We start from the raw sequence: 144,179 nt of genomic DNA on the forward strand, positions 1-144,179 counted from the left end.
TTATTTTTAGCGACTTCGACTGCATTTTTCCCCCCCTGAACATATTCGAAAACTCATTTTTTTTTGGTGCAATTGTGGGGACTGGTGAAAAATTTGATATTCTAGCCCTCAAATTCACATTCGCCCCTAGGTGGCGCTATAGCAACTGTTCAAAAGTGCAAACTTTGCACAAGCAGCACGCGTCACCGGTTTGACCTACACTCATAAAACTTTGCACACACATGAAAATCCTCATGATGAACAAAAAAGTCTCTTGAACTGAACACTTCCGGTAGCCATATTTTCCGCCATTTTGAATTTTGTTAAAAACAGTAAATTCCCCAAGGATCCCAGGTTTTTCGACTTTGACCAAAATCCTTTGGCACATATCATATATGGCCCATTCTCTTCAATCTGACTTAAGGATTAGTCTGTACAATAAAGTTTAGAGCACCAATGAGTTCTAAAAGGGGTGTGGTTGAAACCTCGAAAATAGTTAATTGCTGATATCAATGTCAAGTTGGACGCCTATGATGTTGGCCCCAATACAAAAGTTGTTCAGAATCAAATTCTGAACAAGATAAAGTCAACATATTTTCAAATGGGGCGTGGCATCGAAATGGGCGTGGCCTGACACTAAAATCGCCACAGTTCATAGACGCAATGTTTGATTTCAGCAGGACCGACTTAGTGGCCGTTAGGTACCAAAGTTCTAACTGCTCACCAAAAATTTCGTCGATTTAAAAAACAACATGGCCGCCAGAGCCTCAAAATCACTGTGCGGAGACCGTAATAGTTATGAATATGAAATTCACAGCACACGTGTAAACTGGTGCCGATAGCTCACATACCAAAATTCGTGTTTCTATTTTTTGTAGCGCCCCCTACAGGAACTTTAAAAAGCAGCCCCTGCGCCACGTTTCACCAATATGTATGAAACTCAGTATTCACGTACAATGTGCCCATACCTACAGAAAAGCCTCTTGGACCCATGCCCCAAACCCCACAGGAAGTCGGCTATTTGCATTTCTAATTTTCACTTTTGGCGGCCATTTTGAATTTTTTCACTTTTTTGCCTTGTGAACTCCTCCTAGGGAATTTATCGGATCTGCTTCAAAATGGGTCAGTACAGTCATGAAGTGGGGCTGAACCAAAATCGTGCTATTTGTGATTGTACGTTGAAGGGCGTGTCCGTGGCATGCCGTCAAAGTTGGCCATTTTTGAATTCCGTCGCCTTGTATTTGAACTAACTCCTCCTAGGGAATTTATCGGATCTGCTTCAAATTTGGTCAGTACAGTCATGAAGTGGTGCTGAACCAAAATCGTGCTATTTGGGACTGTACGTTGAAGGGCGTGTCCGTGGCGTGATGTCAAAGTTGGCCATTTTGAATGGAATTTCACTTTTTCGCATTGTATTTGAACGAACTCCTCCTAGGGAATTTATCGCATCTGCTTCACAATTGGTCAGTACAGTCATGAAGTGGTGCTGAACCAAAATCGTGCTATTTGTGACTGTACGTTGAAGGGCGTGTCCGTGGCGTGCCGTCAAAGTTGGCCATTTTTGAAATCCGTCGCCTTGTATTAAACTTACTCCTCCTAGGGAATTTGTATTTGAACTAACTCCTCCTAGGGAATTTATCGGATCTGCTTCAAATTTGGTCAGTACAGTCATGAAGTGGTGCTGAACCAAAATCGTGCTATTTGGGACTGTACGTTGAAGGGCGTGTCCGTGGCGTGATGTCAAAGTTGGCCATTTTGAATGGAATTTCACTTTTTCGCATTGTATTTGAACGAACTCCTCCTAGGGAATTTATCGCATCTGCTTCACAATTGGTCAGTACAGTCATGAAGTGGTGCTGAACCAAAATCGTGCTATTTGTGACTGTACGTTGAAGGGCGTGTCCGTGGCGTGCCGTCAAAGTTGGCCATTTTTGAAATCCGTCGCCTTGTATTAAACTAACTCCTCCTAGGGAATTTATCGGATCTGCTTCAAAATTGGTCAGTACAGTCATGAAGTGGTGCTGAAACAAAATCGTGCTATTTGTGACTGTACATTGAAGGGCATGGCCGTGGCGTGCTGTCAAAGTTGGCCATTTTGAATGGAATACTTTCACTTTTTCGCCTTGTATTTCAACTAACTCCTCCTAGGGAATTTATCGGATCATTGATGTAGGGTTAATAATGTTAGTTAAAGTTGTTACAACATGTAATTCAGTTAAATGTGGTCTTACATGTTAATGTCAAAACAATCAGTAGGACACCACAGGGCACCTCTGCTTCTACAGATTACATAAATTTGCGATTTTTTTTTAAAACTGCGCTTTTTTAAAACTGCGCGCAGTGATGAACGGGACCTCGTGCCGGCTTGCGGCTGCGTCACGTGCGGTCCTAACATGTGCACATCTTGCCAGCACACATGTTACGACGGCACGTGACGCGGCCGCAAGCCGGCGCGATTTTTTTTTAAAACTGCGCGCAGTGATGAACGGGACCTCGTAGTGGCGGCTGCAAGCCGGCGCGAGGTCCCGTTCATCACTGCGCGCAGTTTTAATTAGGGACCGAGCCAAACTTGGCAAGGACCCTATTGAAACCCTCGTGTTTCTTCTTATTATTATTTTTAGCAACTTCGACTGCGTTTTTCCCCCCCTGCACATATTCGAAAACTCATTTTTTTTTGGCACATTTGTGGGGACTGGTGAAAAATTTTATAATCTGGCCCTCAAATTAACATTCGCCCCTAGGTGGCGCTATAGCAACTGTTCAAAAGTGCAAACTTTGCACAAGCAGCACGCGTCACCGGTTTGACCTACACTCATGAAACTTTGCACACATATGCATATCCTCATGATGAACAAAAAAGTCTCTTGAACTGAACACTTCCGGTAGCCATATTTTCCGCCATTTTGAATTTAGTTAAAAACAGTAAATTCCCCAAGGATCCCAGGTTTTTGGACTTTGACCAAAATCCTTTGGCAAATATCATATATGGCCCATTATCTTCAATCTGACTTAAGGATTAGTCTGTACAATAAAGTTTAGAGCACCGAGGAGTTCAAAAAGGGGTGTGGTTGAAACCTCGAAAATAGTTAATTGCTCATATCAACGTCAAGTTGGACGCCTATGATGTTGGCCCCAATACAAAAGTTGTTCAGAATCAAATTCTGAACAAGATAAAGTCAACATATTTTCAAATGGGGCGTGGCATCGAAATGGGCGTGGCCTGACACTAAAATCGCCACAGTTCATAGACGCAATGTTTGATTTGAGCGGAACCCACTCAGTGGCCGTTAGGTACCAAAGTTCTAACTGCTCAATTAAAATTAAGTCGATTGAAAAAACAACATGGCCGCCACAGGCTCTGGTGTCAGGGTAAATCACTGTGCGGAGACCGTAATAGTTATGAATATGAAATTCACAGGACACGTGTAGACTGGTGCCGGTAGCTCACATACCAAAACTCATGTTTCTATTTTTTGTAGCGCCCCCTACAGAAACTTTAAAATGCAGCCCCTGCGCCACGTTTGACCAATATGTATGAAAATCGGTAGGCACGTATAACGTGCCAATACCTACAGAAAAGCCTCTTGGACCCATGCCCCAAAACCCACCGGAAATCGGAAATTTTAATGTTTTCATTTGCACTCTCGGCGGCCATTTTGAATTTTTTTCACTTTTTTGCCTTGTATTTGAATGAACTCCTCCTAGGGAATTTATCGGATCTGCTTCAAAATTGGTCAGTACAGTCATGAAGTGGTGCTAAACCAAAATCGTGCTATTTGTGACTGTACGTTGAAGGGCGTGTCCGTGGCATGCCGTCAAAGTTGGCCATTTTTGAATTCCGTCGCCTTGTATTTGAAATAACTCCTCCTAGGGAATTTATCGGATCTGCTTCAAATTTGGTCAGTACAGTCATGAAGTGGTGCTGAACCAAAATCGTGCTATTTGGGACTGTACGTTGAAGGGCGTGTCCGTGGCGTGATGTCAAAGTTGGCCATTTTGAATGGAATTTCACTTTTTCGCATTGTATTTGAACGAACTCCTCCTAGGGAATTTATCGGATCTGCTTCACAATTGGTCAGTACAGTCATGAAGTGGTGCTGAACCAAAATCGTGCTATTTGTGATTGTACGTTGAAGGGCGTGGCCGTGGCGTGCCGTCAAAGTTGGCCGTTTTGAATTCCGTGGTCTTATTTTCGCTTTTTTCCCCTTGTATTTGAACGAACTCCTCCTAGGGTATTTATCGGATCTGCTTCACAATTAGTCAGTACAGTCAAAACATGGTGCTCAACCAACGCCGTGTTATTTGTGACTGTACATTGAAGGGCATGGCCGTGGCGTGCTGTCAAAGTTGGCCATTTTGAATGGAATTCTTTCACTTTTTAGCCTTGTATTTCAACTAACTCCTCCTAGGGAATTCATCGGATCATTGATGTAGGGTTAATGAACATGTAATTCAGTTAAATGTGGTCTTACATGTTAATGTCAAAACAATCAGTAGGACACCACAGGGCACCTCTGCTTCTACAGATTACATAAATTTGCGAATTTTTTTTAAAACTGCGCTTTTTTAAAACTGCGCGCAGTGATGAACGGGACCTCGTGCCGGCTTGCGGCTGCGTCACGTGCGGTCCTAACATGTGCACATCTTGCCAGCACACATGTTACGACGGCACGTGACGCGGCCGCAAGCCGGCGCGAATTTTTTTTAAAACTGCGCGCAGTGATGAACGGGACCTCGTAGTGGCGGCTGCAAGCCGGCGCGAGGTCCCGTTCATCACTGCGCGCAGTTTTAATTAGGGACCGAGCCAAACATGGCAAGGTCCCTATTGAAACCCTCATGATTATTCTTCTTCTTCTTATTATTTTTAGCGACTTCGACTGCATTTTTCCCCCCCTGAACATATTCGAAAACTCATTTTTTTTTGGTGCAATTGTGGGGACTGGTGAAAAATTTGATATTCTAGCCCTCAAATTCACATTCGCCCCTAGGTGGCGCTATAGCAACTGTTCAAAAGTGCAAACTTTGCACAAGCAGCACGCGTCACCGGTTTGACCTACACTCATAAAACTTTGCACACACATGAAAATCCTCATGATGAACAAAAAAGTCTCTTGAACTGAACACTTCCGGTAGCCATATTTTCCGCCATTTTGAATTTTGTTAAAAACAGTAAATTCCCCAAGGATCCCAGGTTTTTCGACTTTGACCAAAATCCTTTGGCACATATCATATATGGCCCATTCTCTTCAATCTGACTTAAGGATTAGTCTGTACAATAAAGTTTAGAGCACCAATGAGTTCTAAAAGGGGTGTGGTTGAAACCTCGAAAATAGTTAATTGCTGATATCAATGTCAAGTTGGACGCCTATGATGTTGGCCCCAATACAAAAGTTGTTCAGAATCAAATTCTGAACAAGATAAAGTCAACATATTTTCAAATGGGGCGTGGCATCGAAATGGGCGTGGCCTGACACTAAAATCGCCACAGTTCATAGACGCAATGTTTGATTTCAGCAGGACCGACTTAGTGGCCGTTAGGTACCAAAGTTCTAACTGCTCACCAAAAATTTCGTCGATTTAAAAAACAACATGGCCGCCAGAGCCTCAAAATCACTGTGCGGAGACCGTAATAGTTATGAATATGAAATTCACAGCACACGTGTAAACTGGTGCCGATAGCTCACATACCAAAATTCGTGTTTCTATTTTTTGTAGCGCCCCCTACAGGAACTTTAAAAAGCAGCCCCTGCGCCACGTTTCACCAATATGTATGAAACTCAGTATTCACGTACAATGTGCCCATACCTACAGAAAAGCCTCTTGGACCCATGCCCCAAACCCCACAGGAAGTCGGCTATTTGCATTTCTAATTTTCACTTTTGGCGGCCATTTTGAATTTTTTCACTTTTTTGCCTTGTGAACTCCTCCTAGGGAATTTATCGGATCTGCTTCAAAATGGGTCAGTACAGTCATGAAGTGGGGCTGAACCAAAATCGTGCTATTTGTGATTGTACGTTGAAGGGCGTGTCCGTGGCATGCCGTCAAAGTTGGCCATTTTTGAATTCCGTCGCCTTGTATTTGAACTAACTCCTCCTAGGGAATTTATCGGATCTGCTTCAAATTTGGTCAGTACAGTCATGAAGTGGTGCTGAACCAAAATCGTGCTATTTGGGACTGTACGTTGAAGGGCGTGTCCGTGGCGTGATGTCAAAGTTGGCCATTTTGAATGGAATTTCACTTTTTCGCATTGTATTTGAACGAACTCCTCCTAGGGAATTTATCGCATCTGCTTCACAATTGGTCAGTACAGTCATGAAGTGGTGCTGAACCAAAATCGTGCTATTTGTGACTGTACGTTGAAGGGCGTGTCCGTGGCGTGCCGTCAAAGTTGGCCATTTTTGAAATCCGTCGCCTTGTATTAAACTTACTCCTCCTAGGGAATTTGTATTTGAACTAACTCCTCCTAGGGAATTTATCGGATCTGCTTCAAATTTGGTCAGTACAGTCATGAAGTGGTGCTGAACCAAAATCGTGCTATTTGGGACTGTACGTTGAAGGGCGTGTCCGTGGCGTGATGTCAAAGTTGGCCATTTTGAATGGAATTTCACTTTTTCGCATTGTATTTGAACGAACTCCTCCTAGGGAATTTATCGCATCTGCTTCACAATTGGTCAGTACAGTCATGAAGTGGTGCTGAACCAAAATCGTGCTATTTGTGACTGTACGTTGAAGGGCGTGTCCGTGGCGTGCCGTCAAAGTTGGCCATTTTTGAAATCCGTCGCCTTGTATTAAACTAACTCCTCCTAGGGAATTTATCGGATCTGCTTCAAAATTGGTCAGTACAGTCATGAAGTGGTGCTGAAACAAAATCGTGCTATTTGTGACTGTACATTGAAGGGCATGGCCGTGGCGTGCTGTCAAAGTTGGCCATTTTGAATGGAATACTTTCACTTTTTCGCCTTGTATTTCAACTAACTCCTCCTAGGGAATTTATCGGATCATTGATGTAGGGTTAATAATGTTAGTTAAAGTTGTTACAACATGTAATTCAGTTAAATGTGGTCTTACATGTTAATGTCAAAACAATCAGTAGGACACCACAGGGCACCTCTGCTTCTACAGATTACATAAATTTGCGATTTTTTTTTAAAACTGCGCTTTTTTAAAACTGCGCGCAGTGATGAACGGGACCTCGTGCCGGCTTGCGGCTGCGTCACGTGCGGTCCTAACATGTGCACATCTTGCCAGCACACATGTTACGACGGCACGTGACGCGGCCGCAAGCCGGCGCGATTTTTTTTTAAAACTGCGCGCAGTGATGAACGGGACCTCGTAGTGGCGGCTGCAAGCCGGCGCGAGGTCCCGTTCATCACTGCGCGCAGTTTTAATTAGGGACCGAGCCAAACTTGGCAAGGACCCTATTGAAACCCTCGTGTTTCTTCTTATTATTATTTTTAGCAACTTCGACTGCGTTTTTCCCCCCCTGCACATATTCGAAAACTCATTTTTTTTTGGCACATTTGTGGGGACTGGTGAAAAATTTTATAATCTGGCCCTCAAATTAACATTCGCCCCTAGGTGGCGCTATAGCAACTGTTCAAAAGTGCAAACTTTGCACAAGCAGCACGCGTCACCGGTTTGACCTACACTCATGAAACTTTGCACACATATGCATATCCTCATGATGAACAAAAAAGTCTCTTGAACTGAACACTTCCGGTAGCCATATTTTCCGCCATTTTGAATTTAGTTAAAAACAGTAAATTCCCCAAGGATCCCAGGTTTTTGGACTTTGACCAAAATCCTTTGGCAAATATCATATATGGCCCATTATCTTCAATCTGACTTAAGGATTAGTCTGTACAATAAAGTTTAGAGCACCGAGGAGTTCAAAAAGGGGTGTGGTTGAAACCTCGAAAATAGTTAATTGCTCATATCAACGTCAAGTTGGACGCCTATGATGTTGGCCCCAATACAAAAGTTGTTCAGAATCAAATTCTGAACAAGATAAAGTCAACATATTTTCAAATGGGGCGTGGCATCGAAATGGGCGTGGCCTGACACTAAAATCGCCACAGTTCATAGACGCAATGTTTGATTTGAGCGGAACCCACTCAGTGGCCGTTAGGTACCAAAGTTCTAACTGCTCAATTAAAATTAAGTCGATTGAAAAAACAACATGGCCGCCACAGGCTCTGGTGTCAGGGTAAATCACTGTGCGGAGACCGTAATAGTTATGAATATGAAATTCACAGGACACGTGTAGACTGGTGCCGGTAGCTCACATACCAAAACTCATGTTTCTATTTTTTGTAGCGCCCCCTACAGAAACTTTAAAATGCAGCCCCTGCGCCACGTTTGACCAATATGTATGAAAATCGGTAGGCACGTATAACGTGCCAATACCTACAGAAAAGCCTCTTGGACCCATGCCCCAAAACCCACCGGAAATCGGAAATTTTAATGTTTTCATTTGCACTCTCGGCGGCCATTTTGAATTTTTTTCACTTTTTTGCCTTGTATTTGAATGAACTCCTCCTAGGGAATTTATCGGATCTGCTTCAAAATTGGTCAGTACAGTCATGAAGTGGTGCTAAACCAAAATCGTGCTATTTGTGACTGTACGTTGAAGGGCGTGTCCGTGGCATGCCGTCAAAGTTGGCCATTTTTGAATTCCGTCGCCTTGTATTTGAAATAACTCCTCCTAGGGAATTTATCGGATCTGCTTCAAATTTGGTCAGTACAGTCATGAAGTGGTGCTGAACCAAAATCGTGCTATTTGGGACTGTACGTTGAAGGGCGTGTCCGTGGCGTGATGTCAAAGTTGGCCATTTTGAATGGAATTTCACTTTTTCGCATTGTATTTGAACGAACTCCTCCTAGGGAATTTATCGGATCTGCTTCACAATTGGTCAGTACAGTCATGAAGTGGTGCTGAACCAAAATCGTGCTATTTGTGATTGTACGTTGAAGGGCGTGGCCGTGGCGTGCCGTCAAAGTTGGCCGTTTTGAATTCCGTGGTCTTATTTTCGCTTTTTTCCCCTTGTATTTGAACGAACTCCTCCTAGGGTATTTATCGGATCTGCTTCACAATTAGTCAGTACAGTCAAAACATGGTGCTCAACCAACGCCGTGTTATTTGTGACTGTACATTGAAGGGCATGGCCGTGGCGTGCTGTCAAAGTTGGCCATTTTGAATGGAATTCTTTCACTTTTTAGCCTTGTATTTCAACTAACTCCTCCTAGGGAATTCATCGGATCATTGATGTAGGGTTAATGAACATGTAATTCAGTTAAATGTGGTCTTACATGTTAATGTCAAAACAATCAGTAGGACACCACAGGGCACCTCTGCTTCTACAGATTACATAAATTTGCGAATTTTTTTTAAAACTGCGCTTTTTTAAAACTGCGCGCAGTGATGAACGGGACCTCGTGCCGGCTTGCGGCTGCGTCACGTGCGGTCCTAACATGTGCACATCTTGCCAGCACACATGTTACGACGGCACGTGACGCGGCCGCAAGCCGGCGCGAATTTTTTTTAAAACTGCGCGCAGTGATGAACGGGACCTCGTAGTGGCGGCTGCAAGCCGGCGCGAGGTCCCGTTCATCACTGCGCGCAGTTTTAATTAGGGACCGAGCCAAACATGGCAAGGTCCCTATTGAAACCCTCATGATTATTCTTCTTCTTCTTATTATTTTTAGCGACTTCGACTGCATTTTTCCCCCCCTGAACATATTCGAAAACTCATTTTTTTTTGGTGCAATTGTGGGGACTGGTGAAAAATTTGATATTCTAGCCCTCAAATTCACATTCGCCCCTAGGTGGCGCTATAGCAACTGTTCAAAAGTGCAAACTTTGCACAAGCAGCACGCGTCACCGGTTTGACCTACACTCATAAAACTTTGCACACACATGAAAATCCTCATGATGAACAAAAAAGTCTCTTGAACTGAACACTTCCGGTAGCCATATTTTCCGCCATTTTGAATTTTGTTAAAAACAGTAAATTCCCCAAGGATCCCAGGTTTTTCGACTTTGACCAAAATCCTTTGGCACATATCATATATGGCCCATTCTCTTCAATCTGACTTAAGGATTAGTCTGTACAATAAAGTTTAGAGCACCAATGAGTTCTAAAAGGGGTGTGGTTGAAACCTCGAAAATAGTTAATTGCTGATATCAATGTCAAGTTGGACGCCTATGATGTTGGCCCCAATACAAAAGTTGTTCAGAATCAAATTCTGAACAAGATAAAGTCAACATATTTTCAAATGGGGCGTGGCATCGAAATGGGCGTGGCCTGACACTAAAATCGCCACAGTTCATAGACGCAATGTTTGATTTCAGCAGGACCGACTTAGTGGCCGTTAGGTACCAAAGTTCTAACTGCTCACCAAAAATTTCGTCGATTTAAAAAACAACATGGCCGCCAGAGCCTCAAAATCACTGTGCGGAGACCGTAATAGTTATGAATATGAAATTCACAGCACACGTGTAAACTGGTGCCGATAGCTCACATACCAAAATTCGTGTTTCTATTTTTTGTAGCGCCCCCTACAGGAACTTTAAAAAGCAGCCCCTGCGCCACGTTTCACCAATATGTATGAAACTCAGTATTCACGTACAATGTGCCCATACCTACAGAAAAGCCTCTTGGACCCATGCCCCAAACCCCACAGGAAGTCGGCTATTTGCATTTCTAATTTTCACTTTTGGCGGCCATTTTGAATTTTTTCACTTTTTTGCCTTGTGAACTCCTCCTAGGGAATTTATCGGATCTGCTTCAAAATGGGTCAGTACAGTCATGAAGTGGGGCTGAACCAAAATCGTGCTATTTGTGATTGTACGTTGAAGGGCGTGTCCGTGGCATGCCGTCAAAGTTGGCCATTTTTGAATTCCGTCGCCTTGTATTTGAACTAACTCCTCCTAGGGAATTTATCGGATCTGCTTCAAATTTGGTCAGTACAGTCATGAAGTGGTGCTGAACCAAAATCGTGCTATTTGGGACTGTACGTTGAAGGGCGTGTCCGTGGCGTGATGTCAAAGTTGGCCATTTTGAATGGAATTTCACTTTTTCGCATTGTATTTGAACGAACTCCTCCTAGGGAATTTATCGCATCTGCTTCACAATTGGTCAGTACAGTCATGAAGTGGTGCTGAACCAAAATCGTGCTATTTGTGACTGTACGTTGAAGGGCGTGTCCGTGGCGTGCCGTCAAAGTTGGCCATTTTTGAAATCCGTCGCCTTGTATTAAACTAACTCCTCCTAGGGAATTTATCGGATCTGCTTCAAAATTGGTCAGTACAGTCATGAAGTGGTGCTGAAACAAAATCGTGCTATTTGTGACTGTACATTGAAGGGCATGGCCGTGGCGTGCTGTCAAAGTTGGCCATTTTGAATGGAATACTTTCACTTTTTCGCCTTGTATTTCAACTAACTCCTCCTAGGGAATTTATCGGATCATTGATGTAGGGTTAATAATGTTAGTTAAAGTTGTTACAACATGTAATTCAGTTAAATGTGGTCTTACATGTTAATGTCAAAACAATCAGTAGGACACCACAGGGCACCTCTGCTTCTACAGATTACATAAATTTGCGATTTTTTTTTAAAACTGCGCTTTTTTAAAACTGCGCGCAGTGATGAACGGGACCTCGTGCCGGCTTGCGGCTGCGTCACGTGCGGTCCTAACATGTGCACATCTTGCCAGCACACATGTTACGACGGCACGTGACGCGGCCGCAAGCCGGCGCGATTTTTTTTTAAAACTGCGCGCAGTGATGAACGGGACCTCGTAGTGGCGGCTGCAAGCCGGCGCGAGGTCCCGTTCATCACTGCGCGCAGTTTTAATTAGGGACCGAGCCAAACTTGGCAAGGACCCTATTGAAACCCTCGTGTTTCTTCTTATTATTATTTTTAGCAACTTCGACTGCGTTTTTCCCCCCCTGCACATATTCGAAAACTCATTTTTTTTTGGCACATTTGTGGGGACTGGTGAAAAATTTTATAATCTGGCCCTCAAATTAACATTCGCCCCTAGGTGGCGCTATAGCAACTGTTCAAAAGTGCAAACTTTGCACAAGCAGCACGCGTCACCGGTTTGACCTACACTCATGAAACTTTGCACACATATGCATATCCTCATGATGAACAAAAAAGTCTCTTGAACTGAACACTTCCGGTAGCCATATTTTCCGCCATTTTGAATTTAGTTAAAAACAGTAAATTCCCCAAGGATCCCAGGTTTTTGGACTTTGACCAAAATCCTTTGGCAAATATCATATATGGCCCATTATCTTCAATCTGACTTAAGGATTAGTCTGTACAATAAAGTTTAGAGCACCGAGGAGTTCAAAAAGGGGTGTGGTTGAAACCTCGAAAATAGTTAATTGCTCATATCAACGTCAAGTTGGACGCCTATGATGTTGGCCCCAATACAAAAGTTGTTCAGAATCAAATTCTGAACAAGATAAAGTCAACATATTTTCAAATGGGGCGTGGCATCGAAATGGGCGTGGCCTGACACTAAAATCGCCACAGTTCATAGACGCAATGTTTGATTTGAGCGGAACCCACTCAGTGGCCGTTAGGTACCAAAGTTCTAACTGCTCAATTAAAATTAAGTCGATTGAAAAAACAACATGGCCGCCACAGGCTCTGGTGTCAGGGTAAATCACTGTGCGGAGACCGTAATAGTTATGAATATGAAATTCACAGGACACGTGTAGACTGGTGCCGGTAGCTCACATACCAAAACTCATGTTTCTATTTTTTGTAGCGCCCCCTACAGAAACTTTAAAATGCAGCCCCTGCGCCACGTTTGACCAATATGTATGAAAATCGGTAGGCACGTATAACGTGCCAATACCTACAGAAAAGCCTCTTGGACCCATGCCCCAAAACCCACCGGAAATCGGAAATTTTAATGTTTTCATTTGCACTCTCGGCGGCCATTTTGAATTTTTTTCACTTTTTTGCCTTGTATTTGAATGAACTCCTCCTAGGGAATTTATCGGATCTGCTTCAAAATTGGTCAGTACAGTCATGAAGTGGTGCTAAACCAAAATCGTGCTATTTGTGACTGTACGTTGAAGGGCGTGTCCGTGGCATGCCGTCAAAGTTGGCCATTTTTGAATTCCGTCGCCTTGTATTTGAAATAACTCCTCCTAGGGAATTTATCGGATCTGCTTCAAATTTGGTCAGTACAGTCATGAAGTGGTGCTGAACCAAAATCGTGCTATTTGGGACTGTACGTTGAAGGGCGTGTCCGTGGCGTGATGTCAAAGTTGGCCATTTTGAATGGAATTTCACTTTTTCGCATTGTATTTGAACGAACTCCTCCTAGGGAATTTATCGGATCTGCTTCACAATTGGTCAGTACAGTCATGAAGTGGTGCTGAACCAAAATCGTGCTATTTGTGATTGTACGTTGAAGGGCGTGGCCGTGGCGTGCCGTCAAAGTTGGCCGTTTTGAATTCCGTGGTCTTATTTTCGCTTTTTTCCCCTTGTATTTGAACGAACTCCTCCTAGGGTATTTATCGGATCTGCTTCACAATTAGTCAGTACAGTCAAAACATGGTGCTCAACCAACGCCGTGTTATTTGTGACTGTACATTGAAGGGCATGGCCGTGGCGTGCTGTCAAAGTTGGCCATTTTGAATGGAATTCTTTCACTTTTTAGCCTTGTATTTCAACTAACTCCTCCTAGGGAATTCATCGGATCATTGATGTAGGGTTAATGAACATGTAATTCAGTTAAATGTGGTCTTACATGTTAATGTCAAAACAATCAGTAGGACACCACAGGGCACCTCTGCTTCTACAGATTACATAAATTTGCGAATTTTTTTTAAAACTGCGCTTTTTTAAAACTGCGCGCAGTGATGAACGGGACCTCGTGCCGGCTTGCGGCTGCGTCACGTGCGGTCCTAACATGTGCACATCTTGCCAGCACACATGTTACGACGGCACGTGACGCGGCCGCAAGCCGGCGCGAATTTTTTTTAAAACTGCGCGCAGTGATGAACGGGACCTCGTAGTGGCGGCTGCAAGCCGGCGCGAGGTCCCGTTCATCACTGCGCGCAGTTTTAATTAGGGACCGAGCCAAACATGGCAAGGTCCCTATTGAAACCCTCATGATTATTCTTCTTCTTCTTATTATTTTTAGCGACTTCGACTGCATTTTTCCCCCCCTGAACATATTCGAAAACTCATTTTTTTTTGGTGCAATTGTGGGGACTGGTGAAAAATTTGATATTCTAGCCCTCAAATTCACATTCGCCCCTAGGTGGCGCTATAGCAACTGTTCAAAAGTGCAAACTTTGCACAAGCAGCACGCGTCACCGGTTTGACCTACACTCATAAAACTTTGCACACACATGAAAATCCTCATGATGAACAAAAAAGTCTCTTGAACTGAACACTTCCGGTAGCCATATTTTCCGCCATTTTGAATTTTGTTAAAAACAGTAAATTCCCCAAGGATCCCAGGTTTTTCGACTTTGACCAAAATCCTTTGGCACATATCATATATGGCCCATTCTCTTCAATCTGACTTAAGGATTAGTCTGTACAATAAAGTTTAGAGCACCAATGAGTTCTAAAAGGGGTGTGGTTGAAACCTCGAAAATAGTTAATTGCTGATATCAATGTCAAGTTGGACGCCTATGATGTTGGCCCCAATACAAAAGTTGTTCAGAATCAAATTCTGAACAAGATAAAGTCAACATATTTTCAAATGGGGCGTGGCATCGAAATGGGCGTGGCCTGACACTAAAATCGCCACAGTTCATAGACGCAATGTTTGATTTCAGCAGGACCGACTTAGTGGCCGTTAGGTACCAAAGTTCTAACTGCTCACCAAAAATTTCGTCGATTTAAAAAACAACATGGCCGCCAGAGCCTCAAAATCACTGTGCGGAGACCGTAATAGTTATGAATATGAAATTCACAGCACACGTGTAAACTGGTGCCGATAGCTCACATACCAAAATTCGTGTTTCTATTTTTTGTAGCGCCCCCTACAGGAACTTTAAAAAGCAGCCCCTGCGCCACGTTTCACCAATATGTATGAAACTCAGTATTCACGTACAATGTGCCCATACCTACAGAAAAGCCTCTTGGACCCATGCCCCAAACCCCACAGGAAGTCGGCTATTTGCATTTCTAATTTTCACTTTTGGCGGCCATTTTGAATTTTTTCACTTTTTTGCCTTGTGAACTCCTCCTAGGGAATTTATCGGATCTGCTTCAAAATGGGTCAGTACAGTCATGAAGTGGGGCTGAACCAAAATCGTGCTATTTGTGATTGTACGTTGAAGGGCGTGTCCGTGGCATGCCGTCAAAGTTGGCCATTTTTGAATTCCGTCGCCTTGTATTTGAACTAACTCCTCCTAGGGAATTTATCGGATCTGCTTCAAATTTGGTCAGTACAGTCATGAAGTGGTGCTGAACCAAAATCGTGCTATTTGGGACTGTACGTTGAAGGGCGTGTCCGTGGCGTGATGTCAAAGTTGGCCATTTTGAATGGAATTTCACTTTTTCGCATTGTATTTGAACGAACTCCTCCTAGGGAATTTATCGCATCTGCTTCACAATTGGTCAGTACAGTCATGAAGTGGTGCTGAACCAAAATCGTGCTATTTGTGACTGTACGTTGAAGGGCGTGTCCGTGGCGTGCCGTCAAAGTTGGCCATTTTTGAAATCCGTCGCCTTGTATTAAACTTACTCCTCCTAGGGAATTTGTATTTGAACTAACTCCTCCTAGGGAATTTATCGGATCTGCTTCAAATTTGGTCAGTACAGTTATGAAGTGGTGCTGAACCAAAATCGTGCTATTTGGGACTGTACGTTGAAGGGCGTGTCCGTGGCGTGATGTCAAAGTTGGCCATTTTGAATGGAATTTCACTTTTTCGCATTGTATTTGAACGAACTCCTCCTAGGGAATTTATCGCATCTGCTTCACAATTGGTCAGTACAGTCATGAAGTGGTGCTGAACCAAAATCGTGCTATTTGTGACTGTACGTTGAAGGGCGTGTCCGTGGCGTGCCGTCAAAGTTGGCCATTTTTGAAATCCGTCGCCTTGTATTAAACTTACTCCTCCTAGGGAATTTGTATTTGAACTAACTCCTCCTAGGGAATTTATCGGATCTGCTTCAAAATTGGTCAGTACAGTCATGAAGTGGTGCTGAAACAAAATCGTGCTATTTGTGACTGTACATTGAAGGGCATGGCCGTGGCGTGCTGTCAAAGTTGGCCATTTTGAATGGAATACTTTCACTTTTTCGCCTTGTATTTCAACTAACTCCTCCTAGGGAATTTATCGGATCATTGATGTAGGGTTAATAATGTTAGTTAAAGTTGTTACAACATGTAATTCAGTTAAATGTGGTCTTACATGTTAATGTCAAAACAATCAGTAGGACACCACAGGGCACCTCTGCTTCTACAGATTACATAAATTTGCGAATTTTTTTTAAAACTGCGCTTTTTTAAAACTGCACGCAGTGATGAACGGGACCTCGTGCCGGCTTGCGGCTGCGTCACGTGCGGTCCTAACATGTGCACATCTTGCCAGCACACATGTTACGACGGCACGTGACGCGGCCGCAAGCCGGCGCGATTTTTTTTTAAAACTGCGCGCAGTGATGAACGGGACCTCGTAGTGGCGGCTGCAAGCCGGCGCGAGGTCCCGTTCATCACTGCGCGCAGTTTTAATTAGGGACCGAGCCAAACTTGGCAAGGACCCTATTGAAACCCTCATGATTATTCTTCTTCTTCTTATTATTTTCCAGGATTTCGACTGCATTTTTCCCCCCCTGCACATATTCGAAAACTCATTTTTTTTTGGCACATTTTGTGGGACTGGTGAAAAATTTGATATTCTAGCCCTCAAATTCACATTCGCCCCTAGGTGGCGCTATACCAACTATGCCAAAATTTCAACGTTTGCACAAGCATAACTCATCACCGGTTGGACCTAAACTCATGAAACTTTGCACACATATGCAAATCCTCATAATGAAGAAATTTGCAGATACTAACTTAGCACTTCCGGTAGCCAGATTTCCCGCCATTTTGAATTTAGTTAAAAACTGTAAATTCCCCAAGGATACCAGGTTTTTCGACTTTGAAAAAAATCCTTTGGCACATATCATCTATGGCCCATTATCTTCAATCTGACATAAGGATTAGTCTGTAGGATAAATTTCAAAGTACCCATGAGCCATTGAGTTCAAAAAGGGGTGTGTTTTTCACCCCGAAAATAGTAAATTGCACATATCTACATGAAGTTGGACTCCTATGATGTTGGACCCCTCTACTAAAGTTGTTCAGAATCAAATTCTGAACAAGATTAATTCAACATTTTCTCAAATAGGGCGTGGCTTCGAAGTGGGCGTGGTCCGTTACTAAAATAGCCACAGTTCATAGACGCAATGTTTGATTTGAGCGGGACCAACTCAATGGTCGTTAGGTACCAAAGTTCTAACTGCTGACCAAAAATTAAGTCAATTGAAAAAACAACATGACCGCCAGAGGAGGGTCGATCACTCTGCGGACACCGTAATAGTTATGAATATGAAATTCACAGGACACGTGTAAACTGGTGCCTCTAGCTCACATACCAAAATTCGTGTTTCTCATGTGTGTAGCGCCCCCTACAGGAACTTTGAAAAGCAGCCCCTGCGCCACGTTTCACCAATATGTATGAAAATCGGTAGGCACGTATAACGTGCCAATACCTACAGAAAAGCCTCTTGGACCCATGCTCCAAACCCCACAGGAAGTCGGCTATTTGCATTTCTAATTTTCACTTTTGGCGGCCATTTTGAATTGTTTTCACTTTTTTGCCTTGTATTTGAATGAACTCCTCCTAGGGAATTTATCGGATCTGCTTCAAAATTGGTCAGTACAGTCATGAAGTGGTGCTGAACCAAAATCGTGCTATTTGTGATTGTACGTTGAAGGGCGTGTCCGTGGCGTGCCGTCAAAGTTGGCCATTTTTGAATTCCGTCGCCTTGTATTTGAACTAACTCCTCCTAGGGAATTTATCGGATCTGCTTCAAAATTGGTCAGTACAGTCATGAAGTGGTGCTGAACCAAAATCGTGCTATTTGTGACTGTACGTTGAAGGGCGTGTCCGTGGCGTGATGTCAAAGTTGGCCATTTTGAATGGAATTTCACTTTTTCGCATTGTATTTGAACGAACTCCTCCTAGGGAATTTATCGGATCTGCTTCACAATTGGTCAGTACAGTCATGAAGTGGTGCTGAACCAAAATCGTGCTATTTGTGATTGTACGTTGAAGGGCGTGGCCGTGGCGTGCCGTCAAATTTGGCCGTTTAGAATTCCGTGGTCTTATTTTCGCTTTTTTCCCCTTGTATTTGAACGAACTCCTCCTAGGGTATTTATCGGATCTGCTTCACAATTAGTCAGTACAGTCAAAACATGGTGCTCAACCAACGCCGTGTTATTTGTGACTGTACATTGAAGGGCATGGCCGTGGCGTGCTGTCAAAGTTGGCCATTTTGAATGGAATTCTTTCACTTTTTCGCCTTGTATTTCAACTAACTCCTCCTAGGGAATTCAATTCAATTTGCGAATTTTTTTTAAAACTGCGCTTTTTTAAAACTGCGCGCAGTGATGAACGGGACCTCGTGCCGGCTTGCGGCTGCGTCACGTGCGGTCCTAACATGTGCACATCTTGCCAGCACACATGTTACGACGGCACGTGACGCGGCCGCAAGCCGGCGCGATTTTTTTTTAAAACTGCGCGCAGTGATGAACGGGACCTCGTAGTGGCGGCTGCAAGCCGGCGCGAGGTCCCGTTCATCACTGCGCGCAGTTTTAATTATTATTATTATTTTTAGTCGACTTCGACTGCATTTTTCCCCCCCTGCACATATTCTAAAACTCAAAATTTTTTGGTGCAATTGCGGGGACTGGTGAAAAATTTGATATTCTAGCCCTCAAATTCACATTCGCCCCTAGGTGGGGCTATAGCAACTGTTCAAAAGTGCAAACTTTGCACAAGCATATCTCGCCACCGGTTTGACCTACACTCATGAAACTTTGCACACACATGCATATCCTCATGATGAACAAAAAAGTCTCTTGAACTGAACACTTCCGGTAGCCATATTTTCCGCCATTTTGAATTTAGTTAAAAACAGTAAATTCCCCAAGGATCCCAGGTTTTTCGACTTTTACCAAAATCCTTTGGCACATATCATATATGGCCCATTATCTTCAATCTGACTTAAGGATTAGTCTGTACAATAAAGATTAGAGCACCAACGAGTTCTAAAAGGGGTGTGGTTGAAACCTCGAAAATAGTTAATTGCTCATATCAACGTCAAGTTGGACGCCTATGATGTTGGCCCCAATATAAAAGTTGTTCAGAATCAAATTCTGAACAAGATAAAGTCAACATATTTTCAAATGGGGCGTGGCATCGAAATGGGCGTGGCCTGACACTAAAATCGCCACAGTTCATAGACGCAATGTTTGATTTCAGCAGGACTGACTTAGTGGCCGTTAGGTACCAAAGTTCTAACTGCTCACCAAAAATTTAGTCGATTTAAAAAACAACATGGCCGCCAGAGCCTCAAAATCACTGTGCGGAGACCGTAATAGTTATGAATATGAAATTCACAGCACACGTGTAAACTGGTGCCGATAGCTCACATACCAAAATTCGTGTTTCTATTTTTTGTAGCGCCCCCTACAGGAACTTTAAAAAGCAGCCCCTGCGCCACGTTTCACCAATATGTATGAAACTCAGTATTCACGTACAATGTGCCCATACCTACAGAAAAGCCTCTTGGACCCATGCCCCAAACCCCACAGGAAGTCGGCTATTTGCATTTCTAATTTTCAAATTTGGCGGCCATTTTGAATTTTTTTCACTTTTTTGCCTTGTATTTGAATGAACTCCTCCTAGGGAATTTATCGGATCTGCTTCAAAATTGGTCAGTACAGTCATGAAGTGGGGCTGAACCAAAATCGTGCTATTTGTGATTGTACGTTGAAGGGCGTGTCCGTGGCATGCCGTCAAAGTTGGCCATTTTTGAATTCCGTCGCCTTGTATTTGAACTAACTCCTCCTAGGGAATTTATCGGATCTGCTTCAAATTTGGTCAGTACAGTCATGAAGTGGTGCTGAACCAAAATCGTGCTATTTGGGACTGTACGTTGAAGGGCGTGGCCGTGGCGTGATGTCAAAGTTGGCCATTTTGAATGGAATTTCACTTTTTCGCATTGTATTTGAACGAACTCCTCCTAGGGAATTTATCGCATCTGCTTCACAATTGGTCAGTACAGTCATGAAGTGGTGCTGAACCAAAATCGTGCTATTTGTGACTGTACGTTGAAGGGCGTGTCCGTGGCGTGCCGTCAAAGTTGGCCATTTTTGAATTCCGTCGCCTTGTATTTGAACTAACTCCTCCTAGGCAATTTATCGCATCATTGATGTAGGGTTAATGAACATGTAATTCAGTTAAATGTGGTCTTACATGTTAATGTCAAAACAATCAGTAGGACACCACAGGGCACCTCTGCTTCTACAGATTACATAAATTTGCGAATTTTTTTTAAAACTGCGCTTTTTTAAAACTGAGCGCAGTGATGAACGGGACCTCGTGCCGGCTTGCGGCTGCGTCACGTGCGGTCCTAACATGTGCACATCTTGCCAGCACACATGTTACGACGGCACGTGACGCGGCCGCAAGCCGGCGCGATTTTTTTTTAAAACTGCGCGCAGTGATGAACGGGACCTCGTAGTGGCGGCTGCAAGCCGGCGCGAGGTCCCGTTCATCACTGCGCGCAGTTTTAATTAGGGACCGAGCCAAACATGGCAAGGACCCTATTGAAACCCTCATGATTATTCTTCTTCTTATTATTATTTTTCAGAACTTTGACTGCATTTTTCCCCCCCTGCACATATTCGAAAACTCATTTTTATTTGGCACATTTGTGGGGACTGGTGAAAAATTTGATATTCTAGCCCTCAAATTCACATTCGCCCCTAGGTGGCGCTATAGCAACTGTTCAAAAGTGCAAACTTTGCACAAGCAGCACGCGTCACCGGTTTGACCTACACTCATGAAACTTTGCACACACATGAAAATCCTCATGATGAACAAAAAAGTCTCTTGAACTGAACACTTCCGGTAGCCATATTTTCCGCCATTTTGAATTTAGTTAAAAACAGTAAATTCCCCAAGGATCCCAGGGTTTTCGACTTTGACCAAAATCCTTTGGCACATATCATATATGGCCCATTATCTTCAATCTGACTTAAGGATTAGTCTGTACAATAAAGATTAGAGCACCAACGAGTTCTAAAAGGGGTGTGGTTGAAACCTCGAAAATAGTTAATTGCTCATATCAACGTCAAGTTGGACGCCTATGATGTTGGCCCCAATACAAAAGTTGTTCAGAATCAAATTCTGAACAAGAATAACTCAACAATTTTTCAAATGGGGCGTGGCATCGAAATGGGCGTGGCCTGACACTAAAATCGCCACAGTTCATAGACGCAATGTTTGATTTGAGCGGAACCAACTCAATGGCCGTTAGGTACCAAAGTTCTAACTGCTCACCAAAAATTAAGTCGATTTAAAATACAACATGGCCGCCAGAGGCTCAAAATCACTCTGCGGACACCGTAATAGTTATGAATATGAAATTCACAGGACACGTGTAAACTGATGCCTCTAGCTCACATACCAAAATTCGTGTTTCTCATGTGTGTAGCGCCCCCTACAGGAACTTTAAAAAGCAGCCCCTGCGCCACGTTTCACCAATATGTATGAAACTCAGTATTCACGTACAATGTGCCCATACCTACAGAAAAGCCTCTTGGACCCATGCCCCAAACCCCACAGGAAGTCGGATATTTGCATTTCTAATTTTCACTTTTGGCGGCCATTTTGAAATTTTTTCACTTTTTTGCCTTGTATTTGAACTAACTCCTCCTAGGGAATTTATCGGATCTGCTTCAAAATTGGTCATTACAGTCATGAAGTGGTGCTGAATAAACGCCGTGCTATTTGGGACTATACGTTGAAGGGCGTGTCCGTGGCATGCCGTCAAAGTTGGCCATTTTGGAATTCCGTCGCCTTGTATTTGAACTAACTCCTCCTAGGGAATTTATCGGATCTGCTTCCAAATTGGTCAGTACAGTCATGAAATGGTGCTGAACCAAAATCGTGCTATTTGGGACTGTACGTTGAAGGGCGTGTCCGTGGCGTGATGTCAAAGTTGGCCATTTTGAATGGAATTTCACTTTTTCGCATTGTATTTGAACGAACTCCTCCTAGGGAATTTATCGGATCTGCTTCACAATTGGTCAGTAAAGTCAAAAAATGGTGCTGAACCAACGCCGTGCTATTTGTGACTGTACATTGAAGGGCGTGTCCGTGGCATGCCGTCAAAGTTTGCTGTTTTGAATTCCGTGGTCTTATTTTCGCTTTTTTCCCCTTGTATTTGAACGAACTCCTCCTAGGGTATTTATCGGATCTGCTTCACAATTAGTCAGTACAGTCAAAACATGGTGCTCAACCAACGCCGTGTTATTTGTGACTGTACGTTGAAGGGCATGGCCGTGGCGTGCTGTCAAAGTTGGCCATTTTGAATGGAATTCTTTCACTTTTTCGCCTTGTATTTGAACTAACTCCTCCTAGGGAATTTATCGGATCTGCTTCAAATTTGGTCATTACAGTCATGAAGTGGTGCTGAACCAAAATCGTGCTATTTGTGACTGTACGTTGAAGGGCGTGTCCGTGGCGTGCCGTCAAATTTGGCCATTTTTGAATTCCGTCGCCTTGTATTTGAACTAACTCCTCCTAGGGAATTTATCGAATCTGCTTCAAAATTGGTCAGTACAGTCATGAAGTGGTGCTGAACCAAAATCGTGCTATTTGTGATTGTACGTTGAAGGGCGTGTCCGTGGCGTGATGTCAAAGTTGGCCATTTTTGAATTCCGTCGCCTTGTATTTGAACTAACTCCTCCTAGGGAATTTATCGGATCATTGATGTAGGGTTAATAATGTTAGTTAAAGTTGTTACAACATGTAATTCAGTTAAATGTGGTCTTACATGTTCTTGCAGCTGCGTCACGTGCGGTCCTAACATGTGCACATCTTGCCAGCACACATGTTACGACGGCACGTGACGCGGCCGCAAGCCGGCGCGAATTTTTTTTAAAACTGCGCTTTTTTAAAACTGCGCGCAGTGATGAACGGGACCTCGTGCCGGCTTGCGGCTGCGTCACGTGCGGTCCTAACATGTGCACATCTTGCCAGCACACATGTTACGACGGCACGTGACGCGGCCGCAAGCCGGCGCGATTTTTTTTTAAAACTGCGCGCAGTGATGAACGGGACCTCGTAGTGGCGGCTGCAAGCCGGCGCGAGGTCCCGTTCATCACTGCGCGCAGTTTTAATTAGGGACCGAGCCAAACTTGGCAAGGACCCTATTGAAACCCTCATGATTATTCTTCTTCTTCTTATTATTTTCCAGGATTTCGACTGCATTTTTCCCCCCCTGCACATATTCGAAAACTCATTTTTTTTTGGCACATTTTGTGGGACTGGTGAAAAATTTGATATTCTAGCCCTCAAATTCACATTCGCCCCTAGGTGGCGCTATACCAACTATGCCAAAATTTCAACGTTTGCACAAGCATAACTCGTCACCGGTTGGACCTAAACTCATGAAACTTTGCACACATATGCAAATCCTCATAATGAAGAAATTTGCAGATACTAACTTAGCACTTCCGGTAGCCAGATTTCCCGCCATTTTGAATTTAGTTAAAAACAGTAAATTCCCCAAGGATCCCAGGTTTTTCGACTTTGACATAAATCCTTTGGCACATATCATCTATGGCCCATTATCTTCAATCTGACATAAGGATTAGTCTGTAGGATAAATTTCAAAGTACCCATGAGCCATTGAGTTCAAAAAGGGGTGTGTTTTTCACCCCAAAAATAGTAAATTACACATATCTACATTAATTGTACTCCTATGGTGTTGGACCTCTCTACTAAAGTTGTTCAGAATCAAATTCTGAACAAGATTAATTCAACATTTTTTCAAATGGGGCGTGGCTTCGAAATGGGCGTGGCCTGTTACTAAAATAGCCACAGTTCATAGACGCAATGTTTGATTTGAGCGCGACCAACTCAATGGCCGTTAGGTACCAAAGTTCTAACTGCTCAATTCAAATTAAGTCGATTTAAAAAACAACATGGCCGCCAAAGGCTGAAAATCACTCTGCGGACACCGTAATAGTTATGAATATGAAATTCACAGGACACGTGTAAACTGATGCCGATAGCTCACATACCAAAATTCGTGTTTCTATTTTGTGTAGCGCCCCCTACAGGAACTTTAAAATGCAGCCCCTACGTCACATTTCACCAATATGTATGAAACTCAGTATTCACGTACAATGTGCCCATACCTACAGAAAAGCCTCTTGGACCCATGCCCCAAACTCCACAGGAAGTCGGCTATTTGCATTTCTAATTTTCAATTTTGGCGGCCATTTTGAATTTTTTTCACTTTTTTGCCTTGTATTTGAATGAACTCCTCCTAGGGAATTTATCGGATTTGCTTCAAAATTGGTCAGTACAGTCATGAAGTGGTGCTAAACCAAAATCGTGCTATTTGTGACTGTACGTTGAAGGGCGTGTCCGTGGCATGCCGTCAAAGTTGGCCATTTTTGAATTCCGTCGCGTTGTATTTGAACTAACTCCTCCTAGGGAATTTATCGGATCTGCTTCAAATTTGGTCAGTACAGTCATGAAGTGGTGCTGAACCAAAATCGTGCTATTTGGGACTGTACGTTGAAGGGCGTGTCCGTGGCGTGATGTCAAAGTTGGCCATTTTGAATGGAATTTCACTTTTTCGCATTGTATTTGAACGAACTCCTCCTAGGGAATTAATCGCATCTGCTTCACAATTGGTCAGTACAGTCATGAAGTGGTGCTGAACCAAAATCGTGCTATTTGTGACTGTACGTTGAAGGGCGTGTCCGTGGCGTGCCGTCAAAGTTGGCCATTTTTGAAATCCGTCGCCTTGTATTAAACTTACTCCTCCTAGGGAATTTGTATTTGAACTAACTCCTCCTAGGGAATTTATCGGATCTGCTTCAAAATTGGTCAGTACAGTCATGAAGTGGTGCTGAAACAAAATCGTGCTATTTGTGACTGTACGTTGAAGGGCGTGTCCGTGGCGTGCCGTCAAAGTTGGCCGCTTTCAATGGAATTGTTTCACTTTTTCGCCTTGTATTTCAACAAACTCCTCCTAGGGAATTTATCGGATCATTGATGTAGGGTTAATAATGTTAGTTAAAGTTGTTACAACATGTAATTCAGTTAAATGTGGTCTTACATGTTAATGTCAAAACAATCAGTAGGACACCACAGGGCACCTCTGCTTCTACAGATTACATAAATTTGCGAATTTTTTTTAAAACTGCGCTTTTTTAAAACTGCGCGCAGTGATGAACGGGACCTCGTGCCGGCTTGCGGCTGCGTCACGTGCGGTCCTAACATGTGCACATCTTGCCAGCACACATGTTACGACGGCACGTGACGCGGCCGCAAGCCGGCGCGATTTTTTTTTAAAACTGCGCGCAGTGATGAACGGGACCTCGTAGTGGCGGCTGCAAGCCGGCGCGAGGTCCCGTTCATCACTGCGCGCAGTTTTAATTAGGGACCGAGCCAAACATGGCAAGGTCCCTATTGAAACCCTCTTGATTATTATTATTCTTTTCCAGCACTTTGACTGCCTTTTTCCCCCCCTGCACATATTCTAAAACTCATTTTTTCTTGGTGCAATTGTGGGGACTGGTGAAAAATTTGATAATCTAGCCCTCAAATTCACATTCGCCCCTAGGTGGCGCTATAGCAACTGTTCAAAAGTGCAAACTTTGCACAAGCAGCACGCGTCACCGGTTTGACCTACACTCATGAAACTTTGCACACATATGCATATCCTCATGATGAACAAAAAAGTCTCTTGAACTGCACACTTCCGGTAGCCATATTTTCCGCCATTTTGAATTTAGTTAAAAACAGTAAATTCCCCAAGGATCCCAGGTTTTTCGACTTTGACCAAAATCCTTTGGCACATATCATATATGGCCCATTATCATCAATCTGACTTAAGGATTAGTCTGTACAATAAAGTTTAGAGCACCAATGAGTTCTAAAAGGGGTGTGGTTGAAACCTCGAAAATAGTTAATTGCTCATATCAACGTCAAGTTGGACGCTTATGATGTTGGCCCCAATACAAAAGTTGTTCAGAATCAAATTCTGAACAAGATAAAGTCAACATATTTTCAAATGGGGCGTGGCATCGAAATGGGCGTGGCCTGACACTAAAATCGCCACAGTTCATAGACGCAATGTTTGATTTCAGCAGGACCGACTTAGTGGCCGTTAGGTACCAAAGTTCTAACTGCTCACCAAAAATTTCGTCGATTTAAAAAACAACATGGCCGCCAGAGCCTCAAAATCACTGTGCGGAGACCGTAATAGTTATGAATATGAAATTCACAGCACACGTGTAAACTGGTGCCGATAGCTCACATACCAAAATTCGTGTTTCTATTTTTTGTAGCGCCCCCTACAGGAACTTTAAAAAGCAGCCCCTGCGCCACGTTTCACCAATATGTATGAAACTCAGTATTCACGTACAATGTGCCCATACCTACAGAAAAGCCTCTTGGACCCATGCCCCAAACCCCACAGGAAGTCGGCTATTTGCATTTCTAATTTTCACTTTTGGCGGCCATTTTGAATTTTTTCACTTTTTTGCCTTGTGAACTCCTCCTAGGGAATTTATCGGATCTGCTTCAAAATTGGTCAGTACAGTCATGAAGTGGGGCTGAACCAAAATCGTGCTATTTGTGATTGTACGTTGAAGGGCGTGTCCGTGGCATGCCGTCAAAGTTGGCCATTTTTGAATTCCGTCGCCTTGTATTTGAACTAACTCCTCCTAGGGAATTTATCGGATCTGCTTCAAATTTGGTCAGTACAGTCATGAAGTGGTGCTGAACCAAAATCGTGCTATTTGGGACTGTACGTTGAAGGGCGTGTCCGTGGCGTGATGTCAAAGTTGGCCATTTTGAATGGAATTTCACTTTTTCGCATTGTATTTGAACGAACTCCTCCTAGGGAATTTATCGCATCTGCTTCACAATTGGTCAGTACAGTCATGAAGTGGTGCTGAACCAAAATCGTGCTATTTGTGACTGTACGTTGAAGGGCGTGTCCGTGGCGTGCCGTCAAAGTTGGCCATTTTTGAAATCCGTCGCCTTGTATTAAACTTACTCCTCCTAGGGAATTTGTATTTGAACTAACTCCTCCTAGGGAATTTATCGGATCTGCTTCAAAATTGGTCAGTACAGTCATGAAGTGGTGCTGAAACGAAATCGTGCTATTTGTGACTGTACATTGAAGGGCATGGCCGTGGCGTGCTGTCAAAGTTGGCCATTTTGAATGGAATACTTTCACTTTTTCGCCTTGTATTTCAACTAACTCCTCCTAGGGAATTTATCGGATCATTGATGTAGGGTTAATAATGTTAGTTAAAGTTGTTACAACATGTAATTCAGTTAAATGTGGTCTTACATGTTAATGTCAAAACAATCAGTAGGACACCACAGGGCACCTCTGCTTCTACAGATTACATAAATTTGCGAATTTTTTTTAAAACTGCGCTTTTTTAAAACTGCGCGCAGTGATGAACGGGACCTCGTGCCGGCTTGCGGCTGCGTCACGTGCGGTCCTAACATGTGCACATCTTGCCAGCACACATGTTACGACGGCATGTGAAGCGGCCGCAAGCCGGCACGATTTTTTTTTAAAACTGCGCGCAGTGATGAACGGGACCTCGTAGTGGCGGCTGCAAGCCGGCGCGAGGTCCCGTTCATCACTGCGCGCAGTTTTAATTATTATTATTATTATTATTATTTTCCACGACTTCGACTGCATTTTTCCCCCCCTGCACATATTCTAAAACTCAAAATTTTTTGGTGCAATTGTGGGGACTGGTGAAAAATTTGATATTCTAGCCCTCAAATTCACATTCGCCCCTAGGTGGCGCTATAGCAACTGTTCAAAAGTGCAAACTTTGCACAAGCATATCTCGCCACCGGTTTGACCTACACTCATGAAACTTTGCACACACATGCATATCCTCATGATGAACAAAAAAGTCTCTTGAACTGAACACTTCCGGTAGCCATATTTTCCGCCATTTTGAATTTAGTTAAAAACAGTAAATTCCCCAAGGATCCCAGGTTTTTCGACTTTGACAAAATTCCTTTGGCACATATCATCTATGGCCCATTATCTTCAATCTGACTTAAGGATTAGTCTGTACAATAAAGTTTAGAGCACCAATGAGTTCTAAAAGTGGTGTGGTTGAAACCTCGAAAATAGTTAATTGCTCATATCAACGTCAAGTTGGACGCCTATGATGTTGGCCCCAATACAAAAGTTGTTCAGAATCAAATTCTGAACAAGATAAAGTCAACATATTTTCAAATGGGGCGTGGCATCGAAATGGGCGTGGCCTGACACTAAAATCGCCACAGTTCATAGACGCAATGTTTGATTTGAGCGGGACCAACTCAATGGCCATTAGGTACCAAAGTTCTAACTGCTCACCAAAAATTAAGTCGATTTAAAATACAACATGGCCGCCAGAGGCTCAAAATCACTGTGCGGAGACCGTAATAGTTATGAATATGAAATTCACAGGACACGTGTAAACTGGTGCCGATAGCTCACATACCAAAATTCGTGTTTCTATTTTTTGTAGCGCCCCCTACAGGAACTTTAAAAATCAGCCCCTGCGCCACGTTTCACCAATATGTATGAAACTCAGTATTCACGTACAATGTGCCCATACCTACAGAAAAGCCTCTTGGACCCATGCCCCAAACCCCACAGGAAGTCGGCTATTTGCATTTCTAATTTTCACTTTTGGCGGCCATTTTGAATTTTTTTCACTTTTTTGCCTTGTATTTGAATGAACTCCTCCTAGGGAATTTATCGGATCTGCTTCAAAATTGGTCAGTACAGTCATGAAGTGGTGCTGAACAAAAATCCTGCTATTTGTGACTGTACGTTGAAGGGCGTGTCCGTGGCGTGCCGTCAAAGTTGGCCATTTTGAATGGAATTCTTTCACTTTTTCGCCTTGTATTTCAACTAACTCCTCCTAGGGAATTTATCGGATCATTGATGTAGGGTTAATAATGTTAGTTAAAGTTGTTACAACATGTAATTCAGTTAAATGTGGTCTTACATGTTAATGTCAAAACAATCAGTAGGACACCACAGGGCACCTCTGCTTCTACAGATTACATAAATTTGCGAATTTTTTTTAAAACTGCGCTTTTTTAAAACTGAGCGCAGTGATGAACGGGACCTCGTGCCGGCTTGCGGCTGCGTCACGTGCGGTCCTAACATGTGCACATCTTGCCAGCACACATGTTACGACGGCACGTGACGCGGCCGCAAGCCGGCGCGATTTTTTTTTAAAACTGCGCGCAGTGATGAACGGGACCTCGTAGTGGCGGCTGCAAGCCGGCGCGAGGTCCCGTTCATCACTGCGCGCAGTTTTAATTAGGGACCGAGCCAAACTTGGCAAGGACCCTATTGAAATCCTCGTGATTATTATTATTATTATTATTTTCCACGACTTCGACTGCATTTTTCCCCCCCTGCACATATTCTAAAACTCAAATTTTTTTGGTGCAATTGTGGGGACTGGTGAAAAATTTGATATTCTAGCCCTCAAATTCACATTCGCCCCTAGGTGGCGCTATACCAACTATGCCAAAATTTCAACATTTGCACAAGCATAACTCGTCACCGGTTGGACCTAAACTCATGAAACTTTGCACACGTATGCAAATCCTCATAATGAAGAAATTTGCAGATACTAACTTAGCACTTCCGGTAGCCAGATTTTCCGCCATTTTGAATTTAGTTAAAAACAGTAAATTCCCCAAGGATCCCAGGTTTTTCGACTTTGACAAAAATCCTTTGGCACATATCATCTATGGCCCATTATCTTCAATCTGACATAAGGATTAGTCTGTAGGATAAATTTCAAAGTACCCATGAGCCATTGAGTTCTAAAATGGGTGTGTTTTTCACCCCAAAAATAGTAAATTGCACATATCTACATGAAGTTGGACTCCTATGATGTTGGACCCCTCTACTAAAGTTGTTCAGAATCAAATTCTGAACAAGATTAATTCAACATTTTCTCAAATGGGGCGTGGCTTCGAAGTGGGCGTGGCCTGTTACTAAAATAGCCACAGTTCATAGACGCAATGTTTGATTTGAGCGGGACCAACTCAGTGGTCGTTAGGTACCAAAGTTCTAACTGCTCAATTAAAATTGAGTCGATTGAAAAAACAACATGGCCGCCAGAGCCTCAAAATCACTGTGCGGAGATCATAATAGTTATGAATATGAAATTCACAGGACACGTGTAGACTGGTGCCGGTAGCTCACATACCAAAATTCGTGTTTCTCATGTGTGTAGCGCCCCCTACAGGAACTTTAAAAAGCAGCCCCTGCGCCACGTTTCACCAATATGTATGAAACTCAGTATTCACGTACAATGTGCCCATACCTACAGAAAAGCCTCTTGGACCCATGCCCCAAACCCCACAGGAAGTCGGCTATTTGCATTTCTAATTTTCACTTTTGGCGGCCATTTTGAATTTTTTTCACTTTTTTGCCTTGTATTTGAATGAACTCCTCCTAGGGAATTTATCGGATCTGCTTCAAAATTGGTCAGTACAGTCATGAAGTGGTGCTGAACCAAAATCCTGCTATTTGTGACTGTACGTTGAAGGGCGTGTCCGTGGCGTGCCGTCAAAGTTGGCCATTTTCAATGGAATTCTTTCACTTTTTCGCCTTGTATTTCAACTAACTCCTCCTAGGGAATTTATCGGATCATTGATGTAGGGTTAATAATGTTAGTTAAAGTTGTTACAACATGTAATTCAGTTAAATGTGGTCTTACATGTTAATGTCAAAACAATCAGTAGGACACCACAGGGCACCTCTGCTTCTACAGATTACATAAATTTGCGATTTTTTTTTAAAACTGAGCGCAGTGATGAACGGGACCTCGTGCCGGCTTGCGGCTGCGTCACGTGCGGTCCTAACATGTGCACATCTTGCCAGCACACATGTTACGACGGCACGTGACGCGGCCGCAAGCCGGCGCGATTTTTTTTTAAAACTGCGCGCAGTGATGAACGGGACCTCGTAGTGGCGGCTGCAAGCCGGCGCGAGGTCCCGTTCATCACTGCGCGCAGTTTTAATTATTATTATTTTCCACGACTTCGACTGCATTTTTCCCCCCCTGCACATATTCTAAAACTCAAATTTTTTTGGTGCAATTGTGGGGACTGGTGAAAAATTTGATATTCTAGCCCTCAAATTCACATTCGCCCCTAGGTGGCGCTATAGCAACTGTTCAAAAGTGCAAACTTTGCACAAGCAGCACGCATCACCGGTTTGACCTACACTCATGAAATTTTGCACACATATGCATATCCTCATGATGAACAAAAAAGTCTCTTGAACTGAACACTTCCGGTAGCCATATTTTCCGCCATTTTGAATTTAGTTAAAAACAGTAAATTCCCCAAGGATCCCAGGTTTTTCGACTTTTACCAAAATCCTTTGGCACATATCATTTATGGCCCATTATCTTCAATCTGACTTAAGGATTAGTCTGTACAATAAAGTTTAGAGCACAAATGAGTTCTAAAAGGGGTGTGGTTGAAACCTCGAAAATAGTTAATTGCTCATATCAACGTCAAGTTGGACGCCTATGATGTTGGCCCCAATACAAAAGTTGTTCAGAATCAAATTCTGAACAAGATAAAGTCAACATATTTTCAAATGGGGCGTGGCATCGAAATGGGCGTGGCCTGACACTAAAATCGCCACAGTTCATAGACGCAATGTTTGATTTGAGCGGGACCAACTCAATGGCCATTAGGTACCAAAGTTCTAACTGCTCACCAAAAATTAAGTCGATTTAAAATACAACATGGCCGCCAGAGGCTCAAAATCACTGTGCGGAGACCGTAATAGTTATGAATATGAAATTCACAGGACACGTGTAAACTGGTGCCGATAGCTCACATACCAAAATTCGTGTTTCTATTTTTTGTAGCGCCCCCTACAGGAACTTTAAAAAGCAGCCCCTGCGCCACGTTTCACCAATATGTATGAAACTCAGTATTCACGTACAATGTGCCCATACCTACAGAAAAGCCTCTTGGACCCATGCCCCAAACCCCACAGGAAGTCGGCTATTTGCATTTCTATTTTTCACTTTTGGCGGCCATTTTGAATTTTTTTCACTTTTTTGCCTTGTATTTGAATGAACTCCTCCTAGGGAATTTATCGGATCTGCTTCAAAATTGGTCAGTACAGTCATGAAGTGGTGCTGAAACAAAATCGTGCTATTTGTGACTGTACATTGAAGGGCATGGCCGTGGCGTGCTGTCAAAGTTGGCCATTTTGAATGGAATACTTTCACTTTTTCGCCTTGTATTTCAACTAACTCCTCCTAGGGAATTTATCGGATCATTGATGTAGGGTTAATAATGTTAGTTAAAGTTGTTACAACATGTAATTCAGTTAAATGTGGTCTTACATGTTAATGTCAAAACAATCAGTAGGACACCACAGGGCACCTCTGCTTCTACAGATTACATAAATTTGCGAATTTTTTTTAAAACTGCCCTTTTTTAAAACTGCGCGCAGTGATGAACGGGACCTCGTGCCGGCTTGCGGCTGCGTCACGTGCGGTCCTAACATGTGCACATCTTGCCAGCACACATGTTACGACGGCACGTGACGCGGCCGCAAGCCGGCGCGATTTTTTTTTAAAACTGCGCGCAGTGATGAACGGGACCTCGTAGTGGCGGCTGCAAGCCGGCGCGAGGTCCCGTTCATCACTGCGCGCAGTTTTAATATTAATGTTATGATTTTGTTATTTAAATTTTAAGAGATTATTCCTTACTCTGCCAGTGCAATTGGCTCTGGCTTGACAATTCCACTGAAGGTAGTGGCAACCCCAGAGATGCAAAGTCATCATTTTCTGGCTCTTCTTCACTCAGATCAGAGTCCCCGAAACAATGGCTGTTAAGTAACCATATCATTAGGGTTATTGCAATCCCACAATTGCCAACTATACATATAGTACAAGCATCTCTGGTCTATTTTTGAATGCTACGGGAAATAACCTTCCTATTACTTCAGAAAAATGACAAAAACAAGACAGAACACACTTACACTGACTTCCTGTTTATCTTTTGTGGCAGCTCACCCTGGCAGCCGCAGACTGCAGATCAGATGTGTTGCAGCCATTCTGATACTGCTTCATCAGCTTAAAGGCGTCTTTGTAGTTGTCTAAAATTTAATATGTTACAATGAACATGAGTTTCAAATTAGTTGTAGAGTTGCACAGAATATAATTATTATTGATGATGATGTCTCAGGTCCCTCTCTTACAAGAGAGACCTGGCCAAAAATAACATCAGGATATATAAATGGAACATTTTAAACAATGCAAGGCAAAGACAATTTCATGTGCATTTTTCAGAACATAGACAGAATAGGTTATTCCAAGCAGAAGGAGAAGCAACCATGAAATTATTAACAATTATTTTATGAATTGGCATACCACAAGTTTGGACGACAGTCGCGTCATATCTTGGCCAGTTTGGCTCAGGTTTCTCTTCATGTACAGCTGCCCTTTTCACCCTTTCGGTGCTCTTCCATAGCTGGGCCAGTAGACCATCCCATCATCGTACCAATCATTTGGGACAACAGCAATGTCCCTGTTTGTTTGAAATTTTATCAGGTGAAAACGCATCCTTAATGTAGAAAGAAAGAAAAGGGGTATTTATTCATCGTCAAAGGAATAACATGGACTAAAGCATGCACAAGTGTATACAGTGTATACAAATCAGCAAGTAAGATGGGCTGAAAGTTAGCCTGAATGGTGCCCCAAGGAGGGAAGAAGTATAAGGAAGGTAAAAGTACAGGTCATAATAATAGTCCGGTAGAACTTCAGCTCAACCGACGATTGCAATTTTTTTGAGTGTGTTGGGGAGGTGTTTCATAATCTCACAAATATTTGCATAATGCTAATGTGACGAATAACCGCACATATAACAACAGGCTGTAAAATCCTCACATAGCCACAAGGGAACAGGACCAAATATATAAGCTGTATTAACCGCACATAGCCACAAGATGGCAGCACACATAATACACTAGGAGGCGGGCGCTCAACACTAGCCAATCAGAGCACATTACACGTCATAGAGGCCACGCCTGCCAAAGTACTATCGAGCGCACACAAGCAGGAGAGGGTAGAAACTCTACAGGCAGCGTATCTATCAGATATCCAGCTAAGAGTCGCTCCACGCGTGAATTATACAATTCCCCTCCTTTTGCTTCATAGATACTAGACCAAAACCTATAACAAATAAAGTGAGTTAAAAGCGATCCTGTGTCGGCGGCCTTCTTCCTCAAACACAACACTAATAATAAAGTGGACTATGTACAGTCCATGGTATTGAGAAAGGTGGGCCATGTATCAATGCTTGTTAAATTCAGCACACAATATAATTTCCCCTGGCATTTTGAGGGATAATATGTCCTCTCATATTTTGAAAACAGGAAATTATGGGTGTAGTGTATATATGGAATTATACCAACTTTTGTGAAATACTTACAGCAAATTTTCATCCAGAGTAATGGAAGTCATAGTCAGAAGTTAGTAGTCAACTAGATATATATACTAGAGTTTTTAGCTTGAACTGATTGTTTAAACGGATTGATTGATTGAACTGATAACTTGAACTGATTGTTTAAACTGATTGATTGATTGAACTGATTTTTTTTTTTTGTGTTTCATTTAGCGGGAGGGGTAAGGCTACACATTTCTGTCGCAGCGCTGACACCTCAACCGACTTCAGCTCATCAGATGCATCATTTACGACAAATATGTTAATTTGAGTTGAAGGGGTAAGTATAGAATGGAGACTGACTTCCGGTTATGGCGTTGAGCTAGACAGTCGCACTTCGTGAGTCTCTCACAAGTGAATTATAAAACAGACCCTTTTCAGTCCTGAACGGCAGCTAAAGCGGGTAAAGCAAACCAAAATGGGAAAAAACAAAAATTCAACAAGACAAAAAACTGAAAATCAGTTTAATGCTGAATTACCAACAACAAGGTCAACGCTAGCTAGCAACGAGAGTCGCGCTAGCGAGGACGAGGAGGCTGCTAGCCCGCTCGCGGATAATTGCAACACCATTATGACTGACACAGCCGCAGTCTCCGATGAAGATACTCCACATGCCATTCGTCCCCAACAGCCAGATGCTATACTTGCGGCCATTAATTCACTAAAGGCAGAAAGTTTAGAGTGGCATCGTGAAGTACTTGACGGTATAGCACACATTAGAACAGATCTGGATACAATCAGGGGACGGTTAACCACAGCTGAAACCCGCATAAGTGACACGGAAGATACAGCAGCCCAGCTTACAGCCAAGATGACGGAATTGGAAACGCAAGTTAAATTTCTTACTGAGAAGAACGAGGACCTGGAGAATCGCTCACGTCGCTCCAATCTACGTCTCATCGGCCTCCCAGAAAGCGCAGAAGGCAGGGATGCAGAAGCTTTCCTGGAGAAGTGGCTCCCCGATATTCTTGGTGCGGAGAATTTCCCGACGGCGGTGCGGATTGAACGCGCTCATCGTATCCCCAGTTTCCCTACCGGTCCAGCAAAATCCACGCGCTCTGCCCCCTTTCCCAGGCCGTTGATCATGAAGTTTTTAAACTTCAAGGATAAAGTTCGTGTGATGAAAGCGGCTCAAGCAAAGGGGAAAGTCATGTACGAAAACAGACAAGTGAAGTTTTTTTCGGACTTCTCCGCTGAAGTGCAACGCCAGAGGAAAGCCTATGACGCGGTGAAACAGAGGCTCCGCTCTGAAGGAATCCAGTACGGCTTGCAGTTCCCTGCAAAGCTCCGCATCACACACGGTGGAAAGAACTACACATTTCTGTCTCCTCAAGATGTACATGTCTTCCTCCGGAAAAATATCAGTAGTAGCCATCCAGAAGAGGTTGAATAAGTGAGTACGTATTTGCATAGGCTATGTTAAAGTGCTGCATTTACTGAAACGTTTGAGTAGCTTTCTAGGTTAGACTTTATTTCAATGATGACTGAAATTCATCCTCTTTTGGGTTGTGAGCATGGACGTTCAAATTATTTAATCATTAGACAGCACATGCAAATATAACATACTTTGGGTGGTAATTTTGTTATTATATACTATATGTTAATTTGTGCAGTGCATAGTTTTCTGTTTGTTTCTTCCATCTTCCTTTAAATCAGCGGTTCTCAAAGTGTGGGGCGCGCCCCACTGGTGGGGAACAGAGACGTGACAGGTGGGGCGCGACAAACGGGAGGAAATTTCACTGAAAACTCCACATTTCTTATGGTAGGAGTGAAAGCTTGACAGTAGGGCTGGGCGATATGGACCACAAGTCATATCTCGTATTTTCAAGCAGAATGTCGCTATAAGATATATACATGCTATAAAATAAGTGCTGTCGCCGCGTTCCAACTCGTCATTCTACATCGGGGGCGCCGCGTCGCTGTGCTCGTTAACCTGCCTGTAGGCCAGGGCAGCTAAACATTTTAAAATTAGTCAGTCAAAAACAGTCGGAGCAAGATGTGGCAAATACATGTTTCTCGCTGAAGGGGATTTTAAAAAGTGACGCGAGCGGAAGAGCGGGGGCTGGGGGCAGAGTGTGTGTGAGCCAGAGGCAGAGCGGGACGGAGAGAGGTGAGCAGAGCAGAGTCCTGCACGCCTCTCATGTTGCAAACCCGCACCCGGCCTTATACCCGCACAACTTAAAACCACACCCGACCTGAATATCAGATCCAGCACCGGAGAAGTCTCGGAGCGCTGGACGCACTGAGCAGGGGCGGCGAGGATAAATCTGTCCATCTGAGCGATATTGGGAAACGAACGACCGTGCTTCTCGCCACCGCGATCACACACCGACAGAGCCGTCTTTAGGTGTTGTAACCGAGCAGCAGCTTCGTCCCGATGCTGAGCCTCGTCACTGGAGTCCTCCCCGTCCGATAGCGTGTCCGCTGACACTCCAGCTCTCTTCTCGGCCGGGGGGGCGCTGCTCGCATATTTTGTAGATGTGTCACTAATAATGATTTTTTTTTTATTTGAAATAGGCCTACATTTGAACATTTTAAGCTTGCAGCTTTGCAGCCACTCATGCAGGTATAGGTCTCATAAGTTCAATTGCTCACCTGTCTTGCCAAATGCATTGCTCGTCTTTTTTTTTTTTTAACAGATTGCAAAGTGGCACTTTTATTTTCTCTTTTTCTGAACTTGGTACAAGTCATGACACAGCTGCACTTTTATTTTCTCTATTGTTGAACTTGCTGTTATTTGACGTTATTGAGTTAGAATTTAGATACAACATGATGTAACTTGACGTTACTTCAATAAATGTGGAGATGTTAAGCTTGGCGTATTTCGTTAGCGTTGTGTTGGGGCGATGGGGGCAGGTGGGGCTTGAACATCCCCCCTTGTCCAAAGTGGGGGGTGACCGAAAAAGTTTGAGAACCACTGCTTTAAATTGTCTCGAGCAACAATATTAAGAGACAGAAACATAAGCTATTATTTACACCTAGTTTGTGCTAAACTATAGAGTCATTTTTATTCATCAGAGTCAACCTGGGCGAAACATTTACAATTTTAGTTCCATAAGAAATCCTGTATATTTAAAGGGTCTTTAAATTTAATTACATAGACTAAGAGTCAGAGATAAAGCGTAAACAAGTTAGTTTTATTTTTGTTGCTCCTCTCTGCAGGATCAACAAAAGCCAAGAAAGTTGGTGTAATAATTTAGTTTTGACTGTAGATAGAAGGCAGTCGTTAGGTCGATGCCACAGTGGTTAACTGTGGTTGTTTTGCAGGTTCTAGCAAAATGTTATATGTTGCTGTTGCTTTTTTGTTTGTTTGTTTGTTTTTTTCTTTTTGTCTTTCTCTCAATTTGTCTTATGGTTATTTTGACCTGTTTTTCAACCTCTTTTGTAAAATTTGTTAAGCAAACGGTGATACAGCCACTCAGATACATGATGGTCCCCTTTGACAGATCTCTTTATAAAAGGTTACATGGCTAGTAATCAGCTATTTAAAATATCCTCTTGGAATGTCAGAGGCCTGGGTAGATTGGTCAAGCTAAAACAAGTTATGACAAGGCTTAAACACTTAGGTTCTAAAATTGTACTCCTACAGGAGACACATTTAACTTCAGGTGAAGTTATCAGGTTAAGGAGAAGGTGGCAAGGTCAGGTCTTTGTGGCTAATTTCTCATCCCATGCTAGAGGGGTTGCCATCCTAATTCACAAGTCAATTCCATTTCAGGTCAATACCACCACTCTAGACCCCGGGGGTAGGTTCATTATTTTACAGGGCACTCTCTTTGGTCAACATCTTATTTTAGTAAATATCTATGGACCTAATAAAGATGAGCCACAATTTTATAATAATATTTTCCTAACACTTGCCTCATTAAGAGGGGATATTATTATAGGTGGGGATTTCAATTGCGCGTTAAATCCCGATTTTGATCGTAATGGTAATCAGGACTCCTCCCACAATCAATCGAGGAAAATAATCCTTAACTTCATGGGAGAGTTGGGCCTTTGCGATGTTTGGAGGGAGCGTAACCCAGACAAGAGAGAATTTTCATGTTATTCGACCACTCATAAGACGTTCTCAAGATTGGATTTTTTCCTGTTTTCTAAAACTTTAGTACCAAATGTGAAAAATTGTTATTACAATAGCATAATCATCTCTGATCACGCTACAGTATCTATTGAGTACAGTGCTACCAAAGAATTCTGTGGACCTTCCAGATGGAAATTTGATAATAAATGGTTGCAGGATCACGATTTCATTTGTTTCATTGGCCAACACATAGATTTGTTCTTTCTCGTCAATACCACTGAAACTTCTTCTTTAATTAGATGGGAAGCTTTTAAGGCGTATATCAGAGGCCAGATAATTAGTTATACCAGCTTTAAATCTAAACAATTCAAGAACAAAATGATGGAAATTGAAAACCAAATTAAAGAGTTGGAAGGTGAGGTCATAATTAACCATACCCCAGCACTTGAACATAAACTAACCATACTGAGAGCCCATTATAATGAACAGTCAGCAAACAAGGCCCTAACTAATTTAAATAAATTAAAGCAGTCCTTCTATGACCAAGGGGAAAAAGCTGGTAAACTGCTTGCCTGGCGAATAAAAAAATTACAGAATGAAAAAATGATCCACGAAATTGAAAATTCAATTGGAGTTGTTACTAATGACCAAAAGGAAATAAATGAGAGATTTAAATTATATTATGAAAAACTTTATAAATCTGAACTGCCTAGTAACACGAACAAGATCACGAGAACCAGTTTTCTTGATAGTCTTGATTTTCCAACGCTTTCTATTGAGGACCAGGAATTTCTCGACAGTCCCATGAAGCTTTCAGAGCTAGATATTGCACTTGCAGATATGAAGAGGGGGAAAGCTGCGGGCCCTGATGGACTTCCCATCGATTTATTTAAAACTTTTAAAGATAAGCTGCTGCCTCCCTTTTTGGACATGCTTGAAGAAGCATTCAAAACAAATTCCTTGCCACCTTCTCTCTCTAAAGCTCTTATTATGAACATTCTGAAGCCTGGTAAACCACCATCTAAATGTGAATCATATCGACCCATATCACTTTTAAATGCTGATGCAAAGCTTATGGCTAAGGTCATAGCAAAGAGGCTAGAAAATCTCCTGCCAGGTCTAATTCATGTAGACCAAAATGGATTTGTTAGAGGCAGACAGGCGTTTCAAAATTTAAGAAGGGTGCTCAATGTTGTTCATAACGAAAAGGAAAGACGAGATGCGGCCATTCTGTCCCTGGACGCTGAAAAAGCCTTCGACAGAGTTGAATGGCCGTACCTATTTGAAATATTGCCTAGATTTGGTTTTGGAGAAAAAATTATTAAATGGATAAAATTGCTCTACAACAATCCCACTGCTGAAGTTCTGACGAACACAATTATATCAAAACCCTTTACCCTAACCAGGGGTACACGACAGGGGTGCCCATTGTCACCTCTCTTATTTGTCCTGTCGATCGAACCCCTAGCAATGACAATCAGATCTCACCCTTTAATAACAGGAGTTACAATTGGAAATTATGAACATCGTCTGGGCCTCTTTGCTGATGATATTGTTATTTTCATGAGACAGCTAATGCAATCCTTACCATCACTTACAAAACTGTTGGAGACTTTTGGAAGTATCTCTGGTTATAAAGTGAATAACACAAAATCAAATATTATGTTTTTTAGGAAAACTGAGAGGGACAATCCCCCATTAGTGAATACATTTCATAACTCGCCTCATGGCTTTACCTATCTAGGAATAAAAATAACGCCAGATATCAATGACATAGTTCCTACTAACTATAATCCAATTTTAAAATCTGTATCGGAATCCCTTAAAAGATGGTCAGAGCTTCCCATTTCTATGATTGGCCGTGTCAACATTATTAAGATGAATATCTTACCAAAACTTTTATATTTATTCCAATCTATCCCTTTGCAGCCCCCATCTAATCTATTCCCCAAATTGAAAGAAATTACAACAAACTTTATTTGGAACAACAAACGACCAAGGCTTAGACTCACCCTACTTTACTTGCCATTCGAAAGAGGAGGACTCCAAGTTCCAAACTTTGTCTGGTATTATTGGGCGGCCCAGATTAGTGCAGCAATGTTCTGGTTCTCAGACAATTCCACAATACCCTGGGTCACAATAGAAAACGCCACTACATCTCCTCTCCCACTAAAGCTCTATCTGTATTCTAATACATTGAAAAACCTGCTTAAAGACACTCATAACCCATTTGTCAAGAATACAAGAAGAGTCTGGTATAAAATCCAGTCTTACTTTAAAATAGAACCAGATATATCAGGCTTTACACCGATTTGGGGAAACTGCAGATTTGCTCCTGGCAGAAGTGACCTTGGCTTTAAATTGTGGGCAGAGAGAGGGATTAGTAAAGTTATGGATATGTATAATGAGAATGACGTGCTTTATAGCTTTGATGATTTAAAAACAATTTATAATATCCCTTCAAAACATTTTTTCAAATACCTACAAATTAGGAGTTATATTTTAACGGCACTCAAAAAGTCCCCCTATAGACCACCATTGTCCAGTCTGGAAAAGGCTGTTCTTGATCATCTTAAAGGACGTGGACAGGTCTCCTCGATATACAAGATTCTTGTGAATGAATCTAAAGAATCATCAGATAAATGTAGATTGGCCTGGTCTAGAGATTTGGATGTAGAGATTGCTGAGGACGAATGGAAAAGAGTTTGCCATGATGCACAAACCCAGACTATTAACACCAGATATAAACTATTACAATTTAAATGGATCATGCGTACATACATAACTCCCTCTCTGTTACATCGCTTTGATAATAATAACCTAGATTTATGTATTAAGTGTGGTCTTGAAGAGGGAATATTGTTTCACTGCATCTGGAGCTGCCCTGATATTAAATGTTTTTGGGAAAAGGTCATTAAAACAATTTCAGATGTGATTTGCACTGTGTTGCCTGTCTGCCCCCGCATTTTTATCCTTGGAGTACTTCTACCAGATTTAAAGTTGTCTAGTATGAACAAAAAAATTGTTATTCTTTGCTCCCTAGTGGCTAAACACTGCATTGCAGTCACATGGAAAAGTACGGAGACTCCGACAGTGAGCCATTGGCTCAAAAGTCTCTCCAACTGTTTAGCTTTAGAAAAATTGACATATGCCTCCAAGGGGAAAATGAAAATTTTCTTTAAAGTGTGGGGACAATTTATGGGATTTCTTGAGAGCCACCACGCCAGGGGTTTGCTTGAGGCTTAGATTGACATTTCTGATGCAAGTGCAATATTTCCAAGCTTAACCTTGTATGGAAAGTGCAGGTTGTAATTACTTATACATCTTCTTCTTTTTTCTTCTTACTATTATTTGCTTGTACTTTGTTTTTGTTTTTGTATTTGTATTTATTTTATATTTGTTTTATATGTGAATAATTATATTTGTCTGTATGTTGAAAAATTTGAAAACTCAATAAATATATTAAAAAAAAAAAAAAAAAAAAGAATGGAGACTGCCGGGAAAATTCTGTGTAAATAGCGTACACACCATTATAATTTTGGATGATGTTTTTGAGAAGGCAGATTTTATTCCCCACCAGAAACATGTTGTCCCCTGTCGATAATTTTAAGGTCCACCTTTCACAACGCATTTCCCCATATTGCACATGAACTCGCATGCCAACAACAATTGGGCCCACAAAATGCTCCCTTTTCAGTACCATGCCTGCGTCAGCATCCAATTTGGTAGTTGTAACCTCCGAAAGGCGCCGAATGAACTGAGCTAGAGGGAACTCTAGGTTTTCTAATGAGTTTTTCATTTTCCCAAGGTGCTTCTCATATGGGAACGCTGAAGAGTCCAGACAGCCATGCCTCTTCACCTCGTCTGCCAGGTGGACCAGACAGTGGACATTGTAGACAATCTGGTCTGTCCCATGAAGCTCACCAAAATGGTTGACAAAAGTTTTTAGCATTTGTCCAGCATAGTCAGCAAGGTAGAGATGTTCAGGGCTTACCAAAATGGATATAGCAGTTGACAGGAGCATGACATTGTAGTACATGTTCCGGTCCAGGAATCCCGCCAGCACCACAGGGCCAGTGTACAGTGAGAACTGTCGGAATTCAGTTGGCTGCCAACGATCCAACTCCCTAAGCGACCGTGGTCTCCTTGCAAACTCAATTGGCACATGGGGCCTCATGGACTGGAGTTTGCCTGACATCCCGTCTACTATTGATGCCGGCAGTCTTACTGTTAACGGACCCCGAAGCCAGGTCTGGAGCAGTTTCCTTACAATGCCCAAACACACTAGATGCATATAATCTAAGGGAAACTGCATTACCATGCCAACCTTGATGTTTTGAAATGGATGTGGCCCTTCATGGTGGTGTAATTCATCAACCTTCAGGTTGAATGAGATGTCGGTTCTAAGGGGGCACTCTGGTCCAGGGAACGACATAAGCCGGTTCTGGTATTGCCCTGGGTGTAGGCACTTATCGCACCCATGGTAAGCATTATGGGCCTTTGTATTTTTCACAAAGGCCTGTGCAGGGGTATCACAGACTACCGTGTGAAGCTTGATTTTAAAGTTAGTTACTTATCTCCAAAGCAAAACCCAGCCTCTAGCTCCTATAGTTCTCTGACAAAATCAGATAGGAACTCTGTGGCCGAACTAGGTTTTTTCGGTCCACAGTACGCCCCAATGACCACAGGTTCCTTCATGCGGACGGTAACCAGTAAGCCAAGGATGGGCCACAGCTGTACAGTGGAACTTTTAAATAGTGGTAGACCATCTACATTAATCTGCAGCCCCAATGTCATGCCCTCTGTCAGTGTTTTTGCATATTTGCTTATAGTGGCCTTCAAGGAGGAAAGGATGCCAAAGTTCCCCCCAGCCTTCTCCTGAATAGCATAATGCAATTTTGTCTTGAGAAGGGTCCTACCATTCTTTGGCAGATTGGGATGGGTTATATGGAGTATACTCAACAGTGCAGTCAGGGCTACCATGGAAATGCCAAAACTCACTGCCCAGTTGGCAATGTTCTCAGAAAGTGATGTTAGGTCATCATCATTTTCAGAATCCAAACCTGATGTCCCATCCCAATACACATCATCAAAATCTGCCTCCAATTCCATGTCCTCTTCTGTAACAACTTGCACCTCTGGCATTGCATGTGCAGCTGAAGAGGGTTGGGCAGTGTTCTCAGAAATAACTGTGTCATCTGCCCCTATTCCTGTCATGTCCATGTCAGTCATGTCAGTCCTTATTTGATGAAGCCTTTTTTCAACGTCTACATGTGTCCTTCGTCTTAAGGTCGATAATGAGACAGGCACAGTCTTTCTATTAATTTTAGTTCTAAGAGACATTTCAGAAAGACAGAAAAAAAGAAAAGACAGTAAATGTATCATTGATCATTGTTTCTAATGTTGTATTTAAATAAATACATTGTCAAATGGTGGTGTTGTTTCATTGCTACAAACTAGACAAGAACAGAAATAGAGCAACATTGAAAATTTGGGATGCACTTCTTGATTCGGCCCCATGAATAGGCCTAGATTTACATAGAAAATGAATGTTTAAAAAAATCTTAATCCAGGTTAGGGATTGAAATTAATCATGCATTGACATGGGAACAGCTGTATACTGACACCCGCTGCCATAGGTATGTATTTAAGTAAGACCTCAGAATTTATTCCCAGTCTGACTCAGAAAGAAGGAATTCAACAGAAGGTAAGTGTGTCATGTTCTTTAATTAGTTTAGTAATTAGGTTATTGTGTGTTGCTATGCAACACACTGTGGCATCCTTCAGAGAGAAGGCTAGAGACGGTAGCTTTGTTCGCCGGCAATTTAGCCTACTATCGAGTTCACTAACCGTGTGCCTATTGCTTTACAACATTTCCACCCTCCAACCAGCATATTTTTAGGCTTCAGTGAACTATGCTATTGCTTTTATAAATAAATAAACAACAGTTCAAGTTAGGCGAGGAGTGATACGGAACTCTGTAAACTGATTGCGCATCATAGCTGTGTGTATACGCTCATTATACAACAGTTAGGAACCAAACAGATCGCCTGATTTAAGCCACCCGTTTTATAAATGTAATAATAATATTTTTTTTATTCCGATTGAGCTGTTCTACTGGCAGAGCGCAGGGCACCAAGGCCAAAGTGGCCGATGGGCATACGATTTTCGCGATGGAACATGTTAAAGTTGTAGCTGCTATCGATCATAGCAGACAAGTGACTGTAACATTTACCCCACTTCATTGACTGAAATACCAGTGCCAATTCATCAGCTTGATCTATAGTGTGTGTGTGTGTGTGTGTGTGTGTGTTCACCGGCTCCCGGATGGGTCAAAAGCAGCAAAATAATTTTCCCCAAAAAGGGACAATAAAGGATAACTTAACTTAACTTAACTACCATAACATATTCTGCCGAAATTGCTATTCCATTTAAAATCAAATAGGCTACAGACTCACATGATAATCACCTCTAAGCTAACAATAGCCTGTTGCAAAAAATTATAAAGTTTTACTGCTAGTCCTAATATCAAACAACGTCATTACAATCATACATAAATTATTAAAAAAAACACAAAGGCCAATGTAGTACTGTGAATGTCGAAAGATATATAAATAAATCAATACTTACGCAACCGTGTTCCAGCAAAAAAATCTGAACTGATATGATTGTCTCGGCTCTTGGTGTACTTCCAACCGTTATAAGTAAAGGCGCGTCCATGTCCGCGGATCCGATACGGGTCCGCTCAGGATCCGCTGTTTGACCGTACAATTTCGGAGGCGGAGCGGATCCTCTGGGCGGGGCCAAAACAAATGTGACAGTAACACGGGTTTGGCGACTTGAAAGCGGATTCGCCTAGGAGTCTCATGCTGTGTGGGATAGTTCCTCACTCGTTCACAAAAATAATGTTTCATCTGGACCCATGTGCCTTGGACTATCCCCAGTTTGATGACGATTGGGTTAAGTTAACCCTGTCTTTTGGCGTTAAGTAAATCTTTGACGATTTTCGACGATTTTTAGCCTCTGGCGGCCATGTTGTTTTGGCAATCAACTTCATATTAACTGAGCAGTTGAAACTTTGGGCCCCAACAGCCACTGTCTTGGTCCCACTCAAATCAAACATTGCGTCTATGAACTGTGGCGATTTTAGTGACAGGCCACGGCGTGATATTCCATTAAAAGTGGCCAACTTTGACGGCACGCCACGGACACGCCCTTCAACGTACAGTCACAAATTGTGGAGCGTTCATTCAGCACCATTTCTTGACTGTACAGACCAATTTTGAAGCAGATCTGATAAATTCTCTAGGAGGAGTTCATTCAAATACAAGGCGAAAAAGTGAAAATGGCCGCCGAATGCGAAAATGAAAATGAAAATAGCCAACTTCCTGTGGGTTTTGGGGCATGGGTCCAAGAGGCTTTTCTGTAGGTATTGTCACGTTATACGTGTCTATCAAGTTTCATACATATTGGTGAAACGTGGCGCAGGGGCTCCTTTTTAAAGATCCTGTAGGGGGCGCTACAAACATGACAAACACGATGTTGGGTTTACCTTGTTCAGAATTTGATTCCGAACAACTTTTGTAATGGAGTCAACATCATAGGAGTCCAACTTGATGTTGATATGAGCAATTAACTATTTTTGACGATTTTTAGCCTCTGGTGGCCATGTTGTTTTGTCAATCAACTTCATTTTACTTGAGGAGTTGGAACTTTGGGCCCAACAGCCACTGTGTCGGTTGCGCTCAAATCAAACATTGCGTCTATGAACTGTGGCGATTTTAGTGACAGGCCACGCCCATCTCGATGCCACGCCCCATTTGAAAATATGTAAACTTTATCTTGTTCAGAATTTGATTATGAACAACTTTTGTATTGGGCTCAACATCATAGGTTTTAAATGTGTTTTAAACCACGCCCCTTTTAGAAGTCAATGGCTCATGGATGCTTTAAACTTTATTGTACTGACTAATCTTTATCAGATTGAAGATAATGGTCCATAAATGATATGGGCTAAAGGATTTTTGTAAAGTCAAAAAACCTGGGATCGTTCGGAGCCTGGGAGCAATTTACTGTTTTTATCTAAATTCAAAATGGCGGCAAATCTGGGAACCGGAAGTCATAGGTTCTTGAGGCATATTTGTTGAGCATGTGGATATGCATGTGTGAGCAAAGTTTCATGAGTGTAGGTCAAACCGGTTACGAGATATGTTTGTACAAAGTTTGCACAAACTTTTTACAATAAGTTGCCTTCGCACACTTTGTGCTTGGCACCTAATAATATAATATTATTTATTACATGGCTCTTCTCAATGCTGTGGAACGCTCCGTTCACTTGCATGGGCCTTCCTGACTTCCAGCAGTGAATTATTTTTTTGATAATGAGCGTTGCTAAGCATATAATGACCGCTGTCAAGGAAAGTGGATGTTTTGCCTCTGATTCACGTCTTTCGTATCACTCTGCGTTATCTTCCCAATAATGACCGGCGTTCTATACATTATCCCTTACATAATATATAGGTATCTATATAATATAATATCTAATATCACGGCCAAAATCTATGTGCGCCTCCGGATGATATTATGAATCATTAAGACTTTGTCTGACGTCTCTGGTACTTCCACAACAAGTAAAAACTCGTAGTGTGGGTTATCTCGGCCATGGTTGAGAAGGAATTGGGGGAAAGGAAGCTTTGACTCTATAGTCCAGATTGAACCGCGACATGGAGGAGAAAGGGATTGTACTCCCAGACTCTAGCCGGAGCTCCGGTGGCGGAGCAGAGCTGCCGGACTGCCTGTCACAGCCAGACAACAGAGCTGCCAACTTTTGGGTTTTGGCCGGAGTGAGATTCTGTAGAATCTCAGCTTTTTTTTTGCCGTGAGAAATTGGATGTGTGGCGTGTGAGCGTGTGTAAACAGGGAAAAGCGCGTGTCACACGGTGAAACCGTGAGAGTTGGCAGCTCTGGCCTAATGCTTGTCATTACCACACTAGAGCCGCTCGAAGCATGGGGGCGCTGCCTGCAGCCCCACTACCCACTTACACAAGCTTGTTTAGTTACATGCTTAAAAGTCACCTGCGCGCCGTTGCGTCTCTCCAGGCAGTGAGAGGGTTGTGTTGTGTTACTGCTGTATTATATAATAATGGCATATTGTTCATGGTTAGGCTGCCGCTATAGGCTGGCTGCTCTTATTGCGTGTGTTCGGCTCTGTGTACAGCCCTAATATACATGGGCTACAGCCAATGTGAAACAATGTAAGTTATTGATTTGAGTAATTTCAAGTTGTTTTAATTAAACTGTCAAACGTTACTTTGGTGTTCCGTGAATTATTTTTTATCATGTGGATTGGAGTTTGCGTAGCCCATAAATGCTCGGGAAATCTGTTGAAATGAAATTAACCTGATCCATCTGCACGTTTTATGTAAATATCGCATATATAGCCTATAAATAAATGGCATCACCCGTGTACAACACATTTTCTCTTTATAATAGGCCTATGTCTGCTCTGTTGTAGTAGGCTATTAATGCAACAACCAGCAGTTATACAGCCTTAGTAATTAATTCAGGCATAGGACGCTGTGCAGTAGGCTACTTATTTTTGTTAAATTGTGCATATAAAAACTTTGCCCCCAAACATTTGGTTTACCTTTGAGCATTTCCTATAGGCTACTCTGTAAAATGCTGTTTAGAATTAACGTTTGTATCAAGAAAAGTAAGACCCGCCCCCTGGGGTCACACTTTTCGAAAAGTGGGACCTGCTTTGGTTCTGCTCTGTAATGTATGTTACCTACACAATGGGTTAAGCTATTTGATGTACCACAAGGGGGATTGTATAGTATAGTTTACCTGTTGTCAAAGGTTGGCATGCTGTTGGTATTCTGTATCTGACATCTGTATGACTTGCATTAAATGTGACAGCAGAGAGCCCAATAAAAGAGTGGATCCATACTGCCAAAAGTAAAATACTATTTAATGCAATACTTGATTAAATCCACAATATGAGTGATTTCTGAAATATATTGGGGGAGGTTATACTTTTACTCCAAATTCAGCAGCAAATAAAATTATATACTATTTACTTAATCTTACCGCTGAAAGTTCCTTGTAATTCTTATTAAGAAGACTTTTCATTCAGGGACACACTTTATTACTCTTGGATTCCGTCAACACCAACCATTCAGCAATGAATGAATCCACATAAAAGTCTGATTTCATGATGAAGGATGAAGTCTGTTTATGCTGTGCTTATTAATTTCTCATTACTTTTGCTTGGTGAAATGTTTAATGAAGGCAGTTTTCAACTTGTTTTTTAAATATATGATCTGAGTAGTGTCTCCAGTTTAGGTGTGTTTACGCAGAGGTCCACATCTAGAACAGTCCTTAGGTGTGTATACGCAGAGGTACACATCTAGAACAGTCCTTAGGCAGAGGTCCACATCTAGAACAGTCCTTAGGCAGAGGTCCACATCTAGAACAGTCCTTAGGCAGAGGTCCACATCTAGAACAGTCCTTAGGCAGAGGTCCACATCTAGAACAGTCCTTAGGCAGAGGTCCACATCTAGAACAGTCCTTAGGCGTGTATACGCAGAGGTCCACATCTAGACCAGCCCTTCCCAAATATGTTTGACCCGTGACCTCGCTTTTAGGTCTGAAACCCTCACAACCCCAACTGCTTGAATCTTTCTACACAGCTTCTTGTATTTTTTACACATGATGAGAGAGAGGAGGATAATGAAGAAGATGATGAAGATGAGGAGGATGAGGATGATAAGGAAGATGAGGTGGAGGAGGAGAAGTGGTGGTGGAGAGGAGGTGGAAGACGGCGAGGTGGAGGATGAGGGAGACAAAGAGAAGGTGGATGAGGTAAAGGAGCATCATTAAGGTCCTCTACCGGACCCGACGCAGGGCTTAGCCCATGGGGAACCAACTGAACATGGAAAATAATTGCTTCTTACTTCTGAGGATTTAGATTACCATCACTGTCCAACTCAATCAATCAATAAATCAATCAAACACACACACACACACACACACACACACACACACACACACATTAATTCACTCACTCACTCACTCACTCACACACACACACACACACACACACACACACACACACACACACACACACACACACACACACACACACACACACACACACACACACATCGGGTGGGTACTAACAGAGCCCCCCCCCCTCCAAAAACACACACACACATAAACACACAGACATCCCCAATCAAAGCCGTGACAGTTCGCTTGCAGCAGATAAACAGTGACACTTACTGGCCGTGATCAGCATAGCACCCAGTCTGGTCGTTAGATCCACACCTGGAAACCAACACTTGGAATAAAACATCAGCATTTACATTGCATAAAGTATGTGTGTGTGGGTGTCTGTGTGCGTGGGTGTGTGTGCATGTCTAAGTGAATCAGAGGCATAAAAAGTGTGGCTACATGAAGTGACGTTTTTAAATGGTTAGAACTTCAAAGAACTTGAAAGTGTAAAATGATTTAGAATGTGGTGATACATAAAAATATATATATAAAAGTATATGAAAGTTATGTTTTATGGAATTCACAATGACATTAAAATGAATGAACGGTTCTCCTACAAACGCTGTTTTAGAGAAATTCATTGAAATGGTGTGAGTAGTTATTATAATATTCAGGAATGGGGCATTGCTGTTGGCATGGTAACCACATGCCAACATGTGGTTCTCCATTGTAACTGCCCCCAACACTGTAAATGATTCCCACAACATTTGCCATCTTTCAATCAGAACATCAATGAAAACCTCAGCTGGTGGGCTGTCTTTATTTATGTATTCATTTTTATTTAACCAGGTGAGACACATTGAGATTGAAATCTCTTTTTCAGAGTGATCTGGCCCGGTAAGCAGGATAAAACAATACATCAGGGTTACAGAGAGGCAACACAGAAATGGACAATCAGCCCTCTTACACAAGCATACAGGAACCTCCGGATGATAGAGAGCATCCAGCATCTTAAGATAGTGAACAGACACTATATCATACAGCAGATCCTCATCAATAAATGGAAAAAGAATTAAACTTGTACCACCAAATCTTCAACTATGATCCCTGGATTTATATTGTTTGTTTGTTTGTTCTAAAGGTAGATTGTATGAGTATTGAGTTTAAGGTTAACAATGCAAACTTTGAGAACGCAGACAACAGTCTTCAGTAGTCAACATGCTCTGCTGTCCTGCAGAGGAAGAGGCTGCTTCTCAGGAGGGGACCGGAGGAAGCAATAGTAATCATTTCTAGAATCATCTTCTATAATCCCCACACACATTCAAGATCTATCTCCTTTAAACCACACAGATATTCAAGAAGTATCTTCTCAAAACCACACACACCTTTCAGGAATAATCTTCTACAAACCACACATGGGATATTTTCCTTGTTCGCAACAGCATCATGTTAATGTTGGATGATCTGCATACCACTGCAGTGCTATACTGTGTGTACTACTCTGCGTACTACTAGGTGGCACTAATATAATACTGTGGATCCTCAGCTCATCAGGTTAATTGTGTCACTGTGTATTCCTGGCCACCCCAGGGTGTCTGTTGCAGGGTTATGAAGACATCACTCTGTCTCTCACCTGTGGTTTCAAGCTCAATGGCACAGAAACCCAGGCCAAAAAAACTAAACTAACCAAAACCTGGAGTGAATTAATATGACTTTGTCTTCGGGAAATACTAGCAGATGGCACAATTATAATGAGCCCCCGATAGATAGATCATAGCATTGAGTCACCAGACCGGGTCTATTATTAATTACGGCAAAGTTCTTAGAGTTCTCGTTATTCGGCGGGTCATTACTTTATGACTTTGCATACAGCGGTGTGGCAGCCTGCATGCAGGCCTTCATATCAGCTGCTATATTCTTACACTCTCTTACCTTCTCTCTTTCTTTCTCTCTCTTATCTCGCTCTCCTCTCGCCCTCTCTCTCCCTCTCTCTCTCTCTCTCTCTCTCTCTGTCTCAGAGTTCTCTTGCTGACTCTCTCTCCATTTCTCTCTCTCTCACCAGCCACAGACACACACACACGCGCGTGTGTATGTGTAAGAAATATGTATGTATAATGATGTATAATTTATTTGTTATCATCATGTTATAGTTTGAATATATCATTGATTGAATATTGGCAGTGACAATGTGATCAATGCAATGGGGCTTTATGCTGGAGACTCTACAGTCTCTCTACAATCTCTCCACGTAGCCTGTACTCCCCCCTCTCCAACTGTAGACTGTGTAGAGGGAGCGGAGAGAGTGTCATTCATCAATTCAACCACAAAGGGTCACCTCCATTTGACTACGGTCTCATATTTGACAGATAAAGTAGGCGGAGACCATAACTTGTGAACAACCAATCAACATTGCTTTTCAATAAAAGAAAAAAAAAGTATTTCAACCAACCCGTAGACAACCACACACCTCAATTAAAACCGGGCACACTGCTGTGCTACAAGAAAGTTTGGTCTGTCTCAAAGTTTCTTTAACAAGTACCTACTCTCTTGGAGTTTAATTGTCGCTTGTTTATTTAGCCCTATTTACTGTGAATTACTTATTTGAAGACACGTGTTCTTTTTGACCCGAGTACAGAAGACGTCGATCGATTCGTACAGCCTCGGTCTGCGCGTTAACCGAGTTATACGCTATTTATTTAGTTAGTTAGTTGGTTAGTTTAGTTATAATCCTAGTTCCCCGGTTGAGATGGAGTGGCGAGAGCAGACGAGTGTCAGCTGCATGGACGCCTTCGAAGAGACTAAGCGGTGGATTGAGGTTTGAAACCATTTCCTTTTTTCTTGTGTTCTTTAAAAAAAAACTAGCTTGGTTCCACTACGGCACTACGGCGATGCCACCATGACACCTGTTCGTGCAGGCCCTATCTGTTATCGGTGTTAGGGAAAACTGTCCAAATAACCTGAGCTGTTATCATTCTCTGGGCCTTTACTGCGTAGACATTCAACCTTATCCTATAAGAAACACACTTGGCTCTTCTTTTGGACAAGTCGTAAAACACAAATGTTCTTCTAATCAGAGTTGAGCATCCCCTACATCTTTGCATATGTGGGATATTTAACTGTTACCGTGAAGTACAACTAACAAAGTAGGACACGCACTCTCACGGACAATTATTTTTCTTTCTTTATTCCATTTTAATTAATTGCATTGTGTCTTTCTGCGTCTTGGTCGGGTTATCTTGTACAGTGTTTGAATAACAGTCTGTCGGTCGTTTCTTGAGTGAAGCACAAACACTGAGTTTACATAATAGTTAATGTGTGCTGTGAACCTGAAACATAATTGTAAAACACAAGCATGTCGAAGCAGACCGTCCTAGGCTCAATGGAGCCATTGATGATGATGGTGCATGAGAAGATGGTTATGAGGGCTGTGTTTGTGTGTTTATTGGCTGAAGACCAACGTGTGTGCGCGCTGTGTCCCTGTCCTATGAATGTATTCATGAGTAATGCACCTTTCTTGATTTTTCATGGCCGGTTTAGATTACATTTTGTTACAGTTAAATATAGGCTAGAGAAGTCCTGTTTTTTATTTTTTATTTTTTTTAAATTTTAATCCATTTAAAACAGGGTCAGCCAAGTTTATAAACCCAGTGCTGCCACACAAACATATAATATCTAGTACTATTAGTACTAGATATTATATGTTTGTGTGGCAGCACACTATAGTCTGCAAGATGATCAATATCATTTTATAATGTTTACATTATTGTATATTTATTTGGGCTATAGGCTTTTCATATATTTTGTTGGCATTCTTGGAGCAAACCTCAGATAAATAGAAGGTGTGTGTGTGTGTGTGTGTGTGTGTGTGTGTGTGTGAGATTTTGTGGACTAGACTTGACAGAATATATATGTATGTGTGTGTTTTCCCTTCTCTAACATGTAGGCTGCCATTTTGCATCGCCATGGTTCCGCAGTAGCCCAAAACGGAAAATGGCTCTAGAGAGAACACGTTTAAAAAAAAAAAAAGGCTGTTAGGTCAAGCATTCTTGGTACAGTCATTGTGTAGGAGCGTTACTGTGCTTTCACACCAAACGCGACGGGGCGACACAACTCCATACAAAGTCAACGTAGAGACGCCTATCAGGTGACATTTGTTGCTAGAAAAACCTGTGGCAAGATTTGACTTGTGGCGCGGCATCAATGTCCTGTCACGGGTGAGTGCATTCATGAGGATTTGCAGCGCGACACTAACCTGACTCTCGCCAAATGAATTCATTCCGCCTAGCTCCACTCATCCATTTGGGATCACTCCATTTGAAGAGCTGCTTTAGAAGGCTGGGCCTTATCAAAAATCCTTGCATATGATTGGATAAACCACTTGTCCGTCATCTTTATTGACGTGCTACTTCAACCACTCACATCGAAACGAACCCGTGACGCTGATGAGCTGGTGAGAGTCAGGTTAGGAATAAGCTTCTTATAGGTTAAAATCAATCGCACAATTAAAGGACAATTCCGGTATTTTGAACATTGAGCCCCCTTTCTGGTTTGTCTAGGATGAAGTAGAGTGGTTGACACCGAAATTTGGACTATTGGTCCTGTCTCGGGTATTTGGCTCATTTAGAATCGCCCCTGCCTGCTTCAAAATGGCTGTATATGGGCATTCACAAACCTGTCCTTAAAACAACCCTAAACGTTTGTTTTAAGAAATGTGCAACTCACAAAGTGGTTAGTAGTGTTCTAGTAACTGAGCACGTTGAAGAGGTACTTTCTAGATGGAAACATGACGTGCCTGGAACCAAACCAAGTCGTGCCACGCTAAGTCGTGGCAAGTTGTGCTGGTACTGTCGGAGGAAAAGGGGCAATAGAGAAACCTGAGATCTGAGAACTTTCTTCATATATATATTTTTTACTGCAAGTTTAGTGCAAAAAAGTTCACCCTCTGGTGAATAACATTTTTTTTTAATATATGCAGAGTTTTGTAAACATAGAAGAAATTAAAGTAAAACTGAGGTAGACTCAACATCTGTAACATCTGAACATCAACATCTACAACAACATCTCAACTATAATATAATAGTTAGGGTTAGTATATTATAGAAAAGTACATATAAAAGTATATTTTCACTCAAGGTTTTGTGCTAGTAACACCAGCTGGTTGACCTCTGGTTTTAAAGCTGCCCTGGTGCATGTAACAATATTACCCCCATTACTAAAAAAATATTTCTGAGGGGGTACTGGTGGCTGGGATGTACAAGTACTTTTTTGACAGCTGAGACAATCTGTGGAAGTTGTGTTCATGGAGCCTCTACCAGTTCAGGGGTTCAGACTTCCAGCTCAGTCTCCACTTTTTGTTCATCAGTGAGAGGCAAGGCATCTTCTTGACTCTGCTTTTTGAAGAAACTCCCCAATGACTTGCGTTGCTTCTTCACGCCCAGTGGTAGAGGTGGTCCAGTGGCAGCCGCAGCTCCTCCTTCTGCACCTTGCTCTGCTGCTCCCTCAGAAGCCCTTGCCTCTGACTGGCCTTGGTCTTCATTCACTACCTCAGACACTGCTCTCATTTTAATGGCCCCTACCTTCTCTGGTCTGATGTATTGGACTTTAAACCTGGGGTCCATAAAGGTAGCCATGTAAAGGAGATCACCTGTCAGGGCCAGCATATTTCTCCTCAAGCTAGGTCAATATTTTCGTCTTCATCTCTTTTGTGAGCTGAGTGTCCCCCTCATTCACTTAAAGCAAATTGGGGCGGAACAGGTGGAGCACAGGCTTCACATAAGAGACTGATGCATATGATTCACCAGAAAGGGAGTCTGTGTACTCCAGGAGAGGAGTTAAGGCCGCATTCATTGACTCAAGGACATCAATGTCCTGCCACGTTGGGATCAGGTGCCTACTGTTTTTGTCAGAAGACAGTACTTCAGTGATGCACTTTTGTTGCTCTAGGACCCTTGCCACCATCTTTTGTCTTGAGCCCCACCTGGTTAGTGACTCTGTGACCGGCTGGTGTGTGGGAAGACGGAGACGTTGCTTTGTTTTGGAGAGCGCACTATTTTTCTTCCATGAGTAAGAAAAGGCAGAGACCACTTTCTTGCAAACACCTACAGCCCTGTCCACTCTTTTATCCTTTGTGTGTAAAGCTGCTTTCATGGATAATAATAATAATAACGATCATTATTATTTTTTTTTTAACCAATATTTTTGTTGATTTTCAACATGACAAGGTGCCGTAAGCATTTAGAGAATTAAGGTACAGGCATGTACCAAAATGACACATTTTACATGGTAATAAAAACATCAACTAACCATTAAAAGACAGCACACAAACAAATAATTTAACATAAGATAAGAAACGAAGAAAAAACAAACAAGACAAAACAAAAACACATATATGCTTCTCACTAGGTACTAGTATACTAGTTTTCACACACCCTCTCCATTAAGTGTCATCCCATTGACTCCATGTTCAAGGAAGAAAAAGAATGGATTCCATATCTCTTCAAATTTCCTATATTTACCTCACAATATAAGTCATTTTTTCCATAGACATGTTCATTGCCATTTCTTTTAACCAGCTACCTACACTAGGTGCTTTAATGTTCTTCCAATGCAGGGCAATTAGATGTTTTGCTTGTAACAGACATGTCTATGAAAGTATATTCCCTTCTTCTTAGTGAGATGTCCAGAGGATACAAGTGTAATGCAAATGATTTTGCAGATAATGGTAAGCTGATATTTAAAATGTTATTGATCATATCATTAACCTCTTTCCAGAATGTCATTATGTGTTCACATTCCCAAATACAGTGATACAGAGTGCCTTTAAATTTGTTGCATTTCACACGTGTCAGGAATGTTATCGTTGTATTTATGTTGTATGGCTGGAGTAACATATGTTCGCATTAACCATTTATATTGTAATAATTTAAGTCTAACATTCACTGTCTGGGTTTGGGCCTCCTTAGATGCCTCCATCCAATCATTCACTTCTATATCTTCTTTTAGATCCTTGCTCCAAGCTTATAGGTTTTTATATGAAGATTCTTGTGAGCCTGTGACTATAATGCCATAAAAGGATGAAATTAAACCCCTGTTACAACTACCTTTTATAATTTCATTCTCTAAGATGGATAGAGAGGGTATATTTAAGGAGTTCTGTTGAGAGCTAGACATGAAATGTCTTATTTGTAAATATTTAAGTGTTTTCTAGGAATGTCAAAAGTGCACTATTTCCTCAAAGGACATGAGTTGATTGGAGGAGTATAAATCTGCAATGGTCTTTATCCCTTTGTCTGCCCATATTCTAAATCCTGCATCAAGCCGTCCTGGTTTAAAGTTTGAGTTTCCCCAAATGGGGGTAAAACATGACAAATTATTGTGAATTCCTAAATACCTCATGACTTCATGCCAAACATTTACCATATTCAGTATTATTGGATTACAAGTTTTCCTAAGATCTTTGAGTTCAGATGAATAAAGATAAAGGCTTAAGGACATGTCAGGGGTGACTGGAGGATTCCATGTCAACCTAAGATGGGATAATTTGGGAAGAAAAATAGAACATGATGGTTCTAAGTTGAGTAGCCCAATAATACCACTGCATGTTAGGGCACTTGAGTCATCCTCTATCATATGGCAAGTATAGGAGTGATAGGCGGAGTCTAGGGCGTCTGTTATTCCAGATGAAGTTAGTGAATAACTTATTCATTTTTGGAAAAAAGGTGTTGGGAGTGGCAGAGGAATATTCTGAAATAGGTATTAGAGTTTAGGCAACATTCATTTTCAAAATGTTTATACGTCCATTCAAGGATATAGGTAAAAATGACCATCTTACATCCCAAATATGTAAAGCTTTCAGTTAAGTGAAAATTTGTACTATAATTAGGCTGTTGAATATGTTCCTCGAGCAGCATTAGCATGCTTTTTGAGTTATCTTGTTTCTCAAACCTACTGATGATTTCTAACAAAGTGGGAATAGAATTACTAAGGTGTTTTAAAAAAAGGACATCATCTGCGAACAAGGCAATTTTATGTTCTATGTGGCCAACAGTAATACCAATTATGCCCATATGCTCTCTAACTGCTATTGCAAAGGGTTCTATGGCAATTGCAAAAAGAGGGGAGAGAGGTAACCCCTGTTGACATTCCCTGGAGATGATAAAGGGCTTGGACACCATATGGTTAGTCAAAACTTCAGCTACTAAGTTAATACAAAGAATCTTAACCCACTTAGAGAAACGCTCTCCAAACCCAAATCAAACTATTTTTCTGTCTATGTTAAGGAGGATTATTGGAGGCATGTTTTCGTATTTTCTATTAGTTTTCCCTGGTTTTGGTAGTAATGTGATTAAGGCTCCTCTCAATGATTCAGGCAGGAGACCCTCTTGGAATGTTTCCAACAGCATATCTAGAAGGGGGGCTATTGGTTTACCTTTTAAATTTCTTATAAATATATTTTGGAAGGCCATCTGTTCCTGGCGTTTTCCCTGCAGTCATTGCATCAATAGCTGCTGATATTTCTTGCATCGATAGTTATTTTTCAAGATCAATCTGATCTTCCTCTGAGAAAAATTAAGCTTGTCTAAAAACGGTGATTGGAGCTCCTGATTGGGAGGACATTCTGAACTATACAGCTTTTCATAATAAGCTCTAAATGCGTCATTAATCTTAACTGGATCAACAATATTTCCTAACAGGCTTTCAATTGTGATAATGGCTCGCTACCGTTACCGTATAACATGTAACACATTGTCAACAGGAGAATACCGGTAGCTTACTACCACAGTACATGGAGTAAGGGCTCAATCACATATGAACCTATTTTATAATCATTTGGGGGATAAGGGGCCAACTTCACACAGATTTGCTACCTTTGATACAATCGCTACAAGTGTCGACTCCACTTGGTTCAATAGGGACTTGACTCGTTTGAGCTGTGGACTCGACTCGGACTTGACTCGTTTGAGCAGTGGACTCGACTCAGGGAAAAAGACGGGCATATTTGACAGTGTAAAAAGATTATTATTGGTTCAAAAGGTTAAATTATGTTTTCAATTTATAATATATGCAAATCATTTTGACGCCCTAGCTCAAATACTTGTAAACAAATCTTTCAGGTTCATTAGGGGATGAGGGTTGGTTGAGGTGGTTGGGAAGATGAATAGCAGGAGAGGATGGGAGTGTCATGGTATGCTCGTTAAGTGGATGGCTGCATTCTGTGTTTGATGGGTCCTTCTCTATAAACATGCAGCATGCATTCCTGAGGGGCCTAATTGCTGAGAAGAATGGCAGCCCTGGCCTCAGTTATGAAGCTGTTAACAACTCTTCTTAAAGTCCTCATTAAGCTGCAGCCCTGTATGTGCTCACAAATGCATCTTTCAATCAAGGCTTTTGTTTTCTTGTTCTGTTGTTTTTCTTTGAGTATTGATGGTGTGTTCATGTATTCGGGGCTTTACAGCTTGAGGTGAATCCTAATGTGACCCCAATATGTGGATTTGTATGATACAACTTTTTTTTTTACCCATCAAAAACAGGATAGCACTTGGTCAACTGTATTGTTTTCAGAGAAACTAAGATGACACTACTTAATTAAGACAGGAGATTTGTCTGTGTATTTTCTGGAGAGTAATGTTGCTGTATTTAAGGCAAATGTATTTATCTGCAATGTTTGGTACGTTAATGTTTTTACATTGTATAAATATATAACAGGAAATATCCTGTTATGTATTTTAACACTTATGTATTGGATTACCCAGGCAAACCTTAGGTGGCCTTCTGACACTGAAATTATTGATTGGTTGATGTTCATTTATTAATTTGTGTACTCAGAAAGTGACCAGGAAGTCGTTTGGAAGTAGCAACTTCCGCGCTGCTCTGGAAAATGGAGTCCTACTCTGCGAGTAAGTACTGTACAGTACTACATAACACACCACTACACACTAGGGCAGTGCCGCCCACCCTAAGAAGATCACGGTTGACTGATCTGCATGTTATCTCTAGATCAGCAGTTGTCAAAGTACCCGCTGGGGGTAACTGGATTGATGTAGGGCAGTGGTTCTCAAACTTCTTCTACTAGTGTCCACCCTCTAAAATATTATTTCAGCTGATTACCCCCTTCACCAGCACAAAACATTTTTGGGAGAAAACATAATAAAATGAACATAACTAATGTATGTTTTCTATTTGGTAGGGTAAACATGAACATTAAAAGGGTGCAGATACTCACAATTTAGTGAGAAACATGGGCCTGTGTATCATGCAAATGTTGGCTTATTTCTCCCCTCAGAAGAAGCACAATGCCAGGGGAGGGTCAGAGGTCAGATGTAGAGGTGAATCCCATTAAAATATGTGCTTCCTGAAACCGACAACATGTTGGTGTCCCTGGATGCGCTTTCTTTCTCATGGATTCTCGTTTTCAGATGTACGTTTAACCACTTTCCATCCACATTTTCTCAATTTTCTGTTTAGCTTTCAGAATTGAAACTTGCTCAGGATTAAATACATTTTTGGAGTTTTATTTACATATTCTACCCCCTGCAGTACTTCAAAGTACCCCTAAGGGTATGCATACCCCAATTGGAGAACCACTGCTCTAGGGGGTACTCAAAATAAATCTGATTAACCTTCCCTGTGGCTGAAGTCTCAGTACCAAAAATATATGTACGCTGCAGATTGTAACACACCTCTTTTACTTATCCATGAGGTTGAAACTCACTCACTGAAAGATCCACACACCTTGCTTTTGATCATTGATCAACCAACATTTATTAATATTTTAAAAATCAAAATCCTGGAAGATATTTGGTACGACAATCACCACTGTATAACTTTTAATGTAATGCCTATGACACAAGCAAAATAATTAAATTGTAACAAACGACCACTGATCATAGCAATGTATGTTCACATGCAAAGGATAAACAAAATTCCTGTCATACATTGCTCTTCATCGCCTTATGAAGAATAAACTTGCATTGCTCCTGAACATTAGTTATTCTGTCTTGTATTTATGTTATGTATGTACATGCGTGTTCGCTTTTTGTTTATGCAGCAGAATTAAGAACAAAAACATGTCGGAGCGCTGTCGTGATGCTGGGGGTACTCTGTGAGGATGTGTGTCAGAGGGGGTACATGACGGGTTGATTCTGTTAATCTGGCACAGTGTACTTGGTGCAGCCTAAATATCAGTACTGTGAGGAGGAAGTCTGTGGGTTTCAGAGTCGGTTACTGCAGAGCCACAATGTGAAGCGGGTCGCACACCAGATGAGCCACGGAGCACTCCGTAGAGCAGTGTCGCGTAGTATAACACACGGCAATAGATTTTACATTAGGTTCTGTTTTTAATATAATGGGTAGCAATGGATTATGCTGTGATACATTCCAAGGTGCCAGTTTTGATGTGTTCACACTCTAGCCTGTTTAACCCACAAAAGTTTAGTTTGGTGAAAAATATTTTGCAAATATTTTATTCCTAATCATTGTTAACTCTAACGCAGTATTATTACGTCACTGAAACAAGTTATTTCTCTTAATGTTTTCAGTTTAATGAACAAGTTGAAACCTGGCATTATCAAGAGGCTGAACAGGCTTTCAACCCCGATCGCCGGACTGGTGAGATTTTGTTTTGTGTGTGGAGGAAGTAGCGGAAATGCACACTGTCGTTTCCTTTCATTTCCTGTTCGAGATGTCAAGCGATGGGCTGTCAGTATGAAAGTACTACCACCGCTCTGTCTCCCGTGTTGTCTCTCTCTCTGTCTCTGTCTCTGTCTCTCTCTCTCTGTGTGTGTGTGTGTGTGTGTCTGCCTTGTACATTAACTAATGTTCAGTCAGCTTTAGTATTTTTTTTTTTCTCATTGTACAGGGTGGAAAGTGGAGCAAATAATGGTGTTTAAAAATCAACCTTTTACCTTCCTCTCCAGGACAATGTGAATGTGTTCCTGAAGGCGTGCTCTAAGCTGGGTCTGAACGAGTCTCAGCTCTTCCACCCTGGAGACCTCCAGGACCTTTCCACCAGGGTCACCCTCAGGTGACCCCACCCTGTTCTATTTTTGTACAGCCCTTAAAGTCGTAATGTGTAAGATTGAGCCCCTCCAAGTTGGTAGGTGGGAGACAAATAGCAATGTTCTTTTCACTTCAACTGGCTGTGCAACTGAGTGAGGCGAACTAGTGTAGCTCGGCTGGCTGGTCGGTGTGAGTGGTAGGGGTTTTGGGAGTGTTGATGGTGCAAATATACCAAACAAAGTTATGGACATTTTATTTTCAGAACATATTTGTTTTGATGTGATTTAGTTGATAACATTATTTAAATCACTATCGATCAGTCTTGACTACAGATAAGTCCAGGTTAGGTAATGCTACGAGGGAGTTGAAATGTTACACATTACTGCTTTTACCACGTCTCAAAGGGCTTCACAGGCCTCTCATTACAAGACACCCCCTCATCCTTAAGGCCCCATGTCAATGATGAGCTCCAAAAACCATGGTCACCGTTGCATTTCATTCCTTATGGGACGAGTGTCGGAGCTCAAGCCAGCATCGCGTTGTCCTGGCAGCTTAGATGACCCAAGATCCTCGGCTCAGCGGCAAGATGGGAGGACCCTCTTTTGCCGTTGCCTCGAGTTTGAATATATTCAACTTTCAAGCTAACCTTCCAGAGATACCTTGCGCTAACCAGTCTCGCGAGAGCACAATTTGAATTTGCTCAGCAAGTCACTCCCCTCTCCCAGCACATTAACCAATTACATCGGTGTATCTGATATAGGCGGGCCAAAAGTGTTGCTGTTTTACCGATCGGTTACGGCAAGTCTTATCTATTGTTTAGCTCCGTTGGTCTGGATACATCACCCCTTGTATTCTTCTGATTGGTCGTAGTGTTATCCAATTGCGTGCAGTGATATTTTCAAATGCATGCTTGGGGCTGCCCCTTGAGTGGGGCCATTTGCATTACTCGTTGCCAGACCCTACAGCGTTCTGGATTTCCAGGCTATGAAGAAATAGTAATTAATACATGAATTTATTGATTGAATTATTTATAGCTATACCACTATACTGCATGACTGCTATATAAAACACAAACAGATAAACGTTTGATGTTTGATCTACCTGACAATCAGCTGCTGGCAGTGAAGAATCAGCCCAACCTAGTGACTTAAGTCTAACTGTGCGTTCACACCAAAAGACACACTTTTCGCCTGCATCTTTTGCCCGCCAACAGTGCTTTATGCCAATTTATTCTCATCAACCATGGCTGAGATAACCACCATTGCATGTCTGTACCTGTTGTGGAAGAGGGAGAGACGTCGGAATGCCCGTCGTTTACGGGTTAATAATATAATCCGGAGGCGTACACCGCTTTGTGCCGTGTTTATATTATATATAGATATATATAGATAGAGATATAGATATAGAGCTCCGGGAGTCGCAAACGGCAACAATCACTTTCTCCTCCAAGCTGCGGTTCAATGCGGAGTGCAGGGAACGGTTGGCCCAGCCAGTTGAACGGTGATTGGCTGTTTTACGTTACTTTACCCACAGGGAGTGAACGCTGATTGACTGTCTCACGCGAATGCCGCGGAAAAGTTGAAATATTTCAACTTCAGCAAATTTGTGCTGCAAATCCTCGTGAACGCGCTTGCCCGTGACAGGGAAAAATGTCGCGTTTTCAATCAAGTCAATCAAATCTTGTCGCAGGTTTGTGCCACAACAAATTTCGCCCGATTCGCGTCCCTACATTGACTTTGTATTGAAATGTGACGCGCCATCGCGTTTGGTGTGAACACACAGTAATGGCCAACGCCCACTAGCACTGGTCTAGTTTGGTCACAAGACAAAGGTTTGCAGATGCTTGTGTGTACATACAGTTTGACACACTGTACAACGTACCACATGACTCTTTTGAAGGTTAAGCTTGATGCGTGATGTTGTACCGGTGTACTCACTGCAGACTCGGTAACGCTGGATAACCGGGACACTCTCGGCCATCGGAAGACCTTGTTGCGTCTGAAAGCAGACCTCACAGCAGGAGGCAGCAGACCAGGATGCTAGGAAAGGCCATTGCCTTTCATGCATTCTATCCCCTAATTGGGATATGTGAATGTTTCAAACTGCGTTTTATTTAAACGCTGTGAGCATGACATGTGGCTAAAGTTTTACCACAATATCATCATTGATCTTGTTTTTATTTCTTCTGTTTTCAGGAGCGAAGAAAGCAATAGGCGACTTAAGAACGTGAGTGTTTTCGTAGTCTGTGTGATGTGATCGAGTCTCGGCCTAAGCTTTTGACAGTTGGCAGCCTGTTCTGAGATGTACCAACGTTATCCACTTGGAGGCAGTGTTGAGTTTGTGTTGTGAAAACTACTATATCTAAATATCTCCATAAGGATTAATCTAGGGGGTCCTAGTGAAGTATAGGGCCAGTAATCCTGACTTCATTTCCTGCCGAAAGAAAGGCAAGGGTCAATGAGAATTAAACCAAAAAACCCCAGGGTCGAGATTAGACCCATATTTTAAGTTTTAAAAATGATTACCTATTGTGGTGGAATGAATAAATGTGCTTACAGGGATGATATTCATAGCTCTATGTGTACAGTAGGAAGGATGGGGATTGGCTCCCTGTGAAAGGTTGTGTGTTTAAACCTCAATAAAATAGACCTTTATTTAAAAGAGCAGATGGGCATTTTGCAGACATTCTCTCCTGACCTGTCGCATTTGGAGGCCAATTTCCTCCAAATGCAGGTCAGCAGGAGAGAATGTCTGCAATATGCCCATCTGCTTGTTTAAATTTAGCTGAAAAAGTAGTACGTAACTTAGAAACGTGCTGAATTATGAAATTGTTAATGGTAAATGTTTTTTTTTTTTTGTGTGTTAAAATAAATAATCCATTCCATGAATGAGTGTACATATTGTTCTCCCAGGTTCTGATCACCGTGTACTGGCTGGGTCGCCGGGCCCAGCTTGAGCCCTTCTACTGCGGCCCACAGCTCAACTTCAAGGCCTTCGAGGGCCTGCTGGGCCTGACGCTGTCTAAGGTACAGTAGGCTGGGGCCCTGACGCTGTCTAAGGTACAGTAGGCTGGGGCCCTGACGCTGTCTAAGGTACAGTAGGCTGGGGCCCTGACCTAATCGGACTAGCCTAACTGTTCTCCTGTTCTCTGGCCAGATGTCGACGTTTCCCATGTCTACAAATACATTCTGTGTTTTCAGTATTTATTCCATCAGTGTAATAAGACCAATGTAGCAATGACCATGCTTACGCTCCTCACCTAAGAGGCTTTTACTGGGCACCTCCAGACACAAGGACGCAGGACGCAGGGCGGCGGTTTTGAAAGCCGGTTTATTGTAGACTTTGATGGACACATGAGGCGGTTATTCATGCGGCCCTGCACGAGATCTCCTTGAGGGAGTGTGTGTGTGTGTGTGTGGTGATGGCTGGTTTAAAGGTCCCATGACATGCCACCAGGTGTGAGTGTGATTAGCCGTTACAAGCCGTTACTGGCTCTTCTGACATCACATGTGGGCCTGTCCACCTAGATGGTGACCTAGGTGTGAAGGTTAGATGAGCAACGTTTGCTACAGTCCACTGGGTAGGCTGGTAGACTGATCTATCCAGTGTAGGGCTGCAGCTATCGAATCTTATTCCATTGATTAATCGAGTAATCAGATTTTTAAAAAAAATTGCGTTATTAAACAACCAAAACAAATAATGCATAACGGAAATGACGTGGCTGTAAAAATAACAAAAAAGCAATTGGCTTTTATTTCTCAAAAAACAGAGGTATTTATTCCAACTCCAACACTTGGCTCCAAAACTAAGCCCATTTATTGCAACTTACCCATTTAGTGCTTTTAAGTGCCAGTGCCAACAATTAAATAACAATACAGTAATGTCAACTTACTGTGAAATATGTATAACATGTAAAACTATGAATACAAACTTAGGGCTTCTTCAAATGTCCTTGTGTGCTATTATTTTAACTGTCGTGTACTGTACTGTCTTCTGCTTTATCTTTGCTCAGTTGAAAAATGAAAAAAAGAAGAAATCAAACACTTTGTTTTCAATAACTTATCCTTAATAATTTTACATGTACTATGGAAACAGTAGTTGCTGACTTATTTTCTTAACTATAAACAGTCCTATTAGTTTCTCCCTCTCCTCTTAGTCACATCTTCATGTTACATCAGTATCCTGATGTACCACGAATGTATACCTACCGATTGCGCAATACCCGCAATCCCACGCTGAAATTGTAGAGGTACGTTTAAGCCAGCGGTCCATTTTTGCATTAGCCTGCCTACTGAAAGCCTACTCAGCACATGGGTCGTGTACAACTTTTGAGAGAGCGAGAAGGAGCAAGCGCGAATGGGTTCTGTGTGCCTGCACATGTGTGTGTGTTTGTCGACAGATCAAAGATTGTTCAAAGGACATGCACCACCGAAATCGGAAGATGGTTCGTCAAGTGAAGTCAATAGACCTGAATTCACACCTTTGCGTTCTTATAAATTTATCAGACAACAAAGTGAAATTTGCACCTGGCGATGTTTGGTGAACTAGCGTTCACAACTTGATGCTTTCGGCTCAGATGTTGAATCATCGAGGTCGTGCTGTTGTGGTACGCAGGTTCTAATTTGTAGTAGTCACATTGCACCTTGTTGTCTTGACATTCTCTGCCATTTATGGACTGTTTCTTGGCGCTCCGCCATCGCGCCAACTGAATTCTGAATGTAGTGGTGTGCTTCCTCAAAAACGGTCCGTGTGGAACAATGATCCCTGCGCTGAGCAGGTCGCAAAATGCGAGAGATAGGAATTTAACGAAGCTTCGAGGCAGAGTTTTTGCCTCAAGCCTTTTTTGTAATCGAGTAACTCGAGTAATCGTTTCAACCCTAGTCCAGTGTACATCTAGGTGGACACGCCCACTTGTGATGTCAGAAGAGCCAGATGTCAAAACGGCTTGTAACGGCTAATCACACTCACACCTGGTGGCATGTCTTGGGACCTCCTTGGCACATTGATTAGTCAAAGCACAACTGGTGAGCAGCTGCACCAAGCCACAGAGTCCAATCAGTCTGACTCTGTTAATAAAATGATGACCAGATATGTCTGTCTCCTCCTTAAAGTGCTTTGTTAAAACCTAAGTCCCACGTGTTTCCTCCTCCTGTGCAGGCCCTAGAGGAGGGCAGCGGCCTGTGCCCCAGAGACGGGGGCTACGGCGACCCGGAAAAGGAGAACCTGTATCAAGTCAGGCCTGCTTACCTCAGGGATGACTCGGTGGAGAGTGGGAATTATCTGGACCACCACAGCACCCACCAAAGAAGTGAAGGTGAACACCTTCTCCTAAACTTATTTTCTGTTGGCTGAACCCGCTAGAGTGCTAATCATGTAGCCAATACACTTTATAGCGAGCACATTTACATTTAGGGCATTTAGCAGACGCTTTTATCCAAAGCGACTTGCAATAAGTACATTTGTCGTAAGAAGTGAAACAATATATCACCGTCGGTACAGTAAAGATGTTCATAGAACCAAGTGCAAGTACTAACAATCGCCAGGCTAACTCCATTCCCCATATACAGCAGTGATAGCTAACTACTGCAGATGCTGCACAACTAAGTACATGCTACACATCATGCATGCTAACACAATACATGCTACACAATTAAGTACAATTAATGAATATAACCTGTGTTAAGTGCGTTCATCAAGTGCCAGGACGTACAACAGACAATAGTGCAACAGACAAATAAGGGACTGAATGGCTATGTAGAGTCTAGGTGAACTCTGAACAGGTGGGTTTTTAGTCGTTTGCGGAAGTTGGTGAGCGACTCTGCGGTCCTGACATCAGCAGGGAGCTCGTTCCACCACTGTGGTCCCAAGATAGAGAAGAGTTGTGATTTAGCTGATCGACCTTTGGTTGCTCTTAGTGATGGCGGTACCAGACGTCCAGCTGAGGTAGTTGAGTGGAGGGATCGAGCTGGGGTGTGTGGTTTGACCAAGGCTTGGAGGTAGGCAGGGGCAGTTCCATCGACTGCCTTGTATGCCAGTACCATCATCTTGAATCTGATGCGGGCTAATACAGGGAGCCAGTGGAGGTGGCGGAAGAGGGGAGTCACATGGGAGAATTTAGGTAGGAATGCCGGCCAGCCACAACTACACAAAATTTAATTAAATGATGTACTCATAACCACTATAGAGAATAAATGCACTACTTTTTTTTTCAGAAGTATAGCCCTCGTTTTTAGCCAAATATTTACAAAGAATCCTACCAAGGACATACAAAACCACCCTCAAATAATCCAGTTCAACGATTTCTTTAATACTATCTCAGTCAACCATTTGTATAATACTGACCCGCTCAGAAGAACATCCCTGGCCATCAAGCAGACCCCACTGTGACCCAGCAACTCCGGCGCCTGGACAAGCAGTTTAAGAGTACAGCAAAGAGACAAGAAACCAGAAAAATTAAACATTACAAGTAAATCTAAGAGCGAGGTGCTCTCGGCAAAGCATCTGACACAACATTTCTAGAGCCTTTTATGTGACGGCTGTCCAAACAGTAAGGCTGCAGGAACAAAACCCATCTCATCAATCTACGGTTTGGGCAATGTAGAGACTGCAAAAAGGTGATAGGATTGTGATCTGTATAAACCACCAAAGGGATGCTACAGCGGCAGTGGATATGCATCAGGCTTGGTAACTCCGTTTACCTTCCGATAGTCTGTACAAAACCGAGGACTCTTATCAGACTTATCCACCAACAAGCGAAGCAAGGGAATGCCCAACTAGACGAAAAGGGCTCTGCAATACCATTCTCAAGCATGTACTTTATTTCTGACTCCATCAACTTACGTTTTTCCACAGACACCCGATAAAAACGCTGGCGGATAGGCTGTGCATCACCTACAACAATGTCATGTTCAATCAAATGCGTTTGGCTCGGTGTATCACCAAACAGCCCATGATAGCTGGCAATTAGTGTAGACAACTCAGCACGCCTCTCAACTGACAGCTGACAAAACAAAGTGTCTAGGTTATGCAGCGTCTTAACCGGCCTCGCAGCAACCATGGAAACCCCTCTTCCCAGTCCTGGTTCAACTCAACGCAATACCCACGCAACAGAGACTTCAAAGTCTGGTGAAATCTTTCCAGGGCCCCTTGACTCCGAGCATGATATGCGGAAGCCTGGTTATGTTTAACCCTTAACTGCTTTAGCACTTGAGCAAACAACCGAGAAGAAGAAATTTGAGCCCTGATCACTCTGAATTATTTTGGTATGCCGAAAATGGAGATGAACTGCGTGAGCGCCTTAACCACCGACTTATCAGTAATGCTACGCAATGGATAGGCAGCCGGGTACCTTGTACTTCGACACATGACGGTCAGTAAGTATTTACTACCTGATTTAGAACAAGGTAGAGGGCCCACACAGTCTACAATCAGATGCTCAAATGGTTGTGCAATAGCTGGAATAGGGTACAGTGGAGCTGGCTTAATTCCCTGATTTGGTTTCCCAGTTAGCTGACATGTAGAACATGTTCTGATGTAGCTGGACACATTCCTCTTCACACAAGGCCAGAAGAAGTAACGCAAGATATATGCGTATGTTTTACGCACTCCCAAATGCCCACAGTGATCATGGGCGGCCTTCAGAACCTCAGTGCGAAATTTAGAAGGGACAACAACCTGCAACACTGGATCACCAAGAAAATTGTCACCATGTGGCATCCACTTCCTCACCAACAATCCATCCTGCACAAAATAACCATTAGCAGCGCTCCTTCCATCTGCAACAGTGACAACCCGTCATACAGTGATGTCAAAGAAGAATCTGTTCTGCCATGAGGTCACTGCGGGAAACAGACAAAAGAGGATCAGGAAAGGACACTGGGAATGTCCCCTTGTCACCCTTTTCAATCTGGTCAAGGCCCCGTTCAGCATGGCACATGGCCCGTGTTACTGCACAAGCTGTAAACACCTCAGGAAACCCTCGAGCACTTTCATCCAGCTCTCCTGTAACCAAGGGTGAAGAAGTCACAATTGGCGGTGGTGTTTGTGTGCTTCCACCTTTAATGAATGCATGCCATGCTCGCTCCCGCGGCCGGGACACAATTCTTATAGGGGGTAACTACATTCACCGGCTTCCTCCATCTTCTGCGCCACCTTTTTAAATAAATCGCTGTTTCTCGTTTTCCGACGGCGATAACAACAACACGACTATCGTCTTCTACTTCCGGCTCACAGCCCCGGGATCTCGAGCATGCGCAGAACGCAATTCAATGCATAATCCAATTCGACTCCGTACATGCACGCTTAACTGGACTATGGATCGCATTATCTAGGGGTCTTAATTCGACTGAGTAACCCAATTCGATTGAGTATAGCTCGACTAAGCTGTATACATGCATCTTAGTAATCCAATCATAGTTGGACTAAGCCAAAGTCTTTTCACTCTTTCTTGAGTGTCATGTAAACGCACTGAATGAGTGGACTTTAAACCAATGGAAATCTGTACTTTGGTCTGATGAGTCCAAATTAGAAGATTTTCCCACATAATTCCATATGTCTTTCTTCATAGTTTTGATGTCTTCAATATTAATCTGCAATGTTGAAAATATTAATAAAAAACATTGAATGAGAAGGTGTGTCCAAACTTTTGACTGGTACTATATAACTATATATATATATTACTACATATATATATTACTACATATCCTGTGTTGCCCAGTTACGTCGACCAGATTTTGTTTACCTCATAACTCCTGGTGTGGTCAGAACACATAGAAATTTGCTGAAGTCTGCACATGCCGTTGCTTTGGTTAGCATGCGCAAGTGAGAGCTGTGACTCACGTTCCACACAGGGGTGGTAGATTATTGTGGTAGAGGGAGACTGAGCTGTAAAAGCGCTCCTTTTTAAAAGGCTCTCACTTCCAGAATCCCATCCTGCACTGGTTAATATCTTCAATCCTCGTTTTTTGTTTTTTTGGAGGTTTTCTTTCCTTTCTTGTTGACGGTAATCCTCCCAGGTCTTACTCTTGTTGATCTTTACCTTCACCATGTTGAGAGCATTGAGCCTGTAGACTCCTACTTACAGGGATGATGGGCCGTAGCCCTATTATTTTGTTGCATTTCCACGACCACGAGCCATAGGAGGATCAATTTTGCCAAAGCAGGAAAGAAGGTTTGGTCTCGAGGCTCTGCACTCTCTACATTGTGGTTGGTCATGCCGTCCACTCACATTTTGACTTGCCACAATTTGTGTCCTGTTAATGTTTTGGTCTGTGTGTGAATGTTGCATTCCAAAAAGAGTCCTGTGGTCAAAGTCTAACAAAATATATATTTTTCATGTATTTGCTACAAACCTTCCCCACTTTAATTACATTTAATTTAACCAGGACTTTGATATATACAACCGCTTCATATGTGGATCTGTGCTCTGCTTTGGATTGTCAGTGGTTTGTTGATACTCTCGTCTCTCGGTGTCCAGGCTGTTGCAGTGACGTGGAGGCTGACCAGGTGTTTAGTATGTCTGCCCACAAGGGCTCAGCCCAGCAGCAGGAGAGGGGATGTGTCCCACCAGTAGAGAGAGCCTACCCCCCACCTGGGGACAGGGGTTACGTCCCCCCAGTGCTCCTTCGCAGGAAGAAGGGACGTGAGGAGAACCAAGGCTTACTCACCAGGTATGGACTATTAACTACACACACCAGGTAGTAGTGTGTTCACGCCTAGGTAGGTAGGTACACGCCTGCCATGAGGGAGAACACACCATGACTGTTTGTACAGCTTTTGTTTCTTTGAGGTTTTGCCAAACAAACTGGGGAACTTCACGCATACGTTGACTGGCAGAAACAAATTAACTATTTATTCAGACTCTTAACTATACATGACTCCACAACGACGCAACTGCGTGTATGTGGGTGGGTGAATCTGAGGCATAAAAGATTGATATGTCAAAACACTAGTTATTTTTTCACAATCACAAACTGATCACCTTTTTAAATAAATCGCCGTTTCTCGTTATGCCTTATCCGACGGTGACAACAACACGACTATCGTCTCCTTCTACTTCCTGCTCACGGCCCTGGGAAAAGCATGCGCAGAAGCATGCGTGTCCATGCACAGAACGCAATTCAACGCATAATCCAATTCGACTCCGTACATGCACGCTTAGCTTGACTATGAATCGCATTATCTAGGGGTCTTAATTAGACTATGAGTAACCCAATTCAATTCGAGTCGACTCGACTAAGGTGTATACATGCATTTTAGTAATCCAATAATAGTTGGACTAAGCCAATAAGTCGACTTTCTTGAGTGTCATGTAAACGCACTGATTGTCCAGCCTATAATGCTGTGTGGCTAAAATGCTATTTGCCTACTTAGACATACTGTATTTAAATACTTATGGACTATATAATAATGGATAGATGGGACAGTTTTTTCATATGTTCAGTCTGAATCAGTACTCATGTACTAGATTATTATTTTTGTCCGCAGTTTAACCTGTATTATATAATTTTCATGTTAAGTAATTTCATCCTCTATTTAAAAAAACTTAAAATTACACCAGAGCTCCACTGACCATGGTGTTTTTTTTACATTTGTTTCTTTACCGGCACGATTACTTAAAATGTCACTGCAAAGACGCAATAGATGAAAATTATCGCCGGACACTGGATTGACGAAATTCGTGTTATTCCACCTGTGCGAACAATAATCTGCTTTGATGCGTGTACAAGTTCTCATCTGGGAAGTCTCCACGTTTGGTTCTTCCATTCAGCTGATCTGCTGTAACTGCTCCTAACACCCAAGAGAGACCATGCCCACTTCTAACACGCCGAGCTGCAATTATTGTGAAGAATCGCTGTGTGGAACACACCGTGGCCTAACCCCAACTACCAACTACCAAACGAAAAACTCAATGCTTTTGGCTGGTGACGACAGCGGCAACAAGCTGCTCTTTGTTGGGCTTCCCTAATGGATATGAGCCGACAAATGCGACCAACGCGTTGGAGACCATTGTGTTGCCTCCCCCACCCCTTCAGCAGCAATCACGCAGTCGTGGAGCAGCTCTTTCTGAGGTGGCCCTGCGAGGACGTGCAAGAGGACTCCTCTGAGGATGAGCACGACGCAGACCCCTTGTTGGACGACCTGTACACCCGACGGCTGCACCAGCACCTGCACCAGACCTCAGCCAGACGTGACCATGATCACTTCCTGCCGCGGCTCTGGACGCCGGAGGAGGAGACGCGAGTGAAGCGGATCCTCAGGGGGTCTGAGAAAAGACCCTGGTACCGCAGGATGCTCGCGGGGATGCTGATTGGCCAGGGGGCCGTCCGCCTCGGAGAGGATGTGGACTCTGCTGTTGCGGTTTGTGGCTTATAGAGCCGCTTGCCAGTTCGTTTTGAGATATGTGGGGAAGGTATTTAGCTCATCAATTTAAAACATTATTCAAAATTTTGTTGGCTTTAAGTTTTGTTTGGGATTGACGATTGCATTTGTCTGACAGAGCTTAAGTTTTTCTTTCTTTCTCTATTGTTCTCTTCGCACAAATTAAGTCACGTCTAAGGTGTTTTTTTATGCAAATCCAGCTGTAATTCAAGTGAAAATCCATTCAAAGAAAATTTGACAATTTGTAAATTGACCAAAGACATGCATGAAGAAGACAAGAAATTGTTTTTCCCCACACATTAACTAAGGATGCTAACCTGCTCTTTAATGCAAGAATATGGACGTGCAGACCTTTACCAGGTGGTTTGAGGTTTGATCCTCATTTGTGCTTCTTGGTAACAATGCTGTACAGTGAAGCGAAGTCATGGCCTAATGATGCTAAAAATGCAAATAAATATAAGTTAACTAACCAAATAAAACTCCCTTTTTCTTCATCAGGCATGCATCGTTCTGACCTCTTTTCCCTGGTTAATGCTTCTCCAGACCTTTTCTTTGGCACCTAATATATAATTTGTGCCTGTAGTCTAAATGGTGGTGACCCAATGGTGTGTTTTTCGAGGTGTGATACCATTTGTAGAAAAAACAAAGTGCTATCTTTAAAAAAAAAAAAAAGGATTTTAAAAAGCACCATCATCCACAAAACCTGGGGCAAACGGCTGTCTAGTCTCCCAACACCAATATAAATTGTCAAACCTCTATCTGCTTTCTACAGTGTTCCTTTCTCTCTAGGCTCCTACGCCTCACCTGTCAAAAAAGGACATCTCTTCACTTATGGGTTAAGCACCTCTATCACAACAAGCTGAAGATAGCAAGAGTTCATCTTCGCCTAAAACAGAATAAGCTTTCTTGTTGTGCTACTGATGTCATACCTCCGCTGAAACATTTCATGACTGTCAAACCTAATTTATCTCCAGTGAGATAGTAGAGAGAGTCATGCGGCAATAACCAATGAAAGCTTTCATTTAGTGATTTGGTCTGGAGCTTTGCATTTTACTGCGGTGTTGAAGAGGAACAGTGTCTCAGGCAATAAAGGCTGTAAAGTTATGGATTGTATGTGGCTTTATTATCCCAATGTTTTGCACATTTAAACCACAAACCCTTGACTGACTAAATGTCAACCAGTGTACATTTTCGATGCCACAACTTTTAAATGTTTTACACCTATCCATTTGGGCAAAAAATATCTTCATCAAAACATTTTTAGATATGTTTTTATTACGTAATCAGTTTGTGAAAACATTGTGTACTCAGATAAAATGTTCTTTATTAATCTCAGAGAGGAAATGTTTTGTCACAGAAAGAACCGGAGGGTAATAGAAAGGAATAGAAAGTCTGATCTTTATCCTGATCCTCCAGAGTCTCTCAGATTCAGCTCCGTCCAGGTCGACCTCCTCAGGTCAACCCTGGCTGGATTTGGTAAGTTTTGGTTTTTGATTATTTCCCGTTTGACAAACGCAGCAGAGATCAGTCGGCTTCATTCAGCGCTGGCTTGACTTGCTTTTACAAACTGAGGCTAACCTTCCTGCAAGATGTGGATATCAGTTGTGTATATTTCCAAAAGATTAAGATATTTACGTCCATTTTGTAAGTCTCTTCTTTGCTTGCTTGGCTGAAGCTTGGCACAGTAAAAGTTGCATGATCATATTTTTTTCTTTTCTTCAACATCGATTGTGTGACGGCTAAAATGAAGCCTGTCCCCAATGTAGAACCTATCTGCTAAGAGATTTGTCTTATTAAAATACCACTGGACTGACAGTTACACTCAGCAATTGAAATGTTTTTTTTAAGCTGTGGTCTAAAAATGTTTCTACATCATAATGACTAACATATCCCAAACGTCTCACCAGAGCTGCAGACATGAGTGGCTTGATGTCTTCTGCTTTTTAAAGCGACCTCTGTCATGCTCAGGAATTCGGTGGCATGGATGTAGAGCTTGCTATGTGTGGGGTTAGGTGTTTACGTCACTAATAATTGGATATGATGGCAATAAATTCTACTTTCACTTTGCTATTTTGCTTCTACAATGCATCAGCCTTAGTGACCTCATGGATCACAGGCTTTTGTGAAAATGTGAGTACATAGAATGCTGGTTTGCGAAGCTTCAACATGATTTGCCTGCCATGTAATTTAATGCTCTATAGGTGATGCTATCTGGCAAGATTTGCACACCCCTCCCTTTTGTTGTTTACAATATGTCTTATGAGTAATGTCACATTATACTGCTTTTTAGTTTGCTGGCATGTTACGTTTTTCAACATTGAATGAATGTTGACATTTTAATAGATTTGATTCTCAGTTTAAAATGTAATTACTTTAAGGGTTAAAAAAAAAATTAAATTAACTTCAGATCTTGGTGTTCATAGTATACCAATGTGATAGACTATACTACCTAACCTCTTTCTCATTGTTTTACCTCACATATAGCTCTTATAACCATATTTTAAATGGCAGCAAACTTGCTTTAGTATTGTGTACAGCACCCATCTTGAACCTTTATTCCCCCTGCCCTCCGTCACGTCCCTCCCTCAGGAGCAAATCCACGAGCGACATCCCCATGGAGTCCCCGGGCTGCGAGGAGGATGGGAAGAACTCAGGCGGTCCAGACGTCATCAGGCCAAGTCGCCCTCCATACGGAGCCAGGTCCAAGGAGAACGAGGAAAAATGGCAGGAGGTGCGGCCGCTTTCATTCCAACCTTTACCGTTTTTAGTCATGTAAAATGTAATGTAAAAGTCATGTCATGTTAAAACAACTTAACATTGAGGCTGAAGGAAAGGCATACAATGAGGAGTTGGTGTAGTGACTGAGTGCAGCGTAGCTTTAGGACAAGTTATACATTTGTTATTGTTCGTGGTGCTGGAACAGTTACTGTCGGTATATTTCACGGTGCATCCTGAATGAGTAGTATACCGACCCGTTTTGATCATCGGACACTACTCGATGGGCAGTATATCGGTGTGTGTACTTGTTAAATGTTGTGAAATTGAGACATCATTTAACACTAGAACCGCCTTGGGGTCTCATCTGACCAGAAAACAAGGTGAAAATCCATATGCTGTAAACATGACCCCTGCTGTAGCTGCAAGGCCGCAGTTTACTGTTTCTCCAGCAAGTGTCGCCAAGGTGCAGGTTTACTTTAAGACTAATAATGAAATCTAAAGCAGACTAAGATTGATTGCAAATGCACTCAGACCAAAATTACATTTGTTATTATGAAGTATGTTTTATAGAATACTCCCAGACTTGCAAGAATCACCCTTTCCAGACTTTAGGTCTAACTGCTGGTATAATAGCCTACATGTTTATATAAACGTACAGTATGTATATAATGTATTTTATATTTTGATATTAGACTGCTGCCTTATAGCCTACATTAATTATAAAGCCTGGTTATCTCATCATTGGCATATATGTAGGCTACTAATAAAGCAAGGTTACATATTATCAAAAAGCGTTGGCAATACTTTTTTTTTATTGGTAAGCAAAAATGTTTTACGCTGATTTCTATGCAACTAAGCATTATGCCCAATACCTAATTTATAGGTATTAAAAACTATTTTGATTAGATGTTAAGCAGGATAACCCGTCTTAATTTCAAGTTGTAAACGTGTAATCTGAGTTTAATCATACTTATATTCATATTTAATCATACTTAAATATACGTACGTATGTTACTAGGATATGAACAGTGAAGAGAAATAATTAGTAATCTTTAAAAAAAAAAAGTAATCTTTAATTTTTTTTCAAAAGCTGCCAAGAGTCGATCACAGGTGATAATGAAAAAATTCAGCACAGCAGAAGTTGTATATTGCAGTGGGAGAGCTGCCATCTTGTTAAATGTATTAATAAATACCGTTAAAATAGTCAAATGGATAAAAAAAAAAGAATTGACTAGTTATAACGGAAGCATCACAAAAACTTAAATGATGGCAAAAAAGTAACCATGATCACACAAATCAAAATATTTAGTAGATTGTGTCCAGAACAATGGTCATATTTTCCCTGCTCTTCCTGATGCACCACTGATGCGCTCAGACAGGTCAGCGGAGAAGTGGCTCTACTGGTTGCACTTCAGGAAGTTTCCACGTGTTTCTAATGTTGGATTCCTCTTTATATACACGGTGATGTATTGCTTTTTATGTTTCTTTTGATTGTGTTTAAAGGATTTGACAAAGTGGAAGAACAGACGTAGGAGCACCAATTCTGACCTCCACAGGAAGGTCGAGGAACGAAAACATGAGGTCAACGAGACGACCAGCGGGACTAGGGCGACCGGTGGACAGAATAAAACGGCAAACGGGTACCCAAGTGACGTCTGAAACAAACTAAATTAGAAATGTATAGTTATATAGTTATGTAAAAAAGGTCTTAAGACAGTCTTTTTAGCAAAGCTTTTGGTCCCCCTTAGATGTTTGTTTTTAAAACCTTTTATTTTTCCTTTTTCCTTAAACTGCTCATCTTTTGTTTTTAACTTGTAGCACTTTGAGATCTATGATGAAAAGTGCATTATAAATAAAATGTATTATTATTATTATTATTATTATTATCTAAGCACTTCTAGGAAGTATAATTTACTAGTAGTAGTAAAGTACGAGTGGGATATTCAACAATTCAACCTCCTGAAATAATCAATGCGAAGACGTTTGGATATGAGCTAAGAACGTCCTACAAGCTGATATGTAATTTGATGCAAGACTCAAACCCCCACGTCTGCCCTCTCTTCCATCCCCTCCTCACCTCCGTCTCCCCGGCTCCTCTTTCCTCCTCCATCCTCAGAGACCAGCTGTCTCCCTCTGTTCCCGGCCCCACCTCCTCCCATTCATCCAAAGCCTCTCACGCAGCACTCTCCCGGAGTTACACTGTCGAGACCCTGCTCAGGGACCCCTGGCCCGACAACGCATCCTCCTCATGTAGCCCCGTCCAGAACCAGGTACCCGATTATGGCATTGTACCTGATTATTGTTTCGTGCTCGTTTCCATCTGCAGTCTCTATGAAAATGAACAAAATGTTGTAAAGTGTCTTCTGAGGCTGCGGATGGGGACTGCTTTGATTGGTCTTTAATGTGTGTGGGGTTTTGCTGGCCCAGTTGGTTGGTACATGATGGTTCATCTAGCATATATTCTTTAATAATTTCTAACCACAGGAGTTCTCAACAGTGAGGTCTCTGCAGTGTACCTGGCTTGTTAGATGTTGCAGGTTACAGCCTATCCACACCTGTTGGTTGGCATGATTTGAATAATCAACCCCTCATAACAAATTTGAATCTTTAGAAATGTTTGTGCGGGCATGATACACCCGTCCTTTCTTGTGTGTAAAGCCCCTGTCTGGAGCCATGCCCGCCTCTCACCGCCCTCTGCTTGGAGAGGAGGTCCCTGCCGCCTCACTGGCCTCCGACGGCACCTCCTCCACCACCGCTACCACCCCCTCCACCTGCAGTCCTCCCCAGACCCTCGTCAAGCTCCAGCCTAGTCCCACTGCTGGACGGACCCAGACCAGAGGGAGGGGCCGTAGAGCCACTATGGGGCCGGTCCCGTATCCGGGCATAGGCACCGTCGACCGCACGCCCAACTCACCGCAGGTCACGGACCGCAAAGTCACCAGCCTCCATCACGGGCCGTTCCTCCAGGGGAGAGACGTGACCCAGCAGAACAACTACAGAGCCCCTGCCGGGCCTGTAGCTGGGGAGGAGGCGGCAGGTCTGGGGAAAGGGCCAACGCACCACAGCTTCCTCTACAGGTATCTCGGGGGGAAAGGACAGCGCATTGACTACCTGACTTTAGGTTTTAAGGGGAAGGCATTATCCGTTTTTTGTCCTGTAATCAAAGGTTGTGGGCTACAGATATATAAAAAAACAAAATAAATTGAGTTGTTTTTTTTGGGGGGGGGAAGTTGTGTCCTGCGTACTGTACATGTTATACCTTCTACACAAGTTGAATGGAATTCTCAACAAAACTGAAGCCTAAAATCTTTTTGATGATGAATTTCTGACAAGTTGATCGTAATGGGACTTCAGGAATCGGCAATGTCAAAAGGCTACATGACTAATATACTTCACATAAATGTCTCTCACCGGAACACGTCTCTCTAACAAGTTAGAGGGTCATCAGTGAAATGTGCTTCAGTTAGGGGACTCATTTTTCAAAGAGGTTTATTCGATTTATGTTTAATGTTTGTGAATTCGTCCTGGTGTTTTTTTACAATTATGGGTATTTTCTTGCACATGGGCTTCCACAAAACACATGTTATAATGAAGAAAATTTTAATTTGGTAAATTGGATGCATTTCATTTTCTTCATTTTGGAAAGTGCTCCTGGGGTACTAATTGGTACCCCGAGGATCCAACCCAGTACCCCTTTTACAGGGATCAAAGTTCCTTTTGGGGATTGAATGTATAACCTGTAGGGCAGGCTTATTCAACTAGCGGCCTGTGGGCTGAATACGGCCCTTGTTGGTTTTTTTCTGGCCCGCAAGAGGTTGCCTGCAAACCAAAAAAAAGTATATATATTTTGTCTCTTCAAAAAAAAAAAAAAAATTTATTCGTTTTATTTATCATATTACAGTGTAATATGATAAATTAAACGAATGCATTAAATCTGTCATACACATGCCTATAAGGCTCTGTCTGCACCTGCTATTGGCTCAGTCAAGCTCACGTTGCATTTTATGCTGGCGGGCCACGGAGACTCACTTCAGCTAGGCTAACAACACGCTTCAAGATGTCTCTCTCCAAGCCCAAAAATACATATGATTGATTGTGAAAATCGCCAATTCAAAAGCGAATGGACCGACAAATATTTATTAACAAAAAAATGTTATAATGATACGATTAAAAGTGAAGAAGAAAGGAATCCGTCTGCCAAGTTTATTCCATGTAGTAGTACTATATCTATTAAGTTAACACTACTTTAAGTAAGATTTATTTGTAGCGATTCACTGACATAGTTTTACTATGGCCCCTGAACCCCCAGTGGTTTTCCTCTTTGGCCCACTCGTTAAGGAGGTTGAATAGCCCTGCCGTAGGGGATCGAACCAACAACATTATTCTGTCCTCTAGTAGCAACAACAATAATAGTATTACCAGTGAACCTCCACTAGTGACCTGCGTACCACCTCCTCTTCCTGGGTTCTCAGGTACAACTCTATGTCCTGGTCGGGCTCGGCCAGCCTCCCTCGAGGGTACCGCCGCTCTGAAGGCTCTGCGCGTCTGTCCAACGTCCTCACGGCCCGCCCCTTCGGCACCAGGCCCTCCAGGAAGTCCTCGCTGCTCAGCACGGTGAGTTCAGTGTTCATCACTCAGGCCAGTGAAATGTTGAACGCACTCTCCCCATTGGAGTGATAATCTGAGAAAAATATATAATCCTTTATAAAATATATATGCATTTTCATAAAACAATTGAAATAGCCATATGGTTAACATGATTTTTTTAAACATGTCGACAAAGGAAAGCCTTTGGTTTTATGATTATGATAATTCCAGCTTTGCGTGAGGACCAGTGCAAAATGTTCATGGGGCTAGTATATTTTGAGACCCGCTGACCAGTGGGGTCTCAACAGAGTTGAGCGACATCTGTTTCAGTTCGGACATTGGTTCACGGCCAGCTGCCACGGATGAGAAGTAGTTCGTATAGTTCATGTTTCTCCTAATCAAAATTTATTTGGAGGGTTTTAATAGGATAAAGATGATGCAAGGGGAAGAAGCTAAATATCTAGATCAAGCAGGGCTTTTTTTGTCTGTTGTGCTTTGATGGGCAACTTTACTTTATAGTTGGTTTATAAAGTTAATTTTAAAGTTTCTCACTCTTTCTAATGATTGTAATGAGATAATATGAGAGTAGGCCGCACATGATGTTGATGATGCTGTGATGTCATCTAGTTAGACAGTTCTATGGGTTCGTAAAAAGGTAGTCATGACTTTCTGTCGTCACTAGTGCAGGTAAGTCGGTTCATGGAAATGGAGGTGGTTAATTTAGTATTTTTGGTAAACAACAGCACTTGTCGCTGATCATTTCCTGTTTTTGTTCATGCTCTACATGCTAGCGGTCTTGTGTTACCACTAGCGGCTCGTCTTTCCATCCATAATGCATGGAGGCTGGAAGGTAGAGACCACTGCTACCTGACCGCTCCATTACACGTCCGGCTCCTCTGTTTCTACTCTGCTGCTCCGAGATATTACACATTTTTGCTTAGAAGTTATTAATTTGTTATTATGTTATAGTTACGTGTTCTGTAATTTGGATCTGTCTAGCTATAGAAGTATTTAAACTAAACCACTTGGAAATGAGACCCGATGACCAAAATCCTGAACTACCCCTTTAAGGAATTATATGGAAAAATATGGCTATAGTAATTTGGCAATATGGCTTAAGTAATATTGCAGAAGGGGCCCAGAATAATCTTTTTCCAAAATAATTTAGACTCAAGACGATGAGTAGCCTACATGCAATTAAAGTGATCATAATTAAAGTCATTTATCAATATTCTCTGGATCTCACTTGCTCTGTCACTGTCCGTCTTTCTTTCATTATTTTGCATAGGAATGCACTATCTTGATATCCCTTTTACATTATTCTTCTTCCGACCAAACTTGGGCAATTATGGCCAATTGTGGCCAAAACTAACAAACCAATCGATTCTATTCAACATCTGTCACAAAGGTCTAGGTCCATACATCTGGACAATGACTTTTCATATTTGTAAACTTTACTTACTTACTTTACTTTACTTACTTTTTGAGATTCTACTTTTTAAATAATATTTTTTACAATGGAAGTCACTGGGAGGACGGCGGAGCCACCCGCCCATTCTCTGACACTTACTACTAATGACTTTGTAAAAAAAAGTATTGTTAACCTTCTCTCAAAGGTTTAACAAATCAAGACACATTTATACTTTTTTAATAATCACAGTTCAAGTTCCATGTCCGCCTCGTTTTCAGTTGGTCTCATTGATTTACGCTGAGGGAGGAGCGTGAGGACGTGCAGGCAGTGTTGCCAGATTGACTACTTTGACTACTTTCTATGATGTTCAGGCAGCGTTGCCAGATTGGGCAATTTTTACCGCCCAATTTGACTACTTTAAATCACATTATGCTTCAAAAATGAGCATTAGGCAAGTACATTCAATTTCGGCTGATTTTTAAAAGAACTGGCGGGACTATTATAATAAATATATAATTAATTCTTTCTACAAACATCAATCAATACCATATCAATCATATCATATGGCATATTGTTTGTGCAGCTAGTACCACTATTACTTCAGCTACTACTACTACTTCAGCGACTACTACTACTACCACCATTACTACTACTGCATGGTAGTAGGTGTGCATTTTTACATTGTTTACTCCATTTAGACTTTTGAACTCTGTTCAAATCCCTTCACTTGATCTAAGCCATTTAACGTTTCTTTACGTCTTAATCTATGTGGCTTTATTAAAACATATTTTCAACCTCACTTTGTACTACAGCACTCACCGCATTTTCTGCAGGAAATGCATTTTCTAGTATTGACTGATTTACATTTAAAGAAGCTATCTAACTACCTCCCTCATCTTACCAACAGATAATTGTTCAAAGGTTGTGCAATTAAGAGAAGATAAGAGACTGAAGTTGATGGTTTCAGTGTCTGATTTCTGTCCAACCATAACTCAACTCATGCACACTCAACTATCAATCTTTGCATTGGCTATACAACCCTCAGCTGAATTTAAATGAAATATGGTTATGCTTCTTAGCAGATGCCTTTATCCAAAGCGACATGCAAAAAGATCTTAAAGATCACAGGCATTTCTATGCACAGTAATCCCTTATGTGTGGGATTACATTTTCTAGTGCTCTCTACCCCCCCCCCCCCCCCCCTGCAGGGAATTGACTACAAGACCCTCCCGCTGAGAAATGACAAGCGGCAATCTCTCCAGCCGATACTGAACCGTCAAGTCGCGACCTCCCTCATTAGGGCTCCCGTCCAAGCTGCAGAGAAACAGGAAGTGGAGATCGAGGCAGGGAAGGAACGTGAAGGGGAAGAGGGTGGACGTACGAACGGTCTTCCCTACTGCAGTGACCCACGCTCCTTTACAACCCTTTCCGAAACACACCTGCCTCCTCCAGCCAATCACAGCGCACCACAGGTGTGTATGGTCTTTCAATTCCACTGCCTGTTTTCATTAAGTAAGCCTGAATTGACTAAATATAAAATGTAGATGAAAAGCATCACACAGTCAATGTTGGCGCAGCTGTGAATTTGAACTCTGCATGACAAACGTAATACTGATTTACAGACTAGAGGAGGAAGTTGTGTTTTGGATTGTTTCATTTCCATAGTTGAAGAGTGAAGTAAGTGGATGATCGATGTGAGATCTTAAAGGTCCCATGACATGCACACCAGGTATGGTGTGATTAGCCGTTACAAGCCGTTTTGAACATCTGTCTGTTATGACCTCACAGATAGGCCTGTCCACCTAGATGTGTGACGGATAGATGAGCAACGTTTGCTACAGTCCACTGGGTAGGCTGGTAGACTGATCTATCCAGCACACATCTAGGTGGACACGTCCATCTGTTATGTCATAACGGATTTTCAAAACGGCTTGTAACGGCTAATCACACCACACCTGGTGGCATGTCATGGGACCTTTAAAAAAAATCTATATTGTTGAGTGACTAAAGGGAGTGGATGATGAACATACATTGTTGATTGGATGCATTTCATCTGAGCTGGGCTGCCTGGTCGCTGTGCCCCCGTAGCACATCCCACCGTTTCTAGTTTCCAACAGGAAGCAGGACACCTAGAATCTCAGGGTGTCCGCTTTACTGTGTGTGTGTGTGTGTGTGTGTGTGTGTGTGTGTGTGTGTGTGTGTGTGTGTGTGTGTGTGTGTGTGTGTGTGTGTGTGTGTGTGTGTGTGTGTGTGTGTGTGTGTGTGTCCGTCCCACAGAGGCGGATGAGGGTGAGTCTGAGCCTGACACCCAACAGTGTGGATGACTTCGGTTTCCAGACGGACTGGAGCGCCACTGGAGCCAGAGTCACCTCTGTTCAACAAGGTGAGCGACTCCACCTATACTGACTACCTGTTATACTGGGGAGCAAGAGTCACGTCTTTTCAACCAGGTAAGAAACTCTGCTGAATACCTGTTACACTGGGGAATCAGAGTCACGTCTGTTGGACCAGCTCAGAGACTCCACTCCATCATGGACTACCTGTTATACTGTGGATTCAGTTTAACTGGAATTTGGGTTTATACTTATCGTCCTGGACAGGGCAATTGGATATGTTATTTCAGTACTGGGGACTCATTCAGAATGTCTCTGGTTGGCTTGCTGAAAACACCACTGGACTAGTTGAGCAAATAAGGAGAAGAGAAGATCATTGCTAACATCATGAGGACATTATCTCTGAACGTTTTATTAATGCACTTGTATGTACAGTATGTGATGGGGGCTTGAGTTTCATGGAGAAGGTTAAAATTTTTAAAAGTGGAAGGAAGTTACAGTATCCTGCCAGACAGTGTGGTTTTTTGTGACAATTGACCAAGGCAAGTTTATTTATACAGCACCCATCAAACCCAAAGGCATTTCAGAGTGCTTTACATAGGCAGGGAAACAACTTTTTAGACACACAAATGTACAATCATTAAAGGGCAAGAAATGTAAAGTATATGTTTTAATTAATAAGTAAATATGCCGGTGTCAATGAATTTCAAAACACAATTTTTGATTATTTCAATTAATTAAGTGTTGAGGCAGATCTGGCATATTGTGTACGTTTGTTCCAATATTTCACACTGGTTGCTACCAGAAGATTATCTTTTAAAATGCTTCTTTTTTTTTAAATTAATGTTTCACTATTTTGGACCCAAGTCCCACGGATTGTCTAGCATGATAACTACTTGATTATATACGCCATTATTCTGCAAATGACTTCAGTATTAAGTTTGTTGGATTCTTCTTGTAGTGGTCTAGCTGGTCAAATGGGCAAGCTTGCAAGCATTTGAAAAGATGCTAAATATTGAGTTTTTCAAAACGGGAAGTTCAGGGTGTATGGTCTGTGTTCTCCTGAAAGAAATGGTTGCAGAACAAGCATTGAATCAATGTTACCCTACACTCTGGAGTCATGCTAGATGATGGCTCCTCAAATGTAAAATAATGAACTCACTCCTTTTTGATGCACTGTTATCGCATCTACCAATGCGTCCCCTCTGGTTTTTCTGATCCTTTTCCTGTTTTTAAGTCATGTTTTATTTGTCTTGTGAGCCTGAAAGCAAGATTCCACTTTGTGGCCAATAATGTACAGTATATATCTCAAATGATAAGCAGGGTTCTTCGTCATGTCTTCTTCTCTGGTCTTAATACTTCAGGCAGCCCTGCTGAGCTTTGCCAGCTGTGCGTGGGTGATGTCATCACCACATTAGGCGGCGCCAAGGTGGAGCAGCTGAGCTCCAGCCAATGGGAGAGCACTATGACGTCAGCCCTGCAGTCCGGCAGCCTCACAATGGACGTCAGTCGCTATAGCAACCAGGGTAAGGCCCTGGACAGGTCACACACAGCTCATGTGAACGGATGTCTATTATGTTTATGATTCATCCATCTGCGCTTCCAATCTAGGAGCCCGAACTTCGCATTTTTAAATAAGACAATTTCAAAAAAGTAGCTCCATAACAACAGTTCCCACCTCCGCCACTCAATCCACCATGTTGGGCATAGTTCAAAATTTGACTTGTCTTAACGTATTGAAACTGTCTTTTTCTCACTACCAATGGGGACACGTCTGGACAGCAGAAGGTACCATGTTTCAGTTCTGTAAGCTGGTGTCGCTATGAGTTTCAACCCCAGGGAACTCATTCATATTGCGCTTATTGCGAGTGGTTATCTGGACATTTATCATACAGTACCATAATTGTTATGCTGTTGTTACCAGGGCAAGGACTGGGACATTACCCTATGCTCACTGTTGGTCATGATTTTGTTACAACATTACGTTATGACCCATGCGTTCAGACTACTATTTGTATTTCTGTATTGGTGCATTAATGTTAAAATGAAATGCAAACTGTTTGATCGCAAGTTAACAGGAACTTATTATACCTACTTAATATTCCTCACAGTGAGGGCTGGTTGCTACTATTGCACGTTTACAAGGGGGTTTCCGATGGCGGTACCATTTTGTTGGGGAATATCTTGAATAAAAATTATTGCATTGCTAGCAATTGCTAGATAAATTTAACAGAAAATGTGTTATTTTTGGATTGCTGGATTTCATTTGTTGTATACCTAAAAAATTTTTTTTATCAAAGCAAAACAGCACTATTGTGGTAACTGAAATTGCATTAATTATTCAAGTTTTCATTTACGTGATTCATCTGTACTAAATGGCATTCTGTATCCCTAAATCAAACAAATATATATATCAAATTTGCATTGACTCAAACTGAAATGCATAGCATTTAAATTTGCACCGAATTGTTTGAAACTGAAAGTATGGTTGCTGTATCGGATTTGTATAGAATCATGCTTGGAATAAGATTTTCAACCCTTCTGTTAAGGCATTTAGCAGACGCTTTTGTCCAAAATGACTTTTTTTTAGACCAATATCAGGTTTTAGTATGCAAATCTTTTTATTAAATTTTTGCTCCTTAACTTCGGCATTATTTACTTAACACAAGCAAATCATTCTATAGTATGGCCAACACAACATTGGATGCAGTCAACATATAAACTGGTCTTTCCTGTAGGCCAGTCCTAAGTGTTAAGATGAAATTAATTGATATTATTACATATTTATTCACCTATTGTATTGTAAAATATAAATAAATATGAATCTTGCTGATCTCGGTCAGTAACTGCAACAAATCACATAAACTTAAGTGCAGAAATATAAAAAACAAATCTGTGGCTCTACCACTCAAAAATATTAAGATAACTATAGCCATTTAGCATTTTTGCATTTTCACAAGATGTCAACATCAACAAATCAAAGTGTAGTGTGGGAAGTTTTTTTCCTCATCTACTGCTCACCTCGCCTGTCACGGCAGCGTAGGGTTGTGGGTGTACATGTGAACCACGTGGCCCAGTTTTTCTGATTCCGACCTTCTGAATGGTTACAGTGTAACATTAAAACAAACACAATTTTTAATCGCAGACTTTGCGATTTGAAAATTGTCTGTCATTTTGAATTTGATTAATCATTCAGCCCTAGATGGTATGCTTGGAAACATTTCTGTAAATGTGTCGGTTGGCTGAGAAGGCTATGTGATGGGAATTTCGGACCACGTCAATCATTTCTCTATAAAGTAGGTAGGAATAAAGAGTCATCCGAATTTATAACAATTAGGATCATATATCTGGGTAAGCAGCGCCGGTGTAGCTGGGACTAGGAAGACCCTAAATCTGTGCTGATCTTTCCATGTTGATAGGCTGTCCTGAAAGCCACGCCCATAAAGACGTCCTGATCATGCCCACTGGCCCCGACCTACATGCCCAGGTGAGAGGGCAGCTGGGCATATGAGTGAATCTCTTTCAGATTCACTCCAGTAACTTTACCTTTTAACTTTAACTTTATTGAGCCTCACTTGTAACCATCACAGGTGCTCTATTCAGGATGGAAAAAGAATATTGGAAATAAAATGAGTAAACATATAAACCAAATAGTGTAATGATGACAACGTTCTCCTTTTCACGTCAGGGGTTGGGCATCCAAACCAGGAACCGAGAATTTGAGGAGCCCCGAAAGACCGCCAGTAGCAAAGGTAACTAGATGTGTTGTGTGGGGATGGGGATCCCCGAACTGTTTCCCTCTGAGCTGGTTATCTGAATTATAATGTTGCTGAGCTCTCCCCTAACCTCAACTCCCTCCTGTTTGTGTAGAACTTGAACGAATTGTACTGAGAAATCAGAGGCGGAGAGCAGAGTTTTTTAATGTGAAAGGTAAAAGGACTATTATGGGCTCTCTGCAGCTTGTTGGCTTAAGCGCTCTGCAGCTTTGAAGGCTTTTACTGAATACCAAATTTCTGGCTTGGCAAAAAATCTGCGAAGCTACAGTTTTGAAGTTGAATGGAAAAGTCTATCATTACAGCCATAACTAATTTGCTAGTTGGGGAGGAAGTAATAAGAGAACCAAACGAAGTGGGACTTCATTTAAATAACGTAGGGAGGCGTCATGTTAATTACATGACGCCCCTACCTACGTTCCTAGAGTTGGGGAAGGGAGTGCAGTTTCACATTTTGGGCTGGGGAATGGGTTACCATGGCTGAACCATAGTATCACCTTCTTAATACCTTGCCTCCCCTCCGTCAGGATCTGCTGGCTACAGCTCCTGGGTTTATCTCTGTGGTAAAGTTTTTTTTTTTGTTATATATTTTTGTTTGTGTGCTCTTGTCGTGGTGTGGATTAATTTAACACCGGCACCGCTCAGCCACTGTTCTACGCAGCCCAACAAAGCCCTGTGCGTGGGATGGTTGTCGTGATCTTGTCATTTTACTAAGATGATAAAAGCTTGTTTCACTCAACACTTCTGTGCATTGCTTTGCTGTGTGGTCTTTTGTTTGCTGTGAAGATGTGAAATATTGGCGTCCATTTTGTGCTGATCATTTGTTGTATCACTGATCTGTGTGTTCCCACTCTTTAAGGAGGTACTGAATCAGCCATATCTGACGTAAGTAACAAACTAAACTTTTTTTGTAGAATTTCACTGAATGGCATTTGTGATATTGTTGTATAAAAGGTTTTCAGATAAAGCCTTTACAAATGGTGTGACTTTCTAAACCATTTCCAATCAACCACTTATTGAGGTTTAAACATGAAGTAAATTGCCATGATTGTACAGTACCATTGGATATTTGAATTATTTTCTTGAGCCGCTTTAATATATATAAAAATTATATATATTAATATATATATTATACAAACTAGATTGTGTGTGTGTGTGTGTGTGTGTGTGTGTGTGTGTGTGTGTGTGTGTGTGTGTGTGTGTGTGTGTGTGTGTGTGTCTACTTGCTTTATCCAAATACTTTGGTCAAACCCATAGAAATCCATAGCCAGTTCCAAAAAATTATCCATCCAACAGAACAACGCCATCCGGGATTGATAGGGTTTCCCATACATTGGCAATTGTTTGAAAAATGGGTCCAATCATATTTTATTTTAGAGCAGCGGGCAACACATTGATTTGTCCCACTTGCTTAATTAATATGGTCTGAATAACGCCTACACCTAGCCTGGCTATTGCCATACAGCTCCATCGTAGATTGCACGTTGGTCTGGGGAAGCTGCTGTAATTTTCTTCAGCACAAGAGAAAAAAGCCAGCTTGGTGATTGGCTCCTGCAAAAGCGTATCGGAAGCAGAAAGAAATGTATTGCTCCTCTCCAGACCCTTCTGCAGGGCGAATTCAAATCGCCGGCAGAATGGGCTGGGGGTACCCAGTCTAGCCTACACACACACACACACTAGAGCTCCATTGGCAACCCAGTTCTTTACCTACTTTTCACTGTTGTAGAGTTACTTGCAGTGGCGGTGGGTCAATAGAGGCCGCTAGGGCGCCACCCCGCTGTGAAATATTCACTCGAATATATCTGCCAACTTTGGATAAACTATTATAAATGCGAAATAAATCAACAAAAATACATAGCGGTTATCTTGTTTAATTGTGTGCATTTAAATGGTTGCTGGCAGTGGCAACACTGCCAGCAACCATTTAAATGCGTCTGAACGTCAATGATTTGGGCTAGGCTAGTTATTGGTCATTCAAAATAAAGCCCTCCTTCAGGTCAGGGGTGCTGGCCAAGTTGAAGTCAACGCAAGCTCGCAAACTTTTTGCTGTCTATCAAGCAGAGACGGCTTTTCATTGTTGCAAAAATAATCTACGCTATAGGACAGTGATCATGTTTTGCCTCAATATCAGAATAACAACAATGGGTAAGCTTGTCCAGGCCCTGCAAGTCAGGATGTAGGCTATGAATCTGAATGACTAGTAGGTAGGTAATAGACGAGACTGCTCGCCGTCTGTGCTCATTTGTTGGCTGACAGATTCCCTTTAGATTTGTTGAAGTTGCTCTGTGCCGAATCTGTGTGTGTGTTCGTTCAGTGGTTTGTGGTACCGTGTTCATGCTTTATTGTGTGCGTGTCCAGCTTCAAGTTCCGTCTCTGAAACCGCCTGCCTCAAACTGGTCCTGGGACCACGAAGAAGAACGCAAACGTCAGGAGCGCTGGCAGGAAGAGCAGGAGCGCCATCTACAGGTCAGAGAAGGGCACTTGCAGGGGCACTGATACCAGTCAGTTCAAAAGTTTTACTATGACTTTAGCATTTGTTTTCTGTTAATGAAGTCATAAACAGAAGTCATGTCTGTTGATTTATTTCCGTGCCATGTTTTGTTGTTGACAAGGGTGTGTTTTTAATTGTGTGTATTGTTGCAAGGGTGTGCTTGTGTCTTGTTGACGAGGGTGGGGTATTTTTATGTCCTGTTGACAAGGGTGTGTTTGTTCTGCACCAGGAGCGCTACCAGCGGGACCAGAAGCGGATGCAGGCTGAATGGCAGAGCGCTCAGGAGGGGACCGGGGAGGAGCCGAGGGGCACAGAGGTCTGCATACTACTAATACTTGCGTTTTATTTTATCCATTGATTTCGGTTGGAAGACTCATTGCTCCTTTATCAGAAGCGGAAAGGGGGCTGGTTGTGGTCGGTGAACTGAGCGAAAAGACTAAAAAACGTTACAAAATGTTAACAGCCTTTCCATTAACCCTGTTTCCATTTCCGGTTCTGGTCCGGTTTCAATGGGATTCACAAAATGCCAAATAAAACACGACAGAAACTGTATTTCGCTACGATACTTGATTAGGAACATCAAAGCACCACTAACCACTAAGGTTAAGGTTTGTGACAGGTTTGTGAATGCCCGTAGCCAGCCATTCTGAAGCAGGCAGGGGCGATTTGAAATGAGCCAAAAATGTGATCTTTATTTCATCCTAGACAAACCAGAAAGGGGGCTCAATGTGCCAATGTTAACCAGAACACTTTAACAGAGATTGCCACTGTTCAGTTTCACCCACGTTCATCATTATGTTAACGTGTTGTTTCACAGGAGCGGCCGGTCTGGCCTCTGGGTAACCCTGGTGTTGTCACACCCGCCAGCCTAACCAGACCGGTCGTCCAAAGACAAGCTCCTCACTGGGAAGCCGATGGTTCTGTCAGAGGCCAGAACGAGGGGACGGGATGTGACGGCGTCCAGTACTCAGACCCTGCTCCCATCAGACCCCAGACCCCTGCAGACCCGGCTGCTTTCAGACCCCTTGCTACAGAGACCGGGTCGACGCCTCACAGTCTAGAAGCGGAGAAGGATAAGCGGGCTGAGTCTGACTTGTAAACACACCGTTTGAGTTATTTTATTATTGGCGTGCCATGATCAAATAGGAATTCCTTTAGTAAGCGATGTTTGCTGCTGCATGTTTTTTAGCCTGATTTCTCATTATTGTTTTTCTATTGCATGAAAAACCTGAACTGTGGCTTTTAACCTGTTTAATTAATTGTATGTCGACTCGTCGAAGTCTGATCACATGTACAGTATTGTCTTAGTTCAACCTTGGCAGTTTATTATCCTTTTACTTCAGGGTCGTTTCTCTACTTTCCCGGTGGGATAATTAACTGCTGTGTGCGTGTGTGTTGCTGCTTCTTGGGGCTGCTCTCGTTCGGATCTGCTTCTCCTCGGTTCCTCTGGATCTGTTTGCTTCCTGTGGTTCTCCTCTGGTTCTCCTGCTTGGTTCTGCTGTTGAGGTTCAGGCCGACGGGTTCTGGTGGATTTACCCAGCTCTATTCAGCATACCGGTACGTCTCCATTAGCTCGGTGTCCTACCTACCTCGAAAGCCCAATTTCCCACCAGCAGAACAGCAGACAATGAAAATCTGCTGGATGGTTACAAACTCGTTTTTACCTACTGATCAACATGGGAACAGGTTAAAAGTTGTTTTGTATAAAAGCTGCTAAAACTAAATGGTAAATGTTGCGTTTTTTGCTTTTTAAAGTGGGATGTCAAAGTCCACCCCGACACTGGCTTCTCACCACAGGCAGACCAAAGGTCAGTGGCCTCGCCTCAGTACTGCGGTCGTCCGTTACGCTGTTTAAGTCGAGGACATAACCCCTCCCCCTGGCTGTGTGATTGACAGGCCCCGGGGAGGAGGAGAAGAAGGGGAAGGTGGCGACTGTGTCAAAGGCGGAGCAGAACCGGCAGCAGATCCTTGAGGAGATGAAGAAGAGGACTCACCTGCTGACCGACAACAGCTGGATTCGCCAGCGCAGGGCCAGCTCCCTCAAGGAACCCCTCTACACAGGAGTCTCCCTCAGGAGGTATGGTTCTGCCCCTGTCAGGGATAGGGTTCTGCTCCCATCAGGAGGTGGGGTTCTGCTCCTGTCAGGGATAGGGTTCTGCTCCTGTCAGGGATAGGGTTCTGGTCTCCATCAAGGAGGTGGGTTTCTAGTCCCATCAAGGAGGAAGTGTTATAGTATCTCTAGATTCAGGGCTCTAGTCCCTCCTAGGGTTGAACCTGCTAGTTGGTAGGGGGGGGGGGGGGCGATGCATACAGGTAGGCTACGGACGTTGGTGCACAGAAACCATTCGACCAGGAGTCAAACACCCTAACCACTAGATAACCAGCCCGCTATTAAGAGAGGCAGTCAGAACGCTTCTACTTGTCCTCCCCCCCCTCCCAGGTACGAGTCTCTGGACAGCCTCCACTCTCCCCCCCCCTCCTCCGAGGCCCCCTGTGAGCTGTCAGGCCCCAGGGCTCTCTCTGGCTTCTCTGGTCGGAGCGTCTATCCTCGGTACACCACCTGCCCGACTTCACCGGACCAGCTCACCAACTCCCCGATCTCCTTCTCCCAACATTTATTCCCCGATGCCACACGTCTCCCTGGAAAAGCTGGCAGGTAATTGTGCGTGCGTGTGTGTGTGTGTGTGTGTGTGTGTTCAGTGGTTAGTTCCGTATGACCCCCAATTCTTGCCTCCCTATATTGGCTACCTGTACGATTTAGGATAGATTTTAAAATTCACTTTTAGAGCTCTACACTGCCTAGATCGTGTTTTATATAGTTTTTAATCATGCATTCTATCTAACCCCTGCTCCAGCTTGAAATCCAAACGCAATTAGAGGGCCGAATCTGTTGATTTTGTTAATTTGGTTTAAATGTTGTTTTAGCTGATATTTAGTGTTGCTGTGTTTGTATTATTTGCATGTTATACAGGCTAGTCATTTGAAAAAGTTGTCATGTATGTTGTCTTTATGCCCATTTTGATTACTTGTCTGTTTGTACTTTTCATTGGGATTTCTTTCACTTTTTTTTTTTCCTGTAAAGCACTTTGTTCAGCACAAGTTTTAAAGGACAATTATGGTATTTTGAACATTGAGCCCCCTTTCTGTTTTGTCTAAGATGAAATAGAGTGGTTGAAGCTGAAATTCTGACTATTGATCCTGTCTTGGGTATTTGGCTCATTTTGAATCGCCCCTGCCTGCTTCAGAATGGCTGGCTACAGGCATTCACAAACCTGCCCTTAAAACAACCCTAAACGTTTGTTTTCAGAAATGTGCAACTCAACGAGTGGTTAGTGGTCTTTGTTGATGTTCCAAAGCAAGTATCATAGCGAAATACAGTTTCTGTCGTGTTTTATTTTATCCATTGATTTCGGTTGGAAGACTCATTGCTCCTTGATCAGAAACGGAAAGGGGGCTGGTTGTGGTCGGTGAACCGAGCTAAAAGACTAAAAAACGTTACAAAACGTTAACGGCCTTTCCATTAACCCCGTTTCCATTTCCAGTTCTGGTCCGGTTTCAATGGGATTCACAAAATGCCAAATAAAACACGACAGAAACTGTATTTCGCTACGATACTTGATTAGGAACATCAAAGCACCACTAACCACTCGGTGAGTTGCACATTTCTGAAAGCAAACGTTTAGGTTGGTTCTTTTAAGGACCGGTTTGTGAATGCCCGTAGCCAGCCATTCTGAAGCAGGCAGGGGCGATTTGAAATGAGCCAAAAATGTGATCTTTATTTCATCCTAGACAAACCAGAAAGGGGGCTCAATGTGCTAAATACCGGAATTGTCCTTTTAAATATATAAAGCTTTACTTACTATCCTCAAGTACTGAAACACACTATGAAGTATTTTTCATGAAGTTCTACTTTATGTGCGTGTCCACAGTGAGTGTGCAGTGCCGAGCATCTCGGAGGAGAGGGATCAAAAGTTGAGAGCCGAGACCACAAGTCGTCCTGCAAGTGTTGCTACGTTCAGCTCGAGTGAGTATCGTTTGCCACTCTGGACTAGTTTCAGTCCTGTGGAATACTAACAAATCCTATTCATCAATTCTTACAGTTTCCAGCAACTGACCAAGTCATGTGACCAGAGAAGAACTGCGTCAGATTGAGAGGAAAGGGGCCATTTTGTGGAGGTGACGCAACAACATGTTGGATGAACTGCCACGTGCACCCCGCCCACTAGCTCCCTGGCCCGTATGTTGTCTGGTTTTAATTTGGAAATATTTGTTAATCTTTCACTGTCGGCCAAAAGTTGTTAATTAAATGTACTGTATGAAATAAAATAGGGTAATGAGTGTTTTTAAATCTTCGATTTTTGGTTCTATCTGTTGTCCACTGTCGTTTTGTTTTCCCCCCATCAGCAAGTAATTTAACTAATGCTATGGTGAAGACCATGTCAATTACATAACTTCAAGCACTTTCTTTCTTCACTTTCTTCTTGCTATGTGTATTTTGCAGATAATTTGCTGATATGGGTACAGCAGTGATACAATAATTAAATGATTAACCGGGTAAATGTTACTGAAAAGTTTGGAAATAAAATATATATCCCACAATTCTATCCGTTATTTTATCACACCACTAGATGGCAGTATTGACCCACTGCTTTAGTTTTGAGTGGGCGTCCTTCTAACCAAAATAATATATGGTTCATCGACCAGTTCATAATGACCGCAGAAAATAACTCGTAAAGATACACTTTTATGTTAAGTTCATTAGATCGTTGGACTATGTCGAATGGTCATTGGAGATTTTTTTTTAAATATAAAATCGCTATGTGTAAGATTGGGCAGCACCAATTTAGTAGGTCGGAGACAACTTGAACCCTTAACTAAGCTCTGACAACTCCAACTGAGTTGTCAACTCTGGCTGTGCAACTGTGTCGCAGCATAGCTGGCTGTTTAGCGTGAGTGGGAATGGTTTTTGGAGTAAATATTAAGATTCTAGTAAGCAAAGGTACGGGCTGGCCAGCATTTTAAAATGCGCTTTATGTAGGCCTATAATGTATCGGTTATAGGATGTGATATTTTTATAACATTTTTGAAGTCACTTGATCTGCATTGACTTAATTTCCGGGTAGATTTAAGTTACGATCTAGTTGAAATGTTACACACTACGACATAAATTGCACATAATATAAGTGGGTTAGTATCATGTACGTTATTGAAATAGAAACGCAAGCAAAGTGTTGCAGAGATCTAAGGAGTAAATAAGCTCTCGATTTTCTATCAAATACCCGATTGTCTAATGACTTAAACATTAATTTGGCCTCGTTTGACTAACGAGACCTTCATTGTCTACCTAATTTACCCGGGATGTGTTTCTACATGCTTTGTTTTTTTTAAATGTTATATGTCATATGTCATATCTGCATATGTCATATCTCTCTCAAATTGAAGTGCGAGTGGAATTAATCCTTTGGTTTAAAACTCATTAGTAACCTTGTGAAAAAAAAGTGATACTTAGTGTTCCATAGTGCAGCCTTCTGTTTTTATGATTCCACCAAACAGCGAAAATAAAACGGTCTCAATGCTCTATTCTCTATTGAAACATCAGTCACTCTTCCTTCCTCTTATCTCCTCTCAATGCTAAATGGAGAATTTTGACATTCCTGTATCGTTTTATATGTATCTCAAATAATTTTTCTCAACTTATTTTGTAGATGAATAAATACATTTACTGATGATTGCTACTGGTTGTGGTTTGATATATATATATATATATATATATATATATATATATTTTTTTTTTTTTGAACTAAGATTGTCTTAAGTTTCAAGTATGCATTTCAGCAAGCAATCGGGTGATAGATTAGTTTTACAATTTGCTCAACAGAAATCAGGTTGTGGTCCTATGAATGTTATTAACGCACAATCCCAATTTCTGCATTGCAACATATTTAACTCATGGTAATGCAAGGTCAGTGAAGAGAAGGTTGTGTATCGTAAGAACTTTAAAGGAAGTGTCACTGCTTAACAGAAGGAAGAGACACACTTATCACCCCGACCTTTGCTTAATCTTAAAACAGGAACCAGAGAGCAACAGACGATATCCCTTAAAACATGACTCGCCTACTGTGTATACATAATGGAACTCATGTTTATTTTTAATATCAATAGACCAGTGACAATACACAAGCAAAGCCCTTTGCAGGCTGATTTTCGAGATTTCTTTAAACTAGTTAAACTAGTTCTGTTGACCTAATATAAAATAAAAAAAACATGGTACAAGTATAAATGTTGTTCCATGAAATATGTTACATGTAGTAGGTCGTCGTGTGATGTTCCTGTGTTGCCCTGGAGTCTTGCAGAACTCGCACCACTTTGGTTCAAACTAGAGGGATTCTTTTATCTTCTTTGATAGAACACGGTAGATAGTTATATTCTGTTCTTTAGTCGAAACAGAAGAGATTATTTGATCTTATTCTTTAGTAGAAAACAGTAGATATTCAGTTTTTCATCTGGTCATAGTGACAAGAACCCCCTCCCCTGAGGTCAAATTTAACCTTTAACCCTGACCTTGAATTAGATCTCGAAGTCCCCAGGCATTAGGAAGGCCCGACGTGAAAATGTTAAGTGTTCTGCCTCCCAGCACTCTTGGCAGCGACGGAGAGGTTCGAGAACTCAGTGGCCTGACCTCTGGGTCTGCGGAGGACATCAGTCTTCCTAGAAGAACCTATTGGAGATACTGTCAAGTGTTTTCTTTGTTATGTTCAGTAGTGTAGGATCCCCCGGTGGCTCTGCTCTGACCTACTTGAAGAACACTAGTTGAACTAGCGGAAGGTCAGCCAGATGAGTCAAGTGAAGACCGAGCGAGAAAAGTCTATTTTGTATTTTAAGCTTGACATTTGATTTGTGGGAGTGGTGTTTATATAGTAGGCTACACTACTTCACAATTCACAAAACGGTAAAGGGGTCATCCCTATGTTCCCCCGGGTCCTATGTTCCCCGCTTTGTATGTGACCGGGGAGCGAATGTGTTTTTCGTAGGCGGAATCCGGAAGAATCATGATTATTAGGGTTACGGGTAGGGTAAGGGCTAGGGTCACGGTTATGGTTAGGAGTCAGCGTGCGAGTTTGTCGTGACCGGGGAACATAGGACCCGGGGAACATATGTACGCTCCCACGGTAAACATTGCATTTTCACAAGATTCTCAGAAAGTAAAGAATTGACCACAAAGTTTAAATTGATAACAGTTGCAACATTGAATTTGACATTTAAACTTAATTTAACATAATTTAAACTGAAAAATATGTGAAACTATGTTGTTTCACGTAAATTATCATACTTGTTTTAAACTAAGTTTTCAGCACAGGCAAAACAAAATTTAGATAATGTGATTAATAAGTTATCAAGAAAGATAAATGTGACGTAATTGGCAGAATTTACCCGGAGTTTCAGCCAATCTGCTATCAACATTTTTGTATTCAATCTAATCTTTGATTTGTGAGACTCTCACATTAAAACAGATTGGACTTCGACCCCCAGCTCCTGTAGAGATGCTTCTAATCAGACACTATTTTGTTGAGGCTAAAGTAGTTCTGCAATGGCAGTAACACTTAAAATAAAATGAGCCGGCCATGCCATAAAACTAGGCAAAACTACACTCTGTTATTATGGTTAAAATGTGTAGCCCAGTGTTGTGTTGTGACGCAATCACAAGAACATCTGCTTCCCAGGAAGTTAATGTGGTTAAATTTTTACTTTAGTTGTGTATAAGTGGACTAGCCTACTGTGGGAACTAAACATTTCTGAATGCTGTCTTTCTCTTTATTCACATTTCTGACACTTTGAAGAATTTGCACTTCATGCCATTTGATTTTCTAAGAGCCTTTAAACAGTCTTTTTGACAGTGGTGTCCCTATAAAAATGAGAACAGACTCAATAGACAATGGAGACGTAGAGTGTTTTTACAAAAGGAAGTAAGGCAGATTACATTTCTCGTTAAACACAGACTGGATGGGCTACTAGCAGGAAAGCATGTATGGAGTGTGATTGTTCATGGTTGTGTAATGACCTCGCCAGTGACATAGGAATGTCCAGCCCTATACTTGTACGAACATTTATTGGTACATATCTGAGGGGTATTCCATCAAAGTCACTAACGAAGGTGGTGCTTAGTTGATTAAGCCCAGTTAGAACTAGCGCCAACTTCCACTTGAAGCAGCCGTTCCATCAATGCAGTTCAGCCGCACCTTGCTCAGGATAGTTCAAACCAGAGCCGTATATAGAGAGTTCCACCAACTGAAATCATGGGAGCCATCTTGTAGACCCAAGTCAGCTCACTGTACAACGTCTGCCAATGGAACGAAGATGGGATTATCATCATAAACTGTTTGTGAATGTTAAAAGGTTTCTCATACTTTGCTAAAATATAAACGGTTTTACAAATATATCACGTTTAACGTCTCGAGAAGACAGATAATTATGCCTACATCGCCTATCAGTGGAGCCGCGTTCACCTTACCTTCTCCGATAGCTGTCGCCGTGTAGCCTACGATTACTTATTGAGACATTGGCTAAAAATGACAACTTCTTGGTTATTTATTTTAATCTAGACTATAAATATTTTTCCTAAACATCAAATTAACCCTTCCCGTAGCCTACTAAGGTGTCATGATCAGACTGTGTCTATTGTTAAATGTCTGAAAAAAGACCATACGCGTCGGAGAAATGATATTGACCCGAAGTGAACTGACAGCTGTCTACTGAAAACATCGCTTTCTCCTCCATGTCGCGTTTCATAATATCAGAGAATATCCCCGTCAGTTTGGCTGCGGCGCAATGAATGAGTAAAGATCGTAGTTACTACTTTACAACCCACCCAGAGAATTTGGCCCGCTAATGAGACAATGAGCTAAGACTGTGCGAATGCCACATGTGTGTGTGAATACACACACTGTAACGCAAGTGTTGTACACTTCCGTCATTTGGATAACCGTTCTGCTGTTGGTGTTATGGCGCATAACACGCAACACAATAACTACTAAGCTTGCATTTGGTGTAAAGACTAGACTGCGTCGGGTTCTCTGACGTCTCTGGTATTTCCACAATGGGGTCGGGGTTATCTCGGCCATGGTTGAGAAGGACTTGGGGGGGGAAAGGAACTTTGGCTTTGACTCCCTGAAGTCCAGATTGAACTGTGACATGAAGGAGAAAGGGATTGTTGCCCGCGATTGTCTCCCGCCGGAACCCCGCTGCCTGCTGCCCGCTCCACCCCGCAGCGCCGGTGGGAGACAATCCCGGGCAACAATCCCTTTCTCCTCCATGTCGTGGTTGAGTCTGTACTTCAGATTGATGTGGAAGTGGAAGAACCAGAGACTCTGGAGAACCCGACGCAGTTGTTTGAGATTCATTATATCATCTGGAGGCGCACACAGCTTTTGGCCGTGATAATATGTATTATATTATATCAGTGGCGGCTGCTGGTCTTTCAAAGAGGGGAAGCTCATTTTCGGCCTATATCATATAAATTGAAAATTTCTGTATATATACAGTATATGTCAATTATGCGCTCTGTTCCTTTTCAAGGAAATGCTCTGTCTGTTCCAGTGACTTGACCAGTGTCCTCTCAATGGCCAGCAGAGCTAGGCTGCTTAAACGGCCTTGGCCCATTGTGTTACGGGTGTAGGACTTGAGCCACTTCAAACAGGAGAAGCTCCTTTCTACACAGAGTACTTCTACTGCAGATGTAGCTCTAATTGTTGCCACTAATGAAAACAGTTTGTAAAGCTAAGGCATTGCACTGTCCAACTCCATGTCTTTAAGGAACACCAAGAAATCACACAGCTTTCCCCTGTCACCCTGCAAGTCCTGATCTGAATACAGGACTTGAAGTTCAGACCTCAGGCTCCCTGAATCAAAGTGATGGCCAACTACCAAAACGATATTAAACTTGAACAAGGAAATGTGAGAATTATGTTAAACTGAAGCAAGGAATTGTGTGAATAAGTGTATGAAATGTACGATGAACATTGTCTAGCAATTTCACCAAGCAAATATCAAGAAATACGTTGCAGTTCGTCTTTCGACTGCAAAATCCGCGATGGGACTGAGGAAGGAATTATTGGGACTGAGGAATAGAGGGATTATCAGTCTACGTCACTCCCAGCTCTACTGCGCATATCGTTTGCAGAAAGAGACGAGCGCACGATCATGTCTTGTGCTGTTGGTTGCACAAACCATTTTAATAAGATTAACAAAATGCAGAAGTTCTATCAGATACCATCAACTCGCACCCCATTTAAGGCAAACAGGAGACGTCTTTGGTTATAAGCTATCAGAAGAAGCGATTGGAACGAGCAGATGATTAAAAATGCAACAATCTGCACAATGACCCAGACGTTATACATCTCCGTCCTCTTCCCTTGTCTTTGACTAGGCAGCAACTTGGTCTTCAGAGTCACAAAGTTTTCAATTTTGTAATCATGTAAAAGTATGTCCTGAACATGATTGTCTGTGACATAGCTGTAGGCATCCAGTGTCGTGTAGGACTTCAGGCTCTCTCGGGAATAGAGACTTGGTGTCTCGATCAGGTATGAACGGATGTCCGGCCACTGAAGTCGAGGCCACTTTTTCCTCCTCATTCATCCACTCACCCCTAACGCGTATGGGTCATTAAGATGTAGCCTATCCCATTCACTAATGTTAATTTATCCGCATAACCAATTGTATCACTCGCTGATAAACTGTTGTAGTAAGCTGACAACAACAGTTTATCACTCGCTGATAAACTGTTGTAGTAAGCTGACAACATCGCTAGTTACCGCCGCAACTGCAAGTTAACCACACGGAGATAACCATGGCAACCGGTGAAATGTTTTTCTTTCTGCAGTCATGCTGCGAGCGCATCCGCTGTGTTGATAAACAAATAATCCCCCAATACATAATGTTGATGAATACGTAACTGGAATATGGAGACTGAATTCACATGTATTAAAAACGCGTAACGTTATTGCGCGTGACTGCAGTCAGCAACAAAGAAAGTACCACGTCGATGACAACGCTGTCCAAAATCCCCCGAATCAAATGTTTTATCAAATGCATTATATTCTTTCCTTCTATAAAGTATAGTTCAGTGTAAACTCTGCTTAAGGATAAAGAATGGAAGCATTGACGCTTCTTTCCTTAGCATTAGGGGAATTTGAACAGCTGTTACCATGGCTGCCACTTCGATATGTCCGGGTCATTTCAGTCGGTTAGGAACCTTCCTCTGCAATGGAGACTATCTGACTGCAGCCCATGTTTGTTTCATAAATTCTGGCAGAATTTGGTTAGAAGCGCAAACACATAGACCGTCGACTCTGTGCGTTCCGGTGTATGATCTACTGATCTACTTTTCTGGTCTATGTCCAACCGCACAGGTGTTGATTGACAGGCCTCATTTTCATGTTGACAATGGTCAATGTGAGAAGGTCCAAAGGATAATAGGTTATTGAAATAGATGAAAAGGATAAGTATATAGTAAAATAATATTTTTTTAAGTGCATTTAACATTAAATTATTTTTTCATCCAATTTGAAAATGTAGGGTTAGGGTTAGGGGTTAGGGGTTAGGGTTTAAACATTTATTGAATAAAGATGAACCACTTTAGAAATATATTAAATTCAATGCAGGATTTATTTTATTTTTTCATGCGTTACAAATGGGTTCCATGGTGGGATGTTCTGTGACGGATAATGGGTTTAGCTGATGCCCCCCATCAACTAAACCCATTAGCCGTCATAGAGGGGATGCTTGTGTATGTGTGTGCACATGTGTGCATGTCCCTCATCCTGCCATCTTCATTTATGCAACATATTCAGCACTGAAATAATATTTGGGGAGAGAGTTGGTTGGAAGAAAGGTGGGAGATGGAAGAGTGGGGGAGTGAGATAGAGAGAGCTGTTTTGTTTCATATTTTTTTCAGTGATTCTATTCTTAACTTCTTAACTTGCCTAGCATCGTTAACATTTGTTTCCCATGTCAATAAAGCCTAATTGAATAGAGAGTTGAGGGAGGGAGAGAGATATAGATGAAGAGAGTGATATCAGAGAATGTCTAATATGAAGAGAACTGGCACTCTCTGATGACTTCCGGTTTCTGAACTGGTTGCGGTAACGCATCTGTCCATGCAAGGCCGCTCGCCTCTGAGTGCAGAATGAATGGGAGTCGACGGGGTTTCACCCTCAAATTCCACTTTTCTCAGGGTGTAATTTTTTGTCAAGTAATTTGGAAGTCACATTCAAAAGGGGGGGCTAAGATAATACACTAAATCACTAAACTGTTCAAAAAGATGATGATGTCACTGCCAGAGGTCCTGCTTTACGGCAATTTGGCACTTCTGCATATATAATATATATAATAAACTATGTATTTATATTACATACTGTTTATATACATATAATAAATAACAATTAACTTAGATGGAAAGTCCTCCTTAAGATAATGTTTCTGATTCTGCTTCAGCTTCAGATGCCATCAAGCGGGGTCTCTGGTCGTAATTAGTCGCAAGTCCGTCCCTGACCAATCAGCATTCATTAGCAGAATGCTAGCGTGTACGGCCAACAACGGCCCAAACTGTAAGAAATCGAAAGGACATAAGTACTCATTCATTCGACTTTTGAACTATAATCTATATTGAACTTGCGAAATCTACAATAAAATCAGCGATATTTCAACAACAAGCAAGTGAAAGAGATACATTTAGCCATCTAGTCCCATAGACCCCCATTCAATCTGCACTCATGCGATCACCCCCAGTAGAATTCTAATGGAACTGCAACCAAGTTCGATACAATGGGGCTCAATAGAGAGTGCCAAGGATCTCCTTAGATGGGCTCTGGTGATATATATTTAGAGAGAGAGCCAATGAGGGACGGTATCACATTTCTTTCCATTGCTGGTGCTGTCAGAAGGGATTTACTCTGAAAATGCTGGGGGTCTGTAGTGGAGGGTTGGGGTAAGGTTTTTATGGGGTTCCGTACAGTTCAGAGAGGTGAGTCAGCCATCCACTCCTGAGGGAGATGCCTGCTGACATTACAGGTTAGATGTGAACACACTGTCTCCTCCCCTATGCATCCTGTTCCAGAGTCAATGCTTCTTAAATCCACTGCTTCAACTTAAATTGAATAAACCCCTCTGAGCTCTTTGTATATACAGTACATTACGTTTTTTCACTTAGCAGAAACTTCTATTCAAAATCACCTCCAGTGAATTCAGATGCCTCACCTTAAGCAGCATGTTTGGGTCAGGGAGTCTTGCTTGAGGATGCCTTGCTACAGTTGAACTGCAGACATTAGGGATCGAACCCAATACTTTTCAGCTAGGAGTCCTAATACTCCATAATAATCCACTCATCCTTTTTGAACCCGAGAGCTACTTCAAGGGTACTAAGTCGTACAAAGGGCTACTTGACTCATGGGCCTTTTCTGCCCGTAGGGCACTGCCAGGTGGGTAGTTAACCTAGAAGCTATTGTGACGGGTAATGAAATGTCGTTCCACATTGTGCGCAACTGTCTCCCCGCAAATAAGACATACAAACTTGTCTTTCACAGTAGTAAAACATAACTCTTCCAAGCAGGGGCGTAGCCATAATTTCAGAAGTGAGGGGGACAGATTGTTCAGGAGTAAGACGACTTCTATTGAGTGATTTATTATCCTTGCATTCAATTGTGCCTCTCCTTAGTGGCTAAATAACCAAATAACCTCAAACAGCTACAGTACGGCACAGACTCAAGTAAAATGATCAAAATCAAAAGTTTGAGCTGCCAAGCTCTGGTTGAGCTGACACAGAATGTCCCTCAGGCATCTACAGGGTAAATAGCCAGATCATTAAGTGCCAAGACTGAAAATAGAAAGTTCAGTAAAACATTATTCCTATTAGCAGTTATGTTAAGTCACACAAAATGGCATGGAAGTGACAAGGTAACTGGTAATAAGCCACATAATTTATTGGCATGAAAACAAAAAGTGACATAACACTGAAAAGATCCTGATAGAAATATATTACATTACAAAATAATATTGTGACAAAGGATTATTGTATGTTTTTAAAAGTTGAAAGGCCATTACATTCCCTTACTTCATTGGGCAGACTATTCCAATATTCCAACCTTTTTTGCATGCTTTTGAAATGAGAGTTGGGCGTCTAGGATGATTACCAAATATTTGAAGTCAGGCACCACTCTGACCTTCTCTTGCTTATACAGTATATGACATCAGGGTCATGGGACACAGGAGTTTGTCCCATGTACATACAAACAGTTTTGCTTATATTCAGATGTAAGCATGAATTACTTAGCCAGTTGGATACATGGCCCATGGCTTCAGTCAGTTGGTGTGCAGCTTGTTGTTTATTTTTTGCATGCACATAGAGGACAGTGTCATCTGCGTACATTTTTATGTGAGTGGACAAACTGGGAAGATCATTAATGTAAAGACTGAACAGAAGGGGGCCAAGCATAGATCCTTGAGAGACACCTATTTTACAGCTTAGGTATGTAGACTGAGTGTTATTAATGTGTGTATTTTGTTTTCTGCCAGTTAAATATGATTGCATCTATTTGTTGGCATCCCCAGAGAAATTAAAATAAGAAAGTTTTAACAAAAGGACTTGATGATCGACAGTGTAAAATGCTTTCTTTAAATCTAAAAATACTGCACCCACTATACCTCCTTTATCTATTTTAATTTTTATGTTTTCAATTAAAAAGCAGTTGGCTGTTTCTGTGGAGTGATTACTTCGAAAGCCAAACTGCATTGGGTGCAGTGGTGTATGGCCTTTGTTAAGATGAGTGGTCAGCTGCTGCGCCATTCATTCCTGGCTACCTTGGAGATCACAGGTAGTATACTAATCGGCCTGTAGTTCTCCACCAGTGTTTTATCACCGGCCTTCTAGATGGGGGTTACCACAGCTGTTTTTCAGGAACTTGGGACAATGCCTTGTTTAATTGATAAATTAATTAGGTGGGTAATCGGCTTGATTAAGGGCTGTTTATTAGTTTTAGAAAATGTTGAATCAAGGCCATAGGCATCTTTAGCTTTTGAGTTTCTTAGGGAGTTTATGATGTTCTCTACCTCTAGTTCACTAATTTCCTCAATTCTAAAAACGGGATTGTCATGCTCACTATATTACTAATAGTGCAATTATAAGCCAGTTCCTCAACTGATTGGATAAAAAAAATGTTAAAGGTGCTAGCTATAATGTCATCTTTTCTGGTTATGATTCCATTTAATTTCAGTTCAATTGTCTGTGCAATGCTGAATGTCTCTTCCAATTAATTAATTGAGATTCTTCCAGATTAATTTCCCATTTCCCTTTGCATCATCAATTACTTGTATATAGAAATCAGCTTTAGCTTTCCTTATGTTCCTTACTACTCTATTTCGAAGGGATGTATAGCTATACCAGTCACTTCTAAGACCTGACTTAAGTGCAGTCTTTAGTGAGGATCCTCATTAAGCCAAGGAGTATTTTTTTGTCTTGGTCCATTTGTCTACTTCTACTATAGGATGTTATTATATTGTTAACAGTGGTTTAAAAAAAGTTGCAGCTATTCTCTATGCCCTCAATTGATAAAAGATCAGTCCAGTTGATTAAAGCAGATTTAAAGCAGATTTGAACTTGTCCATATAATTTTTAGGAATTCTCAGGTGATACTGTTTCACAGTAGTTGTTTTCTCAAAAGGTTTTGAGAAAGGTTTTGTGAGTTTCCTTCCCAATAGTGTAATATTATGGTCAGATAAACCTGTTAATAAGTTATGTGATTTTATTATCCTTTTCAGCCTGTTTGTGAACATTAAGTCAATTTGCGTCTGAGAGGAGTGAGTGATGCGGGTGGGTCCAAGAACCAACTGGGTGAGAGTGAACTTGTGAATTGTTTTCCCAGTTTATATTGAAATGACCCATTAATATTAGTTATTTTCTTTCTTCACATTGTTTAAGCATTTTGTGTAATTGATCTTAAAAAGCACTGCTTAATTAAGGGGGATGATAAAGGCAAATTAAGATAAATTACATTTCAGGAGATAGCCAAGCTTTCAGTCCAATGCATTCCATTTCTAATTCAGGTGACCATTCAAGCAGATTACATTTGATTGTGTCTTTCACATAGATTAACACCCCTCCCCCTCGCCCTTTGACTCTGTCCTTTCTGAAAACATTGTTTCCAGGAACATTGACAGCAGCTTCTGGTGAAGATATACTTAACCATGTTTCTGAGACCCCGAGAAAATCCAGGTTGGAGTTATTAAGCAGATGTCCCAACTGACCTCTCTTTGAGACAATGCTGTGGATGTTAATGTGACCGTCTAGTAATCCCCTTGGTTTGGAACGTGGGTCCCACAGAATTTTTGCATGGTTAAGAGTTTGAAAAATTTAAACTTGTTTGTAAAATTGGTGTTTCCTGATCGCTGGATAGAGACCAATGACTTTTCGTTTGGAAAATGTCTGTTTATTATTATTATATAATAATAATAATATAATAATATAATATAATATAATATATAGGTATCTATATAATATAATATCTAATATCACGACCAAAAGCTATGTGCGCCTCCGGATGATATTATGAATCATAAAGACTGCGTCTGACGTCTCTGGTACTTACACAACAAGTAAAAACTCATAGCGTTGGTTATATCGGCCATGGTTGAGAAGAATTGGGGGAAAGGAACTTTGGCTTTGACTCTCTGAAGTCCAGATTGAACCGCGACATGGAGGAGAAAGGGATTGTATCGCCACCGGAGCTGGGCTGCCGGAGCTGGGGGAGTGGGGGAGCTCCGGTGGCGGAATCAATCTGGACTTCAGAGAGATCTATTTTTGTACAGAATCTCCCTGCTTCTGAAATGTGCAAACATCTCCGCAAAATCTCTGGTCCACAAAATTATAATTTATGCTCTGATGGGAGGGGGATGGGGAAGTGGGTGGTAATATTCAAATGTGCCTTACTCCTACGTCAGAGTAGGGGCAGAAACTGACTCGCTCATCTGGAAACTGTAGGTGGGGTACTTTCAGAAATGCATATCTCACTCAAAAAAGCATGTACAGACTTATTTCAAAGTTTGTATGCGTGTGGCAGCACCAGAGACCCAAAACAACACCCCAAATCCCAGAAAAAGTGTTGTTTTCATAATATGTCACCTTTAATATAAAAAAACAAAAACAAAAACATTTCTTTTTCATTCTTTTTTTTTGGTGCTATTTTTAGAACATGCCCTGCTGGCGACTCACATGGTCCCTGCGGGCGACCAGGTGCCCACGGGCACACCAGACTACCCTCTGTGTGTATGTGTGTGTAGTGTACATGTATTTCATCTGATTAGATGTTGCTTAAGGCATGACAAACTCAACATAGCATTTCTACTTGCCATTTTCTCTAGCTCTGGAGTGTGTCTTACCACAAATGACATGCTCTCTAGCTGTACAATTTGTCTTACCACAAATGACATTCTCTCTCGCTCTAGATGCTGTCTTGCCTCAAGTTACATTCTCTCTAGCTGAGTTTGTCTTACCACATGTTACGGCACATTCAAGTTGGTTTTGGTCTGTTCATCTTGCATTACACAAACCAGCTCTAAAATACATCAAATTAATTTGATTTCTCCATACTTGCACACGTGACTTCACTGGATACCAACCTGTGAGTTTAACGGTTAACTAGCAGTGGGGGGAGGACCACCACTATCTGCAGCAGCCAGGAAGTGGGGGTGGGGTAGTGGTGGTGGCCATAGAGATGTCTGGAAAGTGTCTGCACTAGGACTCTCTGACACTGTCCAGAGTACAGTGGTCAGCCGGCGGCAAACCTCATTCAGAAAACCTATTTGCAGTCAGAAGATTAGCCAACTAGCCTTCCAGCCAAACTAACATCTAGCCAGAAAACATCAAGTCATTCTGAAAAACAGTAATTAAAAAATTCAGCAAGTCAACCGGCCAGTGAGTGAGTCAGCCAGCAAACTAGCCATTCAGTCAATCAGTCAGGCAGCTAGACAGTCATTAACCGTCAACAACCAACAAGTTAACCGTCAGGCACCAAGCTTCAAGCTAATTTATGGATACACATCCAAGGAAACTTGAAAAACAATCAACCGTAAAGAAAACACTCAAAACTATGAATGATATTCTGATATTCTCTCTCTCTCTCTCTCTCTCTCTCTCTCTCTCTCCCTCTCTCTCACATACACACACACTCCATTCACAGATTATTATATCAGCAGAACTGCAAAACTGTGTGTGTGTGTGTGTGGGCATCGATTTGGTATCCCCTTGTGAAACACAGGTACACGTGTGGAAAGGAGATCTCTGGGATAGTTAATTCATGGTTTTGAAACCAGGTTCCTGTGTGTCTTGGCCTTTCAGACCTTTATTTTGTAGTTGCCGGGAGGAGGGGGGAGTGCTTCCTGTCAACCCAGGATCCTTTGTTCCCTGTGGCTGAGTGATGCCGGCAGCCTTTACCTCTCTGTTCACCAGGGCCAGCTGGGACCCGCTGGCTCCCGGTCTGCTGCTGGGGTCCCGGGGAGTCAATTGCAGTACCACAACCTTTACACAAACACACACACACACACACTCTCTCTCTTTCTGTTCTAATGTCTCTCTCTCTCTCTCTCTCTCTGTTTCTTTCTAAATTACTCTCTCTCTCTCTCTCTCTCTCTCTCTCTATCCTAATGTCTCTCCCTCTCTCTATCACTCTCTCTCTGGATGATGTCATCTCTATCAAATACTGAATAATTCAGCCCAGTCCCAACTGGTACTACTAATTCAAAGGTTTTAATTGTCCTTGTTGCTGTTTAACTCTTTTATAGGCTAAGATGAAAGTGACAATAGTCAGTAAAAAGGCTGAGTGGACTCTTGGTAAATGAGATAGAGACCAGTAAACAAGTGACCAATTGAAGGGGGTCTCAATGCTGGGGATGGATGTGTAACTGTCAGTGTGTGTAGCTAGTGTAGCTGTGTGTAGCTATTTCAATAAACATGGAAGACCTTGTGACATATAGCTGGCTTTTAACAAGGCGGCTGGCTGCTTCCTTGGATCAAAGGCAGTGGTATCACTCACTGTCATGCTCATAGATTGCTAAAATACAATTTCACACATACATAAAGAAAGAAGAATAGTTTATATTCTATATTATATATTATATTAAGTACTTTATAGCTGAAATCATCAACCTGTTCTCAAGCAAAGTTTGTCAATCTTACCTAAAACTACCCATATAAGGGTTTGCATATCAAATAAACAGTATGTCAAGTTTCTGTCTGCCAAAAGAAAATGGATGACATTCGTTTAATTCTCAGATCAAACAACATTTGATCTGAGAAAAGCACAAAGTGTGTTTTCTTCTTCTTTGGAACAGACTTGGCCGGCGTATTTTGTGTGGCAAACAAAAAAGTCATTAAATTAATTAATTTTATAAATACATTTTGTAATGATTAATTGTAAGATAATCATGACAAATTCATTCCTTGAAACCAGGGGAACATGTGGATGAATTTTGGTGGTTTCTCAAGCCAAAATGTATCCACAGGAGGTCAAAGGTGCATGACCTACATAAGTAGTAGTATAAGGGTGAATAGGCTTATACTATGGTGGTTTAAAATCCCCATTTCCGATGGGATGGAGATAAAACCTTGTGCATTAAGGCGTGTAAACAAAGCTGGCCTGTGGACAAGTTTTTTTCACAATATGGACTCTTTGATGATGCTTTTGGAGTCACTTTCTCCATTGCTAGAGAATTGATTAACAAATTGATCCTTTAAGTAGATCTTAAAGGCATGAGGTCTCTATCTCACTCTAAAGTCATTCTGTGCCCACATGAATGGTGTGCTTGCATTACTTCTGATAGGTCTATTTGAGGTCTAATTTAGGTCAATTTTTTGTAGTCTTTTGAAAATCTTTATCATCTTCCTTTTACTTTATTGATGCATTCACGCTTCAAAAACCTTTATAGGGTTATTTATTTGTCATGGTTATCTTGTACAAAAAGTTTATATATAAAATTGAACTCATAAGAAACTTTTCATTGATCGGTTTGGTTGTGTTTCTATAAGTAAATGAGGGTTGTGCTTCTGTGTAAGGACAGGTTGTGCTTCTATAGGGTTTTGATTCTATGTTTGGCCAGGTTGTGTTTCTAAAGGCTTGTGATTTTATGTTAGGCCAGGTTGTGTTTCTAGAGGGTTGTGTTTCTATGGACAGGTTTTGTTTCTTTAGCTTGTGTTTCAGGACAGGTTGTGTATTTGACTTTGTGTTTTTCCTTGGCAGAAGATCAGTATGTCCTGAGAGCTCCTCTGAAGAATGTTCTCAAGTCTTTAATTTCCTGTTTCACTCCCATGTAGTCTGAGGAGACACGATTTCCCCCAGTTCTCCCACACCAGAGCCCCATACTCTCCAGTGACTTTGTGTTCTGATGTTCGATCAGAGATGATTCTGGAGATGGTTGTTTAAACGGTGTTAACTGAAACTGTCCAGCTTTGGGAAAGTCTCAGGGAATTACCTGTGAAAGAGCAGATCATTGCTCTGGTGGTTCAGAGCTAGCGATGCACTGTGCCTGGAAAAGAAAGGACCCCAGAATGAAAAAATTCATCATTCGTCATTGCAACAAAGAACACACACCCCTTTATATTCATTTGATAAACTCTACAGTGCATTCAAACACACACATTGATGCATAACCTAAGTAAGTTTACTGTGTGTGGTGAAGACAAACAGGCAAAGTGTTCAAGGCTGGTATTCGCAGATACGTTAATGAGCACACAATCCTAATGGTTAGCCAAACATGACTCATAATGCCTTTCCGATGCATTCAGGTGCTTAGCAAACACACACAGTGTCCGCGTCTTTAGCCACGCAGGACTTTTCTGTTTGGTCTCGTTATCTATGTTTTCCTACATTAGGGATGCTTAACAGCTAGCTATTTTTGCTCCCTAGCAGTAAAATGTTGTTAACAGCAGAGGATTGGACCCTGAGTTTGCTGTGTCAAAGCGAGAGAGACACAGCGCCTGAGGATTGTTAACAGAGGTCTGAGAGTAGCTGTGAATACAGTACAGTACATGGATTAGAATGCGTTTATGGACACACTGAGAAGAAGCAGATGTGAGAGGGTATATAATTAAATACTTAGTGGTAGGACTATTAAGTTAAAAAAACTTGACCCAGCTGACCTCATGTCACCAAGGCATGAAAACATGATCCCGGTTAGGGTGTGTGGAATATCCTGACCAAACTTCATACACACCCGTGATATATACATTATAGGGCTGCTCCCGACCAATGATTTTCCAAGTTCACTAGAAGTTCGAGCCATTAGTCAACTGGTTGTTAAACAAAATTAATTTAGTAATTAATAAAATATATATTTGGGCATAAGAAAATGGTTCAAGTTCCAGGGATGAGAAATAATTGTATAACTTACTTAATAATTGTAAGAAATATTGTTAACACTGTGCTACATTGCAGATAAATAAAAACAAGCGCTAGCTCAAAGTGAGCTGCCTGTTAATGACACCAGCAAAAGCGACAGTACTCTTGGCTATATCCCATTAGAGTGGCCATGCTAAGACATGATTGCTTTTTCCTGCAACAATCCGACCAATGAAAACTTTAATACTCTTCTCATCGACTATTGTTGGTCGGCGATTAGGGGCAGCCCTACTACATTAGGTCATGAATATGATTAGACTAGACCATAATGACATTAATTAATCATTCATGATTGTGTTTGCTCAGACCCTGGGCCAGCCTCACTCACTCTTTTTCGACTAGAATGCTAGAGTTGTCATGAAAAGACTAGAGCTAGAGTTGAACACTCTCTCTCTCTCCAACTAGAGGTCTCTCACTCTTCACTAGTAAAGTGGCTTAGAGATGACCCACTCACAGCCTATCTCTCTCTCTCTGTCTCTCTCTCTCTGTCTGACAATCTATCTGGTAACAGGATGTGAGAACTCAGCCAGAGAACTTCCTTGTAGTCCTTGCTCATTCACGCAACAGGAATAGAAATGTCTGTGCTCCTCTCCTCCCTGTCTCTCGCCCCCAAAGTTACAAAAAGTTGAGATAGTGCTTTCTCCCATTCTCTCTTTCATTCTCTCTCTCTTTCTCTCACTTCAATTCAATTGAAAGGTCTTCATTAGGATGGATAATGTAATCTTACATCGAACACAACATTTTATTTATTTTTTAGCTTTGAGCTACATTTAGTGAAAGCTCTCACTTTCTCTCTCTCTCCTGTCTGAGAGAATAGGATATTGTATTGTGGATATTCTCCATGGGGCTTTACCCCCATGCTAGTTAGAGACAGAACATACTTCCTGTGTGAAGAGATGGTTGTGTTCCTCTTCCTGTCCAGATGCTGTCATCAGCTGACAACGGCGTCAAAAGTACTCCTTATTCCCCATCATGCATCATTGGGCAATCTACTCAGATGTCATGGGCATGTGGTTTGTGTGTGTGGAGGGAGTATGTTTTGTGTGTGTATGTGTAAGGGGGGTGGGGGGCGGGGTGTAAGTTTGTGCATGTTGGTATATGGGTAATTTTCTGTCTGGGTGAGGGAGGGGTTATTAAATGTGTGAGTATGTGTGTGCATATGTGCATGTGTGCTAGTGTTAATATGTGCATGTGTGTGGTCGTGGGAGGGATTAGTGTGAGTGTTTGGTGCAGATGGTAGATGGTGCAGTGTTGTTGAGGATAGGTCATCTGTATTATATTCTATTCTATGGTAAACCTAATAAGCAGCATATATTATCACTTGGCTTACAAGTTACTATACTTGAGTGAGTCAGCCACAGTGTTTAAGTGTAATTCCAAAAATTGAACTTTCGTGCTTTCAGCATGAAAGCACATAAAATAAGCCCTCCAGACACTTTTTAAAGTTGATAATCGAGTATAGAGCTTTCCCGGAGCAACGCTAACAGCCCAACAACAACTTAGTTAGCGTACTGAGAGAGTTTAATAAAAAAAGACAAGTTGTTTTACAAGTCTGTGCCTTACGGGTAGGTCCATGTTTACAGGAAGTCCACACAAGTGGATTGGGTTCAATTACACTTTAGAAATAAAATGAGGATGAAATTCATGGTGTCATGTTTATTTCAAAAGCCTAAAGGGAAGTAAACTGTATTCTATTTCTGCAATTCTGTGTAGACTCTGTATGCCAGCTTCAGTGGCTCAGGAAGTAGAGCGGGTTGTCTAGCAACAGGAAGGTTGCTTTCACGATCCCTTGCTCCTCCTCAGTATCTAGGTCTCCCAGAGCAATTCACCTAACCCTAACTGCTCACAACAAGATGGCTGTGGCCTTGCTTGGTTGTCACCACTGTTGGTTTATTAATGTTTGTATGAGAGGAAATAATTGTGTGTGGCCACACGTCTGAAAAGTGCAATGTGGTCCATTTGCCATTTAGGCAAAGTTGGAGCTCTGTGTGCTAGGTCCGATAGAGCTACTTGTTGTTATCTTCATGAAACATATTCTATAGATATGTTTTGGATACTTTTCATGTACATTAACTGGCAAACTGAAAGTGAGATTTTGTTAAGACTTTATTTCAGCAACAGATTTCAAACAATGACAATAGGTAGAATAGACAAAAAAAACCCTCTAAAGGACAATATTAACAACTGGATAATAACAAATAAGCATAAACATTGGCGTCCATATTCAAGCCCTCTTCGGCCTGCTATTAATTTCGCTTCAGGAAAAACGGCCGTTGGTCAAACTAACGGTCGTCTTCACTAATGGTTTTGTTAAGACGACCTGTCACCTTAACTCAAATAGGCCTATTAGTAAAAAGGTTAGGCTTTATTTATTTATTGTACCGAGACTACCTGTCGTTTAGAACCACAGCTAGTTAAATGTTTGACGTTTTCTTCAATATCCTGGACGGTTGTCAACGGATAACGAAACAAACAGGCTACTAATCGGGACACGACCAGTCTTGGAGCAACCTGCCTTACACGAAATATTTTTGTCGTCTCAAAGTTCAATCAACGATGACAAATCGAATATAATCTATATACTACATTCTGGTCTTCACCTGGAGAAAACGTACTCGGTGTAGCTGGTCCAGATCTTGTCTTCGTTGGGGTCGTTGCTGGTGTAGGCGCACGTACCGGTGGAGCTGCACGCCACCATGCGGAGCCCGGCTTCCGCCAGACGGTCGAACGCCTGCTCCAGAAAGTTGTACTTGAGGTAGTACCTGGCCGTGTACTTGTCCGGGGGGCGGTCGGGGTCGCGACTCTCGTTCAGCGTGTCCCCAAACACCTCCTTCACTAAGGAGATTTTACCGCAAACTGTAATTCTGGCCACTCTCCGGAACCTGGCGTCGGTTTGGAAGTCCCGTCCGATGGTGTACGTACCCCGGTAACCGATGGTAACGTAACCAGTTCGGACCCCGAGTGGGCTGACAGTGGACAACACAGAAGAGTGTGGGCTGCCCACTTCGCTGTCCCCGCCGAGGCGCTTGGAGAAGTCGTGCAGAAGAAAAAAATCAGCTTCTTTTTGTAAGCGTCCCCTCTCTCTGAACGAGTCCGGCAGAACGAAGTTCGAGTCCCTCAAATAATCCAAGATGTAGCGGAACAGAAAGCCGTCCCGGTCGAAGAAGAAGCGTCCGCCGCCGTCCCTGGCTGCGAACTTGGGAGAGCCCTGCGAGAAGGTGTTCCACAGCAGGGAGTTCGGGACCGCGGTCAGGGTCTCCAGCCGAGTCGTGTACATCTGTCCTCCGATGTTCAACTCAACGATCTCCGGGAAGGAGGAGGAGGAAACCTGGCTGTCGCTCAGCGCCATCTCCGCATCGGTGTGGGAGGAGGAGGACTGTCGTGCTGGATGTGAAGCAGCAACATGGTAGTTTACAGAAGTTTATAGGCTATGGTTGGAGTTGTTCCGTGTGGGAGGAGTAAGAACGGACTGTTAACTCTTCACGGTGGAGTAGCGTGAGAACCGACACTGATGGAATCGGTTCCAGCTGGCCTTGTGTGTGGAAATAGGTTATCCCTCACACTCACACAGCTTTTGTACATAAGTTCAACTTTGACTCCGCACGCCACGCAGATATGATAGGTGAAGCCTATATATGTTTTGTTTTATAAGCTTTGAAAAACTTCTGCCGAAAAATAGATAGGCCTAGATGGAAATTGTAGGACGAAGCCAAAACGTCAAATAAAGTATGGCCTTATAAGGTAAAGATGGATTTGACATGATGGAAACACACGACAGCAGAGTAGAAAGCAAGTAATTGCAAATGGGTGTTTGCTATTCCTTGGAGGTCTAGTTTATTCAAAAGTATAACCTTTTGAAGAACGTGAACGGATTAAAGAGGGAATGAATGCTAAATGAGGGCACACTGGCGGTTTGTTGTGAGAGGGTGACATCTAGTGGAATATATACGTAACTATATTTTTCACACACGCACATACGCCATCATTTTCTAAAATATTTAAAATATTTTCATAATTAGTGGGCTACATTAATATAATTGAAAGGACCACTTGCAGAGGACCGTTTTAAACCGCTTATAATCCTTAACATCCTTTACATTCACAATGGGCTTTGGTTAGTGGCTGCAAATATTCAAATGTCTCCTTCGAGATGTGTTGCTTCCAGCCTATAGCAAGCGTTTTATTTCACTCTTTCTGTGCACTGGTAAAGGTCAGATCATTAGACCTGGGAGGCTCCCTGGAGTGTGGAAAGGTCACAGAGATGCGACTGATTTACAGAGGAAACCCTTCTCTTTCCCACTACTGTTTCTCCTAAAGTGTCTCATTCAGCCATCAAAATATGTGACACTTAAGGGTCACCACCTTTAAAAACAGTGATTTTTACCAGTGATGACAGTAAGATGCACTTGGTCAATGGCTCCCTCTGGCGGACTGCAACCTAACTACTCCAATCAAACCCTTGGACGAGTAGGTCTCACCCATCAAGAGAGAACTACTTTTCTCTGCAATGGTCTCTTTTTCTGTAAATAACCTCTCTAATTCAGGTTGGATATTCTTCGAAATGATACAAATTACTTTAAAAAAGTATATAGAAAAAGTATATATAAGTATAAATATATATGTATATTTATTTATTTATATATAAATTAATTAATAAAAATATAAATAAATATATAGCCTATATATATATTTAGCCTTAACTATGTTCTATGTTGAATTGTTCATACATTTTTCGAAATAAGAGAAATTCAATCAAAAAGTAGGGAATATAGGTATATACAGGGGCGTAGCACCAAATTCTGGGCCCTATATACAAGAAGTCCTTTCTTAGAAAATAAGTTAGTCAGAACCTGACTTCCTCAATTTTGTCTTTCTTAATCTTTCTCTTCTGAGAGCCAGACTTCAATTTATTTAACTGTGGCTGTGACATATTGCCGCATGACATTTAGTTATGTTATTAAACTATTTGGGCAACAATCAAAAAATACAAAAAAAAAAATATATATATATATATATTTTTTTTTAATTTCCCATGGGCCCACCTCTGCCTTGGGCCCCCCCAAGCCTGTCCCACCCGTAGTCCGCTGGCTCTGGGTATATATATTTATATATATATTTATTTATTTAATTTATATATATCCTATATGTATGTTCTATGTGTAAATTTTTCATACAAAGGTTTCATACATAACTGTACCGAAATCAAAACCAAAATCAAAGAAACAAATAAGATGCTTTGTGTGTAAAAGAGATAGAGCTAGGGGTTTATGAGAGTGACAGATTTTATTAGCAGAGAACAAGTAAACAACTGTGATGTGTAGCTAGAATAGATTCAGAAATGTGTGAATTACTGTTCTAATGTGTGTGTCTATATTTCATTGACTGTATAGAATTGTGTGTGTGTGTGTGTGTGTGTGTGTGTGTGTGTGTGTGTGTGTGTGTGTGTGTCTAAGTGCGTGTGTATTTTTGGGTAACTTTGTTTCTCTACATCTGCATTTGTGTGTGTGTGTGAGAGAAGTAATGTCACCAGCTGCATGCGGCCCAACGCAACGATGCTAGCTCTCCTGTCAATCATTTAATGGCGTGTGCATTGGCGCGTACACACGTCTGTCTGACCTCTGTCTGGCCCTTCCTACACCTCCCACCCAATCTGTCCATCTCTGTCCTCTCCCCTTTCTCCTCTCTCCACTCTCCCACCCGCTCTGTCTATCTCAAACTCTCTCCTCCCTTCCCCTCCATCCTACCTTCTCTCCCTCTCTGTCTGTCCATTTCACCATTCACTACTCTCTCCATTCTCCCCTCCCTCCTCTTCTCTCTTCTCTCCCCCTCTTCCCTTCTACCCGATCCAACCATCTTAAACTCACTACTCTCCCCTCTTTCCTCTCTCCTCTACCTTCTCTCCTCTCTACTACCCGGCATGTCTATCTCCATTCTTTGCATTTATAGCCTCTGACCCCTTGCTCATCACTCCCTCTTCTTTGCTGGAGTCTTGGAAACATACAACAACTGTTTGTGGTTACTCTGTTCTGGTATCTGAGATTACTTTACAGACTAATACATGGATTATATTTTAGGGATTAGTCAGTGTTTTAGGATCAGATGTTCAGTGAGGGTCATCTACGTTCAAAAACCCAGTGACAATCAAACTAAAGTAGTAGCAAGATTTATCTTTAAGGTTTCATGTTTTACTCATATCTATATTATGCTAGATGATCATATTACTTCTGCTTAGACAAAATGTATGACGCTCCTATCCCGCCATCTTGGGTGCTCCATCTCAACATTTCTCTCTCTTCTTAGTTTTTTTAGGGACTATGGCATTATTTTGACCCTGAAACTCTACCATCTGCATCACAGAGGTCAACCTGTCTTTTTGTGTGTGTTTTGTATGTATACAAAACATATATTCCCCCCACGCACACACATACGTACACGCTGTACGCTCACACCACAGACACATTTAGCAGATGATATGACTAGGCATGGTGTGGTAAAAGAGTGGCGTGTGTGTGCCTGTGTTTGTGTGTGTTTGTGTATGTGCGCGCAAACCAGTCTGTGTGTGTGTGTGTTTGAGTTGGGGTGTGTGTTCTCTTGTCACCTTCTCTCAGGGTTAAGGCAGTGCTCTTCAATCTGCTCTAATGGAAGCGCTGGCTCAGACTCATCCTGCTATTGATAATGAAGACACGATAACAACTCCTGCCTCTGACTCACAGGAAGTGGCGAAGCCTGGTGGGGCAAAGATGTAATGTGTGGTGCACCCACTCCCTCTATCCTCCATTCTGGATCCATTCTGGATCCAGCAATCCCAATTGAGTTAATTTAAATAATATTTACATGGCTTCACCAGTGCATCCATATCCCAAAACACACCACTGCTGTGTTCCGATATCCATACTTCCATGAGTACACTTAAACGTAGTACTTTACGTAAACGTAGAACCCCATAACTAATGGTCATGATAGTATGGATTGGGATATTATCTAGTATAGGATATTGAATGAATGAATTAGATAAGTCGATAATTAGACAAGTATACAGTACTTGTATGACAAAGGAAGGTTCTATCCTAGCCTGTAAGGCTACAAGACAAATCTGCGGGCTCATGTCATCCTTGGAAACTGTTTGGATAGAGATAAAAATACAGGTGACTGGGTGAACCATCCATCTATCACTTTCTAACATGTATCAAGTAGATAAGATACTTCTATAGGACCTTGATTGGTACTCCTGATTTAACAGATTTTCGCAGGTTCATGATCTTGCGAATCCCTCGCCTCGCAAGGTAAGTTCTGGCCACCATCCCCGTTCAGACAGATTTCCAGCTGACCTGGCACTGGGCGGGCCAATCACAATTGTTTATTTAATATGGGGCTGGTGGTGATGAATGCACACACAAGCACCGTTGAGGCATTTTCGTCAGTTGAATCCACTATTGCAACAGTATTAAACAAACTGGAAGCTATATTTTCTTTCTTAAAGACGAACAAGCAACTACACTTTAAGAAGTGTTTGCTTTAAGAAAAATGTGTTTGCCGTACTTCTGACAGAATTTTAATCAACAAGCATTATGTCTCACGTTTTGTCACTCTGTGTCTATACAATTTCGCCAGATGCATTTTTCTCTCTTCCCATTGATAATGCCCCATCTAAATTAGACTGAGAGGTTCCAAGCTAATTAGCAAACACATTTGTTAATTGGTCTAGTGATGAGACTAGCTCTATTTTACTGTTCATATAAAACACACTTGAAGAAGAGGAATGTGATCATGAGTTATGTCTGAGAATACTGTCTGGTTGGGGGAGTTACTGTGTTTGTTTTTGTATTGTGTGTGTGTGTGTGTGTGTGTGTGTGTGTGTGTGTGTGTGTGTGTGTGTGTGTGTATCTGTAAATATATCACATGGGACCTATTCACGTCTTCTTTGGTTACTGGTCTCTCGGAGTGCACAGCTCCCCTGAGGCCACTTGGCTTCTGTGTGTGTGTGTGTGTGTGTGTGTGTGTGTGTGTGTGTGTGTGTGTGTGTGTGTGTGTGTGTGTGTGTGTGTGTGTGTGTGTGTGTGTGTGTGTGTGTGGGGAGGAGAAAGAGACAGGGAGAGGGACAGGAGAGTGAGTGCGTGCACGCAAAGGAAGAGAGAGAGTGTGTGTGCGAGAGTCTGGAAAAGGGAGAGCGAAAGAGGAAGAGAGAGAAAGCGATGGAGAGAGTGACAGAGTCTGGGACTCTGAGATGATAAAGTGTCCCTCCATCTCAACACGCCCCTTCATTCACATCCTCACAAAGAGAAGAGCTAGGGGGGGTTCACGTTATATTACGTAACGACTCCCACGTGAATAGAGACACATACACACACACACTCACACACACACACACACACAGACCAGGCTAGGGTTGGCTGATCTAGGCAGACAGCCCCTCCACCACGTTGGTTATCTATGTGGAATATATCTGCCTTCTGAAACACCCACTACTGAGTAGCTACATAGAAAGTTCTTTCTCCTGAAACGACCACTAGGTGAAATATTTGAAAACTGATCTACTTGGAATATTGCTACACCACTACGTTGAGTATAGATAGTTCTCCATTCAATTATCTAAAAGATCTCCTGAATGTTAGTTATCTATGTTGAATAACTATATCTCCTCAACCAACCACTACATTATTTTTTTATGTTGAACAGTTATATCTCATTAACCGACCCACACATTGGTTATCTATGTTGAATAGTTATACCTCCTGAAACAACCACAACTTTTAGTATTTAGATGGAATAGCACAATCTCCTGAATCAGATCCATGTCTCTTGTCCGGGTCGTTACAGGAAGTGGTCGTGACATTAAGAAGATCCAGGCTGCTGGCGTTGGCGGTAGTGAGCAGCGCTTCTCATTCCTGCAGATAGAGGGAGGAGAGGGAGAGACAGAGAGACAGAGATAGAAAGATGGAAAGAGAGAGACAGCCCGAGCCGACCTGCCCTAATCAGGTTCCTCTCTGGATGATTAGATTAGCGCAGTGGCTGCGGCTAATTCTGTGGGAGAAAACCGCTCACTTGCGTCTCCCTCCGCCATACTAATGGCGGAGGAGAGGAGATTCCATCCCTGCTTTGTTTCAAGCATCCAGGGAGGAGGTAGAGAGTTACTTGCAACTAGCACGTATGTAGAATGGTGCTAACATCTCTAAAAAAACCCTATCTTAGGTTTTGGTATTTGGGTATTTTGAAGATGATTCTGATGTGTTTGTTTGTGCTCTTATCTTTCCACCAACCACAACTTCATCTCCATCGACCCTCCCCCTCTCTCCCCCCCACTGCCACGTTGAGGTCCGTCGTGATTCAATAACAGGGGACATCACTTAGAGGGGACATAAATATCAGGAGCTTGCTGGGCCCCCTGCTCCTTGCTGCGTCACTAGGGGACGCGTCACTACAGGGGTTGATTTATCATCCAGCCCCCACCCACCCCCCCCCCCCCCCCGTTAACCTCTCTATTCCCTCTATCATTCTTCATATTGATAAATCACGCATAACATCTTCCACTTTTACTGCTCCTGTACGCTTCTTTCGGCAGGACAGTCTAATGTTAGGGTGTTCGGCTCAAAGAAGAAAGGTTCTAGGTTCGATCCCCAATGTCTAGTCTTAGATGACCCCCCCCAACCCCTAGCTGCTCCTTAATAACGTATATCAGCATTCAGTGTAAGTTGCTTTGGATAAAAGTATCTGCTAAATCACTGAATAGGGAGTAGAATGGAACAGAAAAGGAGCAAAAAGGCATATAGGAATTATTATCTAAAGTGTACGTGTGTATGTGTGTGGTGCACGTCTCATTAGGTTAAAACCCCTCCTCTACCATCGCCGTGGTGGTGATTCAAAACTATCATCTCCACCACAACTCCAGCAAACCACCAGTTCAACCCTTGCAAGCAACACCACCCCCTCCATCTCTGCATAATAAAAGCATTTGTCGATATGTCTCTGCGTCCACTCTGCCAGGGAGCTGTAGGAGAGATGACTATCTGGACCCTTTAGTCCCTTCTCTCTAATCTCATCTAGGAACATCCAAGATAATGACCAAACAGACTTTGTGATGTAGTCTCGGAATTCCTGCATATCCAGTTTCACGAAGAAGCTGAGGGTTAAATATCTGCCTGTGTTTTATCTTGGTGGTGGTCCAGGGGAATCAAATCAATTTATATTACATCTTGTTTCCTTACCAGGTCTCATGTAGCTCCCTTATTGGCTGTTAGCCTTCAGAAAGCTATTAATGGAGTTTTCTCTAGAGGTCAGTTTTTACCATTGATCAAATTAATGGAGAATAGCAATTTTTTAACAGCTTTTTACACTTACAAACCAATAGAGTTTTATCCTTTGGAATCTTAGTGGATTGACATTGGGTTGTAGTCAATTCTGAAACTGTTCATATATAGATATTATACTTAGATATTAATCCTTTTCATCACTTTTGTAGTGGAGGAAGAGGAGGACAGAAGAGGTAGAAGACCAGAAGAGATGAGCAGGAGGAGGAAGGGGAGGAGGACAGGAGAGCAGGAGGAGGAGGGAGGCGGAGAGGAGGAGAAATAAGAGGAATGGGGAGAGGAAGAGGAGGACGTCCAGACACAAATCGAGCACGTACTGTAAGCCAAGCCACTGAGCAGCAACTTAGCAGCAGCAGCACTGGACATCTCAGAGATGAAGACAATCTGGGTTCATCCCCGTGTTATGAATGAATGTCTTGGCTTCAGATACCAGATTGAATGGCTGCTGCTATGTTCTCTACTACCTCCAACCCTCCCCACCAATGACCTCTCACCCCGCCCCTCCTCCTACAAAACTCCTATCCCCACTCCCCCCCCCCAACCACCCTCTCTTAGTAAGTGGATTGTCTCTTGGCTGCGAGCCGGTTCTGTCATGATGCTTAATTATGAGGAGTGCTTTGCGATGTACTTCCTATGAATGGAGAACAGAATGCTCTTTCTCCTCCCCATCATCGTCTTCGTCGTCTTCGTGGTGTGTCGTGATAGGATTGGTCCCCCTACACCCAAGGACGCACAAAGGACACCATACATGGGCGGGGCCGGGCGGGGCTGGGAGGGGAGGAGCTGATGTGCAGGGGAATGGGAGGGGCATGTACGTCATCCCATCCGCATAGGCATAGGTGGTTGGTATCGCAAATCGTGACAATGGCGAAGGCGGCGACGGCCTACGTAAGCACACCCCCACCCCGCCAACATCCATCCAAACAACCGCCACCACCGCCAAACTCCGCCCCCACTCCAGAGTTAACAGCACTCAAGGTAATGTAAATAACCCGCCAGGGCTATTTTAAGACGCTGTCTTTTGACTGCGGGCATGATGGTGGACAAAGACGCCAGCCAAGCGATTGTAATCTCAGTCACGTTTCCTACTTTCTATCTCCTCTTCTCCGGGCTGGGGCCTCGTCCGTTCCGGGACACCATCAAAATGGCCCTACATTTTTGTCATGCATTTGCAGAAATAACTTCTATCTTTTATTTATCTGTATGCTAGGTAAAATAAAAAAAATACGTATCGTGGTAGAAATAAAGAAATCATAAAGAAATACCAATACCAGTAACAATTAGGTGAAATCATGCTGACTCGTTTGGAATCACAGTTCTGCAGTCCCTTTAATACTAATGCAACAAAGCAATGATACAAATATGTGTTTGTATAATTTATTACTCTCTTTTGTTTATGCTTATAGGACATCAAAAATAAACTAGACAGCCTTTGATAATCTAGCTCAGAATTTTCCCTGGCATCATTTGTTTACAGTATACTCTTGATTTTTAAATAACATGTATGTTAAAACACACATCACAGAGAACAAAAGTACATTGTACATTGCTTTCACAACAAATAAGTGACATGATATTTCTACGATGAAAATCTGTCTTTTGCTGCGATATTTAGTGTTTGTCTTTGCAAATCACAAACTAAAACACGTAAAACACACACACACACACGCACGCACACACACACACACACACACACACACGCACAGGTGGACATACACCGCCAGAGATAATAAGATTGTTACATTCATTTAAAAGTCTTTGTTTGCTGATTTTAAAAACCTACTCCAACGGTACAGTCGACAATAGGGAGAAGAAGAAAAATACATTTGAACATTTTACTTAAGGCAGCTTCTTTTTTTTCTTTTTTTTTACAGGCAAACCTTGTATATTTATGCTGTGTTTCTCTTCCTAAACAGTTACAGTTTCACATAAACTACCAACACTACGGCGACTACATGTCCTAACAAGCCTGATATTGGATCCCCTCCCTTTCAGATACACTTAAATATATATGGATGAAATTCATATTCAAAATAATAAAAAATATATTATTTTAATCTTATTTAGATGATATAGCTATCGTCTTATTTATTCTTCAGGATGAACAATATTTTTTATAGTTCAACCATATATCAGGTCAATTTACATACATAAACATATATATTTTAGAAGTATATATGAACATATATATAATGTGTTTCATAATTGTGTTCTTATTGGAAGTGATTCCATTTGGCATAATTCTAAAATATGGAGTTGAATAAAAAACCTTTATTAAAAAAATAGAATGAATATCAACTTAGAAGTGAGTTACAACATTATTGCTTAAGTCCAACAGACAACTGAAGACACCTTCTGAGGTGAGCTCCGTCAGACAGAGGTCATCAGACAGAAGTCATTCTACGTACCTGCTCAGCAATGGAGAGAGATACAGAGGTCTCTCGTCCACTCCCAGCTCCTCTTCTGTTTTCTATCTTCAGCTACATTGTGTGATTGGTGACAGAGGAAACAAGGTGGATGGGATGACAAGTATCTCTGAGAGTCTCCATGTGTTTGATCTTCAGGCCGGGCAATACACAACATGATGATACATGATGGGAAGTGGACTTTGAGTGTTTGTGTGTGTGTGTGTGTGTGTGCGTGTGTGTGTCTTTTACACGTTGTATGTGTGCGTATAATTCCTTTTTACGTTTGTTGCATTCTCTGTTTGTATGTTGTGTTTGTTTTGGTGTGTATTGAATGTGTTAACATGTGTGTTTAACATGTTTAGTTTTCATGTGTGCTTTATAGAATTGTGTGTGTTTGTGACAAATTGTCTGTTTGTATGTATTATGTTGTGTGTTGTGTGTTGTTTTGTGTTCTGCAGACTTCCTATTCTTCGAGTTATTTCCAGTAATGGAGATGATATTGCTTATATATATATATATATATATACAGTACCTATGTTTTTCTTATATATATATACATACAGTATATATATATATATATATTTATGTATATATATACAGGGGTAAGAAGGGGTAAGAAGGTTCTGGTCTGTTTCAATGGCGACCCCTATACACTCATTCCTCGCCATGGTGGGAGGAGTCGGGGCTGGACTCCTCCTCCTCCTCCTCAACCATCTCCGTGGGCAGCGTGTCCCGGCGGGTGAACGCGGCCGCCAGCGTCACGCTCAGCCGCGGCTTGACCGGCCCCATCTCCGACAGGCCGATGTTGTTGCCGCGGGCGACCAGCGTGGTCTTGTCCATGATCTCGGCGCTGTGCTTGGACACCACGGCGTCCAGGAAGTCGTACTTGTGCGACAGCGTGCCGCTCTCAAACAGGTACTTGGCCAGGTAGGAGACGGCCACGTTGCCGAGAAAGGAGGCCAGCATGGACATGGTCTTGAAGGGGAACCGCTGGACCACCACCTCTTCGACGGCCCCCGTCAGATGGTCCACCCGCTGCTCCAAGATCCACCCGGGGTAGTAGATGAAGGGGGGCAGGTGGAGGTAGGGCTCCCCGCCCCCGATGCGCAGCACCATGCCGAAGAGGTAGGCGGCCACTGAGCCGTAGGTGTTGGTGCCCTTGATGAAGAGGACGCTGAGCAGCTGGGGGAAGATGATGACGTAGACCAGGTCAGAGCTCAGGTACCACAAGCCGTACACCGTGCCCGTCACTAGCGCCATCACCGTGGCCAGACCCCCGAACACGAAGATGGTGACCCGCATCACCCACACGATCTCCCGGTCCGACGCCTGAAGGAGGAGAAGGAGGAGGAGGAGGGTGAGAAGAGGAGGAGGGTGGTGAGGGTGGTGGAGGAGGAGGAGGAGGAGGAGGAACATTCGTTTATGAGAAGGGGCAGGACAAGGGTTAGTAAAGGATTTCACAAAACATCTCATATCTCTAGGAAATAGGTTCCCTGTTTTGGCCTGTGACCTCATCTTGAGGTCTCTAGGTTTTAACCTTATCAACATAACGCCACACTAGGTGATTAGTAGGGCAGTCATAGCTGTGTTAATAATTAATTGTCAGACATTACTGTTATTATCATAAGTGGGGGTTTTCTTGGATGTGAAGGCAGAAAAGGGGTTAGTGGTGAAGGTAAGGTTAGGGTTTCCCATAGAAGGTCAGCTGATAGATGTTCCTGGTGAGCATGGAGCTGGGTTAGGGTGCGGATATGGTGAGGGGTCTTACCGACTGGCGGAAGGTCATCTGGTAGATGTTCCTGGCGAACATGGAGCTGGCAGAGAGGATGGAGGAGTCAGCAGAGGACATGACGGCAGCTGAGACTGCTCCAAGGCCGAAGAAGGAGACAAAGGGAGGACAGAGGTGCTGCAGGACGATGGGCAGGATCATGTCAGCCTGGTCCTTGTCCTTTGGGGAGATGGCTCCGTAGCTTGTCTGGTTCCAGTCTGGACCAAACAGACAGCACTCAAACTTAACAAGAACACTTGATCCTTGCCCCGATAGTGGTGCGGCTACTGGCTTGGCTACTGGGCTCAATCCCCATGGTCTGCAGTCTGTCTGTCAGCATCCTAGAGCAAGAGGCTTAACCCCCTACCTGCTAATTAATGAATGTGTATCTAAAATTCACTGTAATTCATCAGATCTGATGACCACATGAATAAATAGTCAAGAAAATAGTGAGTGAATAATGTTAAATGAATAAATAGTAGGTATAGTGAATAAATTATGCCGAATGAGTACATGGTAAATAAAATATTGAATGTAAAACTGAGAAAATGAATGCACTGTATTATCTTGAATTATGTTAGATGCACAATGCTATTGCTGTATGCAACAGAGGTAAAGGAATAATTATTATTATCTTTGTCACGCAAGCAATGGTTAACAAGCGTGTGTATTAGTAATAATGGTGGTTTGAAGCAGAGTTGACAGAATGAGTTTGTGTGTGTGGTGCCTTGCTCCTCAGTTTAAAATCTGCTCTGCTTCATTATGGATGAACCGCAGCATCTGCTCTGCAGTAGGCAGCCTCTGATCTGAGGGTCCAACACACACACACACGCACACACACACACACACAAATATACGCAAAGGCACGACCCCACCCGAGGGGCTTGCAAACACACCCACACGCAAACATGCACACGCAAACATGCACACAGACACTTGTGGGGCCCTTGGAACAAACACAGCAACACACGTAGACAAACATACATATATGTACACACATACACATATAATGACATGTAGAGACACACATGTAAATACATCTGCATATCTGTTTGTGTGAGAGAGTGCATGACGGGGTTTCAGTGTATATGTTTGTGTTCATGTGTGTCTTTGTGGGCCCCTGCATCTATGTGTGTGTGTGTGTGTGTTCATGCATGCTTGTGTCAAGTGTGTGTGTGTGTGTGTGTGTGTGTGCGTGTGTGTGTTTGTGTGTGTGCGTGCGTGCGTGAACTGACCAGTGGAGGCCCCAATGGCCCCTATGAGCACGGAGGGCACAGCCATCACAAGGCACCCAAACGCAGCCAAGAAGGAGAGCACCTGGGCATAGGTGGCTGAGGATGCAGACAGAACCCTCTGGAAGTACACCTGCCATGGGATACCTCCCAGCATCTAGACAATATAACACACAATGAGTTAAGACACAAGATGAGAGATGAGATAAGATCAGAGATGAGATGAGAGATATTAGATAATGGATGGTATTAGAAAAGAGATGAGATCAGAGATGACAAGAGATGAGATAAGAGACAACATAAGAGATGAGATCAGAGACAGGATAAGAGATGATATAAGAGATATTAGATAAGATAATACGATGAGTAGAAAGAGCTTGGGCGTAAAGTAGTTTTGGTTAAAGGAACTTGGATCGACCTTCTAGGGTTTAAGAGCTTAATTTAAAACAGCTTGGGTTAAAAACTGTTTGGGCTCCAACAGCTTGGGTTGAAATCCTGTGAGGTGGTTAAGCTTGGGGTTAAATTGCCATGGGGTCACGGACGTAATTTGGGGGGGGGACACAGGGGACATGTCCCCTGCACTTTTTGAAAAGGCCGTTCTGGTCCCCTGCACTTTTCACCGTCCAGAAACAATGTTACGCTATGGTAAACAGAGACTCGTCAGGCACTAGGACCAAGCGGAAACGGCCGCTCGAGCTGAAGCCAGTTTGCTTTCGTTTAGACCCGCCCACAAGCTCCTCCATTGGCTCTGCATTCCTTGTGTGATTGGCCGTCCCCGCTGTCACTCCATCAGGTTGTAAACAGCACCAGGACGCACAGAAAACACAGTGAACTGAAAGAGTTAGAGTTTTATTAAAAATATTTGTGTCCCCCCCACCTCTGAAATCAAAATTTCGTCCCTGCATGGGGTATATACAAGTTTGGACAGCTTCAGTTAAAAAGGCAAGTGTTCAAACAGCTTAGGGGTTAAGACAGCTTTGGTTGAAACAGCTTGGGTTGAAACAGCCTGGGTAAAAAAAAAAAAGCTTGGTTTAGAACATCTAAGGGTTGAAACAGCTTTTGGGTTAAAACGACTTTTGGATTCTAATTATCCCGGGTTACAGAGAGGGGCGAGTTACCAGGAGGCAGAAGTTGTCCACCCAGACCCACGTGGCGCCCGAGGTGATGCTGCCCCTCCAGGGGGCCTGATACACCTCCTTCACTGCCGTCACCGTGATGTCTGCCACCGCCGGGTTGGTGAGGGCAAACGGTACGCTGATCCACTGTACACACACACACACACACACACACACAAACATGCAGACAGACATACAGACACACACACACACACACACACACAAGTTACAGTGTGGATGGACAAAGTAACCTAACATTGGTTGTTGCTGAAGTGGTGATTCATGTCACATCATCATTGTGTTACAATGTGTTTGGTCTTCAATGTGAGCTTTGTCTTATTGAATGTGTGTCCTGAGTGTGTGCTTCAGCCAACAGGCATTTTAATGTGAAGGATGGGATAAGGTCAGTAATTGGCTGACCATGAAGATGCAGGGATTATGAGAAAGGCTTCCTTCTATATTCAGGACCTCCACTTTTCCAGATAGTGTGCCTAAGACACTATATTGGAGCACAGTGTGCTCAATACATGAGGGCATAGTGCGTTTAAGACATAACATTATTAGAGCACAGTGTGCTAAATTGATTATATTGGAGCTGATGAGGCATCACTTTAATGGAATAAAAGCAATTGGATGGAAAATAAAGGACGTAAATGTATGAGCGTTTAAAAATGAGAAATGGAGATTAGGGTGTAACGTGCTAGGCCTGTGTTCAGCAGAGACCCACCAGGCCGATGAAGATGCAGAACAGCTGCACCACGTCGGTGTAGGCCACAGAGTACAGCCCTCCCACCAGAGTGTAGAAAATAGCGATGAGCGCTGACAGAACGACAGACATTTTGATGTTGATGTCCACGATCACGCTCAGGGTTGCACCTGGAACCACAGGTATACAAATTAAAACTTTAAAGATGACAACACACATGAACACATGACATAGCACATACACGCGCGCACACGCACGCGCGCGTGCACGCACGCACGCACACACACAGACACACACACACACACACACACACACACACACACACACACACAGACACACACACACACACACACACCTACCTACCTATGTCTACTTGACACTCACCAAGGGCAGATAAGATGGCCGCAGACCAGAAGATTTCTCCCATGAGGGCAGGGATGAAGAGCAGCCCCCCCATGCGCTTCCCGTATATTTGCTGGAACGGGTCCAGCATGGTGACGTAACCGCGCGAGCGCATCGGCTTGGCGAAAAAAAGACCACCTTATACGCAGAGCAGAGGACAAGCGCGCAAGCAGGACTTTAGCGTGAATTTTTACTGTAGAAAAAAGGTTTCATTCATTTGAACACAAAGTAACCGCTGCACCTACCCACTACAAGGCTCAGTGCGTATCCGAACGGCGCTTGTGCCCAAGCCAAGCCGAAGCCAGGTAGATATACATACTCAGCCGTGCCGTTGATGTACCCTCCGCCAACCCAGGTCGCTAAAATGAAACACAATTAAATCAATACAATGAAACGAAATTGAAAGAACCAACTTATTCTAGTTTTTAGATCATGGTTTTAATAAAACACGTTTTAAAAAGTGTTTCTGAAAGCTGTCTTACTTCTTTTTTTTTGTGGTACAAATATAAAGTAAAACCGGTTTCTTTTCTTTTTGTTTGAAAGCAGTTAAGAAAAAAAACAAAAAACTGGGGGCTAACCTGTCATGGTGAATCCACCGACGAACAAGCCGATGTCCCTACCCCCGACCATGATGGTCTCACTGCGGTCCGTGCCCTCCGTCTCCCCAGAGTGCTTGTTTTTCCACGCGGCCCAGATGCCCACAACGAGGATGAGCAGATAAAAGACCGCGATTGCAACGAGACCCTCTATGTGGATAGCCATGGTGGCCCGTGCTGGGAACGCACTGATGTCTCGCTAGGAACGGCAGGGCATGGAGTAGTCCTGCGTGGGGCACACGGAATGGCACGGTGTGGTCATGGGACACACACTCTCCATGGCCAGGTAGCGCAATGACTGATTACAAGTATCGAACTGAATCGTAAATATAACCATATCATATAGATTTGAGTTTCATTAAAATTGATCTGCCTGTGATTGTATTGCAGTTTGGACAGAGATGCGCGTAAAGCGCTTTTTACGCGCGTCCTTTTTAACTTCAAAATATCGGAATACTATTTCGGAACGCCACATGCCCATAGTTTGGTTTCAAACCACATGTTTATTAATTGACAACAACTTAGTTTTTTTTCCCCCACGCATTATGATTTTTCCTTCCAAGCGAGGAGCTACGACCGACAAACAATTATTGATCAAATATAAAAACCTACCTGAGGTACTTTCGAAATCATGTACTTCGAAAACTTTGTCAGTATCGTGTAGAAAAAAATGTGGCTTTTGAAGAAAATGTGATGGATCGTCCTTCGATCCTCCTTGGACAAAGCGTCAACTCGGATCTTGGAAAGGTCTCCTCATGAAGCTCAGTTAGACTCCAGAGCGCACGTCACCGAAAACCCAACGTCCTTTACATTAACATAATTCATCCAAACACGTCACCGAAAGCTGTATCACGAATCCTGACACGCGTTTTCTTTCGAAGTAAATATAGCCTATACGCCAAGCTACACAGCGATCACAAATGATGGCCCAGTTTCTTTAGGTGAAATATATTTTAAAAGCCCATACCGTTTTAATTTAATCAGCTTAAACTTCTCTAGCCTATGTCATTCTGCTCATTTTATATCCAACACGAAGTGTTTTATATTTAATGGCCTCGTGTCCCCGAAACTCCGGTCATTTATTCTTCCAACTGTCAAACTGACGGCCAATTAGGAGGAGGATCCGCGTGTAATGAAGAGATGTGGAGGAATATGAACAGACTTTCACTTCCACAAATCCAGACACCATGGCGCGCACGGAGGCTATAAAGGCGCGGAAAGGTGTGCGCGTTATATAGTGCTCGGTATATCGCCCATAGTTCGAATATGAGCAAAGAAGGGAAACTTTCTACTTTATCAAGCGTCCCAAATATCGAATGGTAAACTGACTGCGTGGACATCATACATACATGTTTCAATACAGCTCATAGGAGAGGAGGGGAGGTGTTTCGGCAGTTGAGACGCCAGACTCAGACTCAGACTCGGACTCAAAGTCAGGCTGCATCAGCGCAATGGGCAGAGACCTGCGGACAGTCTTCTAGTTAGTGGGTTACTTGCCCAGTTCCAACCAACGCCCAATAGTAGGCTATCATGCGAATAATTGAATCATCTTTTGATTCAAATGTCCTAACGTTTATTTTGATGTCAAATTGTAGTAGTTATAAGATACATACATAATGTTTTTGCCAACGAAACGTCACTGTTAATTGTGGCCTGTTCGGCTTCGCTGTTGCGCGTTGCTGGAATAAGGACTAATTGAGTCCACAGCAGATGTCACGGCGCGGCACAATACCAACATAGGACTCACACCGAAGGATTTCTCAATTTTTGGAATGACTATTATTCAACTAAACACATTTCTCAAAACAAAATAACTGAAACTTGTTCGTGTTGCACTCGCATCTAAACGTAAAACGCGGTCGAGACCTGGACGACATGTTTGATTCCAGTTGAAGTAATACATTCCGGGCTGAGGACTAACGAGCAGCTGTCCCTGGCAGCACAGGCACGCGCGCGCGCGCGCACACACACACACACGCACGCGCACGCGCACGCACACACACACACACACACACACACACACACACACACACACACACACACTTCAGCTTTATTGATATTTTTATTATTTCCATAATTAATAAATACATTTCATTTAATATATAAACAGGATATACTGTTTGCAGTATATCGCACTACATTAACAACTGTTATAATGTTGTTATAATGGATTGTGTTGGGAGAGCCATCTTCCAGTAGCGCTGTAGAGGTGTCCCAGGTTTGACAAGCTGCTGATAATGAGGATGTAAACACCGTCTGTGGCGGTCTCAAAAAAACGCCCTCATTACTACTGAAGCTGCTATCCTTTCCTAGGAGAGGAAAATAAGTGTCTACTGGTGTCTGAAGTTGCCTTTAGACCTAGTTACTTGCTTAAAAACTCGGGATTGTGAAGTGGGTAGTGTTTGACTGCGAGGTGAAAGGTAATGGGTCCGATCCCGGTGTCTACCTGCTAAATGGTGTGGTTTGAACCTTGCGCAAGATGTCCTAACCCCCACCCGCCATATTAATGACATGTACCTGAAATATAAAAATGACTCAGCTACACTCAACACTCAAATATATTAAATATTTGACAGCAAGTAGAAAAATAAAAGACTGGTAATAAGCCAGTAATGGATAATATTTGATAAAGACTGCAGTAGACTACTGGCAAGTGGTGTATTGGACACCCGGCTGCTCTCTAAATAGTCCAGACATCTCATTATTCAGGTTGAAGAAAGCTGCCAATGCGTCAGCTGTGTTTTATGCTATTTGCTCTGAATAAGCTCCAGGTTGGTTGTGAGAGGTTAACGATGGGAGTTATGGTGGGTAGTTGAAATGAACACTACACCGTTGTCCAAGAGACAAACGACACTACTGGCCTCATCCACTGCTCTCGGGAGAAAATGGATCCAGGCAAAAAGGAACATATTACCGCACTTCCATAAATCTGCCGGGGCTTTAAAAGTCATCTTCTCTGGGACCGGCAGGGCCAAATGTTCTCATTTAGAATAAATTAACACTAGTTTTGCCCGATTCCTAACAGCAACATCTGTCAGTTACATAGCTAAAGAAAATAGAATAATAAACAGATAGATGTTTCGATATACATTCACAGAATGCAGCATTCCTAACTGTCCTAACTGAGACACAAATCATGTGCACTATCAACATATGGATACATTATCATAAATCTTGTAGCTGTAGATCAAAGGTCAAAGTTCACACACACATCTGTCACAGTGGCCAAACAGCTAAATGACACGCCGTCTCTGGAATTGATACAACACACAACATTGACGTTCATTGGCTGGCAAGGTTTGCATTTAATATTTATATATGTAAATTTCACTGGTGTTCGTAAAAGGAAGAGGGAGTGAGAGAGAGTGGAGGAAGAAGGAGAGATAAATACTAGAGAAAGAAAGATAAAGAAAGATGGAGACAAAGAGGTAGGGGGGGGGGGGGGGCAAAAGATAAAAGAGAAGGAAGAAGATGGAGACATAAAGGTAGAGAGAAAGATAGATGGATTGAAATATAGAGAGACACAGGTTTCCTTTCCTGAAATCAGGGCACCCGTTCCCTAGGGAACCAGCAGGTTACCGGGTGACCCCTGGGTGACCCCTGAGAGACGAATACTCTGCAGTAGATGAGGACAGGGTCGTTACGGGGGGGAGGGGCTCGAGAAGACCTGGATAATGAAGTGGGAATGTAGACACACATAGTAGCCGGACTGTGCAACAAATGTTGCACAGTCTGGCTACTCAACGTCCTGTTGGCTCATTTTATCTGCTGCTGCGGGGCTATTTGTCATTTAATCACTTTATGTTGTAAAGTTAAATAATAATAATAATAATCATTGTGATTTCAACACACGATTTGGGAACAGGGACTTGCCAAGGAAGTGACATCAAGTGAAAAAACTAAATCTGTGATAGCGCAGTTTGGCCCAATAACAGTGTTCCATATGACGCTATCACATGACAGCAGCCCCACCACACCAGTGTGTGGTTTACATGTTCCACAATATATCAGCACAGTGTCACACTAAACATAAAACATGCAAACACATTTAGACATGACGGGAGGAATGGTTGCCATATCCCCAGGGTTCACCTCACCACTGAATTGAATTATACTCAGCAGTGTGTCTTGGTATCAGGACGTTGTTTAGAGATGAGAACGACATGAAAATGTTGAGTTTGCTGGTCCAGCCTTCATGTGTTGGTTGGGGTAATGGTCATATCGTTGGGGGGGGGGGGGTTGTACCACGCTCCTTCATCGTTGTCATGGAGACAAAGGTGCCGGTTGCGTCTTCCCAGTGCAACGTCAGGCCCTCACGTCCGCAGGGTTCGGATTTGATCTGAAACGCATGGAAACATGCTTTTAATGCGCCCTGCTCACATTTTTAATCAAACAGGCTTTAAACACCGTTTACACACACATCTCGTTGGCATCTGTCAGTAATCAGTAAGACTACCCAGATAGAGAGAGACTGACGGGTGAACACAGTTTACTATGAGGGACCATTATATGTTCCACTCATCGTTAAAACTGTGGGCGAGGGCTGACAGAGCTGACCGCAAGCTGCTTCCAGTTTCCTACGCCAGCCTTTATTAAACACAGACATGTGATCTATAGCCGGTATCTTCCCCAAGATGTCAGCTGCAGTTCGACAATTATTTGTATAAAAATGAAGGTCCTTAGCCTAGCTAGCAAGAGAAATGCTATCAGAGACGGGTTTACTTATCGATAGTAAGTCCAAGCCCTTTCGGTAAAGCTAACTCAAAACCCCTGTTTCAAAGAAAGAGCATGTTATGTTTGATTGTTACCACTCTATACGACTAAAGATATAAAAACGAAACGAGTAGATAGATATAGATATATATATAAATATTGCTTAAATTAATTAATTAATTAATTATTAAACTACACAGAGATTGCTTCTCTTTGTGAAATTTGCTCTATAGAAAGAATATGAATGGTAAGAAAACAGTGGAATACAATAGAATGGTCTACCATCTGAAGATTGAATAGCGCAGACCTTAAAGTGACTTTTAAGACATGTTAGAGTGTATTTTGTAAATATATGCAGACAGATGCACAGAGGCAGAGAGAAGGTGAGAGGACATCTGTTCACACACCAACACACACACACACACACACACACACACACACACACACACACACACACACACACACACACACACACACACACACACACACACACACACACGTAATTAGGACTCCAGCTCGTGGAACCAGATGGGAGTTCCGTCACAGGTAGCAAAAGGAAATAAACAGACCGGTTAAACTCTACACATAAACACAACATGTTGTGTCTCGTCATCTAGCAGTGGTGTTGCACTACCTTGGCCCTTGACAAGCTTTAGTCCAATGACTGTGGCCGTTTCTCAATACCAAGTACGCAAACTACGGACTCGCAGACTTGGAAGTGCGTACTTGGCAAGTCCGGACTTCCACGTACAGACTTCCGAGGACGCGAGTACGCAATTGGAACAGCAGCGGACTCGATGACGTCACCAACTCAGCTCTGTTAACTGTGCTTTACGGCCTCATGTAGGCATATTCTACTGAACAATATAAACGAAATGATATAAAACTCAACCCCAGCCTCTTTCATTTTAAAATACTATGTTAATATTTTGAATGAATATAAATGAAAAGATATGCTTGTCGTGTGTATAAGCTATACACACGACTTTTTATATGTAGGCCTAGGGTACAGATGCACGTGCCTAACTGCCTATGTAGTTGGAGAGTAGGCTATTGATATAATAATTACGAATGAGCAATAAATAAAACAAATCAGCCCAGCCTCTTTCATTTTAAAATAGTATGTCAATATTTTGAATGAATAGGCCTACATTTTTGTTATATTTGTAAAATGTTCCTATATATAGCCTATTATTATAGCTTACATACTAATATTTAAAAACATGGGAATGCTAAATGCATCCTGGGATATTTATTCAAATTCCACACCTCCGATGCATCCTCGGTGGAACGGCCAGTTTAAGAACGCATCGAGAACACTTCCGGGTTTTACGACAGTACTTGACTTGATGCGTACTTTGAATTGGAACAGTACTTGGGCTACGACTGATGACGTTTCACGAGAACGCAAGTACACAAGTACAGACAAGAACGTGAATTGAGAAATGTCCTGTGTCATGTTGGGATTAATTAAGTACCATTTTATTTTTCATTTTCTCAAATTGTATAAAATTGTATGGAGTCTAATCTATTCTAAACTCAGTATGTAGTTAGGTGGTTGAAAAATACTTCTCTATGTGTAGGGTTTAAAAACATGAATTCAGAAATTCCCCTCAGTAATAAATTAATAATCCATAATGTAATCGAATAGAAACCAACTAACCCAATCTAGTATCAAGAAATATAATCTAGTGTAGTCTAATTTAATCTAATCTAGCGTAATGTAATCTAAAGACTGTAGTGTTTACAACCCTACCTTGCAGCCAGTCAACCCCCTCCGGAAGACCCTCTCCTCTGAGGGCATCGCTGGCACTGGAAGACAAACACACAGCAGAGCGGGGGTCACTCAGCATGACGACCCCCACTCTTCAGGACCCGAGGAGAAGCTAGTTTGATGACGTCGTGAAGTAACACGGTGGCTGGCATGAGCTACTTGTCAAAGTAAAACATGTGGTAATTGCTGTTTACATGCGTTTCCCTGGAGGTAAGAGGGTGAAGTACATATGACACCAACAATTTAGATCAATTCAAGGTCCCATGGCATGAACATTTCACTTTATGAGGTTTTCTAACATTAAGTTGAGTTCCCCTAGCCTCCCTACGGTCCCCCAGTAGCTAGAAATTGCATTAGGTGTAAACCGAGAAGTAGCTATCTTACTCCGTCTTTGAAAAAAGGATCGCTGAAACGCTTCGATTTGGGTACTGGTCAAGTATGACGTCATACGGGACCAGGTTACCTCCCCTTTCTCTGCTTGGCCCGCCCAGAGAATTTGGCCCGCCAATGAGACAATGAGCTAGGACCGTGCGAGCGCCACATGTGTGTGTGTGTGAATATACACACACTGTAACGCAAGTGTTCTTTGTTATTTGGATAACCGTTCTGCTGTTGGTGTTATGGCGCATAACACGCAACACAATAACGCAAGCTTGCATAAAGCTCCCATTTGGTGAAAAGACTAGACTGCGTCGGGTTGGTTGAGAAGGAATTGGGACCCCGGGCAACAATCGCGGGCAACAATCCCCTTCTCCTCCATTTCGCGGTTCAGTCTGTACTTAATATTGACGTGGAAGTGGAAGAACCAGAGGCGTCTGAGAACCCGACGCAGTCGTTTGAGATTCATAATATCATCCGGAGGCGCAAACAGCTTTTGACCATGATAATATATATTATATTATATAGATATCTAAATATAATATGACATTATTTAGATATAGAGCTCCAGGACTCCCGCCGGAGCACCCGGAGTGTTCAGTGTTCCACTGTAAACACTAGCGCATGGTACCGTGGCCGCAAGCTGCTCAGGGCCACAACCCCCCACCCTTCACCTTGACCCGCCTCTAAAAACGGCGCGTTTGTGGAACGCTCATTGTGGAACGTCTTCAAGTACTGTATTAGGGGCCCACTAATACCTATATTAAAGAATCCATAAAATTGCATGCCATGGGACCTTTAAGTACACAACTCAACAAAATATTTAACATAGTTTGAGTCGTTTTTCAATATAATAATGAGGAAATTGTACATGTTATACCTTCAAATGAAACACGCAAGTCTTGTCATAATAAAAAAACCTTAAATAAAGAGAGTCTGCCTTATATTTACAAGTAAAATGGATGTTCAAAAAATATTAGTTCTTAGAGACCCAAACCTTAAACATACAAATACTTTTACTGGCCTTTTTATGCATGCCCGCTAGACATTATTTTGACAAGCAGTGGTAACTTGCTTGCCTGCATTGACTGTTACAAAGACAGAGCAGAGGCATTTGAGGCACAGAGTGTGCACCAAAGTCAGCCCTGATAGTGCTCGCAATATGATAGCAACAGCCAGAAAAATGTCCATTTGCCTTGCGATTAAATCGCGATAAAATTGTAGTCGATTAAAAGCCCTAGTATTGATGTGTTCGTGTGTGTGTGTGTGTGTGTAGGACAGTGATTGACTGTGTGTGAGTGTGTGTATGAGAGAGTGAGAGTGAGTGAGTGAATGAGTGAGAGTGAGAAAGAGAGAGAGAGCTATGTCAGGGCAATTGTATGTGTGTGTGTGTGTGTGTGATTGTATGTGTGTATGTACCAGATGTGCCAAGGTTTGTCTTTGATATTCTCCAGGCAGAGCAGCTGGGAGACCTTGACTGAAGACAGAGCCTCACGGACGTCCATCTTGTTAGCGAAGAACAGGATGGGGACGCGGCGGTGTTTAACGTCTGGGGAGAGACAAAATGGAGGACAAACATTGGCAGCAAAACACGCTTCTTAAGTGAATTCAAAAGATATAGTAGAAACCATATTTGCCATTTCGATAAGACATACAGGTATTCAATGTGGTTGAAATGTATTCATTAAACGCACCAATTATAGAAAGAACGAAGAACATGTCATCAAAAGCATTAGTGATGCTTGTGAGTAATACCTTGTGTCTATATGTTCATGATAGAGATAAAGCATCTTCTTGTAAAGATGTATTTGTGAATGGATCTCCATAAAGGAGCTATATTGTCTAGCTGTGAGGCATCAGAGCTGAACACGGAGTCACTGAGTTCCTCACCAGGGACTGGAATAGCACTGGACAGAAGACAGTGTTCAGCGCGTCCAATTCCAGTCTGAGACGCACAGTCAGAGACCCCCAGACAGGGGCCTCCAGTCAGGGGCCTCCAGTCAGGGGCCTCCAGTCAGGGGCCTCCAGTCAGGGGCCTCCAGTCAGGGGCCTCCAGTCAGGAGCCTCCAGTCAGAGACCCCCAGACAGGGGCCTCCAGACAGGGGCCTCCAGACAGGGGCCTCCAGACAGGGGCCTCCAGTCAGGGGCCTCCAGTCAGAGACCCCCAGACAGGGGCCTCCAGTCAGGGGCCTCCAGTCAGGGGCCTCCAGTCAGAGACCCCCAGACAGGGGCCTCCAGTCAGAGACCCCCAGACAGGGGCCTCCAGTCAGGAGCCTCCAGTCAGAGACCCCCAGACAGGGGCCTCCAGACAGGGGCCTCCAGTCAGAGACCCCCAGACAGGGGCCTCCAGACAGGGGCCTCCAGACAGGGGCCTCCAGACAGGGGCCTCCAGTCAGGAGCCTCCAGTCAGAGACCCCCAGACAGGGGCCTCCAGACAGGGGCCTCCAGACAGGAGCCTCCAGTCAGAGACCCCCAGACAGGGGCCTCCAGACAGGGGCCTCCAGACAGGGGACTCCAGTCAGGAGCCTCCAGTCAGAGACCCCCAGACAGGGGACTCCAGTCAGGGGACTCCAGTCAGGAGCCTCCAGTCAGGGGCCTCCAGTCAGGGGCCTCCAGTCCGAGACCCTCAGTATGGGACTGACCTGGGTGGTTGAGCAGGGTGTCCAGCTCCTCCTTCGCCACCACCATCCTTAGCTTGTCAGCGCTGTCAATCACAAATATGATGGCCTGACCCTCCCTGTAACACAGACAGGAGAGGGGAGAGGAGTGTGACCAGAACTGCAGAATGTGCAGACTAGACCTATCTGGTGATGTTCCCAACATGTATGGTTTTACCCCCAGATCTTTAGCTTGGCCGTAATCAAACCAAACAACCATCTATAACTTAATACCTTAACATAACCATCTCTAACCTAACCTAACATAACCATCTCTAACCTAACCTAACCTAACCATCTCATACCTGAACTTAACCACCTCTAACCTAACAACTAAACATCTCTAATCATATATCTAAACGTAACCATCTCTACAACAATACCTAAACGTAAACACCTCTTAATGCATCACCTAAACCTAACCGTGTCTCGTGAATAAGCTACAGTAAGGCCCATGTACAGTAATGTCTTCGGCGCAGCGTTCGTGAGGACTCACTTGTAGTAATGCTCCCAGAGGTTCCTGTAGCGACCCTGACCTGACATGTCAAACACCGTGAAGGACAGACTGGAGGGAGAGACCACACGAAACCACGTCAGCGTCACCATGCACGACACGTAACAACCACGATAGCGGCGGAGAATTCGTGTAGCGTTCCGTCTTCCATGACCTCATACCTAGAAGTCTTGAACTTCTCTATGTTGAAGCCAATGGTGGGGACAATGTCCTGTGTCTGGGCCTGGGGGGGGAGACAAGTGTATTAAAAATTGTGTTCAAATAAAAAAACATATGTAACATGTACATCTTACAAGCAAATGAATCTGTCATCATCGAATTGATACCTTTTGATCATATCTATATAAAAAATGAAGGTGTACCATTGATACATGCTGCTGCCATTTCGTAGTAACTATAATAAGTGTTAAACTTTGATCATTACTTCCAGGGGGATATAGGAACTGGGGTTGGGTCAGAGGAGTGACAGTGGCGGTAACCTCATTCGCAGGCGTTCTTTTATCACGAGGGAGACGCCTGGAAGCTTTGAATGTGGAGATATTGGCTAGAGGGAGGGACTTCCGGGAAAGGCATAATCCCCTCTTCTTTCACCAGCGACTGTTAACTGACTTGCCAAAGGATTGGAATTTGCGTTTCGGTGGTAGGCTAGTACGGACCGGAGCTATCCAATAATACTCAGCATCCATCCCTAGACTACAGTTAGGTTAGAACAAGGCAGCTGCTAGACTATCAAAATAAGCTACATATCAACCCTAACAACCATTATAAGCATTGTAGCGGTTTAGGTTTAGGGCAAGGGTTAACCAATGTGACCCTCACCTTAGCCTTGTCTCTAATTAATACAAAAGCATTGGTTCTGTATTAATTGTGGTCAATGAATTCAATGACTGCGCTACCTCGGGCTTTGTGCCACGTGCCTCATTGGTTTTACCAATGAAAACTTTATTTCGCTGGTGCGCAATAAATGCTCTGTTAACTATGGCAACTAAATCTGAAAAAATGGGGGGAAAATGTGAAACTGTGAGACAACGGCACATTTGTTGGGAAAACAGGTGTCTACTGTAGTCTTTTGATATGGATCCTTTGTATTGGCCACTGTCAACTGACTGTTGGTGACAAGTTTTTGTTGAACCACTTTCTTATACCACTTTACTATGAGCTTAGCACTCATAGTTAGGTAGATGGTGAATGGTGATCAACACATCCACACACACTGTGGATTACCACCTTGTAGAAGCTCTCCCTTGGACGCAAATATAAATCAACCTTTGCAAAGATGGAGCTCCACACATGCACACACCATGGCGTTATACTTTGTGTCCGAGAAACTTAACCAGCCTCTTGGACGCACCTCATAAGGCTAGATGGATGAGGGAGATTATGAGAAGTGGGTGTGCATTCTTTAACGCATCCATGTTTTGGAGAGGCATTTTTTTTAAAAACTTTTTTCCCCCTGTTCGCTACTAAAAGTTGGCTATTATTCTTTCAGAGAAATTTGGTATATAAAAACGAATCTGTCGTGATACATCTGCACACGTCAAGATATCAAAGGCAACCTATATTCACAGCCCTAGTAAAAATGATCTGCCTTGTAGCACCGACTGCTATTGAGATGAATGATCAATACATATAACGGATAGTGATAACTGTACTTAATTGAATGTTGTTTACCACAATAGAAGCAATAAGAGGACTGTATGTTGGGAAACGTAAATAGGCTATTAAGTAGACCTACTTCCACCTACCTCCGCAATTGTTGCCGTCAAACTAGAGTTTTTGAGTTTGAATCCTTGTGGGCATAAATGTAAACCAGATATCATCTCTGAAATATGTATGTATATTTGATATTTGACTTCATAAATAAAAATATATGGGTAAATATAAGGTGACCTACATTGGAGGGCTTCAGCTTGTTGATGATGGTGGTCTTGCCGCTGTTGTCCAGGCCAAGACACAAGACATTCACCTCTTTCTTCTTCAACCCCAACCACCCTGCTAGCTTGTCAAACATCCCCATCGCTCAGTCTGCCTGCACCACGTTCCTCCTGTGAAAAACAGTACTTCACCAATAACATTACTGACGCAAAGTTATAACGAGAAGTTGATTGTATCAACTAAAATGTTACAATTTTCCTTGTAGCCTATTTTAAAGCAAAAGCCTAAATCTCAGACATTAGTATATTTATATCTGATAGGCCTAAAAGTTACAGTTAACAGTGCTGAAACGATTTTTTACAGATGTTACAAAAAACAACAGCTTATAATACAATTCCCGTATATAACACCCAAACCCACTGTTATGGTAGTCCATTAAATACGACTCTCAGTCATGTAGAACTGAGCGTCATTCAAATGTGAACAACCACACTCTATTCCACTCATCACTGACTGCACAAGTTCTAGTGGCAAATGATCCACTCAAGTCGGTCAACAGTGGTTGTTTTTAAAGGGCTTAACAAATAAAGTTGGATTGGATTGGATGTGTTAGTGAATCCAGTTAATCTGATTTGATGACTATACCGTCTTTTTATGTAAACACTATATAACAGTTCACGTTATCGTGCTTTAGTTTCCGTTTAGGGTTAAACATGCGTTTTATCCTAAATACATTAATTCAAATAAGCGTCAGTGCCAATCTATGGTTAAACGTGTATCGTAAACATAATGTACACACATGCTTTGGTCTTAATTGAGCATTAATTCAATAATTCATTAATTCAAGTGAGGCTAGCTAAAGCTAACTGATGCTAAACGAGCACATCACTCGTATCACATTCCGTTCTATCAATGTATAGTTGATAATACAACTATACATTAGCACACGGGACCTGTTAAGTGTTCGTATGTTTAAATATAACATAATAACAGGGAGAGTAGGTCGGGTAGGAACAGTAATGCCAATAGCCAACGCGGGTAAACTCATAGGCTAGTGGGTTAATAATAGGCTAATAGCGTGCAAACGACTGCATGCCGTTTAAACGGATTTACCTGAACCACGGGCTGCAGAATCCGAAACTCGTTCTTTCAGAACATAGAACGATTATTACAGAGAGAACGGGAGAGGAGGCTGGAGCCACACTCACTTTCCTCCCTCGACTAGTCTGGTCTGGAGAAACAATTACACTCTGTTGCTAAGGAACCAGCCAGGCTGTGTGGGTTCGCATGACTCAAGACTGACATCTAGTGGTCAGAGATGTGCACATGTATAACAGTATTATGTATGTTTGTGTTTTTTTTTTTTTAGGAATTAGTCATTTAGAAACTCGCTAAACAAAACATGTATATAATAAAATGTCTAACAATAAATCGAATGTATATATTTGTTATTGCATAGATAATATGCATTAGCCCTACTATTTATTACACTTATATCCAAAGGGACTTACAGTGAATTCAGACAGATATCATTAAGAAACGGCAAGGGGTTAGCAATTTTGGATGTCTACAGATAGGTAGATATTTGGGGATTGAACCCAGAACCTTTGGGCTGGAAATCGAACTTGAACACCACTACGCTATCCTGCCCCCACCCCATCTAAAATAAATATTGATAAAAGCTGCAGTTATTCCTATCATAATAAAAATATTCTGGACATGTGTTTACAAGAGTGATAACCAAATGCTTGCTGGTGTTTTTTTTTTTTTTTTTGGGACCTTACA

At 42.4% G+C, this 144,179-nt stretch overlaps 3 protein-coding genes and 2 pseudogenes across 7 annotated transcripts; 1 reads left to right on the forward strand and 4 right to left on the reverse strand.

Moving 5' to 3' along the window:
* Positions 1–34,930: 34,930 nt before the first annotated feature.
* LOC311356572 lies at positions 34,931–44,174 on the reverse strand (annotated as a pseudogene). Its single transcript has 2 exons — positions 42,325–44,174; positions 34,931–35,105 (listed from the first exon to the last, which is right to left on the reverse strand). The product of its transcript is annotated as an uncharacterized misc_RNA (transcript).
* An 8,137-nt stretch (positions 44,175–52,311) lies between these two features.
* LOC311356667 (LIM domain only protein 7-like) lies at positions 52,312–95,371 on the forward strand. 3 transcript variants are annotated; one of them, XM_084476479.1, is made up of 30 exons: positions 52,312–52,641; positions 59,652–59,722; positions 61,364–61,433; positions 61,742–61,848; positions 64,019–64,049; positions 64,736–64,849; positions 66,981–67,137; positions 71,299–71,491; positions 74,619–74,678; positions 75,792–75,933; positions 77,424–77,560; positions 78,037–78,190; positions 78,579–78,997; positions 80,393–80,534; positions 83,127–83,390; positions 84,196–84,301; positions 85,616–85,777; positions 87,671–87,738; positions 87,940–88,003; positions 88,122–88,181; positions 88,884–88,909; positions 90,383–90,490; positions 90,745–90,831; positions 91,333–91,610; positions 92,022–92,072; positions 92,271–92,323; positions 92,412–92,592; positions 92,956–93,171; positions 94,445–94,539; positions 94,616–95,371. In XM_084476479.1, the coding sequence occupies exons 1-30, from the start codon at positions 52,573–52,575 to the stop codon at positions 94,627–94,629; spliced, it is 3,699 nt and encodes a 1,232-aa protein (XP_084332605.1). In that variant the 5' UTR covers positions 52,312–52,572; the 3' UTR covers positions 94,630–95,371. The 3 variants fall into 3 exon arrangements, with proteins under 3 accessions (XP_084332605.1, XP_084332603.1, XP_084332604.1); XM_084476477.1 differs by having other exon boundaries at positions 94,445–95,371; XM_084476478.1 differs by having other exon boundaries at positions 92,028–92,072; positions 94,445–95,371.
* An 18,674-nt stretch (positions 95,372–114,045) lies between these two features.
* LOC311356339 (BTB/POZ domain-containing protein KCTD12 pseudogene) lies at positions 114,046–115,328 on the reverse strand (annotated as a pseudogene). Its single transcript has one exon. The product of its transcript is annotated as a BTB/POZ domain-containing protein KCTD12 pseudogene (transcript).
* Positions 115,329–125,318: 9,990 nt separating this feature from the next.
* On the reverse strand, positions 125,319–130,649 carry slc5a7a (solute carrier family 5 member 7a; the record flags this gene model as incomplete). The annotated part of the gene is made up of 8 exons (XM_084476653.1): positions 125,319–125,993; positions 126,433–126,650; positions 127,668–127,821; positions 128,783–128,926; positions 129,507–129,655; positions 129,870–130,025; positions 130,133–130,246; positions 130,466–130,649. The coding sequence occupies 8 exons, from the start codon at positions 130,647–130,649 to the stop codon at positions 125,319–125,321; spliced, it is 1,794 nt and encodes a 597-aa protein (XP_084332779.1).
* Positions 130,650–133,002: 2,353 nt separating this feature from the next.
* arl6 (ARF like GTPase 6) lies at positions 133,003–143,607 on the reverse strand. The gene is made up of 8 exons (XM_084476051.1): positions 143,508–143,607; positions 142,414–142,564; positions 140,681–140,742; positions 140,502–140,570; positions 139,991–140,085; positions 138,768–138,897; positions 136,953–137,008; positions 133,003–134,822 (listed from the first exon to the last, which is right to left on the reverse strand). The coding sequence occupies exons 2-8, from the start codon at positions 142,534–142,536 to the stop codon at positions 134,797–134,799; spliced, it is 561 nt and encodes a 186-aa protein (XP_084332177.1). The 5' UTR covers positions 142,537–142,564; positions 143,508–143,607; the 3' UTR covers positions 133,003–134,796.
* Between the last annotated feature and the right edge of the window lie 572 nt (positions 143,608–144,179).

Source organism: Micromesistius poutassou (genome assembly GCF_964030765.1).
Source record: "Micromesistius poutassou genome assembly, chromosome: 12".
Classification (NCBI taxonomy): Eukaryota; Metazoa; Chordata; class Actinopteri; order Gadiformes; family Gadidae; genus Micromesistius; species Micromesistius poutassou.

Bases quoted from the DNA above. Each gene is read 5' to 3' on its own strand.
- LOC311356667 (XM_084476477.1), top strand. From the start codon at position 52,573: ATGGAGTGGCGAGAGCAGACGAGTGTCAGCTGCATGGACGCCTTCGAA. The intron at 67,138-71,298 runs GTGAACACCTTC...CTCGGTGTCCAG, and splicing joins CACCCACCAAAGAAGTGAAG to GCTGTTGCAGTGACGTGGAG. The intron at 71,492-74,618 runs GTATGGACTATT...CTGATCCTCCAG, and splicing joins AACCAAGGCTTACTCACCAG to AGTCTCTCAGATTCAGCTCC.
- arl6 (XM_084476051.1), bottom strand. From the start codon at position 142,536: ATGGGGATGTTTGACAAGCTAGCAGGGTGGTTGGGGTTGAAGAAGAAA. The intron at 138,898-139,990 runs GTCAGTCCCATA...GTCTCTCCCCAG, and splicing joins CACCCTGCTCAACCACCCAG to ACGTTAAACACCGCCGCGTC. The intron at 137,009-138,767 runs GTACATACACAC...TTTGTCTTCCAG, and splicing joins GACAAACCTTGGCACATCTG to TGCCAGCGATGCCCTCAGAG.